The sequence below is a fragment of the Rhinoderma darwinii genome, chromosome 8 (genome assembly GCF_050947455.1).
Source record: "Rhinoderma darwinii isolate aRhiDar2 chromosome 8, aRhiDar2.hap1, whole genome shotgun sequence".
Classification (NCBI taxonomy): Eukaryota; Metazoa; Chordata; class Amphibia; order Anura; family Rhinodermatidae; genus Rhinoderma; species Rhinoderma darwinii.
This window is the reverse complement of record NC_134694.1, coordinates 105,316,065-105,447,805: the sequence shown is the minus strand read 5'-3', so window position 1 is coordinate 105,447,805 and position 131,741 is coordinate 105,316,065. Positions and strand designations below refer to the sequence as shown.

At 41.4% G+C, this 131,741-nt stretch overlaps 5 protein-coding genes across 19 annotated transcripts; all 5 read left to right on the top strand.

Moving 5' to 3' along the window:
* Nucleotides 1-22,930: 22,930 nt before the first annotated feature.
* On the top strand, nt 22,931-38,499 carry LOC142659746 (cytochrome P450 2G1-like). Of its 3 annotated transcripts, XM_075836178.1 has the most exons (10): nt 22,931-22,937; nt 23,687-23,853; nt 24,939-25,104; nt 32,841-32,990; nt 34,056-34,216; nt 34,296-34,472; nt 35,613-35,754; nt 37,031-37,218; nt 37,363-37,504; nt 38,249-38,499. In XM_075836178.1, exons 1-10 carry the CDS (start codon nt 22,931-22,933, stop codon nt 38,428-38,430), a joined length of 1,482 nt encoding a protein of 493 aa, XP_075692293.1. In that variant the 3' UTR covers nt 38,431-38,499. The 3 variants fall into 3 exon arrangements, with proteins under 3 accessions (XP_075692293.1, XP_075692295.1, XP_075692294.1); XM_075836180.1 differs by lacking the exon at nt 22,931-22,937 and having other exon boundaries at nt 23,632-23,853; XM_075836179.1 differs by lacking the exons at nt 22,931-22,937; nt 34,296-34,472 and having other exon boundaries at nt 23,671-23,853.
* A 6,545-nt stretch (nt 38,500-45,044) lies between these two features.
* Nucleotides 45,045-51,552, top strand: LOC142659743 (cytochrome P450 2G1-like). Of its 6 annotated transcripts, none has more exons than XM_075836176.1 (9): nt 45,045-45,266; nt 45,580-45,745; nt 46,581-46,730; nt 47,090-47,250; nt 47,330-47,506; nt 48,690-48,831; nt 49,631-49,818; nt 49,963-50,104; nt 51,347-51,552. In XM_075836176.1, the coding sequence occupies exons 1-9, from the start codon at nt 45,084-45,086 to the stop codon at nt 51,526-51,528; spliced, it is 1,491 nt and encodes a 496-aa protein (XP_075692291.1). In that variant the 5' UTR covers nt 45,045-45,083; the 3' UTR covers nt 51,529-51,552. The 6 variants fall into 6 exon arrangements, with proteins under 6 accessions (XP_075692291.1, XP_075692287.1, XP_075692289.1 ...); XM_075836172.1 differs by having other exon boundaries at nt 45,084-45,266; nt 45,580-45,710; nt 46,546-46,730; XM_075836174.1 differs by having other exon boundaries at nt 45,084-45,266; nt 45,580-45,722; nt 46,570-46,730.
* A 4,955-nt stretch (nt 51,553-56,507) lies between these two features.
* On the top strand, nt 56,508-65,803 carry LOC142659720 (cytochrome P450 2G1-like). 7 transcript variants are annotated; one of them, XM_075836138.1, is made up of 10 exons: nt 56,508-56,532; nt 57,711-57,856; nt 58,625-58,790; nt 59,716-59,865; nt 60,721-60,881; nt 60,966-61,142; nt 62,367-62,508; nt 63,074-63,261; nt 63,406-63,547; nt 65,622-65,803. In XM_075836138.1, the coding sequence occupies exons 3-10, from the start codon at nt 58,661-58,663 to the stop codon at nt 65,801-65,803; spliced, it is 1,272 nt and encodes a 423-aa protein (XP_075692253.1). In that variant the 5' UTR covers nt 56,508-56,532; nt 57,711-57,856; nt 58,625-58,660. The 7 variants fall into 7 exon arrangements, with proteins under 7 accessions (XP_075692253.1, XP_075692251.1, XP_075692249.1 ...); XM_075836134.1 differs by lacking the exon at nt 56,508-56,532 and adding an exon at nt 59,602-59,631 and having other exon boundaries at nt 57,674-57,856; nt 58,625-58,754; XM_075836136.1 differs by lacking the exon at nt 56,508-56,532 and having other exon boundaries at nt 57,635-57,856.
* A 5,263-nt stretch (nt 65,804-71,066) lies between these two features.
* LOC142659719 (cytochrome P450 2F3-like) lies at nt 71,067-87,292 on the top strand. 2 transcript variants are annotated; one of them, XM_075836130.1, is made up of 9 exons: nt 71,067-71,285; nt 71,875-72,037; nt 76,507-76,656; nt 78,405-78,565; nt 78,659-78,835; nt 79,398-79,539; nt 80,991-81,178; nt 84,912-85,053; nt 86,758-87,292. In XM_075836130.1, the coding sequence occupies exons 1-9, from the start codon at nt 71,118-71,120 to the stop codon at nt 86,937-86,939; spliced, it is 1,473 nt and encodes a 490-aa protein (XP_075692245.1). In that variant the 5' UTR covers nt 71,067-71,117; the 3' UTR covers nt 86,940-87,292. The 2 variants fall into 2 exon arrangements, with proteins under 2 accessions (XP_075692245.1, XP_075692246.1); XM_075836131.1 differs by lacking the exons at nt 79,398-79,539; nt 80,991-81,178.
* Nucleotides 87,293-97,644: 10,352 nt separating this feature from the next.
* LOC142659717 (cytochrome P450 2F3-like) lies at nt 97,645-118,384 on the top strand. The gene is made up of 10 exons (XM_075836124.1): nt 97,645-97,991; nt 100,290-100,465; nt 101,642-101,804; nt 106,940-107,089; nt 107,282-107,442; nt 108,270-108,446; nt 108,559-108,700; nt 109,474-109,661; nt 111,100-111,241; nt 118,008-118,384. The coding sequence occupies exons 1-10, from the start codon at nt 97,970-97,972 to the stop codon at nt 118,187-118,189; spliced, it is 1,503 nt and encodes a 500-aa protein (XP_075692239.1). The 5' UTR covers nt 97,645-97,969; the 3' UTR covers nt 118,190-118,384.
* The last annotated feature ends 13,357 nt before the right edge of the window (nt 118,385-131,741 follow it).

Sequence of the window (131,741 nt, the reverse complement as noted above, 5' to 3'; positions counted from 1 at the left end):
TTATAGCAAATTAAATGTTATGACTCGTTGCTCGTCACGGTCAACCTGACTCTTTGTCTCTCACATTGTCAGGGTCCAGCACGGTTTCAACTTGAAATAATACCCAATTGAAAGAGAACAAGAAAAAGAGAGCGATAGTGGAAGTTCCTTGTCTGCAGCACACATCAATGGCATAAAATGTAATTGAACATATAATAAACTGTATTAAAGATAAAGCAAAACAAAAAGTCTCAAAAATGTAGAACCCCTCAATAAAAAATAATAAAAACTCAAAAAACTACAACCCTGTCTGAATATAATAATACACAGTGAACTTTTATGTTTCCCAGAATAACAGAGAGGTCCTACTTGTATATCTGCAATCAACTAACCACTGGCTCACACAGTATCATGCAGCCAAGGACTCATTCAGACGAGCGTATAAGTCGTAAATGTGATGGCCGTTAAAACAATGGCCGTCACACGGACTCATGTACTTCAATGGGGCCGTCCACACGACTGTTGTTTCAACGGAGCATGTGAAGGGTCCGTGAAAAAATAGGACATGTCCTATTTTATTGCGTGTCACGCATCCCTCCATAGACTCTAGTCTATGGGGATTCGTGACAACGCACCCCACATGGGTGCATCTCGGACATGAAAAACTGCATTGGGAACATGACAAGCCTTACAATTACCATCAAGAATAGAGCCAAAGCTAACATGAAAGGGTTACAACTAAAATAGAAAGTAGGAAATCATTAGAGTATACATATCATTATTATTTTTGTACACATCAGTAATACATGTGAATGGATGACATTTTGTAATATATCTTATTAAGAGAAAGTCTGTCATTGAGTTCAACCAAGTCCCTTCTGGACTCCAGTCCTCTTGGGACAGACCACCTCTCTGTTTCCACTAGTTCACAGGTCACCTGCTTCTGATAGGACAGTTCCCTGCTGTGCGCTTTCCTTTTGTAGTTGGCTGAGGATGGATTTGGTCAAGGTCCATTTCAACTCTGTTTTTGGGACACTTTTCAGCACCCTGCAGCTTTATTCCCTCACAATGTACAGAAACCTCCTCAGGCATCAAAAAATCCATCTATTATAAAACAGGAAATAGAAGACAGGGAGGTGGGGGATGCAGCTGCAGCTCCTCTGTTTTGAGACATGTTATTGGAGGGGAGGAGGAGCAGGAGTAGGGTGACATTGGATTGGTTCAGAGTGCTGAGCACAGCACTAGCCTCACACTAATAAAGGGGGACAGAAAAAAACCCAATTTCTGGCTGATCTATATTAATATACATCTACGGCTGCCTAAGGAGTGATGGTGATTTCATTATTGTAACAATAAGTACAATATAAAGGAGGGATCCAAATAGTACATTACAGATTGGTCTAAAAGTTCACTATAAGAAAGTGGTGAAGAAATGTGAAAAACATTTCCCATCCTCCCTTGGTAAAGTATACATAATAGCTCTCAACCAGAAGGAAGAAAACTGTCTCTCTAGTGCCAGCTATAGGAAGCTACTCGGAGCTCATCCCTAAGTGACGAGCAAACATGCATTGTACTGCTGTAGCACCACTGCCTTAGTATCTCAATCACGAGCTCCTATTTAGCTTTGAATTCTTGGGACATTTCATGAAAGCCGAGATGAAGGCATCAATAGCATTTCAGATCCCCAGTGTGAGGCCTCATGGATTCGCTCTTCTATGCACATCAATAAAAATCTTTGGATATTCAACTACTTAAAAAAACAAAAGCATCAGGCATTTTATATATACCATTGTCAAGTAAATTATTCAGTCTCACTGGGGTTGGAATTAAGCCCCCAAAGCTCCCCCCCCCCCCAAGTTTTCTAACTACCGTGTATGGTACTCTAACATCCATATCCATATTTCCTTAAAGTAAATGTCCACAATTTTACACCATGTGGGTTTTAGGTCCAACATCCTGATTAATTTCTTGAACTGGATCTGTCAGCCTAATATGCTGCCCTATATGAGCCATGATTAAGAACGCAAGCGGCGTTCGAAAAGCGTAGGCCATCCATTCTACAACCTATCATCTTGGCAACACAGGACATCATTACATAATTTTTTCTATCTGATCCAATAATTTTAAACAAATAGAAATAAAACTTGGAAAAAGTTTCTTTTTTAATAATATCAGCAGCGCTGGATCTACCTCTTCCTCTAGGCAACATATTACAGCTACAGGTCTGTACACCTAGTAGCCAAAACAGCACGATAACATTTTGTGCTATTTGACTAATAGGATTTGTGAAAGAATACAGCAGACTTTTATAGTTATGAGTCCACTGTATTAATGCTCTCTCCGTGTCGGGCATACACAGCAGTCTGTCAGTCACCTCAGGGAGGGATGGGGTAGGGCCTATTCTAGTTTTTCTGCTGCCTGAGGCGAAAATTGAAATGGCGCCCCCCATACTTTGATTGACAGCCCCTGGCTGTTCTACATCACTAGCAGCCTTCTCAAACCCTTGAGGATGCGCCGTTGCCTTGTACTCTCCTGGCATGCGCGGTGCAGCTGGGCAGAGTACACCTCGCTGCACGGTGCATGCCCAAGGAGTACAAGGCAATGGTGCATCCAAGAAAGTTGTATCAGCCAGGGGGATGTCATTCAAACATGAAAAGGTGGATTTGGAGGCAGGATTATGTGACTCTTCAGGATAACAGCACTGCCCCATGTCCCTTTAATCAGTAATTAGCATATAGTGTGCGCCATTTTAAAAGTTGATTTTTTAGATTTTGCTGCATCTGAAAATAACATACATTTGGAAATATTGTCAGGTCATGTATTCAAGGGATTACAACTACCTGACAGGTTCCCATTAAATATACAATGAATGGAAAACAATTCCATCTGTCCTGCAATTTTGTTATTACAAATATATTCTATATAATTACAGCATCAGAACCAAGCTCTGACATATACGGCTCCAGAATCAACCTCAGCACATATATACAGTGCTAGAACCAAGCTCAGTACATATGTACAGCACCAGAACCAAGCTCAGTAAATATATATACAGCACCAGAACAAAGCTCATACATATATACAGTAGCAGAACCAAGCTCAGTACATAAATATAGCAGCAGAACCAAGCTCATACGCATATACAACACCAGAACAAAGCTCAGTACATATATACAACACCAGAACAAAGCACAATACATATATACAACACCAGAACAAAGCTCTTTACATATATACAGCAGCAGAACAAAGCTCAGTACATATATACAGCACCAGAACTGAGCGCAGTACATATATACAGCACCAGAACAAAGCTCAGTACATATATACAGTACTAGAACCAAGCTCAGTACATATATACAGTACCAGAACAAACCTCAGTAAATAAATACAACCCCAGAACCAAGCTCAGTACATATATACAGCACCAGAATCAAGCTCAGTACATATATACAACACTAGAACAAAGCTCATTACATATATACAGCACTAGCACCAAGTGCAGTACATATATACAGCACCAGAACAAAGCTCAGTACATATATATATATCACCAGAACAAAGCTCAGTACATATATACAGCACCAGAACAAAGCTCAATACATATATACAGCACCAGAACCAAGCTCAGTATATAAATACAGCAGCAGAACCAAGCTCAGTACATAATTACAGCACCAGAACAAAGCTCAGTACATATATAAAACACCAGAATCAAGCTCAGTACATAAATACAGCAACAGAACTAAGCTCAGTACATATATACAGCTCAAGCACAAATACAGTTCAATTTAGTGCAACCCCTGCCATATAGGTTTGTACGGCGTAAAACTACAGCTCCCAGCATAGCCCGAACAATGGTAAGGATATGCTGGGTGATGCTGTTTCACAACAACAACAAAAAGTCATATCATAATCAAACCACCCATCTTCTCGCTGCAGATCATATAGTGACTACAGTACTGATTAGAGGCAGAATAAACATTTACATTAAGTGACTCACAGGTGATGATCTCAGATCTTAGTTCTTTTTCTATTTTCTTCTAGATTCGGTCCAAACCTCTATGATGACTTCTCCCGGCCACAGCTCATTTCTGCATGCCGTTCAGATGTCTTCAGCTTCTCACTTTCAAAACACTTCTGCACCTATAAACGAAGATAAAATTCTTAACGCCCCTAAATATAATAGCGCCATACACTGCAACTCTAATTATAAAAGTGCCATACACTGTGTCCCTGATTATAATAGTACTATACACTGTGTCACACACACACTGTGCCTATTGTAGATAGTGCCCCCATAGCCGCCTATAGATAGTGACCCCCATAGAGCCTCTGCAGAGTGCCCTACATATAGCTCCCCCTGTAGATAGTGCTCCACATCCCCACAGATAGACCCCCCCCCCCCCGTAAATAGAGCCCCCTGTAGATAAATCATCTCACAGTTTTATTAGAAAACACGAAACACTTTACATACTCACCTGATACCATTCCTGCGCCGTCCGGTGGCAATGCAGACCTACTCTCTTTTGAGCAGGTCTGCTGGGGCTGAACGCCGCTTGCGTCTTTGAAAGGCACTGATTGGCTGGGCAGAATGACTTGCCTCGCCAATCAGCACCATTCTACAACGGCTTTCTACAGCGCCTTTCTACGTGCCCGACAATTTGGCGCTTATGCATGTAATTGTATCTGCGTCCTATAGACGCAGGTACAATTAGTGCAGAAGGGGGTGGCGGCGGCTGGTTTCAGTGGCGCCGCCGCCCCCCTCAGAGAGGCAGCAGGCAGCCGCTTGAGACGAGAGGCTCATCTCGCCTCATGGACGGTGCAGCCCTGGGTGGGGGAAGCGCTCCTTCATAAATATAGCAGACTCATAGCTATGAGTCTGCTGTATTTTTTCAGCAATCCTATTAGCCATCGGTGGAGTCTTTGATTTCATGTTGATATCCAAAAATATAGAATGTCTAAACCTCCTTTGGGGCCACCCATGGTTTTCCATTACTGGAATTTTTTGGCAAAATGTTCTATGTGAGATTATTGTGAAATATTTCCACTGATAAATCTCTGAGCAGATCTATAGGGCACTACAGCCCCTTTGGTCTCGAAAATGGTGGTGATGCACTTGATAGAAAGTCTATGAGCCCGTACACTGCTCGCAGAAACAATCAGAAATTAGCAGAACCGATCGGAAATGGAAAGGACGCCACTTCTGCCACTTCATTTTAGCGATCGGTGGAGTTCTCAGTGCTCATACCCCCACCGATCAAAACTCCTGACATGTCACTATGACATGTCAAAAGTTTTATCAAATTATGTTTGCACTTTAAATAGTTTGAAAGATTTAGAGAAATTATTTATTGAGGTCAATATAGGCTAAAAATTAGGTGGAATTTTAGGATTATTTTACGTTGTTATATTTTTGAGTAGACTTTAAAATCTCATGACTGCATCTTTTACTTATTGATATGAGTAACATTTTCTATGTGTTTTTGAATAATATCTGATTGTTATGTGGCAGGGATTATGATTACACCTGCAGCAAACCACACCCCTTACCAAATTATTTGTGCGTTTCATTATATGAAATATTTAAATATTGGGGCAGATTTACTAAGCAAAATGCACCAGATTTCGGACCCAAATTGCACCAAAAAAGTGGCCTACAAGCCGTGGGCCAAATGTATTATTTTTATTAGACACTTGTTGCACCTTCCTATACAGTTTGGAAAAAGTGTCTAGAAAAAAAGGTCGTTTCTAAAGCTTATCAACAGCGTGCACCTTTTTTTAGCGCAAAATATTGGCGTAAAGTCGGCAGCCAATGGTGACATAAGGAAAAAATAAGTGTCTAACATGTCTAGCAAGACTTATCATACAGCATGCGCGTTGTGACAAATGTGTTATTTGATGTGGTAATAACTTGGGAATGCTTTTACCTATCCAAGCGATTCTGAGACTGTTTTCTCATGACATATTGTACTTTATGTTAGTGAAAAAATTTGGTCGATAAATTCTGTATTTATTTCTCAAAAACACCAACATTTTGAGAAAATTTGAAACAATTTGCATTTTTCCGAATTTAAACGTATCTGCTTGTAAAACAGATAGTAATACCACACAAAATAGTTACTTGTTAATATTTCCCATATGTCTACTTTATGTTTGCATTGTTTTTTGAACGTCCTTTTATTTTTCTAGGACTTTACAAAGCTTAGAACTTTAGCAGCAATTTCTCACATTTTCAAGAAAATTTCAAAAGGCTATTTTTTGAGGGACCAGTTCAGTTCTGAAGTGACTTTGAGGGCCTTATATATTAGAAAGTCCCCATAAATCAACCCATTTTGAAAAAAACTGCACCCCTCAAAGTGTTCGAAACAGCATTCATGAAGTGTTTTAACCCTTTAGGCGTTTCACTGGAATTAAAGGGTGAAATTTGCAAATGGAATTTTTTTTGCCGAAGTTCATTTGTAACACATTTTTTATTGTACCACAGAAGGTTTTACCCGAGAAATGCAACTCAATATTTTATTGCCTGGATTCTGCCGTTTTTAGAAATATCGCACATGTGGCCCTATTGCGCTAATGGACTGAAACACAGGCCTCAGAAGCAAATGAGCACCTAGTGGATTTTGGGGCCTCCTTTTTATATTTTAGGCACCATGTCACGTTTGAAGAGGTCTCGTGGTGCCAAAACAGTGAAAACACCCCAAAAGTTACCCCATTTTGGAAACTACAACCCTCAAGGAATTTTTCTAGGGGTATAGTGAGCATTTTGACCCCACAGGTCTTTTGTAGAATTTATTAGAATTAGGCCACAAAAATGAATATCAAAATTTTTTTCACTAAAATATAGAATTTTTTCATTTTCACAGGGATAAAAGAAAAAAACCACCCCAACATTTGTAAAGCAATTTCTCCTGAGTACGGCTATACCCCACATAAGGATAAAAAAAAAAAATAATTAGAAATGAATTAACGCTTTCAGGACTGATCCATTTTTTGCTTTCTTATTTTTGTTTTTCACTCCCTGCATTCCAAGAGCATTAACTTTTTGCTTTTTACGTCAGTAGAGTGGTGTGAGGGCTTATTTCTTGCGGGAGGAGTTCTAGTTTCTAGTGACACCATTTAAAGTACCATATAATGTACTAGGAAACTGAAAAAAATTTCTTTGGGGGCTAAAATTGGAAAAAGCTGCGATTCCTCCACTTTTTTGGTGTTTCGTTTTTACGGCTTTCGCCGTGTGGTAAAAACAAGAAAAACTTTGCTTCATTCTGCGGCTCAATACAATTACGGTGATACCAAATTTATATTGTTTTTTTTATATTTTACTACTGTTACAAAGAAAAATCTATTTGTTAAAATAAAAAATTGTTTTGTTTAACCGCATTCTAAGAGCCGTAACTTTTTTATTTTTTGGTCAATTGAGCGGTGTGAGGGCTTATTTTTTGCGGGACTTGCTGTACTTTTTATTGGTGTAAATTTTGTGGTACATACACTACCGTTCAAAAGTTTAGGGTTACTTAGAAATTTCCTGATTTTTGAAAGAAAAACACAGTTTTTTTCAATGAAGATAACATTAAATTAATCAGAAATACACTCTATACATTGTTAATGTGCTAAATGACTATTCTAGCTGCAAACGTCTGGTTTTTAATGCAATATCTACATAGGTGTATAGAGGCCCATTTCCAGCAACCATCACACCAGTGTTCTAATGGTACATTGTGTTTGCTAACTGTGTTAGAAGGCTAATGGATGATTAGAAAACACTTGAAAACCCTTGTGCAATTATGTTAGCACCGCTGTAAACAGTTTTGCTGTTTAGAGGAGCTATAAAACTGACCTTCCTTTGAGCTAGTTGAGAATCTGGAGCATTACATTTGTGGGTTCGATTAAACTCTCCAAATGGCTAGAAAAAGAGAGCTTTCATGTGAAACTCGACAGTCTCTTCTTGTTCTTAGAAATGAAGGCTATTCCATGCGAGAAATTGCCAAGAAACTGAAGATTTCCTACAACGGTGTGTACTACTCCCTTCAGAGAACAGCACAAACAGGCTCTAACCAGAGTAGAAAGAGAAGTGGGAGGCCCCACTGCACAACTGAGCAACAAGACAAGTACATTAGAGTCTCTAGTTTGAGAAATAGGCGCCTCACAGGTCCTCAACTGGCAGCTTCATTAAATAGTACCCGCAAAACAACAGTGTCAACGTCTACAGTGAAGAGGTGACTCCGGGATGCTGGCCTTCAGGGCAGAGTGGCAAAGAAAAAGCCATATCTGAGACTGGCTAATAAAAGGAAAAGATTAATATGGGCAAAAGCACACAGACATTGGACAGAGGAAGATTGGAAAAAAGTGTTATGGCCAGACGAATCAAAGTTTGAGGTGTTTGAATCACACAGAAGAACATTTGTGAGACGCAGAACAACTGAAAAGATGCTGGAAGAGTGCCTGACGCCATCTGTCAAGCATGGTGGAGATAATGTGATGGTCTGGGGTTGCTTTTGTGCTGGTAAAGTGGGAGATTTGTACAAGGTAAAAGGGATTTTGAATAAGGAAGGCTATCACTCCATTTTGCAACGCCATGCCATACCCTGTGGACAACGCTTGATTGGAGCCAATTTCATCCTACAACAGGACAATGACCCAAAGCACACCTCCAAATTATGCAAGAACTATTTAGGGAAGAAGCAGGCAGCTGGTATTCTATCTGTAATGGAGTGGCCAGCGCAGTCACCAGATCTCAACCCCATAGAGCTGTTGTGGGAGCAGCTTGACCGTATGGTACGCAAGAAGTGCCCATCAAGCCAATCCAACTTGTGGGAGGGGCTTCTGGAAGCATGGGGTGAAATTTCTCCCGATTACCTCAGCAAATTAACAGCTAGAATGCCAAAGGTCTGCAATGCTGGAATTGCTGCAAATGGAGCATTCTTTAACGAAAGCAAAGTTTGACGGAGAAAATTATTATTTCAAATAAAAATCATTATTTCTAACCTTGTCAATGTCTTGACTATATTTTCGAGTCATTTTGCAACTCATTTGATAAATATAAGTGTGAGTTTTCATGGAAAACACAAAATTGTCTGGGTGACCCCAAACTTTTGAACGGTAGTGTACATACCACTTTTTGATCACTTTTTATTACATTTCTTTGAGAGCTAAGGTGACAAAGTAAACAGCGATTTTGGCGGTTTAAATTATTTATTTTATTTTTTACACTTTTTTACACTGTGCGAGTTAAATAATGGTATATTGTAATAGTTCGGACTTTTACGGACGTAGCGATACCAATTTTGTTTCTCTTTTTCTTTTTTTACATTACTTTAAAAGAAAAATGGAAAAAGTTTTTTTTTTTGAACATTTACATTTTTTTTATCACTAATAACAACTTTATTCATTTTTTTAAACATTTTATTAGTCCCCTCAGGGGACTTGGACCAGCGATCATTGGATCGCTGGTACAATACACTGCAATACTAATGTATTGCAGTATATTGTTATTTTTACAGGCTTCTTTAACAGCATGATCGCTGTTCCTGTCCGTTAGTCCCGGGTGTCAGCTGTAATACACAGCTGACACCCGCAGCGTATGGAGCGCGATCAGCACGTGAGCCAGTTCCATACATCAACCCCCGCACCATGACTTGCCATTAGGTTATAGTGTGCAAAGGGGTTAATGCGCAGCGGATGGTGCAACGTGAAAATTTAAATTTTCCACTGATATGCCATTTTAGTGCACAATATGTTGTGCCCAGTTTGTGCCACTGAAGACAAATACCTCATAAAATGTTAAGCGGGTTCTCCCAGGTATGGCGATGCCATATATGTGGACGCAAACTGCTGTTTGGGTACGCTGCAAGGCTCAGAAGGGAGGGAGCGCGATTTTGATTTTGGAGCGCAGATTTTGCTGGGTAGTTGTTCTGTTTGGGGTTTTGCTGGTATTTCAGTTTATAATGTGGGGGCATATGTAAGCTGTGCGGAGTACATCAGGATATATGTAAGCTGTGAGGAGTACATCAGGGTATATGTAAACTGTGCGGAGTACATCAGGATATATGTAAGCTGGGCGGAGTACATCAGGGTATATGTAAGCTGTGCGGAGTACATCAGGGTATATGTAAACTGTGCAGAGTACATCAGGGTATATGTAAGCTGGGCGGAGTACATCAGGGTATATGTAAGCTGTGCGAAGTACATCAAGATATATGTAAGCTGGGTGGAGTACATCAGGGTATATGTAAGCTGTGCGGAGTACATCAGGGTATATGTAAGCTGTGAGGAGTACATCAGGGTATATGTAAGCTGTGCGGAGTACATCAGGGTATATGTAAGCTGGGCGGAGTACATCAGGGTATATGTAAGCTGTGCGGAGTACATCAGGATATATGTAAGCTGGGTGGAGTACATCAGGGTATATGTAAGCTGTGCGGAGTACATCAGGGTATATGTAAGCTGTGAGGAGTACATCAGGGTATATGTAAGCTGTGCGGAGTACATCAGGGTATATGTAAGCTGTGCGGAGTACATCAGGATATATGTAAGCTGGGTGGAGTACATCAGGGTATATGTAAGCTGTGCGGAGTACATCAGGGTATATGTAAGCTGTGAGGAGTACATCAGGGTATATGTAAGCTGTGCGGAGTACATCAGGGTATATGTAAGCTGTGCGGAGTACATCAGGGTATATGTAAGCTGTGCGGAGTACATCAGGGTATATGTAATCTGTGCGGAGAACATCAGGGTATATGTAAGCTGTGCGGAGTACATCAGGGTATATGTAAGCTGTGAGGAGTACATCAGGGTATATGTAAGCTGTGAGGAGTACATCAGGGTATATGTAATCTGTGCGGAGTACATCAGGGTATATGTAACCTTTGCGGAGTACATCAGGGTATATGTAATCTGTGAGGAGTACATCAGGGTATATGTAAGCTGTGTGGAGTACATCAGGGTATATGCAAGCTGTGCGGAGTACATCAGGGTATATGTAAGCTGTGCGGAGTACATCAGGGTATATGTAAGCTGTGCGGAGTACATCAGGGTATATGTAAGCTGTGCGGAGTACATCAGGGTATATGTAAGCTGTGCGGAGTACATCAGGGTATATGTAAGCTGTGGGGAGTACATCAAGGTATATGTAAGCTGTGCGGAGTACATCAGGGTATATGTAAACAGTGTGGAGTACATCAGGGTATATGTAAGCTGTGCGGAGTACATCAGGGTATATGTAAACAGTGTGGAGTACATCAGGGTATATGTAAGCTGTGCGGAGTACATCAGGGTATATGTAAGCTGTGCGGAGTACATCAGGGTATATGTAAACTGTGCGGAGTACATCAGGGTATATGTAAGCTGTGCGGAGTACATCAGGGTATATGTACACTGTGCGGAGTACATCAGGGTATATGTACACTGTGCGGAGTACATCAGGGTATATGTAAACAGTGTGGAGTACATCAGGGTATATGTAAGCTGGGCGGAGTACATCAGGGTATATGTAAGCTGGGCGGAGTACATCAGGGTATATGTAAGCTGTGCGGAGTACATCAGGGTATATGTAAGCTGGGCGGAGTACATCAGGGTATATGTAAGCTGTGCGGAGTACATCAGGGTATATGTAAGCTGTGCGGAGTACATCAGGGTATATGTAAGCTGTGTGGAGTACATCAGGGTATATGTAAGCTGTGCGGAGTACATCAGGGTATATGTAAACTGTGCGGAGTACATCAGGGTATATGTAAGCTGTGCGGAGTACATCAGGGTATATGTAAGCTGTGCGGAGTACATCAGGGTATATGTAAGCTGTGCGGAGTACATCAGGGTATATGTAAACTGTGCGGAGTACATCAGGATATATGTAAGCTGTGCGTAGTACATCAGGGTATATGTAAGCTGTGCGGAGTACATCAGGGTATATGTAAGCTGTGCGGAGTACATCAGGATATATGTAAGCTGTGCGGAGTACATCAGGGTATATGTAAGCTGTGTGGAGTACATCAGGGTATATGTAAGCTGTGCGGAGTACATCAGGGTATATGTAAACAGTGCGGAGTACATCAGGGTATATGTAAGCTGTGCGGAGTACATCAGGGTATATGTAAGCTGTGCGGAGTACATCAGGGTATATGTAAACTGTGCGGAGTACATCAGGGTATATGTAAGCTGTGCGGAGTACATCAGGGTATATGTACACTGTGCGGAGTACATCAGGGTATATGTACACTGTGCGGAGTACATCAGGGTATATGTAAACAGTGTGGAGTACATCAGGGTATATGTAAGCTGGGCGGAGTACATCAGGGTATATGTAAGCTGGGCGGAGTACATCAGGGTATATGTAAGCTGTGCGGAGTACATCAGGGTATATGTAAGCTGTGCGGAGTACATCAGGGTATATGTAAGCTGTGCGGAGTACATCAGGGTATATGTAAGCTGTGCGGAGTACATCAGGGTATATGTAAACTGTGCGGAGTACATCAGGGTATATGTAAGCTGTGCGGAGTACATCAGGGTATATGTAAGCTGTGCGGAGTACATCAGGGTATATGTAAGCTGTGCGGAGTACATCAGGGTATATGTAAACTGTGCGGAGTACATCAGGATATATGTAAGCTGTGTGGAGTACATCAGGGTATATGTAAGCTGTGCGGAGTACATCAGGGTATATGTAAGCTGTGCGGAGTACTTCAGGATATATGTAAGCTGGGCGGAGTACATCAGGGTATATGTAAGCTGTGTGGAGTACATCAGGGTATATGTAAGCTGTGCGGAGTACATCAGGGTATATGTAAGCTGTGCGGAGTACATCAGGGTATATGTAAGCTGTGCGGAGTACATCAGGGTATATGTAAACAGTGTGGAGTACATCAGGGCATAATAAGAGGGTATAATAATGTGGTAAATAAATAATAATTCATAGATGTGTGGCCGGTGTCGCACTACTAAATGGTGCCCGATCTTATCCGCTTTTGGAACAATCTGCACATTTTGCATCGCCATATTCTGAGAGCCAGAACATTTTTTTTTTCTCCAACGGCGTTGTGTGAGGGCTTATTTGTTTCGAGAAAATCTGTAGTTTTCTTTGGTACAATTTTGGAGTACATGAGATTTTCCAATCACTTTTTATTCCATTTTCTTTCAAGCCAGGTGACCAAAAAACAGCAATTCTGATAAAGCTTTTTATTTTAGTTTTTTTTACAGTGTTATAAATTACATTTTACTTTATTCTGCGGGTTGGTACGATTACGGCGATACCATATGTATATCGTTTTTTTTATGTTTTGCAGTGTTTGCTCAATAAAATCTCCTTTTTATAAAATTATTTATTTTTGTGTCCCCATATTCTGAGAGCCATAACTTTTTTATTTTCCAGTAAAAAAAACTGTGTAAGGGCTTGTGTTTTTGGTGGACGGGTTGTAGTTTTTATTGGTACATTTTGGGGTTCATGCGAATTTTTGATCACTTTTGGGTTGTTCCGGACGCAGCGATACCAAATATGTGTACTTTTTTTAACGTTTAAATTTTTTTCCTATGATAAATCGATATTATAGAAAAAAAGCAGTTCTCGTTTTTTTAACATAATTTTTATTATTACACTTTTATTTTTACACTTTTATTAACTTTTTTAACTTTTTTTTTTTTGTCCCGCTAGAGGACTTGCAGCTCTGATCGCTGCTATAATGCATTACACTACCTTCGTAGTGTAATGCATTATATCTGTCAGTGTGACGTGACAGTCACTCTGACAGGAAGCCTAGGAAGACCAGCCAGAGGCCGCCGCATTTAAGGGGTTAATTGCCTAAATCAGCGGCGATAGTCCGCTGGCCGGCAAGACTGGAGTGTCAGCTGTCGGGGAAAGCTGACCTCCCGGTTCCCGGACACTGTCCATTCGGATAGTGTGCGCTGGGATCCGCTCCGCAACTGTACATCCTGGTGCGGGAAGAAACCCCTCTCCGGGAAGTAGAGTTGCGGCGTGGCGCGGCGCAGGAAGAGGTTACACTGTGTGGGGGCAATATGGGGCATTATTCTGTGTGTGTGGGGAGGCAGTATGGGGGCATTATACTGTGTATGGGGAGGCACTGTGGGGCATGATACTGTGTACCCCATTATGGGGGTATTATACAGTGTGGGATGAACTGAGTCTATAAAAGTGGGGATTGGACGGGGTTAGGGGCGTTACAAAATTGCTGCCACAGGAGTTGTCCAGTTTGCAATTCTTGAAAGTTGGAAGGTATGTAAACGTTATAATGTGTCTACAAATAGATTTTAACATTGAACCATGAAAGTGCAGAGGGGAAACTGAGTTCACATTTGGAAACATCTTATCTATGAATATTAACCTTTTTAGCAAGCGGCTCCATAATGAACTCGGTTCACCCCCACAATGTTGAACTTTTGGTTATCAAATCACCACTTTAAGTCAGTCACTACCTCATATTTGTTCTGTGCATGGTATAACAGCCAACACTAGCAAAATTGGTGTTACCCAGGGTGATTTGAGTTTTTGTTCTTGAGTAACAGTGACCCTCAGTTATTTAGCATCTCACAGGGTTCATAAAGTTTATTATTTATTTCCGATATCATTTTTACTATCAAATGGGAAAATATATAACAAAAATCGAACAAAAAGAAAACTGAAAAGGAGGAAAAAATAAATCATAAGACTATGCTCATAATTTCCTGCCATTCTGCATCTGTAATGACTGTAAGGAACACTTGGGAGTCTGTCACCAGAATGTCCGAGTTAAACTAGTAACAGGGTATTGTAGAGGAGGCTAACCTGTTTCTAGCCTTTATTTTCATTTTCTGCTTACTGCCTCCTTTGTATTGAAATACATGGAGATACGTCTCTCCCCAGTTCAACCCCCCTCCCTGACTTCTTACAGTGATTGACAGGGGCCAAGCAACATAATTGGCGCGTTCATGGTGGCCCTGTACTATCTGTAACGCGCGCATCCTCGCTCTTCACTCGGCACATCCGCAGTATGATCTTTCTGCTTGACGTTCTAATCTGCACTAGTACGCATGCGCAGTGTCCCTGCTCTTTATTCGGCGCATGCGCAAAAAGGTTGATGGGTGACCACCGAAGCTTCAGCACTGCAGCAGAAGGGGATTTATTATTTTTTTAATGTTAGGACAAACCTTTTAATGATATACAGGCAGAGTAAATGACCCTCAGGTTTGGACTGGCCTACGACAGTACCCCAGGATCCTATGTTGGGCCTGGTCTCTGACAGAATAATGGCGCCCAAAGATCCAGCAGAAGACAACACCTCTGGGCTGACACTGATGACGCCTGTATTCTATTGACGATGCCTGCAAGGCAGTGGTCGGGGTGTGAATTCTCCATGGCCCTGTAGGGCAGATTGCTCCAGCAGGGAGTACAAGCTATGCAATTCTCTTATAGGGTATATTCACACAGGGCTGATACGTTGGGTAAAAATACACAGCATATCCGCCCTACTCGCGGCAGGGAAATCAGGCCGGAAAACCAGACCAAATTATGCAGTGTGTGGATGAGATGAGGTCCACTCTGCTACTACTGTATTATGCTGCAGATTTTCCGTAACAAAATCCGTTGCGGAAAATCTGCAGTATTTACGCTACGTGTGAACCCGGCCATATAGTAACTGCAAACCACAGCTTCACTTCAAGCCTCCAGGGACACTTTTAGGCAGGAATAAGTTATTAGGGTATGAATAATCTTTTTATATTAGTGCAACCTCTTCATATTTCTACTGACTACTTATCCAATTAAAGTTCTTACAAATAATAACAGAATGTTCTGCCAACATGAATGAATTGCTACTTTAGTTTGGAAAGGATTCAGTTGTCAGGATCACATTAGCGAATGTTTCGGTTTTACAAACAAATGAGTAGGTTTCACTGTACGGCCCCATGCACACGAACGTAAAAAAAAACTCCGTAATTGCGGACTGCTATACGGTCTTCAATTACGGACCTGCCCGGTTCTATTGGCCGCAGACACCTTTACGTAGCGCTACAGAAAGGTGTCCGTGCCATAGAACCGTGCCGGGAAATATGGAGCATGTCCTTCTTTTCGGATGCACGAAGCACGAAGATGCGGCCCGCGGGTGATTATGGGCACGGCCCTGTGCATGAGGCCTAACTAACAGAAATTATAACTTGTATTACAGAAAGGATTAATTAAAAAAAAACTACTGTAGCCTGTGTCCTAGATCTGAGAAGTTACAATAGTCAAGTAAAACTAGTGTTTAGTGCTGTTCCATTTTGTTGGATCCCTTCTGTATAGTAAAGCTAGTATTGACAAATGTGGGCACTATAGGACTCTATGTTATCACTTGATGACTATGTGAGCACAATATGGCACTTTATGGGTACTGTTTCACTTTAAGTGGGCACTGCATCACCCTATCTGGGCAACTTAGCATGCACTATATATCTGGGCACTACATAGCACTAACTGGGAACTGTATGTACAATCTGTGCACTGTATTCCGTAAATAGAGATAAATTCACTAGGCAATACCCAGGACTGTCAGAACAATGTGTGGGTATTGTGCAACATGGTTTATCTAGGGTCTACTGTATATGGCAGCCACTACTATGGCAGTGTATTATGTAAACATAGGTGTCCAGGTCCATAGCTGTAGCACAAGTAGCAATCTCCTTCCCTAGCCCTAATGCCATCCAAAACCTGAAAATATAGTATTGCAAGAAGTTAACCCCAAAATTCCCAAACAATCTTCTTCAAATTCATAGGGGTAAAGAAAAAGAAGATATCATGATTTGCTTAGCAAGATCCTCACATTGCATAGGTATTGGTCACCAGTTATTTTCTTTCCCAGACAAACAAAATATTGGCTTTGCAGAGTCAAAGTAGAATTCTTTTACAGGGAGGACTAGCCCATCAATGTGCTGGAGGGTCCACTGGTGGGCCCAGATTCTGACACAAAACTGATCCCCAAAGGTTTAGGAACCCTCGTCCAACACTAATTCTTAACCCTACAGAGTCAGCATTTTGTTTGGAAGAGAAAATCATTGGTGACCAACAGTGAAATCAAGCACTCTAGTGTGATGAACATGTCAAAGTGGTCCCTATATTTCAGCACCAATCAGCACCAAGAGATCCCTATATCTCAGCACCATTCAGCACCAAGAAATCCTTATATCTCAGCACCATTCAGAACCAAGAAATCCCTATATCTCAGCACCAATCAGCACCAAGAGATCCTTATATCTCAGCACCAAAAGATCTCTTTATCTCAGCAGCATTCAGCACCAAGAGATCCCTATATCTCAGCACCAAAAGATTTCTATATCTCAGCACCATTCAGTACCAGGAGATCCCTATAACTCAGCACCATTCAGCACCAAGAGATCCCTATATCTCAGCACCATTCAGCAACAGGAGATCCCTATATCTCAGCACCATTCAGTACCAGGAGATCCCTATATATCAGCACCATTCAGCAACAGGAGATCCCTATAACTCAGCACCATTCAGCACCAAGAGATCCCTATATCTCAGCACCATTCAGCAACAGGAGATCCCTATATCTCAGCACCATTCAGTACCAGGAGATCCCTATATATCAGCACCATTCAGCAACAGGAGATCCCTATATCTCAGCACCATTCAGCACCAAGAGATCCCTATGTCTCGGCACCATTCAGCACCAAGAGATCCCTATATCTCAGCACCATTCAGTACCAGGAGATCCCTATATCTCAGCACCATTCAGCACCAAGAGATCCCTATATCTCAGCACCATTTAGTACCAGGAGATCCCCATATCTCAGCACCATTCAGCAATAAGAGATCCCTATATCTCGGCACCTTTCACCCAATGATCCTAGGGTTAACTGTTGGTACATGTGATTTTAGTTTAATACATCCAGTATCAAGGAAAGAATGCCTTTATCTGTTCTTCCTAAGTATCTGAAATAAAAGTGTATGAAATATATCTACGTTTTATCTGTATTACGCAGAGTGCCAGGATCCTGAAGTGCAGGATACACAGTCTAAAATAGAGATTTATCCAATCAGAAATATCTTCATATTTAAAGTTCACAGGAGTGCAGCACTGCTATGTATACTCCCTCCAACACAATATCACCACATGTATCAGCGCATGCATCCACATCTCAGCTAAGAACATTCCATGGTTATAATTTAACTTTAGAACAGATGTTGGGTGACCTAGTAGAACTGGCAGCGTTTCGTGTTGCTCTGGGATCATTGAGATTTCTAAATACAACTGTAAAATAGAGAGCTGTATTTATTGTCAAGCAGTGGATCCAGAGGCGTAACTAAAATGTTTGAAAGCGTTTTGCTTTATTAGTCTATTAGTGTGTTTTTATAAACTGTCATTAAACTTTTTGCTTTTTAAGATACAGCTGCTCTGTATTCTCTATACAGAGGAGCTGTATCGTTCGCTATGATAATTTTCACGCAGGGTCCACCTGTAAATTATCATATTTAAGTTCATAACATAGCAGGTATTCACCACCTCAAGAGTTCCCCGCTCCAGCACCGAGGTTCCGTTGTCCGCAACTTCAGTCCTCGAAGCTCCTGCACTAATTATGTGTAGTTTATAGGTCATGTCCGCTGCAGCCTCAGCGGTAATGCTGTCAATGAAGGCACGTGACCGCTGCAGAAGCCTCCAAGACCGGGGCGGCGTAGAATGGGACCACAGCGCTGAAACAGGGAGAACTTCAGGTTGTGAGTTTTTGCTGGTTTATAAGGGTATGTGCACATGTACTGTTTTTAAGCGTATTTCGGAGCGTTTACGCCTTGAAAAACGTCTGAAAAAACTGAAGCAGAACGCCTACAAACCTCTGCCCATCGATTTCAATGGGAAATACGGTGTTCCGACGGGGCATTTTTTTACGCCTCATTTTCGTTTTTCATTGACTCTATAGAAAAACAGCCCCAAAAACGGCCGTAAAAAACGCAGCGACAAACGCGAGTTGCTAAAATAACGGCTGAAAATCAGGAGCTTTTTTTCCTTAAAAACAGCTGCGTACTTTCAGACGTTTTTGGTTAAGCGTGTGAACATACCCTTATGTTATGCCATCCTCTGCCCTTCTGGATAGGTCATCAGTATGAAAATTGTAAAAATAAGATAAGACTTCACTCACCTATCCTGGCACTCCCATACCAATGCGGAGATCAGACAATAGAAGACCCTCCCATTATCAGTACCTCGATCAATATTGATTGTGTTGCTTAAAGTGATGAATGACTTGTATCAGCTTTCTTCAATCTCGGCGGTTATTATGGGAGTGCGGTTCATGGCGATCACATGCAGTACATATTTGGCATTTTGCAGGAATTACCTGAACATGTACGTCTAATTGCACCAAGGGATTAAAGGAGAGAGAAGCCATTGGGAATGAGTCTGTACAGAGATCATGGGGTCACAAGGCCACTGTATGGAATGCACTGCGCAAAGTGTTTTATGTAATGTACCATCTCAGGGTGTATGGGTGACCTGTGGCTACAATGTTTACGTGAAGCTTCAAGCATTTGAGGTGAGGGCAGAGGGGGAATAGGAATTAAATTTTAATACATACCAATAGGTAAATTGCCTGATTTTGGCCATAGCAAAAAAAGTATGTAATCCCAGACAAATGCATCGAGGTTATTAGTAAACTATAGGTCCACTCAGGGACCCTGAAAATAGCAGCCATTGGGAATTTGATGACAGTAAATGTCTATAGAAATATTGCCAGTCCTGATTGTGTTTAATTCTTTCCCTCCCGGGACTTCAGTAGTCAAGGACATGTCTGAGAGCGTCATAGCGATAACAATTATAACTAGAGAGGAGTGCCTTAGTGTACATTCACACGTTGTGGCCAAAACGCTGTTTATGCCAGGATTAGCTCAAAACTGTGGCAAAATGCAGTGCTTTTGCTGGAATTTCACAAAACGCTGCATTTAGTAGCGATTTTGCTCCCATCACGACAATAAATAGTTTTTTCACTACAACATGTAAATTTCCCCTTATACATTTTTGACAGATGAAAAAGATTTCCGTCAGTCAGAAAATACATTTTCACACATGATTATTTCCAACTACTTCCACACAAAAAAATCAGTATTAGTTAATAGTTTTAAGTTAAAGTTTTAATGTTAAGTTTTTCATACTGATGACTTATCCACAGGATAGGGCATCAGTATATGATCGGTGGGGGTCCGACACCCGGACCCCACATCAATCAGCTGTTCCGGCTGCCTCCGAGCACCGGATGTTATGCAGAATCGGCGCTGGAAGAAGATGGCTTCGTACACTGTATTTACTTGAATAGGAGAAGAGCTGCAGCACTGCAGCACGGCCGCTATACAGTGTACGGAGCCATCTGCTTCCAGCACCGACCACTGCATAACTACAGAGGCCGGATGCAGCTGGAAGAGATGATCGATGAGGGGTTTGGGTGTCGGACCCCCACCGATCATCTACTGATGACCTATTCTGTGGATAGGTCATCAGTATGAAAAACCATCCCCAAACTGCACAACCCCTTTAACACATTAGATTAGGTTTGGAGATTATTGATTGGGGTTTAATTTTCATATATACTACAATTTAATTTGCATGTAGATAATCGATTCTACACAAATCGAATTTGGTCCAAATATTCCAAAAGTTTAGAATTAAGTGAATTATGAAACTTTTGGAGGTCGAGGGGTGCATAAATTGCATATTAGAAAAAAGATCACATGACCTCGTACAGACTTCCCCATAATGCACTGCAGGCAGCTTTCCCAAAATGCACAGTAGTTATCTCTCCTTCTACCCATATATGTTGCACTTTGACATTACTAATGTTGGCTTGGCATTAAAGTGCTTGAAAGGGGTTGGATACAGTCCTAGAAGACATCAGAGAGTGAAATTAAATAGGATGGCCGTTTGGAACTAACCGGACCCTAAAATAATTTTTGGAAAATATCTCATCTGTATTTACATGCAATAATTGGTTGGTGCATTCCTGCGGTTTTGGTTTCTTTAAGGCGGGATTCACACGACCGGGTCGTTCCCGAGCCCGAGTGTCGGCCGGTAAAATCGGCCATTTTGCCCGGCCGGTTTGCATAAAGTTATGCATCCGTGCCGGGCCGGGCAGATCCGGACAGTGACATCAGCGGCAGCTCCTGAAGGGGAATCCCCATGTGTTCGGGGATTCCGCTTCAGGAGTTTCCCCTGATGTCACTGCCCAGATATGGACAGAGACATCAAGCGCTCTGTCCAGGAGCGGAATCCCCGAAAACACGGGGATTCCGCTCCTTCAAGGAGCTAAAGTGCGGCTAGCACATAGCAGAGCGGGGAGATACCTCCCTGCTCTGCTATAGTGGCGTCGCTACAGTAGTAGCAGCCGCAGCAGCTGCTGCTGCTACTACTACTAGCGGCGCCATCGAAGGTGTCGCCGAGCCAGGGTGCTTTTAACAAGCAGGGGAAGGGAGCCAGCGCAGCGCTCCCTTCCACCTGCTGTACACCCCGGCCCTGCCACACCGTGTACAGCGATGCCATTCGTCAGAATGGCATCAACTCCTCCTCCTCACATGCACTCTGTGCTGTGAGGAGGAGGAGATAGAGCGCAAGCGCCGGGAAACCCGGCCATCACTCGGAACACATTCCGGTGATGGCCGTGTAATACCCGGCCCCATAGACTTCTATGGGAGCCGGGCGGCCGGGTGCCCGGGCAAAGATAGAGCATGTCCTATTTTTTGACGGCCGGATTTTCCGGCCGTCAAAAAATCGGTCGTGTGAATAGCCCCATTAGGGGTCTATCATTCCTAATGCAGCCGGGTGCCGGCCGATTTATGAACAGCCGGCACCCGGCCGGGAAACCCTGCCGTGTGAATGAGGCCTTACACACGCCCCTGTGAAAGTAGACATGTTTGATATGTATGAACTTCACACGCCTTAGACCATGTTTTGAGCCTACATGGGAGACATAGGTCAGTAGGTTAGGAAGCTCCCCTCACCCTCTCAATAGCAACACTGCCCCCTCCTCTCTGTAGTTGAGCTGTGAGGGGACAGATTGTCCCTCTTTGCATAGAGCTATGGAGGTACATATCGGGAAAAGCTCAGGACGTATGCTGTACATCTGACGGAGTCTACTAAGTTATAACATATGTTTTTTGGGGGGTTTACTGATGTATACCGGCCAGACGGAAGCCAATGAGACACTCCTTTGGCCTACATTTGACAATGGAGTGCTATGGACACATTTAGCATGTACGCCTTTCTCGACTTGTAAACGTAGGGCCAAAACATGGTGTGCACAAAGCTTCACAGTTTTTTTTGCATAAGAGGTCTGCTTGAGCACGCATTTTAGTCACAAAGCTGGACTTTCCTGAAATTTTCTCTTATAATCACTAAAAGATGGTTGCGCGTATAAATTATTATGTTGTATTTTTATACACGGTGTATCATGCACTCTCAAAAAATATAGATTTGGGTAGCATATTAGCTGTTTGCGGTGTGCAGTATATATTTTTCAAACATTCTTGGATGACAGCCAAATATTGCATGGCCTCTGTTTCAGCATTTTTTAGAGCACAATCTCTTGTTTTTGTACTGTAGATTCTTGTGGTAAATATGGACTTTGCACACGGTGACCTATTATTTTTAAATAGTTTTAGTGTGTAAACCTCTGCTTGTATGTGAGTTCTAGGCACATATGTATGTTTTAATACATTTTTAAATAATTCCTGTTTGTCACAAAATTATGAGAAAGAGGACATGGCTGCCAACATCACGTCAAGACAACTGCAATCATCAGGTTGTCTGCTTTCAGGAATTGTATAGGCTTTTCATGTGTACTCACTTACCATGGTGTGTAATGCTTGTATTTTATAGGTCATTACTTTTTTAATTTATTTTTATTTTTTTAAAATCTCCAGCTGAAAAACAGACTTTTGCTCTCTAGTTCTGGTGATTTTATGAAGATATGTGCATGTTGACATAGGCCTATGCTTAGTATATATGAACTCTTCACATCTTGAACTTTGGAGGTGTTATATAAATATTTATCCATTTTTTAGGAAAAATTACAATTTGATGCAAATTTGCATGAAGGTCACTGGGTGCATAAAGTGCTAAGTGGCATTTCCAAAATGTTGTTTACTTTCAAACAATATATGGTTCTGGAGGTTTAGTATGATTTATTCATTTTTTTTTCTAATTTTAGTTTTTTTATTTGTACAAAATAAGCAAAAGTGTGAAAATTGTTCTGGCTACTAGAGCTCCAAAAAATGTAAAAAAAAACAAACAAACAAAAAACTGCCAGCAAATGGATTAAGCATAGACACAAAATAATAAAGTAGCGCAATAGATATTTAATAAGAAAAAAGTAATGAACACAATTTTAATGATTCACCACAGAAATGAAAATCATAATTAATTTGTGAGCTTATGGGAAATGTAAAAGTCCTACAGAATTCCTAAAAGACAGTAATGTACAGGTTAATTTTCATCATCTTTGTGCTTACAGTGTAATGTGTCACTACACTGTAATTTTTTTTCTCAGTCACGGCAATGTAATTGTAACCTAGACAAAGAACTGAGTTCACCTGTCAGAGAAAAACACATCTAGATGGCTATTAAGTAACCTGGTGTTAAGGGTGGCAAATACAACCCTCTTGAGGGATCTTGTCTATAAATATGCCTGATACACCTAGTGCTACGATTAATTCAGGAGGGTGTTGTCAAGATGGAGATCATCGGAGCTACTACTTTGTTACTCATAGCATGCATATTCTTTATTCTTTTAAGTATAACACAAGCCAGAAAACAGAAGAAAAAAGGTAAATTGCCACCAGGGCCAGTACCATTGCCCATCCTGGAAAACATTCTACAACTCAATGGCAAAGAAGTCTTCAAGTCACTCAATAAGGTAAGTTTATATAGTTTCAGCCTACATATCATGTAACTGGGGGATAAAATAAAATTTAAGAATTAGAAATTTGGGATTTTAGATACCTACAGAATGAAGGGGAAGGGGGGTTTGCACAATAAATGACACCATGCAATAATATTAACCTCTTAAGGAACGGCCTATTTTGGGCCTTATAGACCAAGCAATTTAATTCCAATTTTGTCTTATAATAATAAGAGCCATAACGTTTTTATTTTTGTTGTCTATGTAGCTGAATGGAGGCTTGTCTTTTGCAGAGACAATTGTATTTTTCAATGGCACCATTTTGGGGGACATATAATTTATTGATTAACTTTTATAAAAAAAAACTTTGGGGGGAATACAGAAAAAAAAAAGAAATTCCGTCATAGCTTTTTGAGCTTTTTTTTCATTGTCTACCATGTGGTAAAAATTAAAAGTCAACTTTGGTCTACCGGTTGGTACAAATACGATGATACTAAATAACTATAATTTTAGTACTTTTGCACAATAAAAAGGTGTTAAGAAAAGAAGTCATTTTTGTGTTGCCGAATACAAAGTATATTAGAGCATTATTTCCTGTCATGTTACATGGGCAGATTCTAATGGCAGACCTGGAGTTTTTATTAGGCCCCTGGGATCCATGACTGTTGGATCTTTTTAGAATTAGGATATCAAAATTAGAATACTACAGAAACTCATATTAATGTGATATTAACCTTTTCGTTGCTTCTTTTTTTGGGCTGGGGGGCAAAGATTATCTTGTCAAGCCAGGGGTGGAGAGAGTCCACACTTAGGCGCTGTTGTTCAAGGGCCCACCTACATATGAAGTTGGCCCTGATTAAAGGTTAAAAAAAATTCCAACACTTACCATTCAATTTTTATTTCTTCCGGGTCAACCTAAAGCGTGAGAAAAAAAAACTAATTTGCAGAAGGTGTCCATTTTCTTCTCCCTCTCATGTCACTTTAACCTTAGTTATGTGGCCATGGTATTTATAATATATTTGACGTATTCTAGACAGTCAGTTCATAGTTGAATATAGTGATCTAATGGTGTTGATCTTTATTGCTTGCCTCCCTACTAGCTGAGTGAAAAGTATGGACCAGTATATACTATCCACATGGGCATGGATCCAGTTGTGGTATTGTGCAGCTGTGATGCAGTGAAGGAGGCTCTCATTGACAATGCGGAGGACTTTGGTGCCAGGGGGCATATGCCTCTTCTGGAAAGGCTAAGTTCTGGAGGGCATGGTAAGGACCAGGACTAGATTTGCTCTTACTATGTGTATACCACATGCCACTTCATGGTGATCCCACTCAAGTTGGGGTGAGGACTTTCATCTCAATAAAGCAGCCAAAGCAGAAGAAACCGATCAGTCATATGCCAAAAGGACACTGTTTTGCCATGCATCGGGTCAATGGGGTCCTATGGATATGTTTGGTGATGTGAACACAGACTTACTTGAATAAGGTTACCATAAAGTGACAATACGGCTTATACACTTATACATTGACAAGTCAAAATGTTCCAGCTGTTTAAATTTTATCTTTTTTTGAAACACCATTTTTCTATCTTCTAAACCCATTTATTAAAGTGGGTTTCACCACTAAAGATATTTATGGCATATCCAAAGACTATACCATAAATATCTGACAGGTGGGAGTATTATCATTGTGGTCACCCTTTCCACCAGGTGAGATGGCTGTCAGTGCTATAGCCGGACAGAGATTAAACGGAGAGATGGCCATGAAACGTCCATGACTCTCTTTCCATTCAAGTCTATGGGAAACAGCTAAACAAGCTCAGCTTGACTGTTTCCATAGATCCCATAGATCTCAATATAAAGAGCTATGTGGGGGGGGCGGGGCTTAGCCATGGCGGAGTGAGCGCGCGTTTCGGGGGAGCTCCGTGCAGTGGTGCCGCAGAATCCAGGCTTAGCCCGTCCTGAGTACCGGGAGATGCCAGGAAAACGTAGGGGACAAAGCTCTACACCCTCCCGCTCCTTGTCCCGATCTCAGACACGGAGTACAGGCATGGATCGCTTCCTCTCAGCGTCTCAGGCCGTTCCCGAAGTACTGAGTGTCATGGCGCCTGCAACACAGATAACAGACACGTGGAGAGCAGAGGATCGCATGAGCGCGGCTATGGCCGGGGCGCCTGGCATGCAGGGGCAGCTGGACAACCCACCGAGGCCTGCTTCACTCCTAGGACGCAGCAGTAATGAGGTACCGCCAGTATCCCCTATCATTTCCCTGTGTGCCTTGCCATCAATCACTGCCCCCAGGCCTGGTAGCTCTGAGGGCATCCCCCTTCAACCTGCCCTGCATGCAGACTTTCACTTAATCAGGGAACTAATACAAGCTCTCCCTACTAGACAAGACTTAGACTCCCTGGTGACCAGAATTGAACTATCCCACCAGCAAGATATAGCAGACTTGAGATGCGAGGTAGACAGGGTGGACACCAGGATTACTGCCACTGGCGGTGCGGTCGACGCTATTGACAGCAGGGTTCATGTATTGGAGCAGGCGGCCATTGTTAATAGAACACATATGCAGTCCCTTGCACTTCAACTGGATGATCAAGAAAACAGGGGCCGCAGAAATAATATTCGACTGAAGGGCCTCCCGGACTTAGGTCCCAGAGACGACCTCCCTAATAGAATTACTGCCATCTTTAACAAAGTTACTGACAGACCCCTGGAAGCGACATTCCTATTGGACCGCGTGCACAGAGTCTCGAGACCCGGTCCGATCGACCCTTCAAACCCGCGGGATGTGCTGTGTCGGTTGCACTATTACTCTGACAAGGATTTGATAATTAGAGGAGCCTGGTCGCATGGTCCGGTTTCGGTTGATGGAGGCAGGGTTGCGATTTATCCGGATGTATCGCCGCGGACACTTTACATGAGACGTCTACTGCATCCGCTGCTAGAAAAAATCAAAGCGGCGGGAGCCACTTATAGATGGGGACACCCATTTCACGTGGTCGTCAGAAGGGATGCTGCCTCCTTTATCCTGCGCCATTCCTCGGATTTAGAAGCCCTATTTCGGTTTTTGCAAATTGCTCCGTTCCCGGTCCCGGATTGGCTGTCATTAGATCGGTCTGAACCGCCTCAACGTCGGCGTAATCGGCGCCCGAGTCAGCCGCTCAGCAGATCTTCATTACTGGAATCAATAGGAACTCAGCCTGATCTCTCACAACGTTTACCGCCCGAGGCCTGATTGGTCTCCGGATCTAAGAGTTGTTATGCTGATGACATATCAATGGCTTCCTACGGCTATCGGGTTTCCTAAAGTACCAAATGGTTCTTCTTGTTTGCTCTTTATTTATCTTATTACCTACAGGTACTCTCTACATCCTACTGAAGAAGTGTCCATGCTCACGGGTCCTAGTGAGCAACTCCGCTACGTTTATTTCTCGCCCATGATTGATGGGACTTTCCTGGAAGAGGGTCGACACTTCTGATCCTTTGCTACCCACAGAACAGTAGATATACCCAGTCCTCTATATTGTCTACATCCTTTGTGCCTAACTTCTCCCTCCCCCCCCCCTTTACCCCTAACATGGTGGTTTGCTGTGGTATACATGCCCCCCTCATTTCATTACTTAGAGCCCGTTTACGGTCACGTACATGAGGACAATCAGGGGGCGGTGTGTGTATTACTATGCTAACGTGACAGAATTTTTGCCTAGGGTCCTATTATATTACATGTTATGTTATATGTGCACTGTAACACTAGTTAAGGGGCTAACCCCTTTCATTGTAGTTTTTCATGTGGTCTACCGTGTTGTATATCCATATAGCGGCTGTTTATTTGTCCGGGGGGATACCACATGTTCTAGCCTTCTATTCATATCTCATATGCATATCTTAATGTTCTTATGGAAGGGGTTTCTGGTGACTATAACGGTTATATGTACTGCGGTATCCCCTACTAATCTTATGGCTCACCTTTTGGCGGGCATCGACTGTATCTGTCTGCTCTTCCCTTGTGCCTGCTTCTCACATTCCTCTTCTTCCCTTCCATCCCCTTTCTCTCCCCTTCCCTCTTTTTAGTTACTACAGACGAGGCGGCGGGTATTTTCATGTGGCGGGGCATCCGGGCAGGGTTATTGTACTGGCTGGCAGGAAGCTACGTTAGGTCATGTGGTGCCAGGCGAGGCCTGCTGGTTTATTGGCCCTCTATTAAGGACCCGGATAATATCTTGAGCTCGTAGTCCGCCGGTGGCCCTGCCCTGGTGTCCCTATATATCTCGCTCTTAGGTGTCTCAGTAAAAAGGGAGAGTACTGTTTGTTGGGCCTTATTGTTGGGCCTGGTTATAAGTGATGTTCCGGCCTCCCTTGTCCTCCCCCTGGGGGGCATTGGACGAAAGTTGTATTGTTCATTTAATATGCTGCTCACTGTGCGGGGCTCCCCCTCCGCTTTGCTTTGGTTTTCCTTGTTCCTGTTGTGTCACTAACTTTTTCTCCACAGGTCTTCTTGCCACGTAGGAGTTGGCCTCGGGGCCACCTTTTCTGTATATTTTCTTTTTTTTTTCTCTGTCTGATCTTTCACTTCTTCCTTCCTTGTCCTCCCTTCCCTCTACCCATTCCCGCCGGGGACATGGCCCATCATTCCCAGATAGACCTACGGATAGGCTCATTGAATGTTAAGGGCTTACATAGTCCTGGGAAGCGATCCATCCTGCTCAACATGCTGAAAGGCAGACAATTACATGTAGCTTTCCTGCAGGAAACGCATTTGAGTGAACAGAAACCCTTTAAGTTATCCAACTTATGGTTTCCTCACTCATATCATAGCTTTTCTCCCGACCCGAAATCCAGAGGGACAAGTATACTTCTTTCCCGCTCTATCCCTTGGGAATACCTGGACGCTCGCAGTGATGGAATGGGGCGAATGCTTTTGGTCAAGGGTAGCATCGACTCACAGATTTATACCTTCGCCTCCTTCTATTTGCCTAATATGGGTCAGGGTACAGCATTGAGTGGTTTTTTAGACACATTGGAGGAGTTTGGGGAGGGTACCATTGTCCTAGGAGGTGACTTCAATGTAGCATTGGACCCAACCATGGATGTTTCATCAGGTTCATCATCAATCCCCCACTCCCAATTGCGTCGCATTAAACGAGCCCTCCATGATCACAACTTTGTAGACACGTGGCGCCTTCTTCATCCATCGGATAGGGACTTTTCCTTTTATTCCTCAGTACACGACATTTATTCCAGACTTGATTTGTTATTTATCAAGCACAGCGCTCTACCATCGCTACAAGCGGCTGACATTGACTCGATCTCTTTCTCAGATCATGCTCTTGTCACAATGTCTATTTCATTGCAATCTCCGTTATTGTTCCAATCCCAGTGGAAACTCAATCCCTCGCTTCTTAATGACTCCCTCGTCTCATCAGACGTTCAGCGAACGCTTGATGACTATTTCATCACAAACACAGCCGTTGACACGAACCCGAGGGTGCTATGGGAGGCACATAAATGCGTTGTTCGCGGCACTTTCATCAAACATGGAGCGCGATTGAAAAAAGAGCGCGCCGTGACTATCGTTCGGCTATTGTCGGAGATCAAAGCTCTAGAAGTCACACATAAGCGTACCCATGAAGTTGAATGTAGATCTGCATTAATTCAGAAACGGGAAGAGTTACGCACCATATTATTATCCAAAGCTAAAGCCACCCTCTCTAAATGTAAGCGCCATTTCTACGAGTATGGTAATAAATGCAGCAGATCGCTAGCTAGAGCCCTGCGGATCCAACAAGCGCGCACTTATGTCCCCTTTATTACATCCTCCCCCAACGTACGAGCCAACATGCCTCTGGATATAGCGGCACAGTTCCGTAACTTTTACGCTGCTCTTTACAACACCGACGCCACCAACCCGGCCACGGCATCAAACGACTTTCGTGCGCATATCCAATCCTATATTGCGGACTCAGGTCTGCCATTCCTGACAGAGGAGGTACTCACTGCCTTGGAAGAACCGATTACCATGACCGAACTAACTGATGCGCTCAAAAACTCGGCTGCGGGGAAGGCCCCGGGGCCTGACGGCTTCACGTTACCCTACTATAAGAAATTTATCTCCTGCATTGGGCCGCACTTGCTGGCATCCCTGAATTCTCTATCCTCCTCCTCACGCGTTCCATCAGACGCTCTTAGGGCCCATATAGCGGTGATTCCCAAACCGGGAAAAGACCCTTCTCAGTGTGCTAGCTACAGACCAATCTCACTGCTCAACGCAGACATTAAACTCTTTGCCAAGATATTGTCCATGCGTCTGGCCCCTCTGCTTGGTGGGATAATCCATCTTGACCAGGCGGGGTTTATGTTAGGACGTGAGGCCCGGGATAACACCACAAAGGCGATCAATCTCATATATAAATCCCAATTGTCTCGTGTACCACTTATGCTCCTGTCCACTGATGCTGAAAAAGCATTTGACAGAGTCAATTGGATTTACATGGAGGAAACACTTCTCCGACTCGGTTTAGGTCCTCAAATGATGGGATGGTTAATGTCATTGTACTCCTGCCCATCTGCCAGAGTCAGGGTGAACGGTATCCTTTCGGATGATTTTACAATCCATAATGGGACACGACAGGGCTGCCCTTTGTCCCCCTTGATCTTTGTCCTTACCCTGGAACCCTTCCTCAGACATGTTCGTGCAAATCAGGATATTAAGGGAATAGGAGAGGGATCCCGGGTCACTAAAGTGGCAGCGTACGCAGACGACCTGCTATTCTTTCTTACTAACCCCACCGTTTCCCTCCCGAATCTAATGCAGGAGTTTAGTCGATTTTCCAACCTCTCTAACTTTAAAATAAATTTCTCCAAATCCGAGGCCATGAATGTCTCCCTTCCCCCTTCCCTGCTGTCTTCATTGGAGCAATCTTTTAGTTTCAAATGGAACCCGGTGGCCCTTAAGTACCTGGGAGTGCGCATTCCTGCGGACCTCAAGGAGCTCTACAACTTAAACTTTCCAGGATTTCTCGCGGATGTGAAAGCAGATTGCGCTAGATGGACGGGGGGCACATTTACTTGGATGGGACGTTGCACGATCTTTAAGATGAATATACTTCCTCGTTTGCTGTACCTCTTCCAAGCCCTTCCTATAGCGGTCCCCCCTTCATTTTTCAAAGCGATTAATACCATTCAAAAGTCCTTTGTTTGGAATGGCAAACACCCACGTCTCAGTCGTGCGCTCCTATGCCGTTCCCGGGAGACGGGGGGATTAGCACTCCCTGACATTCGCTCGTACTACATTTCAACGCATCTGACGCGAGTGGTTGACTGGTGTAGGCACGCCCCCTTTAAGGCCTGGATAGGCCTTGAGCAAGGTTTCTCGGAGATTCCTTTAGAGACGATTCCTTGGTTGAAACAGGGACTTCCCACGCCCCTACACCGTCATCCCACGATAGGCCCCACGCTCCGTTGTTGTGCACTTCCAGTGGTCCGATCGAACCTCCTCCCTCTCTGCTCTCCCATGACTCCGATTCTGGGAAACCCTTCCTTTCCCTCTGGAGTGACAGATCCGGTGTTCAAGTCCTGGTCGTCGGCAGGAGTATTTAGGGCAGAACACTTCTTGAAGAACTCCGAGTGGCTCTCTCTCGCAGAGTTGACACGGATGCCTGACCTCCCCCCATTGGGTTATTGGCGTGTATTCCAACTCCGTCACTTCTACTCTTCATTGCCCTCTTCGGCCCTATTCCACGCCCCTAGATCTCAGCTGGAAACGATATGTGCCGAGGATGGGTCGGCGCGCCATACTCTGTCCACAATTTACCGTCTTCTACTAAACCCGCCGGACCTACCGACGCCTGGGTACATTTTGGAATGGGAGGCTGACTTGGGAATCACATTTACCACAAGCCAATGTTCCCGAATTCTTACCCTAGCTCATAAAACATCAATTAGCTCACGATATCAGGAGGCTAGCTTTAAGTTGCTCTCACGATGGTATAGGACCCCGGTCCGCCTTCATCGCATCTTCCCGACTGTCTCACCTCTCTGTTGGAGATGCGGTTTGGACAATGGTACCCTTCTACACACTTTCTGGTCATGCTCACGACTAACGGGATTTTGGGACGGGGTCAAAAGGGTGATCCTCAAGGTTACAGACGCTACCTGTAACATGGACGCGGCCTTCTTCCTCCTCCATCACTGTGACATTCCGGCTAACACATACAAACGCTCTCTCCTTCACTTTTTAGTGATGGCTGCACGACATTGTATCCCTTTACGCTGGAAGAAATCCTCTCCGCCGTCACTGTCTCTGTGGATCTCGAAGGTCAATGACCTTATGCATATGGAGGACCTAACCTCTTCCATTCACGATGCACACACTAGGTTCTGTCGCACGTGGGCCCCGTGGATCGTGTTTCAGGACTCCGACTTCTACACTGACATTCTTGGAAGTGTGGACACTGATGGATAGCTCGTGGGGTCCTGTTCGGGGGTGGTGGGGGTCTCCCCGGTGGGAGTTACTACTTCTCCTCCCCTTCTTGCTCTTTCACTTCATTCTGTACTTTTAACTAAATATGTCTTTCTTATGCATAGTGGGGAAGTTCATGTTTATACCTTAAAGATGACATATAATACTACCTCGTGGTAGGTTTACATTGTAAATTTCAAAAGCATACATCTTGGTTTTTTGCAAGTTGATATATTTTCCCACATGTACCTGCTGTATTGTGTATTCTGAAAATATGTGGCTGTTGTCACGAAAAATAAAGAATTTCAAAAAAAAAAAAGAGCTATGTGGCCATCTCTCCATTAAATTTCTACCTGGGTGCAATGGCCCCTTCACCTGGCAGGACAGGGTTCAGGAGAAAAGCCGCATTCTTATAGGCAGGGTTCCCAGAGCTGGATATTCCATAAATGCCTTTGGTGGGAAAACCACTTTAATTACTTTCTCACAGTTTCCATCATATTTAAGGGCATTTTTACCAATGATCTACATATTTTTTCCAGGGGTGGTAGGCAGTAATGGTGAGCGCTGGAAACAGCTACGTCGTTTTTCTCTGATGACATTAAGGAATTTTGGGATGGGTAAAAGAAGCATTGAACAGAGAATTCAAGAAGAGGCCCAGTTCCTTATGGAAGAATTCCGAAAGAGCAATGGTGAGAACCATACGAAAATAAACACCAATAGAGAAAATATACGCAAATGCTTCTTTCTATCTTAGTACAAAGGTTGGGCATATGATTACTGGAGAAAAAGGGAGACTTGTTCAATATTCATCGGTTGAACATCTGGTAATTGTAAAGTTTTCTATTTAAACCCTTAAGAACGTGGACTATTTTGGCCTTTGGGATGCTGACAGGCATCCTATTAGGCATACTAAATTGGCACACCTGGGGGCTATAGTAACCTATCGCACTGCAGGGTGGCGATGGGCTGACAGAGGGAGCGCCCTCCTCTGTCTAACTATGTAGATGCTGTGGTTAGCATTGATAGCAGCATATATTGGGTTAAATGGCCAGGATCAAAATTATCTGCAATGTGGGCATAAATACAAGTTGTTGGCTGTATAAAACAGCCGCCACACGCAAGTGGTCGCAGGGGCACAGATCCCATCACTATGACCTACAATTATGTAATTTCACAGGAACTGAATAGTTCCTGTAAATTAATGTCATTGTGTGGGAAAGGGTTAAAGGGAAGGTTTATAAAAATTACATTTTTAAAATCAGTTTTTTTATCACAAATTTTAAGTGTCTACCAATATGAAAAACATTCTTCGAGTATTGCAATTTTCATACTGGCCACTTAAGCTGTCAAAATAATCTGACACGTCATTTTTTTTCTGCACCTTAACTGTAGCTTTGCTGTGTAGACTGGGACAGAATAGACAGAATTACCTTATTATAATTAAAGGGTAAGCAAATGACAGCTTTGTCAATTTCTATGTCCATTGACTGCCATTCAAAGCAGCTGCCATAAAGCACAAACACCCTGCTGCACTATCTATACAGACAATATAGGAAAGAAGTTTGTCTCCAATACAGATGCCCTCAGGAAAATTTTATTAAATTTAAAAAATAAATAACTACAGCATTCAAGTCTTTAAAAATGAAAAAGAAAAATAATTTGATTAATACAACCGTGACTATAGCACCTAGCTAGTATTCTCATGTCAACCTACAAACTCTATAGACTGATACAGTTGCCCTCTCTCATGATAGACCGGCCATTGGATCCAACATTCTATTTTTCCAAAGCTGTTTCAAATGTCATCTGTTCAGTGGTATTTGGGAATCGATTTGAGTATGAGGACAAAGATTTTCTGAAACTTCTGGGTCTCTTTAATGAAATCTTTAAAGGATTTAGCTCTGTTTGGGGACAGGTAAGACATTTTAGTCCAGAAATACATCAATGCCAAGCGTTAAACATCCACATGACTTTACTGCATCACTTTTTTTCAGATTTTCAATGTCTATCCTAAAGTTATGGGAAAGATCCCAGGGCCTCACCAAAAATTGTTCAATGCTATTGATAGTACGCAGGACTTTATTACAAAACGTGTGAAAATGCATAAAGAGGCTTTGGATCCTAGCGATCCTCGGAGTTTCATTGACTGCTTCCTCATTAAGATGGAACAGGTAAGTTGGTTTCATATATTTGACATGACTTAGGAAACATTTACAATGAGGCAGATTTATCAATGTATTTACATCATATCATTATGATCAGTATTATACATTGTTATCGACTGTAGTAAACCTCTACATATGATGTGCTGGGTGCGTTTATTGGCCTTCCATTTAGTCTTGTATCCACATGTCTGTATACTTCAATTTATGCATGTATATACACTGACTCTATTACATCCTTTCCTGCACAGGCGCCATGTTTTTCACATTGTGTGACTCATCTTTGAAATGTTTTGTATCTATCCTCCAATAAAGTGATTTTTTTATTACAATTTATGATCTTTTGTGGTAGTATTGACCTTTTGGTTGTAGGTTTATAACACTAAGGGGCACAGGGAATACAAAGTATATACTTGCTATATACTTTGTAAGTGTGTGTGTGTGTGTGTGTGTGTGTGTGTGTGTGTGTACACGTGTACACACACACACACACACAATTGTATACAATGCTTTTATTTACTTTTGTTCTGTCTTCTCTCGATCAGTTTCCTTAAGTAAAAGAGGCTGAGAGGAGATGACAAGTGGAGAAGTTTGGTTAATCATGGTGATCACATGCTCTGTAGCTGAACCAATCAGTCCAGCTGTCAAAGAACAGGTTGCTGGGGAGCCGGGGATAAACTGACATCGCCGGCGTCAAAGCGCTCTCCTCAGCACTATGCCAGCAGAAGTCTGCAGATTCACGTCCTGGCTGCACGGGGTATATGCGGCTAGGACGTGAATCTACAGATTGTCGGCATGAAAGGGTTAAAGGGAGACAGTTACTAAAAAAAACTCTTTTAAAAGAGTCATACGTGGCTGGGCTGTCCTTCACCCGGGGCAAAGATTCAGTTGACCTAGTCCTGTATCTAAATACCCTAGTCAATGAAGAGTAGCTTGTTGGCGCCCCCGGCACCCAAAGCTTTGGGCACATGCCAGGACCAGCTCTCTTCCCCTAGTTACGCCCCTGCCTTAAATAAGCTCATCTGTAATATAGATTATCTATAGAGTTGGTGACGAAGGAAAACTGACACTATGTCCCACTAACATATAAATGTCGTCAAATATTAAAGAGTTACTTCTTGCCTCTACCATTTAACCCTGTTTCCACAGGAAAAAGACATACCTGAGACTGAGTTCCACATGGAAGGCATTGTCAATACCACATTTGATTTATTTATAGCTGGGACAGAAACTGTTAGTACAACACTGCGTTATGGATTGATGATTCTCCTCAAGCATCCAGATGTTGTAGGTTGGTAAAGTCAACAGTTACAGTCCTTGCATGCTATTCCTTTATATTCGGACTGCATGGTTATGAACACATGGCTGATGAACACATTTTCTCTGTACTGGCCCTGGTATTCAAAATTTTACTACCTGTGACTGTGAGACAGGATTGTACAAAAGATTAATGTGAATACAGCATTCATACTTAATGTGTGCAAAAAAGGGAAAGTTAGCGTATCGGCCACCGCTTACCCCTGCCACCGTATACTAATGGCACCTGCGTCTTCTGGCTCAAGCTAGGTGGCACTCCTCTAGTATCTGTTGTTGGCTCCCACGACACCTCTGGGCCTGGCAGCTGTGACTCCTTGTGCAGGCGCTGAATCTCCCTGCCTGAAAAGGCCACCGCGTGCCAAATAATCCAATCTGCTTTCCCCAGGAATAAAGGGACCTCTCTTCCCTGACTGAGCAATTAGGTTCCTTACTAGCTTACTAGTGATATCCTGCGCTACACTTTGTTAGGATTTCCTGTGATTGACCTCTGCCTGTACTTTCGGCTATCCTTGCCGGCCGCCTGCCCTGACCTCTTGCTTGTTACCTGTGACAAACCTCTGTCGTCTGCCCTTACCTTTTGCTCTACCAACCTTGAGTGTCTGTCTGCCACCTCCCATGACTTTTTCTATACCTGACTTTGCATACCGTCTGCTATTTCTGTATCACACTTGTATACGTCGGCCATCTCCAAAGGAGACTACTACGTAAGTAGCAGCCTGTGGTTCCACCAGTAGCGAAGTCCAGATGCCTGCATAGGGATTAAAGGGTGAATACCTAGGACCTTAGGCTCCCCTTCCCGGTTTAGACCCATTTCCAATCCCTTAATAATACAGTGGGTTCACATAATCCTCTGCAGGCCCCGTGACAGTCTCACTATCGATGGGCCCTGTGACAGTTGACATGCTGTGCTGGCCTTAAATAGTCATAGATGCAAACATTTTCCCATGATCCCCTAAGTAACAATCAAAAATAATTGAATTATTGTTATCATCTTCCTAAATATCGATGCACAAGTGAATACATTTAGAACGTATTTAGATTTCCCACATTGAATATTACCTGCTCATAACAATCTGTCAGGAAGTATTTTATATATTAACACTAAATCTTCCACCTGATTTCCATGAACCTGAAATGCTCATTTTGCTACCATAAAGGTGTAAAAAAAATGGCATAAAGCCTCTAAAAGGTGCATTGGGCAAGTCACCTGGACATGAATTCCCATAGCCTATTGTCTGCCATCTCTACAGAACGGATTCATCAAGAGATTGACAAAGTCATTGGAGGGGACAGAGCTCCGTGTATAGAAGATCGCTCCCGTATGCCCTATATGGATGCCGTAATCCATGAAATTCAAAGATTTATTGACCTCATACCATTGGGAATTCCACACAAAGTAACCCGTGACCTGAAGTTTCGAGATTTTAATATTCCACAGGTAAAAGTCTGCTGTTCACTATGATCAACGGTTAAAGCTAGCTGATATAGATAAGTAATAACTATATTATATAATAATCTGATAATGGATATGAAGAAATTATTGTAATGGTTACTAAATTGCTCACTGGATTGTTGTTCCTAGGGTACAACCATCTACCCAATACTCAGTTCTGTTTTACAAGATCCAAAACAGTTTAAGTATCCGCATGAGTTCAATCCAGGTCATTTCTTAGACGATCAAGGCAAGTTCAGTCGTAATGATGGATTCATGCCATTCTCTTCTGGTGAGTGCTATGACTATTAATTTAGAGTCAATTGGTACACAATGTGTTTGCCACCTAGAGACGCCCCCCAAACAAAAAAGGAGGAAAACAACAGAAGTTCCCTGGGCTATTTTTTTTAAATAAAAAACTGTTTACAGTCTCTTTAGTATTTGGGCATTTGGTCTTTCATCAGAAGTTTATTTTTATATCATTTTGGAGTTTAGAGTTAATTTCTTAATTCCTCCTTTAAAATCCATATATTTAATTTCATGAGATTGCAAGTTTTTGTGATGGTGAACTACAGCTCGTGCCTGAAAATGTGTCTAAAAATTATAATACCTTTTGTTCCAATGGAGCAAACACGTAACCAGGGGGCCCCATTGCCAAACTTGGAAAAAGTCCCCACTTTACCAAAACCACCGTTAGCAGCAAGATGAGTTTAGGACGTCCAAGGCTTATTTTGGTCTCCACTCTAGATCTCTTTTTCTTCGACATTATTTTCCATTTGCTCCTTTGCACTCTCCCCTTTCATCATCCAAAGTTAACTGCACTTCATTTCTGAATGTAGATGGGTCTCCGTATCTTCTGAACCCCATAGCACAGCTGCTATGCCTGGACCACTGTAGTTACGCCATAAAGATGCTGTCCACTGATAATTGACTATTCCACATTAAGCACCTTTAGAAATGGGATATAGAAATTCCTAATATTTGGGAGTACAGACCACCAGTTGTTGATTTACTCAAATATTTCTTTACCCTTCAGGAAAACGGATCTGTCTTGGGGAAGGCCTAGCAAGAATGGAGCTCTTCCTGTTTTTCACCACCATCTTACAGAACTTTAGCTTCCGATCACCTGTAGACATAGAAGAATTAGACTTAACACCTTTAATGAGTGGATTTGGAAATGTTCCTCGTTATTATCAGTTGTGCTTGATCCCACGCTGATTTATTTTGTTTTAAAAATGTTTTATTACATTTATTACTATTTTTTGCCATTTACAAGAATTCTAATTGTTGCAAGGATGGGAACAAATGTCATCTACCAACAACTGCTATGGTGACTCTTCCAAATGATAAAAAAAAAAGACTATTAACATTTTTTAGAAATGAAAATGTATAAAAATTATTATTTCTTTTGATTGAATTTTTATTTATTTAAAATAAACTATATCGTGTACTAAAAGAAATGTTCCACAATGTCAGCGCTAACTGATGTGGGCCAAAATTAATTGTAGAAATGAATCTTCGGCACAATTATTAGGTCTCACGCACACCGTATATTATTCACATCTACTAGTATTATATGGCGCCTATAGCCTGCTATTGGTCCACATTGTACATCCTTGTGCATCTCATTTATACAAAGGCACACAGAGGTGGCATGTTCCATCGCATGCTGTATTACGACTGTATTGAGCATTGTTTCTAGGGGAGAATACAGTGTCTAAAAGAGGCAACATATGGCAGAAAACATAGTGCATAGAAGTCTGTAATATGCCCCATACAGCATAATGCCCACACAGATGCAGCCAAACAGTATATTTCCCCCATAGCTGCCCCCACACAGTATAATGCCCTCCATAGCTTCCCCCAATGTATAATGCCCCCCATAGCTGCCCCCACAATATAATGCCCCTCATATCTGCCCCCACAATATAATGCCCCCGCACAGTATAATGCCCCCATAGCTGCCCCCACAGTATAATGCTGCCCAAAGCTGCCACCACACAGTATAATGCCCCCCATAGCTGCCCCATACAGTATAATGCTGCCCATATCTGCCCCCACAGTATAATACTCCCCATAGCCTCCCCCACAGCATAATGCCCCTGACCTTCACAAAGTATAATGCCCCCCAAACTGTATATTGCCCCATAGCTGCCCTCACAGTAACATGCCCCCCACAGCTGCCCCCACAGTATAATACCACACACAGCATAATGCCCCCATAGCTGCCCCATACAGTATAATGCTCCCCATAGCTGCAACCCACACAGTATAATGCCCACCATACTTGCCCCCACATAGTATAATGCCCCCAATAGCTGCTCCCACAGTATAATGCTCCCCATAGCTTCCCCCACACAGTATAATGCCCCCATACAGTATAATGCTCCCACACAGTATAATGCCCCTCATAGCTGCCCCATACAGTATAATGCCCCATGCAGTATAATGTTCCTATAGCGGCCACAATATCAGCCCCCCTCCCTTACCCAGTATAATGCCCCTGTATGTGCCAAATAGAAAAATATTAAAATAATTACTCACCTATCCCCATTCTCACGACGTGTGGAGAAGATCCTTCTCTTCCTTTGTCCTGTGGTATTAGTGACTCGGCGCAGACAGGCGAGATGACGTCACAACATCGTGCCTGTCTGCGCCGAGCCGCTCATGGCTCACGGCACAGTGAATGCTGGAGCACGGAGCCGTCAGCTCCTTGATCAATCATAGACTTCAACTGTATCTGCATCCTGCATCTTGGCACTGCAAATATTTTCCCTTTTAAGCCACGCCTCTAATCCCACCCAATCCCCGCCCATACACACCCGCTTCAGCCCACACTGTATTATGCTCCCATAGTGCTTCCCACACAGTATAATGCCCTCATAGCTGCCACTATACACTCAGAAGCGTAGCTAGGGGTTTATGGGACCCAGTTAGATTTTCTACACAAACATAAGTCAAAAGCAAAAGGCATAAGAAGCCCCTGGGAGCAGTACAACCTGAATATTCCTATACTTCCCCCTATATTGACCTCAGCAGAATATCTACAAACCCTGCATGGTGGCCTTATTAATGTCCCTAAACTAATAAATTAAGTCTCAAAGTATTTTTTCCACCAGTATTGGTGGAATCATAACGGGGCCCAAAACAAAATACTACAAATTTTCATCAATAAAGGGTCAGAACGAATGGTAAAATGAACTGGCCCAGCGGCCTAGGGCCGAATAAAAAGGTAAAATCAAGTGTGGTATAAAAAGTACAAATATATGGACTTTCAGAAGGTCTAAATGCACAAAAATTTTAATGTATCTGCTTCAAAAGGATATGCACATTATGTCCATGTTGTCATTCGAGGATTATCTGTACAAAAATGGCACTGAACCAAGCACAATGACCCAGTGACATCTGCAGCAGTGAAAGTTGTTTACTGAACAAGTGGTGAGATTCTCAGTTTATATGGCAGTCATTACATTTGCTGGAACCAGAGTGTTAGGTGCCATGTCCATATACTCCATCAGTTCTTCTCCAGTCTGGTTCATCATGGACCTCAGTGGACTCCTTATTCTCGCGAGAGATCACACAGTCTTGTCCTTTTCTGCCGAGAGCTGAAGAGTAAGAGCGTGCGCGCATGCGCGCACATTTCCGAGGTACGCGTGAGCGCTCACACGCTCTCCTCTCTCCAACTTTTGCTGTGGCACTGTCCGTAGCTGATTGGACAGTATCACAGTAATGTTACACACCCCCTTGCCTAAACATGCCCCATTGACAGTTCAGGGGGTTATTTAAATATTGGTTGCCAAATATAACGGCACCGATATCTACATAACGGAGAAGGGTAGGAAAAAATTTATTGTGCCCCAGAGCTTGTGCAGCCCTTCCCATTACATGCTGCACATGTATGGGCAGATGAAAGAGTCTCTTTAATATTGTTTGTGTTGCTTAAAGTGATGAATGACTTGTATCAGCTTTCTCCAATCTCGGCGGTTATTATGGGAGTGCGGTTGATGGCGATCACATGCAGTACATATTTGGCATTTTGCAGGAATTACCTGAACATGTACATCTAATTGCACCAAGGGATTAAAGGAGAGAGAAGCCATTGGGAATGAGTCTGTACAGAGATTATGGGGTCACAAGGCCACTGTATGGAATGCACTGCGCAAAGTGTTTTATGTAATGTACCATCTCAGGTTGTATGGGTGACCTGTGGCTACAATGTTTACGTGAAGCTTCAAGCATTTGAGGGGAGGGCTGAGGGGGAAGAGGAATTAAATTTACATACATACCAATAGGTAAATTGCCTGATTTTGGCCATAACAAAAAAAGTATGTAATCCCAGACAAATGCATCGAGGTTATCAGTAAACTATAGGTCCACTCAGCGACCCTGAAAATAGCAGCCATTGGGAATTTGATGACAGTAAATGTCTATAGAAATATTGCCAGTCCTGATTGTGTTTAATCCTTTCCCTGCCAAGGACGTAACACTACATCCTTGTAGGGAGGCACTTCAGTAGTCAATGACATGTCTGAGAACGTCATGGCACTAATGATTATTACTAGAGAAGAATGTCATAGCATACATAGTTACATACTTATATAGGTTGGAAAAAGACACAGGACATCAAGTTCAACCTTTCTGAATAAATTACACGTCTTTCATTGCTAGATTAGTTATAACCCTTAATGCCATTTGTCAGTAAATAAATATTTAGTCCTTTTTTAAATGCTGACATAGTATCTGCCATTACTACGTCTTGGGGTCGGGCATTCCATACTTTGACTACTTTAACTGTAAAGAACCCTTTCCTATATTGATGTCTGAAACGTCTTTCTTCCACACGCAATGAATGTCCTCTGGTCCTTTGTAGAGTCCTCGGTTCATACGTTGTGGCCAAATCTTTGTTAATTACTGCAAAATTGTTTCAAAATGCTGTGGGTTTGCTACAATTTCACAAAAACGTTTCAGCGATTTCGCGCCCATTACGACAATAAACAGTTTTTTCACTGTAAATTTACCCTTATACATTTTTGACGGATGGAAAAGATTTCCGTCAGTCAGAAAATACATTTTCACACACTATTTCCAACTAATTCCACACAAAAAAAGTCAGTATTGTTAAAGGGGTTGTCCAGTATGAGGGCAGTGTTTCAGACTTTCCACAGGATAGTTCATCAGTGTATGATCAGTGGGGATCCGACACCCGGACCCCTAACCGATCATCTGTTCCTGCTACCTCTGAGCACCAGATCTTATGCAGGGTCGTTGCTGATGGCAGATGGCTCCGTACACTGTAAAGCGGCTGTCCTGGGTTACAGCAGGTCTGCTTCTGTTCACATGAATAGGAGCAGAGATGCAGTACTGCCGCACGGCCACTATACTGTGACCGGAGCCTTATTCTCCAGCACCGACCAATGCAAAAATTCCGGTGCCTAGAGGGAGCTGCCCAAACTGGACAGGAGACGCTAGCGCTCGCGTCCACTCACCTCAGCGGGATCCTGTAGGGTGCGCGCGCACGCTCGTGCCCGCTCTTAAAGGCGCAGCGCGCGCACCGGACCTTTTGATGAACTTTGACCCGTGAGTACCCTGGACTATAAGATGGGTCCCGCCCCCTGCTTCTATGTCTGAGCGTTGTTGTTGTTTCCTAGTTTGTGTATGTGATGGCCTCCTAGTGTGTTTCCTGTACCTGTACCTGTACCTGTTCCAGTTCCTGTTACTGTACCTGTTCCAGTTTCTGTTCCTTGCATTCCATACCATCCTGGTTTAGCACTTGCTGTGCCAAAGTGGTGTCGTGCTATATCCACGTCTGACCTGCTTCACCTCGCCTGACGTCTACCTGCTGCCTAGTCCCAGCCGAGCCCGCCCTGCTGCTGTCTGAGCTGCCACAGGTGCCTATATGAACTATAGACTTTCACCTGCTCCCTGTTGACCAGCTGCCTTACCGTCAAGGCGGTACGGCCCAGTGGGTCCACAGACCCTCCGTGACAGCTGTGAGGGGATAGTTCGTCCCTTTTTTCTGCATAGAGCCATTGGTGGTACATCTCAGGAAAAGCTTCCAGCGTATGCTGTACGTTTGAGTCTAATACGCTATACCATACTTTTTTTTGTGGTGTACTGATATGTACCGGCCTATCGATAGCCAATGGGACACTCTTTTGGCCTCCGTCTGACAATGGAGCCCTATGGAATGTGATGTGCTCAGAGCTGCTAAGTTTTTTGCTAAGTATATTTTGTTTGCATAAGGGATCTGCTTGTGTATGCATTTTAGTCGCAAAGTTGGATTTTCCTGCAATTTTTGCTTATAATGACTGATGAAAATTTTGTAGAGCCCAAGCTTTAGTTTTTGTGCTGTAGATGCCTGTGGTAAATATGAACTTTGCACATATTAATGTATTATTTTTATATTGTTTTTGTGTGAACCTCTGCTTGTATGTGAGTTTTAGCCGCAAATGTATGTTTTAATACATTGTTTCTAAATAATTCCTATCTGTGATAAAGTTACAGGAAGGTGGACATAGTTGCCAACAGCACATCAAGTCAACTGCAGTCATCAGGTTGTCTGCTTTCAGGAATTATATAGGCTTTTGGTGTGTACTCACTGACCAAGGTGTTAATGCTTGTATTTGATAGGTTGTTACTTTTTTTAATTTATTTATTCTAAATTTCCAGCTTAAAACCAGATTTTTGATCTCTCTAGTTCTGGTGATTTTATGAAGACCTGTGCATGTAGAAATAGGCCTAAGTATGAACTCCGCACATCTTGAACTTTTATTTTTTTAGAGGTGTTGTGTGTTTAATGTTCTACTTGGTTAACACTTCTAGCCACAAATTTAAAAAAAAATGCTTTTTTTAGGAAAAATTACAATTTGATGAAAAACTGCATGAAGGTCACTGGGTGCATAAAGTGATAAGTGGCATTTCCAAAATGTGCCAGTTGTCTACTTTCAAACAATATATGATTCTGGAGGTTTAGTATGATTTTTTTTTTTGTAATTTAGTTTTTTTATTTGTAGAAAATAAACAAAAATGTGAAAATTTTTATGGTTACTAGAGCTGTAAAAAGTCCAAAAACCTGTGCCAGCCTAAGGGTATGTGCACACGATAGCAGGCTTTTACGGCTGAAATGACAGACTGTTTTCAGGAGAAAACAGCTGCCTCGTTTCAGCCATAATTCCTCCTCCTCGCATTTTGCGAGGCGTCTTTGACTTCAATGAAGAACGCCTCAAATTACATTGCAAAGAAGTGTCCTGCACTTCTTTGCCGAGGCAGTCAATTTACGCATCGTCGTTTGACAGCTGTCAAACGACGACACGTAAATTACCGGTCGTCTGCACAGTACATCGGCAAACCCATTCGAATGAATGGGCAGATGTTTGCCGACGTATTGTAGCCCTATTTTCAGGCATAAATCGAGGCATAATACGCCTCGTTTACGTCTGAAAATAGGTCGTGTGAACCCAGCCTAAGGTTTAAGCATATACACCAAATAATAAAGTCTCGCAATACATATTCCATACATAAAAAGTTAATGAATGCAAATTTAATCATTCACCACAGATACTAAAATGATCACTAATTTGTGGTCATTGAAAATGTAAAAGTCCTACAAAATTCCTAAAAGACAGTAATGTACAGGTTAATTTTTATAATCTTCGTGCTTGCATTGTAACGTGTCACTTGTTTCTCAGTCACGGCAGTGCGTTTGTAACCTAGACAAAGAACTCAGTTCACCTGTCAGAGAAAAAAATATCTAGATGGATATTGGGTAACCTGGTATCAAGAGTGCCAAATACAACCCTCTTGAGGGATCTTATCTATAAATATGCCTGATACACCTAGTGCTACGATTAGTTCAGGAGGGTGTTGTCAAGATGGAGATCATCGGGGCTACTACTTTGTTACTCATAGCATGCATATTCTTTATTCTTTTAAGTATAACACAAGCCAGAAAACAGAAGAAAAAAGGTAAATTGCCACCAGGGCCAGCACCATTGCCCATCCTGGGAAACATTCTTCAACTCAATGGCAAAGAAGTCGTCAAGTCACTCAATAAGGTAAGTTTATACAGTTTCAACCTACATGTATAAAAATTAACTGGGGGGGGGGGAATTAAGAATTCGACATTTTGGATTTTAGATACCTACAGAATGAAGGGGGGGGGGGTTGCACACTAAATTACACCATGCAATAATATTAACCTCTTAAGGAACTGACTATTTTGTCAGAACATGTCCACTTTCTTCTCGTCGTCCTGTCCTGTCGTCCTTGTATTTATAATATATTTGAACTAGAATTTCTAGACGGTCAGTTCATGGTAGAATATAGTTATTAAATGGTGTTGACCTTTATTGCTTGCCTCCCTACTAGCTGAGTGAAAAGTACGGACCAGTATATACTATCCACATGGGCATGGATCCAGTTGTGGTATTGTGCAGCTGTGATGCAGTGAAGGAGGCTCTCATTGACAATGCGGAGGACTTTGGTGCAAGGGGGCATATGCCACTTCTGGACAGGATAAATTCTGGAGGGCATGGTAAGGAGCAGCAATGGATTTGCTCTTTCTAATATTCTATAATTAACATTCACTTGCAGTGACCTATTAATTAATAATAAGTGATCTCATTCAAGTTGGGGTGACCACTTTCACCTCAATAAAGCAGCTAAAGGAAAAGAAGCCGATTAGTTAAATGCCAAAAGAACACTGTATTGCCATGCGTCGGGTCAATGGTGCCCTATGGATACGTCGGTGATATGAACACAGAGTTTTTGGAAAAAGGTTACCATCAAGTGACAATACGGCTTATACACTTATACATTGGCAAGTCAAAATGTTCATGCTGTTTAAATTTTACTTAGCAGTATTACATCCCTCTTTTCTATTTTTGAAACAACATTTTTCTACTCTCTAAACCCAAATATTAAAGTGGGTTCCACCACTATAAATATTTATGGCATATCCACAGAATATACCATAAATGTCTGACAAGTGGGAGTCTTACCTCTGTGGTCACCTGATCCCCTTTCCACCAGGTGAGATGGCTGCCAGCACTATATACGAGCAGAGATTGAATGGAGAGATGGCCATAAAACGTCCACGACCCTCTCCATTCAAGTCTTTGGGAAGCAGCCAAGTATGCTCGGCTTGTTTGTTTCCATAGATCCCAAAGAACAGATTTGAATGTGGCCACCTCTCAATTAAATCTCTACTTGGGTGCAGCAGCCCCTGCACCTGGAAGAACAGGGTTTAGGGGGTCCCAGACCTGGATATTCCATAAACGCTTATGGTGGGAAAACCCCTTTAATTACTTTTTCACAGTTTCCACCATATTTAAGGACATTTTTACCAGTGATCTACATATTTTTTTCAGGGGTGGTAGGCAGTAATGGTGAGCGCTGGAAACAGCTACGTCGTTTTTCTCTGATGACATTAAGGAACTTTGGGATGGGTAAAAGAAGCATTGAACACAGAATTCAAGAAGAGGCCCAGTTCCTCACAGAAGAATTTCGAAAGAGCAATGGTGAGAACCATATGAAAATATACACAAATCCTTCTTTCTATCTCAGTACAAAGGTTGGGCATATGATGTCTGAAAAAAAGTGGGAAACTAGTTTAATATTCATGGGTTAAACATATGGTAATTATAAAGTTTTCTAATTAACCCCTTATTGACGCGGACTATATTGGCCTTCCGAATGCTACCTCTGTCACACTACTTAGATGCTGCTAACCGCAGGAACACACTACAAGTCTGTCGATCTGTTCTTGCATGATTGGAGTCAAAAGTGTGGGCAGCCGTGACTATAGCACCTAGCTAGTATTGTCATGTCAACCTGCAAACTCTATAGACTGATACAGTTGCCTCCTCTCTCATGATAGACCGGCCATTGGATCCAACATTCTATATTTCCAAAGCTGTTTCAAATGTCATCTGTTCAGTGGTATTTGGGGATCGATTTGAGTATGAGGACAAAGATTTTCTGAAACTTCTGGGTCTCTTTAATGAAATCTTTAAAGGATTTAGCTCTGTTTGGGGACAGGTAAGACATTTTAGTCCAGAAATACATCAATGCCAAGGGTTAAACATGCCTTGACTTTATTATATCATTTTTTTTTCAGATGTACAATGTCTTTCCTAAAGTTATGGGAAAGTTCCCGGGGCCTCACCAAAAAATGTTCAATGCCGTTGATAATTTGCAGGCCTTTATTACAAAACGTGTAAAAATTCATAAAGAGACTTTGGATCCTAGCGATCCTCGGGATTTCATTGACTGCTTCCTCATCAAGATGGAACAGGTAAGTTGGTTCCATATATTTGACATGACTTAGGAAACATTCACAATGAGGCAGATTTATCAATGTATTTACATCAGTTTTCTGCCATAAATACATAAAAACAATGAGGTCCCTGTGCCACTATTTTATTAGAGATACGTGAAGTGCAACTCATTTACTAAGAATTTCCTACACTTTTCTAACTAGAACAGTGTCAGAAAACAACTCCATGTCCGTCCTGGCATTATTTTCCCCCTATAAAAGATTCCTAAACAGGCGCACACTGCCCTGGGGGAGAGACTGGCACACTACTAGTATGGTGCATTAAGAATAATAATTCTCCCCTAATGTGTAGTCAATTTTGAGGTTTTTGTTGTGCTTTTTAATTAATAGTGAACAAGAATATATTTATGCATATTTAGGTGTTTGCTTTAGAGTCAGACCCAATAATATGGAATACTGTATTATTGAAGGGAGATAGTCACTAAGAAAGACCCCTTTAAAAGATTCATAGCTGGGCCTTCCTTTACCTGGGGCAAAGATTCAGTTCCCTGTCCTAGTCTTAAATAACCTAACCAATAAAGAGTAACTTATTGGTGCCCCTCCTGGCACCTAACACTTTCAGCACATGCCAGTGCCAGCCCCCTCCCCCTAGCTATGACCCTGCCTTAAAGGAGTTGTCTGGGCACGGGTTCGTTTTTTATACTGATGACCTATCCACAGTATATGTTATCAGTATATGATTGGTGGGGGTCCAACACCCGGACCCCGCACCGATCAGCTGATCCAGCTGCCTCCGGGCACCAGGTATACGTGCCAGTAGCAGATGACTCTGGTGACAGTATAGTGGCCATGCTGCAGTACTGCAGCACGGCCACTATACAGTGTACAGAGCCATCTGCTTCCAATACCGGCCACTGCATAACACCCGGTGCCCGGAGTTAATAGGAACAGCTGATCAGTGCGGGGTCCGGGTGTTGGACCCCCACAAATCATATACTGATGACCTATCCTTTGGATAGGTTATCAGTATGAAAAACCGTCCCGTTCCCATGTAAACCCCTTTTAAATCAGCTGATCTGTAGTAGAGATTATCTATAGAGCTATTGACAAAGGAAAACGGACACTATGTCCCACTAACATAAATTTCCGCAAATTTTAAAGAGTTACTTCTTGCATCCACCATTTAACCCTGTTTCTACAGGAAAAAGACATACCCGAGACTGAGTTTCACATGGAAGGCATTGTTAATACCACATTTGATTTATTTGGAGCTGGGACAGAAACTGTTAGCACAACACTGCGTTATGGATTGATGATTCTCCTCAAGCATCCAGATGTTGAAGGTTGGTAAAGTCAACAGTTACAGTCCTTGCATGCTATTCCTGTATATCCGGACTGCATGGTGACGATATCCAAAGTCACATTGTTGTTGCACATACAGTATGTCCAATATACTGGCACTGGGTCTTAAAATTTGATTCCACGTGACTGTGACACAGGGTTGTACAAAAGATTAATCTGAATACTTGTACTTAATGCGTGTAAAAAGTGCAATGTTGCTGTACAGCCGTTGCCAATTGAGATCACTACGGGATTAGCGACCTGAGGTTCCCCAGTAGCAAAGTCCAGATTCCTCTATAGGGTTAAAGGGTGAATACCCGGGGTCCTCTTAGACTCAGCTCCTCAGTTCTTCCCCACGTGAAATCCCTTAATGATACAGTAGGTTCACATAATCCTCTGCAGGCCTTGTGACAGTCTCACTATCCACGGCCCTGTGACATTTGCCATGCCACCCTGGCCTTAAAAAGTCATAGATGCAAAGATTTTCCCATGATCCCCTAAGTAAGAATATAAAATAAATGTAATTATTGTTATCATCTTCCTAAATATCAATGCACCAATAAATACATGCAACATTCACTCAGATTTCCCACATTGAATATTACCAGATCATAACAAACTGCCAAGAAGTATTTTTTTATATTTCCACTAAATCTTCCACCTGATTACCATGAATCTGAAATGCTCATTTTGCTACCATAAAAGTATAAAAAAAAATGGCATAAAGCCTCTAAAAGGTGCATTGGACAAGTTACCTGGGCATGAATTCCCATACCCTATTGTCTTCCATCATCTCTACAGAACGTATCCATCAAGAGATTGACAAAGTCATTGGAGGGGACAGAGCTCCGTGTATAGAAGATCGCTCCCGTATGCCATATATGGATGCCGTAATCCATGAAATCCAAAGATTTATTGACCTCTTACCAATGGGAATCCCACACAAAGTAACCCGTGACCTGAAGTTTAGAGATTTTTATATTCCACAGGTAAAAGTCTACTGTCCTCTGTGATCAGTGGTAAAAGCTAGCTGATATAGATAAGTAATAACTATATTATATAAAAATCTGATAATGGATATGAAAAAATGGTTGTAATGGTTACTAAATTGCTCACTGGATTGTTATTCTTAGGGTACAACCATCTACCCAATACTCAGTTCTGTTTTACAAGATCCAAAACAGTTTAAGTATCCGCATGAGTTCAATCCAGGACATTTCTTAGATGATCAAGGCAAGTTCAGTCGTAATGATGGATTCATGCCGTTCTCTTCAGGTGAGTGAGGTGTTAGCCCCACTAATAGAGTTTTAATAGTAAGTCAAAATAAGAGACGTGAGGATTGGCAATGGGCATAAGGTTATTTCTCGGTATGGCTATTAATTTAGAGTGGATTTGTACACAATACGTTGGTCACCTAGAGACGCCACACAATCAGAAACGGAAAAAAACAACAAAAGGTTCCCTGGGCTATTTTTGGTTTGTCTGGTTTAGAAAACCCATTTTCCAATACACTACTAGGACATTATCTCTAAGAATCTGGCATTCCGAGGGATGAACCTAATTCATAGTGTCCATCAATAGCTGGAGTGGAGAGCATCTGTAAGGCACTGGAGGACCTAGCACATTTGTTCATTACCTTGACAAGTCATGGTCACCATGTAATGCTTTATTTTCCATGCTAATTACAACTGATTGCTGAGGCCCCAGCAATGGGACACCCTGTGATCAACCTATTTTCAGTTGGCCGTTCTAACAAAAATGGATTGTCCAAAGTTGACAGCCCCTTTAGTATTTGAGCATTGGGTTCTTCTTCAGAAGTTTCTTTTTATATAATTTCGGAGTTAATTTCTTAATTCCTCCTTTGAAATCCATATATTTAATTTCATGGGATTGAAAGTTCTTTGTGATGGTGAAATACAGCTCGTGTTATCGGATCCCATTACCAAAATCCAATCCAATATTAACTCTTTTTGTTCCACTTCAGTGCACATAATCCATATTTAGTGAAGAATGTGGAAATAATGTTATACATGTTAACACCTGTAGCCTGTAGCCTGAAAATGTGTCTAAAAGTATAACTTTCCCGAAGAACCTTTTGTTCCCATGGAGCAAACAAGTAACAAGAGGGCCCCATTGCCAAACTTGAAAAAAGTTCCAAATTCACAAAAACCACCTTCCGCAGCAAGATGAGTTCAGGACATTGAAGGCTTACTTTGGTTTTCACTCTAGATCTGTTTTCCTTCTAAGTTTATTCTCCATTTGCCCCTTTGCATTCTCCCCTTTCATCACCCAAAGTTAACTGCACTTAATTTCTGAATGTAGATGGGCCTCTGTATCTTCTGAACCCCATAGCAGCTGCTATGCCTGGACCACTGTAGTTACGCCATAAAGATGCAGTCCACTGATAATTGACTATTCCACATTAAGCACCTTTAGAAATGGGATACAGAGACTCCTAATATTTGGGAGTACAGACCACCAGTTGTTGATTTACGCAAATATTTCTTTACCCTTCAGGAAAACGGATCTGTCTTGGGGAAGGCCTTGCAAGAATGGAGCTCTTCCTGTTTTTCACCACCATCTTACAGAACTTTAGCCTCCGATCACCTGTAGACATAGAAGAATTAGACTTAACACCTTTAATGAGTGGATTTGGAAATGTTCCTCGTTATTATCAGTTGTGCTTGATCCCACGCTGATTTATTTCGTTCTAAAGATGTTTTATTACATTGATTTCTACTTTTGCCATTTACAAGAACTCTAAAGGTTGCAAGGTTGGAAACAAATGTCATCTACCAACAACCGCTATGGTGACCCTTCCAAATTATAAAAAAAATAAAAAACTTTTTTTAAATGAAAGTGTATAAAAATGATTAATTATTTTTATTTAAATTAGTTTTTTTTATGTAAAATAAACAATATCGTGTACTAAGATAAATGTTCCACAATCTCAGTGCCAGTTGATGTGGGCCAAAAACAATTGTAGAAATGAATCTTAAGCCAAATTATTAGGCCTCATGCACACGGTATATTATTCATCCGTTGTGTATAGATTCCATAATATGGTGCCTATGGCCTGCTATTGGTCGATACTGTACATGCATTGGCATCTAATTAATACAGAGGCAAACACATAGTGACTTCGTCTGCTGCCATACATGGTCAATGCCATGTGAATGACACATGCACACATCATGGAGCTATTCTATGAATTCACTAAGAACCAGAATCACATGAGGTCCAAAGGATGTCGTGTGCACCAGTGCAATCCTTAGGGTTGTTGCTTGGAAAATGGGTTCTACGTGTTCACACATTGCATAATTGTTGCAGAATTTTGATTTAGGAATCGACAAAGAAATTCTGCAATAAAGTACAGTACAAAGTAAGTGAATAGGATTCTAAACAAACATTAATCTCTTACAGCATAAAATAAATCAGCAGCGTATTCTTGACATTGAAGTCTTCTGCATACCCTATGTGTTGTGAAAATGCAACAGATTTTCACCACAAATGTCATCCTTTTCAACAAATAATTTGCAACAAATCTGCATGTGGTCTAGGCTGGTTCAACATCATAATATATTTACTCAATGTGTGAAGCCGGCCTAACATGTAGTGTAGGAAAAGCAAAGCACAGCTCTCCTACGTTTCCAAGGTTTCAGAAGTTTTTAGACATTCAGGCCATCTTCAAGCTGTAGGCCTGCATTTCTAAATTAGATCCAAAAATAATAGACAATGTCTTAATGATACGAAAAACAATAGGTTATGTGCAAATACATATTCAGCAAATACCAGAGTAACATATGGTTCCTGTTATATAGCAATGTATCAAATATGTTCCACCAGGTGGGACCATATTATGTAAATGCGATGCCATCTAGTGACACAATAAGAAAAACAATGCATTTTCAAGTGTAACTAAAGGGCAGAAGTATCACCTTCCACACCTGCTACTTAAAAGTGTTGTATTTTTTTTCTTTGTCATTTACCTGAGCATTTGGACCTTGACTTCAGAAAGATTAAAGGGGTTTTCCCACAAGGGACATTTATGACATATCCACAGGATATGTCATAAATGTCAGGTAGATGCGGGTCCCACCTCTGGGACTCGCACCTATCTCTAGAACGGGCCCCTAAACCCTGTTCTACCTCTTTGTGTGTCGGCTGATCTCCGACCATGAAGGTGAAAACAGCGTAGCTCGCTGAGCTACACTGTTTTCGTAAGTCCCATAGAACTGAATGGTAGTTACGGAAACAGCGTAGCTACGCTGCTTCCATAACTGCTATTCACTACTATTGGAGTTACAGCAACAGCATAGCTCAGCGAGCTACGCGTTTTTCGTAACTCCCGACCATAAAGTCAGGAGATGGCCAGGAGTCAGTGATAGCAGACAAAGCTAGAACGGGCTTTAGGGTCCCAGTTCTAGAGATAGGTGCAGGTCCCAGTGGTGGGACCCGCATCTCTCTGACATTTATATCCTGTGGATATGTCATAAATGTCCCTCATGGGAAAACCCATTTAATTTCTACTTTACCGCTCAGACGGTCAAAATTCAGAAACTACAGACAAGAAAAGTTCATAGACTAGTCCTTCCTTTGTAAGATATTCCTCCAAGTCACCAATGCGGTAAGCAGAGGATGCAATGGATGCTGCTTAGAAGATTAAAGCCAGTTGGGCTCTGTGGTTCCACCGTCGACGGAAGAAATACGTCCGGGATCCGCTCACAGATCTACTGCTTTGAAAAAATAGATGACATAAAGCAGCACCATACAACATTCGCGAGATTTAATAATACCCACAAGATGAAAGACACAATCAAGCATATCATATTTTAACATTTGCAGTATGCCAGTAAGCCGGACGACCCTGGGTTTCACCATCTTGGCTTCTTCTAGGGCAATATAGCGGCAATATACTGGGTATGGGGGGAAGCTATGGGGGCATTATTCTGTATCGGGGCAGCTATTGGGTCATTATACTGTGTGGGGAAAGCTATAGGGCATTACTGTTGGGGGCATTATATTGTGTGGGGGCAGTGGAGGCACTATGGGGCATTATACTGTGTGGGAGGCACTATGGGGCATTATACTGTGGGGGGGGCATTGTGCTGTGTGGGGGCAGCCATGTGGCCTTATACTGTGTGAGGGTCATCTATAGGGGCATTATACTTTGTGTGATAGCTAATGGGTATTATACTGAATGTGGGCATCTTTGGGGCATTATACTATATAGGGCAGTATTGGGGCATTATATTGTGTGGGGGCATCTATTGGGGCATTATACTGCATCGGGGCCGCTATTGGGACATTATACTGTGTGGGGGCAGCTATGGTGCAGATATGGGGCATTATACTGTTTGGGGGCAGTTATGGCGGCATTATAATGTATGGGGCAGCTATATGCTGTGTGGGGAAAGCTATAAGGCATTACTGTTGGGGGTATTATGGTGGCATTATATTGTGTGGGGTCATTATACTGTGTAAAGGCACTATGGGGCATTATACTGTGTGGGGCCAGCTATGGGGGCATTGTACTGGGTGGGAGGCAGCCATGGGGCATTATGCACTATATTGGCAGCCATGGGGCATTATACTGTGTGGGGCACTATGGGGCATTATAGTGTGTGGGTGGCACTATGGGGCATTATACTGCGTGGGGGCACTATGGGGCATTATACTGTGTTGGTGGCACTGGAGGGGCTTTATACTGTGTGGAGAAGCTTTGGGGGCATTGTGCTGTGTGGTGGGCAGCAATGTGGCATTATACTGTGGGTGGTTCAGCTTTGGGGGCATTATACTATGTGGGGGCAGCTATGGGGGCATTGTATTGGGTGGGAGGCAGCCATGGGGCATTATGCAGTATATGGGCAGCCATGGGGCATTATACTGTGTGGGGGGCACTATGGCGCATTATACTGTGTGGGAGGCACTATGGGGGCATTATACTGTGTGGGGCCACTATGGGGCATTATACTGTGTGGGTGGCCCTATGAGGGCTTTATACTGTGTGGGGAAGCTATGGTGGCATTGTTCTGGGTGGGGGTCAGCCATGGGGCATTATGCAGTATATGGCAGCTAGGGGGAATTATACTCTGTGGAGAGCACTATGGGGCATTATACTGTGTGTGGGCACTATTGGGGCATTATACTGTGTGGGGTGCAGCTACGAATAAATATAGTGTGGGGGTAGCAATGGGGGCATTATAATGTGTGGAGTCCACATGATACAGTGTGGGCTGAATATGGGCAGGGATTGGGCAGTGTTAGAGGCATGGCTTAATAGGAGAAAAAATTAGCATTTTTGAAAAAACTGTGAGGTAAGGTGTTAAATTAGGTTTAGCGATTTTCAATCATTGATTAGACTGCAGGGGTCAGCAAAATGTGCCATTAGTGCCACTAACAGCACGTGGGGCATGGTTTCCTAGCACACTTCCTTCTTCCAGTGTCCAGCACCGTTGCGTGTTTGGCGGCACTGAACCCAGGGAGAAAGTGAGGTAAGGTGTTAAATTAGGTTTAGCGATTTTCAATCATTGATTAGACTGCAGGGGTCAGCAAAATGTGCCATTAGTGCCACTAACAGCACGTGGGGCATGGTTTCCTAGCACACTTCCTTCTTCCAGTGTCCAGCACCGTTGCGTGTTTGGCGGCACTGAACCCAGGGAGAAAGTACAGCGCTTCATTGTGCACTTGGCGGTGCTGATTACCAGGAGAGAGAGCAGCGCTTCATTGTGTTTGTCGCTGCTGAAAATTGGCTAGCGCACAAGGCAGCACTGCTATCTCCTGGTGTTCAGCTTAGCCCAGTGCATAACCACTGCAAGGACAGAGTTCAGTAATCGCTCTGTTAAAGAAAAAGTTAGCAAAAGTTGGCAACTCTCTCCTATCTGCACCTCCCCGAAGTTGGTGTTCAGTTGTCGTTTTCTTGTGTGCAACACCCACGCCAAGCTGGTGTTCAATAGTCACTCTCTCCTGTATGCAGCACCCCCGCCAAGCTGGTGTTCAGTAGTCGCAGTCTCTCCTATGTGCACCCCCCCAAAGCTGGTGTTCAATAGTCGCTCTCCTGTGTGCAGCCCCCCCGCCAAGCTGGTGTTCAGTAGCCATAGTCTCTCCTATGTGCACCTTCCCAAGCCAGTGTTCAGTAGTCGCTCTCTCCTGTGTGCAGTATCCCCCCAAGCTGGTATACAGTATTTGCTCTCTCCTGTGTGCAGCGCCCACCCAAACTTGTTTGCAGTAGCCGCGGTTTCTCCTATGGGCACCTCCCTAAGCTAATGTTTATTAGTCGCTCTCTTTCCTATGTGCACCCCTCAAGCTGGTGTTCAGTAGCCGTGGTATCTCCTATGTGCCTCATCCAAGCTGGTGTTCAGTAGTCGCTCTCCCTTGTGTACAGTGCCCCGAGCTGGTATTTAGTAGCTGCAGTCTCTTCTGTGAACAGTACCCCCTAGCTGGTGTTCAGTAGCCGCGGTCTCCCCTATGTGCGATACCCGCCAAGCTGGTGTTCAGTATTGGCTCTTTCCTGTGTGCAGCGCCTTCTCCAAGTTGGTGTTCAGTAACCGCGGTCCTTCCTATTTGCGACACAGCACCTCGCCCCCCCCCCCAGCTGGTGTTCATTAGCCTCGTATACACTACAGATGGATCATCTTGCAAACAACGTCAGAGACAAGAGTCACACTAAAATGACAGCATAATTATCTGTTTAATTGTTTTATGTCAAAATGGTCCAAACGTTCCAAATGTTGTGGATTCGATGAATTCTGAAACTTTTGGAGTTCGAGGGGTGAACAAATTGCAGATTAGAAAAAGAATGAAAGGGGTTGGATACAGTCCTAGAAGACATCAGAGAGTGAGACACAAGTTTTCAGGGCAGCTGGGGCACTAATCGGACGTTAAAAGAATTTCATGAAAATCACTCATCTGTACTTACATGCAAAAATTGGCTGGTGCATTCGTGCGGTTTTCGCGTTTATTTAACACACGCCCCTGTGAAAGTAGACATGTTTTGTATGTATAAAGTCCTCACATCTTAGTCTCTGTGCATACCATGTTTTGAGTCTACATCAGAAATATAGGTCAGGAGATTAGGAAGCTCCCCTCAACCTCTCAATAGCAACACTCCTCTTCCTCTCTGTCTGCTGAGCTGTAAGGCGACAAATTGTCCCTCTTCTCTGCATAAAGCTATCGAAAGTACATGTCTGGAAAAGCTCCCGACATATGCTTGAAAAAGACTCCAGAAACGTAGCCTTTGCTCTCGTATATTTGGAAAGTGTTAATAAACACCCCCATTTTTTTCCAAACTGATGCTGTCCTCAAATTTTTCTACCAGTTAAGGATTGCCCAGATAGGATTTCTGGACATGGAATTTGCATCCCTTCTGTTCCTGAGTGGGTAGTTCTTGTTATAGTGAGTGCTGTGGAAATCTTTCTATACAATATGATGTAAGTCCGACGGTGTCTGATAAGTTAAACCATACTTTTTTTTGTGGAGTACTGATGTATACCGGCAAGACGGAAGCCAACGAAACACTCCTTTGGCCTCCATCTGAATGTGGAGCCCTATAGGCTTAAAAAAGTGCTACAGAATTCATAAGAGACAGTAATGTACAGGTTAATTTTCATCATCTTTGTGCTTACCATGTAATGTGTCACTCCCCTGTCATTTTTTTCTCAGTCATGGCAATGTGATTGGATCCTACACAAAGTATTGAGTTCACCTGTCAGAGAAGAAAACATCTAGACGGCTATTAAGTAACCTGGTATCAAGGGTGCCAAATACAACCCTCTTGAGGGATCTTATCTATAAATATGCCTGATACACCTAGTGCTACGATTAGTTCAGGAGGGTGTTGTCAAGATGGAGATCATCGGAGCTACTACTTTGTTACTCATAGCATGCATATTCTTTATTCTTTTAAGTATAACACAAGCCAGAAAACAGAAGAAAAAAGGTAAATTGCCACCAGGGCCAGCACCATTGCCCATCCTGGGAAACATTCTACAACTCAATGGCAAAGAAGTTGTCAAGTCACTCAATAAGGTAAGTTTATACAGTTTCAGCCTACATATCAATTTACTGGGAGATAAAAATCAGGAATTTGGGATTTTTGATACCTACAGAATGAATGGTGGGGAGAGTTGCACACTAAATGACACAATGAAATAATATTAACCTCTTAAGGACAAGGTAAAAATAACAAGTCAACTTTGCTCTAAGGGTCGGCACAAATACCGTGATACTTAATAACTATTTAATTTTTGTGTCGCCGAATACATAGTATTCTAAAGCATTATTACCAGTGTTACCCTGGCAGATGCTAATGGCAGACCTGGGGACCTTTATTAGGCCCCCAGCTTCCATGGCTATTGGATATTTTTTAGAATTAGAATATCAAAATTATAATACTACAGAAATTCATATTAATGTGAAATTAACATTTCAGTTGCTTGTTTTTTTGTGCTGGGATGGCAAAGGTCATATTGTCAAGCCAGGGGTGGACAGGGGTCCTACTTAGGCGCTTTTGTTCAAGGGCCATCATAAACCTGAAGTTGGCCCTGAAGAAAGGTTAAAAAAAACTTCCGACACCTACCATTCAATTTCTTTTTTCCATAGTCATTTTAAAGTGTGAGAAATAAACAAGTTAGCATATGGTGTCCATTTTCTCCCTCCCCCCCCCCCCCCTCATGTCACTTTTACCTTTGTGTGGCCATGGTATTTATAATATATTTGACTAAGTCTAGACGGTCAGTTTATAGTAGAATATAGTGATTTAATGGTGTTGATCCTTATTGCTTGCCTCCCTACTAGCTGAGTGAAAAGTACGGACCAGTATATACTATCCACATGGGAATGGATCCAGTTGTGGTATTGTGCAGCTGTGATGCAGTGAAGGAGGCTCTCATTGACAATGCGGAGGACTTTGGTGCAAGGGGGCATATGCCACTTCTGGACAGGATAAATTCTGGAGGGCATGGTAAGGAGCAGGAATGGATTTGCTCTTTCTAATATTATATAATTAACAGTCACTGCAGTGACCTGCTAATTAAAAATACATATGAACATGAGGCTTGATTAAAATGTGTATACCACTTGCCACTTCATGGTGATCTCATTCAAGTTCGGATGACCACTTTCACCTCAATAAAGCAGCAAAAGGGGAAAAAAACGATTAGTCATATGCCAAAAGAACACTGTATTGCCACGGGTTGGGTGAATGGGGTCCTATGTATACATTTGGTGATGTAAACATAGAATTATTGGAATAAGGTTGCCATCAAGTGACAATACGGCTTATACATTTATACATTGGCAAGTCAAAATGTTCATGCTGTTTCAATTTTACTTAGCAGTATTATAACCCAATTTGTAAGTAGCGACAAATCTTTTCTCTTTTTGAAACAACATTTTTCTACTCTCTAAACCCAAATATTAAAGAGGGTTTTACCACTATAGATATTTATGGCATATTCACAGAATATACCATAAATGTCTGACAGGTAGGAGTCTTACCTCTGTGGCCAACTGATCCCCTTTTCCACCATGTGAGATGGCTGCCGGAAAGAGATTGAATGGAGAGATGGCCATGAAACGTCCACGACCCTCTCCATTCAAGTCTTTGGGAAACAGCCAAGCAAGCTCAGCTTGGCTGTTTACATAGATCTCATAGATTTGAATGAAGAGAGCTATCTGGCTACCTCTCCATTAAATCTCTACTTGGGTGCAGCAGCTCATTCACCTGGAAGGACAGTTTTAGGGGACCTGCCTCCTTCCAAAAGGCGGTGGTCCCACAGCTGGATATTTCATAAATGCCTATGGTGGGAAAACCCCTTTAATTACTTTCTCACAGTTTCCACCATATTTAAGGGCATTTTTACCAGTGATCTACATATTTTTTCCAGGGGTGGTAGGCAGTAATGGTGAGCGCTGGAAACAGCTACGTCGTTTTTCTCTGATGACGTTAAGAAACTTTGGGATGGGTAAAAGAAGCATTGAACAGAGAATTCAAGAAGAGGCCCAGTTCCTTACAGAAGAATTTCGAAAGAGCAATGGTGAGAACCATATGAAAATATACACAAATCCTTCTTTCTATTTCAGTACAAAGGTTGGGCATATGATGACTGAAAAAAGTGGGAAACATATGGGTTAAAGATATGGTAATTCTATGTTTTTCTATTTAACCCCTTAATTACGCTGCCTATATTGGCCTTCAGTATGCTCGCTCTGTCTAGCTACTTAGATGCTGTGGTTAGTGTCATAATGTGGGAAGAGGTTAAAGGGAAAGTATCATCAGAAAATGACATATTATAGAAATCAGATTTTTATCATAAACTTAGTGTGTCTATCAATTTAAAAAAACAAAACATTCTTGAAATATTCCAGTTTTCACACTGGCCACTAGAGTTGTCACAATAGGCTAACACTTCATGTTTTCTGCGCCTCAACTGTAGCTTTGCTGTGTAGACTGGGACGGGATAGGCAGAGTTATCGAATTATCATTAGAGGGGGAGTTAATGGCAGCTCTGTCAATTTCTCTGTCCATTTACAGCCGTTCGGAGCATCTGCCATAATGCACAAACACCCTGCTGCACAGTCTATAAAGACAATATAGGAAGGAAGTGTGTCTCCAATATGGAAGCCCCCAGGAAAAACGTAATAAAATTAAAAAAAATAGCTACAACATTAAAAAAAACATTAATTTTAAGGAATACATTTTTTACCATTTTTTTCAAATGGTCAATTTTTGTCCTTAAAATGTAAAAGATTTTTTTTTTGGACTACTCCAATCATGCAAGATGAGATGGACAGACTGGATGGGACAACCGTGACTATAGCACCTAGCTAGTATTGTCATGTCAACCTACAAACTCTATAGATTGATACAGTTGCCTCCTCTCTCATGATAGACCAGCCATTGGATCCAACATTCTATTTTTCCAAAGCTGTTTCAAATGTCATCTGTTCAGTGGTATTTGGAGATCGATTCGAGTATGAGGACAAAGATTTTCTGAAACTTCTGGGTCTCCTAAATGAAACCTTTAAAGGATTTAGCTCTGTTTGGGGACAGGTAAGACATTTTAGTCCAGAAATACATCAATGCCAAGCGTTAAACATCCACATGCTTTGACTTTAATACATCGCTTTTTTTCAGATGTACAATGTCTATCCTAAAGTTATGGGAAGGATCCCAGGGCCTCACCAAAAAATGTTCAATGCTATTGATAGTATGCAGGAATTTATTACAAAACGTGTGAAAATGCATAAAGAGACTTTGGATCCTAGCGATCCTCGAAGTTTCATTGACTGCTTCCTCATCAAGATGGAACAGGTAAGTTGGTTCCATATATTTGACATGACTTAGGAAACATTCACAATGAGGCAGATTTATCAATGTATTTACATCAGTTTTCTGCCATAAATACATTTTAAAAAAAATGAGGTCCCTGTGCCACTATTTTATTAGAGATACGTGAAGTGCAACTCATTTACTAAGAATTTCCTACACTTTTCTAACTAGAAAAGTGTCAGAAAACAACTCCATGTCCGTCCTGGCATTATTTTCCCCCTACAACAGATTCCTCAACAGGCGCACACTACCCTGGGGGAGAGACGGGCACATCATTCGTATGGTGCATTAGTGATAATAACTCTCCCCAATTGTGTAGTGAATTTTGAGTTTTTTTGTGTTTTTTCATTTAATATTGGACAAGAATATATTTATGCATATTAAGGAATTTGCTTCAAAGTCAGACCCAATAAAATGGAATACTGTAGTATTGAAGGGAGACAGTCACTAAGAAAGACCCCTTTTTAAAGGATTCATAGCTGGGCCTTCCTTCACCTAGGGGCAAAGATTCAGTTCTGTGTCCTAGTCCTAAATAACCTAACCAATAAATAGTAAATTATTGGTGCCCCCCCTGGCACCCTACACTTTCAGCACATGTCAGTGCCAGCCCCCTTCCCCTAGCTATGACCCTGCCTAAAGGAGTTGTCTGGGCACGGGATCGTTTTTCATACTGATAACCTATCCACAGGATAGGTTATCAGTATAGGATCGTGGGGGTCCAACACCCGGACACCACACTGATCAGCTGCTCCAGCTGCCTCTGAGCACCGGGTGTCCGTTCCGGTAGCAGATGGCTTCGGTCACAGTATAGCGACCCTGCTGCAGTATTGCAGCTCTTTTCCTATTCAAGTGAAGAGTTTCAGTTCTGTAGCAAGGCCTCTATGCAGTGTACAGATTCATCTTCTTCCGACATCAGTCACTGCATAACAACTGGTGCCTAGAGGCAGCCGGAACAGCTGAACACTGCAGAGTCCGGCTGTTGGACCCCCACCGATCATATACTTTTGACCTTTCCTGTAGAAAGATCATCAGTATTAAAAACCGTCTTGTGCCCGGACGACCTATTTAAATCAGCTGATCTGTAATATAGATTATCTATAGAGCTAGTGAAAAAGGAAAATTGACACTATGTCCTACTAACAAGTAATTGTCCTCAAAAATTAAATAGTTAGTTCTTGCATCTACCATTTAACGCTGTTTCCATAGGAAAAAGACATACCTGAGACTGAGTTTCACATGGAAGGCATTGTCAATACCACATTTGATTTATTTGGAGCTGGGACAGAAACTGTTAGTACAACACTGCGTTATGGATTGATGATTCTCCTCAAGCATCCAGATGTTGAAGGTTGGTAGAGTCAACAGTTACAGTCCTTGCATGCTATTCCTGTTTATCTGAACTGCATAATGACGATATCCAAAGTCACATTGTTGTTGCACATATGTCCAATATACTGGCACTGGGTCTTAAAATTTGATTCCATGTGACTGTGACACAGGGTTGTACAAAAGATTAATCGGAACACAACATTTGTACTTAATGTGTGCAAAAAAGGGGAATGTTGCTGTACTGGGGTCTCTAGTTCAGCCCCACAATAAATCCCTTAGTGACACCATGGGTTTGAATAACCCTCTGCAGACCCATAAGAGTCTCACTATCCACGGGCCCTGCAGTTTCCAATGATCCCCTAAGTAATAATCAAAAATAATTGAATTATTATGATATTCCTAAATATCAATGCACCAATGAATACATGTAAAATGTATTTGCATGTCCCACATTGAATGTTACCTGCTAACAACTATATGCCAAGAAGTATTTTTAATATTTCCACTAAATCTTTGAAATGATTTCCATTGGACAAGTTACCTGGGCATGAATTTCTATGCCTTTTTGTTTTCCATCTTTACAGAACGCATCCATCAAGAGATTGACAAAGTCATTGGAGGGGACAGAGCTCCGTGTATAGAAGATCGCTCCCGTATGCCCTATATGGATGCCGTAATCCATGAAATTCAAAGATTTATTGACCTCATACCAATGGGAATTCCACACAAAGTAACCCGTGACCTAAAGTTTCGAGATTTTTATATTCCACAGGTAAAACTCTACTGTCCTCTGTGATCAGTGGTAAAAGCTAGCTGATATAGATAAGTAATAACTATATTATATAAAAATCTGATAATGGATATGAAAAAATTATTCTAATGGTTACTAAATTGTTCACTGGATTGTTATTCCTAGGGTACAACCATCTACCCAATACTCAGTTCTGTTTTACAAGATCCAAAACAGTTTAAGTATCCGCATGAGTTCAATCCAGGACATTTCTTAGATGATCAAGGCAAGTTCAGTCGTAATGATGGATTCATGCCATTCTCTTCAGGTGAGTGCTTGAAACTAAAGTGTTAGCCCCACTAATAGAGGTTTAATAGTAAGTAAAAATAAGAGACGTGAGGATTGGCAATGGGCATAAGGTTATTTCTCGGTATTGCTATTAATTTAGAGTGGATTTGTACACAATACGTTGGTCACCTAGAGACGCCACCCTAACAAAAAAGGAAGAAATAACAGAAGTTCCCTGGGCTATTTTTAGGTTGTCTGGTTTAGAAAACCCATTTTCAAATACACTACTAGGACATTATCTCTAAGAATCTGGCATTCTGAGGGATGAACCTAATTCATAGTGTCCATCAATAGCTGGAGTGGAGAGCATCTGTAAGGCACTGGAGGACCTAGCACATCCGTTCATTACCTTGACAAGTCATGGGTACCATATAATGCTTTATTTCCCCTGTGGAGGTCCCCCTGCAAATTACAATTGATTGCTGGAGGTCCTATTTTCCTATCGATCAACCTATTTTCGGGAGGCCGTTCTAACAAAAAAGGATTGTCCAAAGTTGACAGCCCCTTTAGTATTTGGGCATTGGGTTCTTCTTCAGAAATTTATTTTTATATAATTTTGGAGTTGATTTCTTAATTCCTCCTTTGAAATCCATATATTTAATTTCATGAGATTGAAAGTTCTTTGTGATGGTGAAATACAGCTCGTGTTATCGGATCCTGTAACCAACATCCAATCCAATATTAACTCTTATTGTTCCACTTCAGTGCACGTAATCCATATTTAGTAAAGAATGTGGAAATAATGTTATATAAGTTCACTTGAAAATGAGTAGATCTGTCAACACCTGTAGCCTGAAAATGTGTCTAAAAAGTATAACTTTCCCCAAAAAAGCTAGCAAAATGGGCAAAAACATGGCAGATGAAATTTAATGTCGATAAATGTAAAGTAATGCACCTAGGACACAGTAATAGTGTTAATTTGTATACATTAAATGAAATAAATCTGGGGATAACGGAACAAGAGTAGGACCTGGGTATTCTGGTTACAAATAAGCTAAGCAGCAGCACTCAATGTCAAGCAGCAGCTGCAAAAGCAAATAGGATTTTGGGGTGCTTAAAAAGAGAGATAAAAACACGTAATTCAAATGTAATATTACCCCTCTATAAATCCCTTGTAATGCCACATCTTGAATATGGAATTCAGTTTTGGGTTCCACATTGCAAAAAGGATATAGGAGAACTGGAGAGGATTCAAAGGCCGGCGTCTAGATTATTAAATGGAATGGGAGGTGTTGCTTACAATGAAAGACTAGAGAAACCTTAGAGGTGATCTTATTAACATGTATAAGTATATGTGTGGTCAATACAAAGAACTAGCATATAATCTGTTCTTGCCAAGGACTCTACAAAGGACAAGGAGACACCCATTGTGTGTGGAAGAAAGAAGTTTCAGACATCAATATAGGAAAGGGTTCTTTACAGTTAAAGTAGTCAAACTATGGAATGCCCGACCCCAAGACGTAGTGATGGCAGATAATATATCAGCATTTAAAAAAAGGACTAGATGATTATTTACTGACAAATGTCATTGAGGGTTATTACTAATCTAGCAATGAAAGACGTGTAATTTAAACTTGATGGACCCGTGTTTTTTTTTTCAACCTATATAAGTATGTAACTATGAAAAAACTTTTGTTCCCATGGAGCAAAAAAGTAACCAGGGGGCACTATTTGCAAACTTGGAAAAAAACAACATTTCACCAAAACCACCATTAGCAGCAAGATGAGTTTAGGACGTCCACGGCTTATTTTGGTCTCCACTCTAGATCTGTTTTTCTTCTACATTTATTTTCCATTTGCCCCTTTGCACTCTCCCCTTTTATCATCCAAAGTTAACTGCACTTAATTTCTGAATGTAGATGGGCCTACGTATCTTCTGAACCCCATAGCAGGTGCAATGCCTGGACCATGGTAGTTACGCCATAAAGATGCAGTCCACTGATAATTGACTATTCCACATTAAGCACCTTTAGAAATGGGATACAGAGACTCCTAATATTTGGGAGTACAGACCACCAGTTGTTGATTTACTCAAAAATTTCTTTACCCTTCAGGAAAACGGATCTGTCTTGGGGAAGGCCTTGCAAGAATGGAGCTCTTCCTGTTCTTCACCACCATCTTACAGAACTTTAGCCTCCGGTCGCCTGTAGACATTGAAGAATTAGACTTAACACCTTTAATGAGTGGATTTGGAAATGTTCCTCATTATTATCAGTTGTGCTTGATCCCACGCTGATTTATTTAGTTCCAGAAATGTTTACATTTATTTCTACTTTTGACATTCACAAGAATTCTAAAAGTTGCAAGGATGGGAACAAATGTCATCTACCAATAGCTGCTATGGTGAATCTTCCAAATTATAAAAAAAAAAAACATTTTTAGAAATCAAAATATATAAAAATGATTAATTATTTTGATTGGAATTTTTTTATTTCAAATAAATTATACTGTGTACTAAAATAAATGTTCTACTGTGTCATTGTCAACAGATGTGGGCCTAAAACAAAAGTAGAAATTAATCTTAGGCACAATTATATAGCCTCATGCACATGGTATATTATTCATCCATGTTGTACAGATCCATAATATGGTGCCTATAGCCTGCTATTGGTCCATACTGTACATCCATGTTCCATCACATGTTGTATTACGGAAGAATTCAGCACTGCTTCTAGGGAAGTATACAGTGTCTAAAAGAGGCAACATATGGCAGCAAACAGAGCGCCCACAGGTCAGTGACTCCGTCTGCTGCCTTACAGGGTCATTGCCAAGTGCATGAGCCCTTAATGTGCAGCTCACAGACACATATCACGGAGTGAGTAGGTATTCTATTAATTCACTAAAAATCAGCCTCTCATGAGGTCCAAACAAAATCTGCATGTAACACATGCAGATTTCTAGGCTTATTCAATAGCGTAATATATTTGCTCGATGTTTGAACACGGCCTAACATGTAGTGTAGAAAAACCAGGGCACAGCTCTCCTGCGTTTCCAATGCTTCATTATGTTCACAAAAGCATTAATAACAGAAATGTTTCGTCATTCAGGCCATTAGGCCTGTGTGTATAAGTTAGATCCAGAAATAATTGACAATGATACAAAAAACAATAGGTTATGTGCAAATACATATTCAGCAAATACCAGAGTAACATATGATGCTTACTACATGGCAATGTATCAATTATGTTCCACCAGATGGGAGCATATTATGTTAATGCGATGCCATCTAGTGACACAATAAGAAAAACAATGCATTTTCATGTGTTACTAGAAAAGAGAAGTGCCACGTTCAACATCTGCTACTTAAAAAGGTTCTATATGTTTTACAAAATGTGCCATATACTTGAGCATTGGGACTTTAAAGAGGCTCTGTCACCAGATTTTGCAACCCCTATCTGCTATTGCAGCAGATAGGCGCTGCAATGTAGATTACAGTAACGTTTTTATTTTTAAAAAACGAGCATTTTTGGCCAAGTTATGACCATTTTCGTATTTATGCAAATGAGGCTTGCAAAAGTACAACTGGGTGTGTTTACAGTAAAAGTACAACTGGGCGTGTATTATGTGCGTACATCGGGGCGTGTTTACTACTATTACTAGCTGGGCGTTCTGATGAGAAGTGGTGCCGATGTGTCTTCGCTCGTCTGACACGATGCAGGACCTGTGAGTGACGACACAGCGTGATCTCTGGAGAACACGGCTGTGTCTGCACTGCCAGAACCTGGGCGTTGTGAAGAGAAGTGGATGATACTTCTATACACAACGCCCAGCTAGTAAAAGTAGTAAACACGCCCCGATGTACGCACATAATACACGCCCAGTTGGACTTTTACTTTTCAACATGCCCAGTTGTACTTTTGCAAGCCTCATTTGCATAAATACGAAAATGGTCATAACTTGGCAAAAATGCTCGTTTTTTTAAAATAAAAACGTTACTGTAATCTACATTGCAGCGCCGATCTGCTGCAATAGCAGATAGGGGTTGCAAAATCTGGTGACAGAGCCTCTTTAACTTCAGAAAGATCAATTTCTACTTTACCGCTGAGATGGTCAAAGTTCACAAACTAGTCCTTCCTTTGGAAGATATTCCTCCAAGTCACCCAGGCGGTAAGCTTAGGACGCAATGGATGCTGTTTAGAAGATGGAAGTCAATTGGGCGCTGTGGTTCGGAAGAAATACGTCCGGAATCCGCTCACAGATCTGACTTGAAAAAATAGCTGACATAAAGCAGCACACCACAACATGCACGAGTTGTAATAATATTTACAAGATATAAGATACAATCAAGCATAAACATTTGAAAATTTGCAGCATGCCAGTAAACTGGACGACCTTGGGTTTCACCATCTTGGCTTCTTCCAGGGCATAACTAATAGGGCAAAACATAGGGTCTGGCATTTGATTGGCATGCTGCGAATTTTAAAATTTGATGTGCTTTAATTATATATTTGTAGAAGGTAAAAAATACGAGGCACTCACCGCAGTGGCAATAAAAAGATTTATTGATTTTGAGCTCGGTCTGCTGTCTGATGTGGAAGATGCCAATGACCGTTTCACGCTAATAGCACTTTGTCAAGGCTTGACAATGCGCTTGTAGCATGATACGGTCATTGGCAGCTTCCACATCAGACAGACAGAGATCAAAATCAATAAATCTTTTTATTGCCTCTGCGGCGAGCGCCTCGTATTTTCTACATTCAAGTTATACATGTGCTGTTCTCTGTCGATGAGCACCCCTTGGGCAACAAGTTGACAGCTGTATTTCCACGTGTTCAAGCTAATAGGTTTTCACACGCATAGAGTGTAATCTACCTGAATTGGGGCAGCGCCAACCTTCTTTCTCTCAATAGTATTAATTATATATTTGTTTCATATTTTTCCAAATCATTTTCTAAACTTTTTTTTAGTCCCACTATAGGACTTGAACATCTAACCTACTGATCGCTCATATTTTACGTTGCAATACTACTATATTGAAATGTATTATATGTTTTAGTGTAAAATTGATAGGCAACCTATTAGTGTTGCATATGTAGTTTGAATGATTTAGTTATTATGAAAAAATAGACTGCCTTTTTTTTTCTTTTTTCACTGAAAGCCAAACAGCCATTGAAAGCCATTTAATTATATCTTATTTCTAAGCTGAGCAATGATCGCTTGAAGTTGCAGACCCAAAGCCTAAAGCTACACTTCTGGAAGGTTCTAATGACAATATGTCCCCTTTTCAGGTGGTGTATATGAAGACATTGTGTGGATTCAGATAACCAAATACATTTATGTACCCACATATAACTGCTACTAATCAAGCCGGGAAGGAAATAGATATTGTTCTGTTTGGTAACAGAAATCCGAGGGTAATATCACCAAAATCTCTCAATACGCCAGTGTCACATGCAGTCACGTGACCATGCTTCTGGTGTTTATTTCCTGCTTGTTTGATGTTCCATACACTGAATGTGTGGTTATCTCCCCTCTCCCTCCTCCCTGCAGTACGGGACATCACACAACACATACCTCTTATCTCCACTGCCCCCTGTTCTCCCCCTCCCTCCCCCTCTGTCTCTGAAGAGATTGTGTGTCACATGCTGGGCAGCAGATAGTAAAGAGTATAACAGAAAGGTTGTGTCTCAGTAGCAGTAATACCCCTCTTTTTTTTTGTTTATGGTAGCAGGTCTCCTAATCACTTTTACACTCATTTTTAGACATGGGACTGACACCTCTTTCCTAAATAAATGGTTTACATTGCTGATTGGCGATCTGGACCTAAAAACATTAGGAACTTGGGCCATTACATGCAATATAAAAAGTAAAAGATAAACTTAATTTTACAACACTTCAAGTTTTTTTCTATCCCATACCCAACTTTATAATTATGGGTAAGGTGTTATAAAATCTAAGCGTTCTTAAACAGTTATTTATCAGTAAATTGCCAGATGATTATTTCATCTTTAAAATGCCCCCTTCAGCTAGAAACTTTTTGGTCCTGTGTTGTGAGTAAAACCGAATATTGAAGTTGGACCCAGTTAGATTTTCTACACAAACATAAGTCAAAAGCAAGAGGCATAAGAAGCCCCTGGGAGCAGTACAACCTGAATATTCCTATACTTCCCCCTACATTGACCTCAGCAGAATATCTACAAACCCTGCATGGTGGCCTTATTAATGTCCCTAAACTAATAAATTAAGTCTCAAAGTTTTTTTCCACCAGTATTACATAGTTACATAGTTACATAGTTAGTACGGCTGAAAAAAGACACATGTCCATCAAGTTCAACCAAGGGACGGGAAAAGGGAAGGAAAAATTTCTACACATAGGAGCTAATATTTTTTTGTTCTAGGAAATTATCTAACCCTTTTTTAAAGCCATCTACTGTCCCTGCTGTGACCAGCTCCTGCGGTAGGCTATTCCATAGATTCACCGTTCTCACAGTAAAGAAGGCTTGTCGCCTCTGCAGCTTGAACCTTTTTTTCTCCAGACGGAGGGAGTGCCCCCTTGTTTTTTGAGGGGGTTTTACAAGGAACAGGATTTCACCATATTTTTTGTATGTGCCATTAATATATTTATATAAGTTAATCATGTCCCCCCTTAGTCGTCTTTTTTCAAGGCTAAATAGGTTTAATTCTTTCAGTCTTTCCTCATAACTTAAATTCTCCATGCCCCTAATTAGCTTTGTTGCTCTTCTTTGTATTTTTTCCAACTCCAGGGCATCCTTTCTATGAACTGGAGCCCAGAACTGGACTGCATATTCTAGATGAGGCCTCACTAATGCTTTGTAAAGTGGTAATATTACATCCCTGTCCCGCGAGTCCATGCCTCTTTTAATACACGACAATATCCTGTGGCCTTTGAAGCAGCTGATTGACACTGCATGCTGTTATTGAGTTTATGATTTACAAGTACACCCAGATCCTTCTCAACAAGTGAATCCCCCAGTGTAGCTCCCCCTAGGACATATGATGCATGCAGGTTGTTGGTACACAGATGCATAACTTTACATTTATCTACATTAAACTTCATCTGCCAAGTGGACGCCCAAACACTTAGTTTGTTTAAATCTGCCTGCAATTCATGAACATCTTCCATAGACTGAACTATATTACATAGCTTGGTGTCATCTGCAAAAATAGAAATAGTGCTATTAATCCCATTGGTGGGATCAAAAAGGGACCCAAAACAAAATACTAGAAATTCTCATCAATAAAGGGTCAGAAGGAATGGTAAAATGAACTGGCCCAGCGGCCTAGGGCCGAATAAAAAGGTAAAATCAAGTGTGGTCTAAAAAGTACAAATATATGGACTTTCAGAAGGTCTAAATGCACAAAAATTGAAACATATCTGGTTGCTTCAACAGGATATGCACATTATGTTCACACTGGTCATTTAAGGATTCTCTGTATAAAAATGGCACTGAACCAAGCACAATGACCCAGTGACATCTGCAACAGTGAAAGTTGTTTACTGAACAAGCGGTGAAATTCTCCGTTTATATGACGGAGGGTTTAGTGCTGTGTCCATAGACTCTTTCAGTTCTTCTCCAGTCTGGTTCATCATGGACCTCAGTGGATTCCTTATTCTTTTTTTACTCTTACTGGTCACTCTGCTATATTTATCTCAATGGAAACTGAGGGGGAAATTACCACCTGGTCCCACTCCACTTCCGTTTGTTGGGAACATGCACCAGGTGAAGATGAATGACCTTATTAAGTCCTTGGTTGAGGTGAGCTGGGCAAAAACGATTTTTGGATTGATTTTATGTATATATTTAGTTGCCCAATGCTTGAAGGTCTAGAACTTCAGATGTTTCCACCATGTGGTCTTATAATGCAGGTGAAACATGTCGATTGGCTTTTACAATATTGTGTACTGTGTACTGTTTGTACCAGAATTTATACAATAGGTCGTAGCATTCTTCTTTTTCAACTTAAAATTTTATATCTACTATATTACAAAGTTAAATGAGCAATGCTACCAAGAACTATAGACCACCTGATATAGGTATAATAAGATAGATAGATAGATAGATAGATAGATAGATAGATAGATAGATAGATAGATAGATAGATAGATAGATAGATAGATAGATAGATAGATAGATAGATAGATAGATAGATAGATAGATAGATAGATAGAACTATCACTCACCTCAACTGAACCTGATCCTTAGCTGTGATGGGTAATTTCATACAGGGCAACATAATGTGTGTACACAAGTTGGCCAACAATAAACCAGTGCAATAATAGTAGAAGTGTTTTTTGGTGCAACTGTGCTTTATCTATGAAATTATTTTCCCTATTTATATTTATAGCTCAGCAACAAATATGGTCCTATGTATACTTTCTACCTGGGATCACGTCCCACCATTGTACTCTGCGGGTACCAGGTGTTAAAAGAGGCACTTGTCGACCATGCTGAGGAATTTAGTGGAAGAGGAGAATTTCCGGCAGTCCAGATGTACAGCAAGGGAAATGGTAGGTAAATAAATGTTGTGCACACCGAATGGCCACTTTATTAGAGACACCCATCTAGTAGCGCGTTGAACCTCCTTTGGTCTTCGGAGTTGCAGCAATTCGTCATGGCATGGATTCCACGAGGTGTTGAAATTGTTCTGCAGGATTATTGGCCCATGCGGACAGGAGAGCTTCTCGCAGTTACCACTAAAGTGTTCTACTGCCATGGGGTAAACAGCTGCAATAAAGGGATGAATTTGGATCGGCCACAATGCTTAGGTAAGCCCTACTGTTCAAACATCCATCCACAGGTATCAGAGGACCCAGGGCGTGCCGATAAAACATTCCCCACTCCATTGCTCCACCTCCACCAGCCTGAACTGTTCACACCTGCCAGGAAGGGTTCATCGATTCATGCTGTTTGTGCCAGATTCTGTCCCTCCTATCAGCATGGTGCAACTGAAATCTGGATTCATCTGACCAGGCAATGTTTTTCCACTGCTCAATGATCCAATGTTTGCCCTCTTTTGCCCTCTGGAGTTTTGCTTCTCTGTTTCCCTTAGACATCAATGGCTCTCGAACTGGTTGTCTGCTGTCATAGCTCATCAATCCTAAGAAGCGACAAGTTGTGCATTTGGACACATTAATTGGAGCGCCAGCGTTGTATTCGGCTGCAATTTCCTTGACTGTGCTCCGCGTGTTTATCAGAACGTTACTTGACATCTCTGACCCCTTACGTTGACGAGTTGTTGGGATTCACAGGATCCCCTTTCACTGAATGTATTTTCTTGATCACACTATTCTCGGTATACTCTCGTCACTGTTGCATGAAAAAAAAAACACAATACTGGCAGTTTTTAAAATACTGGTCCGGCTGGTCTAGCACTGATGACCATGACTCATTCAAAGTCACTCAGATTGCTCCATTTTCCCAATCTAATGTAGATTCACACTGAAAATCATCCATGGAAAACTTGCTTACTTGATTTTATGCTGCACTCCGGACTCACGTGTCTAATTTCTATACAGGGAAGCTTCAATCGTGAAAGGGCAGATGTTTCTAATAAAGTGGCCATTCATTATATATAATATACACTATGTATGGCATATATGTCAATTTTGATCATAAAAGCACTCAGGTATAACTAGTAGTCATAGTATCCCACAGCAAAATATGAATTGGTTTATAGATATAGGAGAGCTCAGTTTTTCCATTTACATTTTTATTTTGTGCAATTGCTAAATCTGTAATTCCACAAGAAGAAAACATCATAATATTAAAACTATTGGGGCACAGAACATAGAGGCAGACAATAAAGAGGCTACAGGGCCTTTGGAGAGAGGGGGCCAAGCCCTGGTTCTTCCTTTGCCTTTTGCTACCGGGTGGCTATAATCTGTGCTCAAGGCTTCTCTCTTCAAAGGAATTGCATTGTTAGCAAATAGGGGTGTGGGCCCGAAGGTCACATCAAGGGAAACAAGCACTAGGGCATTCTGTCCTGGGTGGCAACCCTGGCCCGTTTTGCGTGACCCCTCTCTTCTATGAGTTCTGCCAAATAACATCCTCAGCTCTGCTACCTCTGTAATAACTTTTGATTATGAGGATGGGAAATAGCAAGGCAGGAGTTAAGGTAAGGAGGAGGTAACTTAGTGGCACTGTCACATTATCTAGTTTCCCCTCATTCATGTTAGAATAAATGACAGGATCTACAAGGCTCAATACAATAAGTGAGCTCATATTTTAAGACTAGAAAGAGGAAAGAAAAATCCTTTGCAATCATGTGAAATCCAATCTTGTTTTACACACCTCTTCTACCAAAGGGGTAACTTTAAGTTCATGGGCCCCAATGGGAAATCTGTAATCTGTCCAACTTTAATGCCTCATTTATTGTACTGGACTCCCCATATATGGAAGAGGGACCTTTTGGCCTGTTCAGGTTCTCGGATACGACAACAACCTCCGTATCCCCCTATAGTTATTCTCCTGTCTACTATCTCTTTATCCTAGTACAGCACTGGTGCATAAATAAAATGTTAGCAATAAGTGGAGGACAATAGTGTAAAAACACCCCCATCTTCCAGCCCCCACTGCAATGGCTTTGCCATGGTCTTATCGAAGCAACACCAATAACATATTATTACCAATTCTTAAAGCGTACCTAACAGCACAAAAACAACATCACAGACAGCTCGTAAAGTTTTAAGGTATGGTGGTATAGTTTGTGACACCATACCTTGAGGGTCTTGATGTTATTAATGTTGGTGGTAGGAGAGCCGTTGTAGTGAAGCGGAAAGGGATGGTGGGATCCTTGTATTCTGCGTGTAGCGGGTTGTTACATAGTACAGTTGAAAAAAGACACATGTCTATTAAGTTCAACCAAGGGAAACTTGATGGACATGCACTGCGCTGTTTGAGAAAATTAGCGGGGACTAATTCTGCCTCTGGTCGCGGAACTTGCAGAAGCCAAAGACCAGAGAGGCGACTTATACATATCCCCCAGCAAAGCAGCTGATTGGTGCGCTGTGCTGGGTAGGAGAGAAGAGACTGACGTATAGAACTTGAAGAGACGTCTTGACATCAGGTGAAGGGAGAGCGCGGGAAGTTTTGAATTGTTAGTGCGTAGTTGAGGAGAATTAGGACAGAGAGGCGTTATTGGCGGGATTTTGAAGAAAATCAAAATTTACAGTTAGGTCCAGAATTATTTGGACAGTGACACAATTGTCATGATTTGGGCTCTGCTGCCACCACATTGGATTTGAAATTAAACAACTGAGATGCAATTGAAGTGTAGACTTTCAGGTTTAATTCAAGGGGTTGAACAAAAATATCCTGTGAAATGTTGCAACCATTTTTCTACACAGCTGCCTCATGTCAGAGGCTCAAATGAGTCTGGTATGATGTTAATCCTATAACCAATCAGAAGTCTCCCACTTCTCCCACTCCCCTCCCATAACATGCAGTCTCTCAGAGCAGGACAGAAACTGCAGCTGCATCCCCCTCCTCCCTTTCTACTATTTACTGTATTACTGCAGATGGATTTTTGGGAGACTAAGGAGGTTTCTGACATGCAGGCAGGGAAAGACAAACTACAGGTTGCTGGAAGGTGAGGAAGATGCCACTTTCTGCTAATAGGATATAATAGTAGGGTGCATGTAGACACATGTGTTACTGATTTCTGCAAAATAAAAACTATAATGATATGTAGCTTTAAAACGAAATTATAGTTATTGATTTCTGGAGAAATCAGCGATTTCTATGCTTTATGAAGTCGGCTCAGTACATATAGGTTATATAGCACTTCATAGTCCCAATTACACAACAAGTAAATGGGGTCTTAATATTATTAATCATTATCATGTGTACCAATATGAAAATGTCCGTTCTTTGATGTCAATAAAAGAAAATCTTTGTGTTTCATATTACACCAAGGCTTTGATAACATTTAGGTTTTTTTCCCAATGTTCGGCATAATCTGTGATTCAGGGTATAGGTCAGGAAAATTTCCTGACCTATACACTTAACATATAGCCCCCAACATATGCAACTATCACCCATTGGCTCTCAATAAATACTTCCCAAACGTATGACAAAAGGACATGCAAAAGGACATGCATCCTAGCATACCTCTGCTCTGATAAGGCTATGGACACGTTCAGTGTATACATTGGTAGCACAGTGAACAGAGTTTAAAGAGAATCTGTCACTAGTCTAGTAATGCCCAATCTCCTAGCTAATCTGCTGATCTGATAGGCGCTGTCACACTGATAATGCTAGTGAAAATTGTGTCCCAAAATGTTTATTATTTTAAAACTTATGAGCTTTTTTCTAAATATGTGTATGAGGCTATACTGGATAAGTGGGAGGTAACATCAGCTATTCTCCTGAGGTGGAGCCTCCTCACAGCCTCTGACGCTGTCCTATCAGCATGAAGCTGCTTCACACAGTGTGAGAGACTGAGGCTGGAGGGATAGGGTATCATTTCAAATAGCCATATCTCCGGCTGTAGACCACCTAGAACAGCGGTTCTGGTAGCATATGAAAGATGAGATTCTAGTCTTTCATATGCGTGACACAACCAGAAATATCACAGGTTGAATAGACAGTCAGGAATGGAAGCTGTATACTATAAGTTCACATTGTGTTGCTGGGCAGGGAAGGGGGGAAAGGCTGTATGCTGATTGGACAGCGTCATACAGAAAACATTACACTTCCCAGAGTGAAAAGAAAGGGTCACCTCCTATTTGGCTATTAGAGCCACATTAGCATATTTATAAAAATTCTCATAACTTTGCAAATAGTAATCATTTTTTTAAAACAAATCACACTGTAGTTATCAGCAGCAAAGCACCTATTAGATTAGTTAGGAGATAAGGAATTAATAAACTGGTGACAGAGCCTCTTTAAGACAGTACAGTCAAAACAAGTCTAGTGAAAAAATAAAGTAATATAATTTGACTTTTCTAATAAATAGTAACTAATAAACTCTGTTCAGGTATTGTGTATGGGACTGGAGAAAGATGGAGGCAGCTTCGCCGATTTGCTATCACTACTTTGAAGAACTTTGGCATGGGAAAGAGGAGTCTGGAGGAAAGAGTGAAAGAAGAAGCTCAGTATTTGCTGGCTGAGTTCAGAAAGAGTGGAGGTACTCCTATTGACTATTAATAGAGAAAGTGTTCATATAAAGTTTATGGCTAGAGATTGAGGAATTTATCTGATAGGTTTAAGGTTCAAGACTCTATGCAAAATCATTGTAAAAGATCATTTTTAGATTTGGATTATGGATCAACTTGGTCAATACTGGTAATCTTGTGTAAATATTGGAAGTTACATTAACATAGGAATACAAGCTTATGATGCCTCTTGCATCTACATCAGCACAAAGTCCAAAAATTATGTCAATGCAAATTGTCACTAATATATTTATATTTTTTAAAGATGTTTCTATTGGAAGATGACAAGGTAAAACCAATGGGGACTTTTGGCATATTATGTCCATCTAAGTCTTATCAATTCTGAGATCACAATAAAATGTATATAAAGACTAAGAAATCCAAAAATGTTCAATGGAGGACCAGCAGCTGATAGCCATGCCAGTCCTGAGAATGGGCTATTCCTGATGTCACCATTATCAGTAGCAATAATAAGTCATGCGTAATGTACAAAGGACTGTATTTAATTTATAAAACTCAAAATCAAAATTTCTCCTTTACATAAGTAAAATCAACAAGATATACAGTATTGCGCAAAAGTTTGAGGCAGTTGTGGAAAAATTCATGCGAAGTAAGAATTCTTTCAAAAATAGAAGTGTTAATATTAAATTTTTTATCAATTAACAAAATACAAACATAATGAACAGAAGAGAAATCTAAATCAAATCATTATTTGGTGTGACCACCCTTTGCCTTCAAAACAGCATCAATTCTTCTAGGTACACTTGCACATAGTCATAGATTTCGTAAGATTATTGTCAGGTGTGTGATTAACCAATTATACCAATCATGTGATAATGGTCTTCATTTTCATATGTAGATTGAAACAGTCATTAACTGTAGCAGAAACAACTGTGTAGGGGACCTAAAACGGAATGAGGAACAGTTTGCTACAACGAGGTTGTGGAAGATATTTTCTGATGAGTCAAAATTTGAAACTCAGAAGGCAGTTTGTTTGCCAAAGGGCTGGGGAGCAGTAAAATAATGAGTGTCCACAGGCAACAGTGAAGCATGGTGGAGGTTCCTTACAAGGTGGGGGCTGCATTTCAGCAAATGGAGTGGGGAATTTGGTCTGGATAATTAGTGTCCTCAATGCTGAGAAATACAGGCAAATATTTATCCATCATGCAATACATTCAGGGAGGCGTCTGATTAGCTCCAAATTTATTTTGCAACAGGACAACGACCCCAAACATACAGTTAATCTCATTAATAAATATATTCAGCGTAAAGAAAAACAAGGACCCCTGGAAGTGAAGATATGGCCCCCACAGAGTCCTGATCTCAACATCGTCGAGTCTGTCCGGGATTACATGAAGAGACAGAAGGATTTGAGGAAGCCACATCCACAGAAGATCTGTGGCTAGTTCTCCAAGATGTTTGGAACAACCTGCCGGCCGAGTTCCTTCAAAAACTGTGTGCAAGTGTACCTAGAATAACTGATTCTGTTTTGAAGGCAAAGGGTGGTCACACCAAATATTAATTTGATTTAGATTTCTCTTCTGCTCATTCACTTTGCATTTTGTTAATTGATAAAAAAAATATTAACACTCCTATTTTTGAAAACATTCCTTCTTTGCAGCATTTTTTCACAACTGCCTAAAACTTTTGCACAGTACTGTATGTGGAAAGAACATAAAGATCTATAAGATATATTTATTTATATCCCTTCTCTTAACAGGGAAGCCTTTGGACCCAACTTTCGGCTTCAGCTCAGCAGGCTCCAATATAATTTGTTCTCTGGTCTTTGGGGAGAGGTTTGACTATAGAGATGAAGAATTTACAACTTTGCTTTATCTCATCAACAACAGCTGGCACCTAATGAGCTCCACATGGGGGCAGGTTAGATGAAATTTTTTCATTTTTACCAGAAATTTTTAGATTTTGAATTTATAAGTGGCCAAATAATGTTCTAGCTTTTTATCTTTTTTGCAGCTTCTATTCGTTTTTCCAAAAATTATGAAACATATTCCAGGCCCACATAGAAAGATTTACAAAAACTATCTGAAACTTGGGGCTTTTGTTGCCAAGAGACTTCAAATGAATAAAGAAACTTTTGACCCAAACAATCCACGTGACTTCATTGACTGTTTTCTCATAAAGATTGAACAAGTAAGTGTTCAGCTGTCTATACAATGTTTTTCTTCAAATATCGGCCCTACAGAAAAAAATAAAAGAGCACTAGATACTCTGTATCCCAGATCGGAGGGCTAAGAGGAAATAGCATGGGCATTTACTCCTCTTCGCCACAAAACGCTTTGTTCACACTTACACGACAAGGTTTTTAAATAGGATTTGTGCCAAGCTTTCCAGTATTTTTTATGCCAACAATAGTGTAATATGCGGTGTCAAAAATACCAGAACCCTGATGGACCCAATTAAAGACGGTCATTTACTTTGCTATATGAAAATAACTCATGTAATGTAGAGAACCTAAAGTTTATTGGAGAGGTAGAACTTCTATCCAGGAGTCCCGTCCAGTAATGATGTCTAAACTTTGTGATTTACTGAATTAGAACACAGTGCAGGATTGAACCATGAAATAGTATATAGTCTTTTGTATTATCTCTAGTACTGTATTTGTATATAGATGCTCATTGTATCGACAAACACGGATTCATACTTTCTTGAGTAACTGTAGACACTAATTCCTCTTTATTCACTCCTCTTGAAGGAAAAGAAAAACCCAAATTCTCACTTCAACTATGAGACAATGTTGAAAACAACAGTAAATATTTTTTTCGCTGGTACGGAAACAGTTGGTTCTTCCCTTAGGTATGGATTTCTAATCATGTTGAAGCACCCAGAAGTAGCAGGTAATAATTTACTTGGGACTTCTGATCCAAATCAACTTGCTACAACTTGCTGTGTGTGTTTGCATATGTCTATCTATCTATCTATCTATTCATCTATCCATCTATCTATCTATCTATCTATCTATCTATCCATCTCATATCTATCTATCTATCTATCTATCTATCTATCTATCTATCTATCTATCCATCTCATATCTATCTATCTATCTATCTATCTATCTATCTATCTATCTATCTATCTATCTATCTATCTATCTATCTATCTATCTATCTATCTATCTATCTGTTTATGTGTCTATCTTTGTGTGTGTCTCTCTCTCTCTCTCTCATATCTCTCTCTCTCTCTCTCTGTATGGTGGTGTCCCGACTCTACCCCGACAGCAGATGTCATGGGAGAGAAGAGAGGTTGGGCACGTTGAATTTCAAGAATGCTCGATCCTTTTGTTTTTTAGTAGATAAGCAATTGCCGGAAGTGTCTTCTCCATATTGAAAACACTTTGAAAACACATGCACACTCGGCCTAGCGTGCATGTGTATGGGGGAGTCGGGAGAAATAGCTGTTGGCCGAACTATCATTCAGCTTTCAGTTATCTAAAGTGTATGACCAGCTTTACTCCATGCGGACAGAGCTTAAAGTCTATATATAATTAGAAAGAAAATATATTATAACGTTTAGTAATTATATTATTTAAAATCTATTCGGGCCGGTACCTACAATTGTTGGCATCAGCCCAAATATATTTTAAATTATATAATTATTAAAAGTTATATATTATTTTCTTTCTAATTCTTCTGTGACTTAAAGGCTATGTCAAGCTTTTTTTTTTTTTTTAATAAAACAATGGATCATCGTGTTTAATGCAAAAAAATATATATATATTTTTGAGATACAGCTTCTATGTAACCTAGATACATAGAAGCTGTATCTTGCGCTGAAACCTGAATCCATCACATCAGCGGGACAGGCGACTTTGGTGATAGCGGGTTCTGCGTGCTCATAACTTAGATGTTCATAACTGAGTGTTCATAACTTAGATGTGATCGATAACAGGTGGATCCTGCGTGACGCACTGTCACCGAAGCCGTCAGTCTCGCTGACCTGACGGATTTAGGTTTCAGAGCAAGATACAGCTTCTATGTGTCCAGGATAGATTGAAGCTATATCTCAAAAGGAAAAAAAATAATAATAAAAAACAATCAAAAAATTGCATTTAAAAAAAGCGTTCAAAGGTTTACATGGCCTTTAAGTGTACGAAACATAATAAATGAACGAACATTATCGCTTGCAAGATTTGCAGTGAATAAAACTAAAGTCTATATACAATGAAAATGCATAGACAACAGCTGGACAATAGAAAGAGCTCTAATATTAAACTGCAAATTAAAGCATAGCCTGTATAGCCTATGATAAGGAAACTTTTTTAAAACCCCTAAGCTAATGTTTCCAACAGAAAAAGTTCAAGAAGAGATTGATCGAGTAATTGGCCGGGACAGAAGTCCATGCATGGATGATAGAAGCAAGATGCCCTACACGGAGGCTGTCCTCTATGAGATTCAGAGATTTGCAGACATAGTTCCTATGAGTGTTCCACATACTGTAACAAGGGAAATTACATTTCGTGGCTATAATTTACCGGAGGTATATACTATAGATTAAGAATGTAGTACAAAGATTACAAAAATGTGGAGAAAAAAATATATAAAATTATGTCCACCAGTGACATAAATTTCCACCAGAAATCTGCTTGCAGATTTCACCTTGAATCTGTGATATTTCCGCAGAATTTTGTTGCGGTTTTCACAGAGAATTTCACCCTTCTCATTAAAAGGAGTGGCATGCGCTGTGAAAATACGCAACACAAATTTACATGCTGCAGATTTTACAATCTGCACCGCATTTCAAATGCTGTGCGTACATTTTCCGCAATGTGTGGATAAAATTTTATAAAATCTCATCCACTTGCTGCTACTGTAATACGCTGTGGATTTTCGGCCCACAAATCCAGACGGAGATTCTGCAGTCTATCCACCACGTGCGAACATATCCTAAAACTTTTTCTGTCTAAAGATTCTCACAATTGGAAGCAGCATCAGATTGGGGTCCCTTGGATTCTGAGGGCCCATCCACCGTCTCTACAGAATATGTGCACTTCCACTTGTTGTTATCATTGTACACATGGCACATTTTATCAATAATGTCTAATAGGTTATTTGTAAATCACCCATAAGAAATAAACCCTAGTGGACAGTGATTGGCTCCCAAGTTTACTCCAAATGGAGTTGTCTTCTGCTAGAACATTTGGGACCCATTATTGGGTCAGAGTCTGGGCCCACCGGAGGACCCTCTGGCTCTCCAGTGGGCCAGTCCAACCCTGAGTGGAAGGCAGTGACATACAGTAGGAGACAGTATTATCTCTGGTATCGCTAGTCATAGACATTAAATATTTGTTGGCAGAACCAGCCAGATCTAATGTCTTTGGTAGGATACTGACATTCGATTATTAGTAATTAGCTGGATTTGCCAACAAATATCTTATCTCTGTGGCCACCTTACAACATAGAAATTATTGGTCAGATTTTAGCGATCACCACCTGCATGAACTTTGCATGTTGCCCTATGTGGGTTTTTCCATAGTCCAATATATACAGACATGTTAAAGGTATTATCTTCTTTGAACAATCCCTACTTGTTAGTGGGTACCTTGACAATAAGTTGATCACAAAGTGTCCTCCTGCTGGGACCCCAGCGATCAACTGTAATCGATGGGGGAACCTGGCAGCAGGTGTTCAAATTACCTGCAGCGCCACTACAGGGGAAATGAAGCATTACACAGCTCCCATGCAAGTCACTTGTGCTCTGTGTAATGCAGGACCAGAATGATCCTCCGAGTGAGATACAATCTTAATAACTGCTCTCCACACTGGCCAAGGAACAAGGATCCTGAAAAGAGGACCCCCTAATAACTCAGAATTCCCTAATAGGGTATATGAAAAAAAATATTTAAACTAGACTACCCCTTTATAAAACTGCCCTTTATAATTGTACAAGGGCAGTGAAACAAAGCAAGGAAGTTGTAGTAGTGGTAGTAGTAGTAGTAGTAGTAGTAATAGTAGTAGTAGTAGTAGTAGTAGTAGTAGTAGTAGTAGTAGTAGTAGTTAGTAGCAGTAGTTAGTAGTAGTAGTAGTAGTAGTAGTAGTAGTAGTAGCTATGATAGCATAGGGACCAGACCATAATAGTAAAATGCAAAAACACCTACCCAATAGATCCTACCCAATAGAAATGCACCCATTGAAAAGTAATCATAATTTATCTAAGTCGTGAGTAATGTATTATCTGCAACACGTGTATATTATAATCATTATTAAAGGGGTTTTCCCACGAGGGACATTTATGACATATCCACAGGATATGTCATAAATGTCAGATAGATGCGGGTCCCACCTCAGGGACCCGCACCTATCTCTAGAACGGGGTCCCCTAAACCCCGTTCTAGCTTTGTCTGCTTTCACTGACTCCCGGCCACTTCCTGAGTTTATGATCGGGAGTTACGAAAACAGCGTAGCACGCTGAGCTACACTGTTTCCGTAACTCCCATAGTAGTGAAAAGCAGTTACGGAAGCAGCGTAGCCTGCGAGCTACGCTGTTTCCGTAACTACCATTCAGTTCTATGGGGCTTACGAAAACAGCGTAGCTCGGCGAGTTACGCTGTTTTTACCTTCATGGTCGGTTTAGGGGCCCCGTTGTAGAGATAGATGAGGGTCCCAGAGGAGGGACCCGCATCTACCTGACATTTATGACATATCCTGTGGATATGTCATAAATGTCCCTCATGGGAAAACCCCTTTAAACCATCTTTAATATATGTAAACTTTACTAAAGTATAATTTTTGCTTTGCCCAACAAAAAAAACAAAAACATTTGACATGTCCTTGACTCACAAACTTGATAGCACAGCTAGAACTGTCTTTTCAGCATGCAGTATGTTGGTGACACACCCTGTGCTGACATTAAGTGTTATAATCGAATAATTACATTTGTCAACAGACTTCTGACATGCTTAAAAGTTATTGTAATCTTGTGGGACTTTATGGTCTGCATCACTATGTCAACAAGAAAAACAAAACAAGCGAAGCAGGCGCTGAGATCACCTGACAAAAGAGAAGCGAAGGTTTGCCATTGTTGTCCCAAGGTGGCCATAGGCATTATATATTTGTTGGCAGTACCAACCAATCTTGGTGGGACTTGTTGACAACTTAATGCCTTTTTATAGGCCGTAGACATTACATTATGAGTAATTGTAAACTAGATATGCCAACAGTTATCTAATGTTTATGGCCACCTTACAACAACGGGGCCAACGGTCAGATTCAAGGATGGCACCAAATGCATGAAGTTTATATATTCTTGTCCAAGGGCTATGTCTAGTATTGCAGCTCATCCCCATTCAAGTGGGGCTGAGTTGCAATACCACACACATCCCATGGACCTGAGTGGTGCTGTTTCTGGAAGAAAAAAAATTGGATTGCAGATGATAGTAGATTTGGATATATTTAATATAATAAAGGCCCCTGTAGGCTGTCCTTTTATCACATAGTGGAAGTTTAGTTCAAGCAAGTATATGTTATCTTCAAAGTAAACTATGACCACAGCCCAGACGATTTAGGTAGATTATAATATATTTTACATAACATGCTCTTAAATAGGAGATTTCTTCATTCACAAAACATTTCTGAATTGGAGAACACTGTTTTATTCCACACGCTAAATCCCATAGCTCAACAGGTGCAAAAACTCTATTATATGTTATCTCAGCATCTCTTCTTGCCAGGTTCAGTTATGTATATAATTCATTGAAAAGAACTGTAATCCTAATTCTTCTCATAGTTATACTGTGAAAATTACTGAAATTTTCTACCAACATTTTGTTTTCCTGAATTCATTATAACCAACAGATGTAGGGGTATATTTCTAGTGAAAAACCTAAGCATTTAATGACCAACAATATATTTTTCAAGCAGAAGAGTTAATAGTAGTGATGTCAGCTGCATGAGATGAGTGTGCTGATTTTGGGAGAGTCAGTGACCTGTTGAGTGATGTCAGTATGTTAGTGAAAACAGGGCTGCATGTAAAAGGGAAGTGTCATGTAATTGGTTGAGACAGAACACTTTGTAGCCAATCAAATCATGGATGTGTTGACTGCAGCAGGGGAAGAGTGTACTGATTTTGTACGAACCAGTGACCTACCAATTTGTGATCCAGTGTTTTAATGTCATAAACAATATATACAGTACATAAAGCCACTGTGTTGTTTTTACCGCGTCCTTTTTGGATAATTTTTTAAAATAATATTTCCATATTCTTTTCCTTTTAGGGTCTTAACATCATGCCCTTAATATGTACATCCCAGTATGATCCCACAAAGTTTAAAAATCCGAATTCATTTGACCCAACACATTTTTTGGATGAGAATGGACTTTTCAAGAAAAATGAGGGATTCATGGCATTTTCAGCAGGTATTGTCTAGTTTTCTAATATTAGTATGGGAGCAAAAACATTTTGTTGCCAACAGCCTTGAAGTTTGCTACTCACTTGTTCTTAGGAATGCTTAAATTTTTTATTAAAGCATCTATACAGAATGGGGATTGCAGAAATGCACATTTTCTTTTGAAGGCTAATATTCATATACATGACATGCAAATAATTGGCATTCGTTAGTTTGCAGGTAGCCCAAAAACCGCCAGATTCTCAGAGAATTCCAGTAGATGAGAGCCATAGATAGGTTAGATAGATAGATAGATAGATAGATAGATAGATAGATAGATAGATAGATAGATAGATAGATAGATAGATAGATAGATAGATAGATAGATAGATAGATAGATAGATAGATAGATAGATAGATAGATAGGTTATATAGATAGATAGATGATAGATAGATAGATAGATAGATAGATAGATAGATAGATAGATAGATAGATAGATAGATAGATAGATAGATAGATAGATAGATAGATAGATAGATGATAGATAGATAGATAGATAGATAGATAGATAGATAGATAGATAGATAGATAGATAGATAGATAGATAGATAGATAAAGTCCAAATACAATGTCAGCTGCACAGCCTTGAGAAAGGCTCCTGTGTTTTGAACTGAAACGTCGTGTGTATATGTACCAATAAAGCACCTTTTTCTACCTTGCTTATACCTTGGAGTGCTGCCTGATTTTTGGATTCTAGATAGATAGATAGATAGATAGATAGATAGATAGATAGATAGATAGATAGATAGATAGATAGATAGATAGATAGATAGATAGATAGATAGATAGATAGATAGATAGATAGATAGATAGATAGATAGATATGAGATAGATGATAGATAGATAGACAGATAGATAGATAGATAGATAGATAGATAGATAGATAGATAGATAGATAGATAGATAGATAGATAGATAGATAGATAGATAGATAGATAGATAGATAGATATGAGATAGATGATAGATAGATAGATAGATAGATAGATAGATAGATAGATAGATAGATAGATAGATAGATAGATAGATAGATAGATAGATAGATAGATAGATAGATATGAGATAGATGATAGATAGATAGATAGATAGATAGATAGATAGATAGATAGATAGATAGATAGATAGATAGATAGATAGATAGATAGATAGATAGATAGATAGATAGATAGATAGATAGATAGATAGATAGATAGATAAGAAATCTGCCAGTCACCAGTGCCACACACAATTTATAATGGCTATTACACATGAGACATCATGATTCTACCATGACTAAGGCTCTGTGCAGGTAGGGCATGACACCTCTGATGACATCTTTACACTGTTGTCAGGTGGTTTTCCAAAAATAAAAACAGTTTTCAATAACACTCAATTAGGCTGGTCGTGGTATGACCTAGTTCTATGAAAATTATTTTCTGTCCTCGAGATTAATGCTTTGTACATCATGTCCAGGCTTATGATAGAAGCCACCATTGCCAAAGGAGGTAAGTCTCAGGTTGGCCGGCTCCCACTTGGTATGAACTTGTGAAGAGCCCACCCTCTAAAATAAAAAAAAATGCTTCAAGAGTAATGTCTGAAGGACAGACCTGTCAGCTAAGAAAGGTTAAATAGAACTTAAAAGTAAAGACAAATGATGTTTTATACCACAGAGTTTCACTATAATGACTATTTTTTAGGGAAGCGTGTTTGCCTCGGTGAGGGTCTAGCCCTGATGGAGCTGTTCATTTTCTTCACCACCATTCTTCAGAATTTCAACCCAAAGCCTCTTGTAGACCCTAAAGACATTGACATTACTCCTGAGAGCAGTGGTTTGGGCAATCTTCCGCGACCCTACAAGATCTGCCTTCTTCCTCGCTAAGGATATGAAGTAGATGTGTTTCGAACATGTTGCTTACATTACCCGATCTAAAGAATTTTCTCAAATTTGACATGTAATTCATTTTATTACTGCCCACATCTCTCCCGTTTTCTATAATTTCTCTGCATTGTTAGTTGGCAGCCCCTGTTACTGTTATGTCCCTATGACAAAACCTGTTTTGAAAAATAAATTGGTCTTCAAAGGTAGACATTCACTTCAAGGCATGATTAATACCAATCCAAAATTTTTTGTTTTTAAGTGTTTGGTTGTATTGCATTTCTGAATTCTGATTTATGCTTAGAAAATGTTTAATACTTTAGTGCAGAAATAATAATAAAAAGTTGTATAAGTGAGCATGCTGAAGTCTCATATTAAGAGTCTGGTCCCTCAACAGGACTATTTTTTTTAAAATTGGTATTAAAGAACTTCTTACGGAGTTGGAACTCTGAGCACACATACATCAGAACTTGCAAAATATTAACCAGTCTTTGGGTGCAACTCAAGCTAGGGTCATCACATACAGCTTCTAATGCCAAGAGGACATCTGGCAAGCAACATAAGAAGAGACAAATGAGTAGAATAAGCTAGTTTCAACCAGACAGAGCAGGAGGTAGACATGATTAAAGAAGTTCTATTGCTTTTATTATATTTATATGGAAAACATTGAAATGAATATCAGTTCTGGAGGCAGGGACAGCCAGGGCCACCAGAGTACCAGAGGGTCTTTCGGTGGGACCAGGCTCTGACAGTAATAGGCCCAAAGGTCGAGCAGAAAATGAGCTTGTTTGATGGTAATCATTGCTGCTAGAGACAATTCTTATGTTGATCCACAAATAACTTTATTCATTCTATGACCTTTGTGCACAATGTTAACAACATCATTTATCACGCAATAAAATGTGGACATGCACCTGATCTGCGTGGGTGGAGGATGGGCCCTCAGAATAATTTCCTGCATCCTGGAAGTTTTGCAACAGCTAGAGAGCCATAGGTTGGAGAGACCATTGCTCTGAACTATCTTAACATAATTTACAACAATCATATGTCATCTATTTAATTTCAGAGTAATAGGCAGTCAATAGATAATAGGTAGTCAATAGACCCAAGAATGTGTCTATGGTCACCTTCAATTTGCCTATCATCTCTAGCCAACATCATTTTATGGGTACACCTCAGTACAAGCCATTTCTTATGCCGATTTACCTACATTGGACATCTCCAGACTCTAAAGGAAATACCTTGTCATTGCTCATCGTGAGATTATATGCATTGGACAAAATTTAATTTGATATTATTTTATATTTGTAAACACATTAGAGCACAGTTCAAAAGTCTGTAAAAAAAATCTTTATATGTAGAAAAATACATGGCTGCTTTCCTCCCATAACAGTACCACAACTGTCTACAGCCTCTCTTGAGTGTTCATGTGTCACTTCCCCAGGCCTTGCACTAGGCGTAATATAGATGCGTATCTAGGTTTGCCTTCACCTAGAGCAAAATATTCAGTTCACCCATGTAGCTAAATACCCTGGCCAAGGCAGCATGGCTTATTGGCACCCCCTAACTCCCAGCTCCCAGGGCAAGTCCAATAAATGCAAAAAAAAACAAAAACTTTTAAGGTCATAGCGGGCCGATTGCCCACAGTATCCCTGTGCAACTGCACAGGTTGTACTTATTGTTTTGCCATCATATGCACTCTACAATATTACAGCTCTACGGGGCCCTACTGTACTTCCATTTGCCTCCGACTTTGTACCAAGCTTTCTCTGTCAGATCCTGTATGAATCCAACAGAAAAAAATCATGCCATGTTCCAATAGAAGCCGTATTACAGAGATAGTCACCCCTAAAAGAATATCTTCGTAATATGTTGCTGTATGGAGGTAGCTTACAGCAGCAAATCAAGGGGATATAGCTCACTAATATCACACTAGTATGTGCCTTCATACAGGCTTGAGGACACAGCTCTGCCGTGTGCTATAATCTAACTATAATATGGCACTTTCATGTACTTTCTCAAAGAACAAAAAATTATTTCAGATTAAATAATTTCACGCCTGTCGCTCATCCAGAGACTGAAGGAGCATAAAAACAAAACATAGGTTGTTCCCATAAATTTGCATTCATATTAAAAAAATAATCTCTAAATTGTCATTATATTCAAATTTTCAATTTGACATGGTTTCAAATACAACCAGGAGTTGGCACAACACTAGAATGACCTATATTTTAGTGTCACATGGCTCAGCTTGCAGGCTGGTTGTTAAATCGGATCTGTGTTACTGAACTTGGCATCTTATATGCAGGCCGCATGTTATAGATCTGAAGGAACTGAGCAGATTGATATATAGTTCTGTGGAAAATGAGTCATTAAAACTTGTCAATAATTGATTCAAACCCCTACTTACTGTGGTCTTTCAAATCCAGTATAAAGCAGCATGTTTAATTTAGGCAGTATATGGATGTATCGTTTACTTGTACAGTAAATAGCTTGATTAGTTATATGTACAGTACATGGCGGTATTATTTATATATACAGTATATGGCGGTATTATTTATATATATATATATATATATATATATATATATATATATATATAGTATATTGCGGTATTATTTATATTTACAATATAGGAAGGTATTATTTATATGTACAATATGCAGCTGGATTACTTATATGTACAGCATATGGCCGCATTATTCATATGTACAGTATATAGCTTGATTAGTTAGATGTACAAAAAGTTTAGTCTACATAGCCACCAAAAAAAGAGGTATTACAATATTTAGAAAATTTCTTTCATACAAGAATTAAAAATTACACCTGGATTAGTGGCATCACAAGGGTGGCTACTACAAAATGGGAACAGTGTCACAAAAAGTAGCATATAGAACCATATAATTAGTACAGACTCTGATTAAGTGCAAATACAAGAATAACAGCTGGCATCATCCAGACGGTGTACCCACAATATGGGTCTGCCATTTTTGTTTTACTTAGAATTTACACTGCCTGTTGATACTGGTTTTGCACTAATGCACTTTATAATTGTCTTTAGCTAGGTAACTTTTGTCAGGAATTCATATAAGATGTTGTTTATGTAGTTGCATAAATATGTTGTGGCCATGTAGACTCACTTTTTTTGATTGGTTTATTAAGTATAGCTTTATGATGAAATTTAGATCTCGATGCATAGATCGCGTCTATTATGGGATTGGTGTTATGATTTTGTGTAGGCATCTTCCGGTGCTCCTAATTTGGTTACATGAGCAGTATATGGCACAGTTATTTATATGACAAATTATATATGCATTTTATGTGTATACAGTATATTTGACAGTATATTTGACAGTGTTACTTGCACATTGTATTGCCCCCATTCTTTTCACAATGTAGGGCATCATTGCCTTTCCTTCAACGGATCCTCATTCTCTTCTTGTTGCATTACTTCAGCACTGATCATATATTTCAGAACAGTTTATCATACGGTTCTTGCATATGAACCATCACATCCTAGTCTTATTTATAAATTCTGTGGAATATACTGATATATAAACTATCTGAGCAGCCTAGAAAGGTACGCTGATTTTGAGAAGAATGGCTAGGGAGAATGGATCACCTGCCCAGGAGCGTTTGGAATTGATTGGGTGGGAGGGTGGATAAGACCAGCTCAATAGACCATTGATTCCACTAGAACTTTGGATTTATTGCAGGGGAATCCGCGATCTTGCCAACACTACATGCAGTAACACGTAGTTTAGTCGACTGCGCTATTGATTCCGTCAAAAAAAACGGAAACTTTACAGAATGGAGACGAACAGAAACCATTAGCAACGGAAGCATTACCATTGAAATCAATGGTAATGCAAACGGAAGCTATGGTTTCCGTTTGCCCTTCCGTTGATGGGTCCCTCCGACGGAAAGGTCTGACGGAACCCATCAACGGAAACCGAACGCTGATGTGAACAGGCCCTTAGAACATATAGTTTAGTTTGTAAATGCTGTAGAAAGGTAAATCATCTTACCTACTCATCGTATGGGACAGTTGTCAAATACCCCAAAATATAGGTGTGGAAGACTTACAAATGTCATTACTCATGCATTCCTTCAGGTACTGGAATAGCTGATATAGGTTCTGCTTAACTGTCGACATTTATGTTATAACACAGCATATCTAACACAAATCCTATTTATAAATAGCTTATTAGGGAATTTTGGGTGAATAGAGAGGAGGGGGCATTAAAATGCGGCTGCAAACTATGGGGGAGATTTATGTATGAACTGACGTTTTATACATCAGACATAATATAAAGATCGCTGGAGTCAGATGCGCCTAATTTATTAAGAGACACACGCACGTATATAACTATGATATTAGTGTCAAGGAACAAAAAAAATTCTCAGATGAAATAATTTCGGACCTGTCGCTTATCCAGAGGCTGAGCATAAAAACACAGCATAGGTTCTTCCCATAAATTAGCATTTATATTATAAAAATAATCTCTAAATTGCTATTATTTTCAATTTGACATGGTTGAAAATAGAACCAGGAGATGACATTACAATAATATTACCAAGGGTGGGATTTATATTTTTAAAAACAGGTTCTCTAGTGTGCTGACAAAGACATATTTGGTGGGTTGGGCGCGGTGTGTTGTGCCCTGGAAAATGATTCCAATAATCAAACAAAACAATTAAAATTTTCCAAATACACTATATATTAATGTGGACCCTACAAAAATATTTTTGCTGTATCAGTAATATCCTAGAAACTTTCCAAGCTTGTGCGGCTCCCTTTACAGAATGTTTAACTGGATTCCCACACTATGTATATTATTACATAAGTATACATACCTACCCACACTTTCTATAATAAATTGCCCCAATGCAAATAGACCAATGTGTGCACATTCAGTACCCTAATCGTGCACAGCACATTTAGTTAGGCTGCGCACTGAAAGAAGGGTGGAGAACAGTGAGGTTATTTGATTGGTGTACAGAATCAGTATCAGATTCAAGCTTAATGCATATATATGGTACCAGAATAAAGCTCAGTACATAAATACAGTACCAGAACCAAGCTCAAAACATATATACAGTACCAGAACAAAGCTCAGCACATATATACAGTACCAGAACAAAGCTCAGTACATAAATACGCCACCAGAACCATTCTTTTTTTACATAAATACAGCATCAGAACCAAGCTGTAGATTGTGCCACACAGTTCCCCTTGTAGCGAGTGCTACACATAGTGCCCCCTGAAGACAGTGTCACACAGTGTCTCATGTAGATGGCCTCAGTAATAAGTGCCACACACAGTGGCCCCTGTAGAAAGAGCCACATTCAGTGCCCCCTGTAGAAAGTACCACACAGTGCCCCTTGTAGATAGTACCACACAGTGCCCCTGTGTAGATAGTGCCACACAGTGCCCCCTGAAGTGTCACACTGTGCACCCTGTAGAAAGTGCCACACACAGTGCCCTCTGTAGAAAGTGCCACACAGTATCTCTTGTAGATAGTACCACACAGTGTCCCTTGTAAATAGTGCCACACACACTGCCCCATGTAAACAGTGCCTCATACACAGTACCCCTTGCAGACAGTGCCACACACAATGTAAATACCGCCACACACAATGCTCCCTGTAATTTGTGCTACACTTTTGCCCCCTGTAAACAGTGACACACAGTGCTCCTGTTGATAGTGCCACACAGTGCCCCCTGTAGAAACTGCCACACAGTGCCTCCTGTAGAAAGTGCCCCCTGTAGAAAGTGCCATCCTGTGCCCCCTGTGGTTAGTGCCACACAGTGTCCCCTGTATATAGTGCCACAGTGCCCCCTGTAGGTAGTAGCCACAAAGATACTCAGGCCTGGCCTCTTCTGTCTAGTCTTGCTCCAGCAGAATGATGTAATCAAGCCGCCAGCATCACAAGAAAAGGTCTGAATGGTGGGGCAGGTTACTGATGGTACTCTTGCCTCACTAACGCTAGGTAGACTGCTTAATTGTATCCACGGATACAATTGAGTGCAGGGGGACCAGGTCAGGATCCCATTTCTACCTGGTCCTGCAAACCGGTTGTTATTTTAACAACCGGTCAGGGAGAACCAGACAGACCTCACACCTGAGTATTGCCTGTATATTATTTGTGTGCGCAGTATATTTGTCACTGTTATTTCCACATTGTTTGGTACTGTTATTTGCAAATCATATGAATCTTTAACCCCTTTCAAATACAAATATCTTTGTATTTTAAGGGGTGTGGAATCGATAGTGCATCCCAGGATCTTTGGATTTGATTGGGGGGCTAGTTGATAACTTTAGCTTTATCGTAGGAGAGGCGGTCCATGATTCTGGGCAAACCATATGCATTAACATCTGTAACGGCCGTCTTCCCTTACCTCCCAATGGCCGCGACCGTGGACTTCTGACTTCTTGTCTCCCTCCCTGGAGACGCCAGCACACGCAGCTCTGCAGTGTCCTCTAGGGTGCATTCACGCGCTTGTCCCCAGCCTTAAAGGGCCAGCGCGCACACATGCAAAAAGTTACCTAATCAATCCCCAGATCACCCTGGACTACAAAAAAGGGCTCTGCCCTTCCACTCCTTGCCTGAGCATTGTTGTTGTCTACCCTTGTTCATATTGCAAATGGTCCCTAAGTGTATCCTGCTCCCAGTGATCCTGTATCCTGTATCCAGTTGCTGTGTTTGTTCCTGAGCCTAAGCCTATTATTGGAGTCGTGTGTGTTACATCTGCAACGTCTGGTATCATCTGCCACGTCTGGTGTCATCTGCCACGCCTGTCACGTCTGGTGCCATTTGCCATGTCAAGCTTCATCTCTGCCATGAACCATCTGTGCCAAAGCGTCTGCTACACCTTGTGTCTGTCTGGACTCTTACAGGTACTCTTGTGCTAAAGACTTTAGCATAGACTGTTGTTTGGTCAGCTGCCACTCCGCTACGGCGGAGCGGCCTAGTGGGTCCACATACCCTAGGACCGTGACAACATGTAATTCTTCCCCAGTTGTTTAGTGCAGTTCCAGTGCTGATTTTTACGGTACCACAATGCCATGTGTGTGCAATAGTGCATAGGAACTAAAAGTTCTTAAGGCAGCTTATTTAATAGAGACCTCATTAATTTTATTACTTAGCTGCATACATTTTAAACTCCTTTCAGGTCTTTAACAGTTTAGTGGCCAAAAGTTTGCCCCATATTCAAGACAAGGAGGAGTATTGGGAGAAGAATACATTGTGCCACCACTTACTATTTGAAGACACTGGATCATTGGGCATTAACAGAATAAATCAGCATTCAGACTAATAACCATTAATGGAGTGGTTGAATACTCAACTGATGGACAATCAGAGTTACAATGTTTAACTCATTGTGCTATCATGCTTTGAAATCCACATAAAAAATGTAGGTAAATGAAAGTTACATTTCTTAACATGAAGAGAAGTTAATATACTCGGTAAACTTTTAATTACAAAAAAATAATTATCAATAATAAGGTTGTAAATGTGGGTAGGTTTTTATGACCGATACCCGCAGTTTGGGAAAAGTTGTCTGGGTTAAAATAAACATTTTTAAATAGTTTATCAAGGAATTCTGGCTTTGGCTGTATGTGCTCCAGAAAATGAAATCTACTCTGGCTACGAGCTGGAGAAGATTTGTGCTATAATTGGCGCCAGTTTGTAGTGTAAATTATAGTAAATATGTCGGGCTGGGGGGAGTCTGCCCCCTTCCACTTAACTTCATCAACTTATTTGAAATATGCACTGAGCTGCGGAAACGGCACAAAAGTTGTATTATTTTCTGCAAACTGCAACATTTATGACGTTTGCGACTTTTCTAGGATTTTCTATCACACTGGCGTCAAAAAGTTACTAAATTCCCCAGTATCTCTTTCTATGGGGAACCCAACATGTCTATCTATTACATGTACAGCCCATTAATTCCAATGAAAATTGGGCAATGCATTTTTCTTTTACCCCTCTGCACTACAGGGAATTTGCTTCTGGGTTCCCACTCAGCGTACAGCTGATCGCAAGGGGGTCCTAATATTGGAATAACCACCTATCAATTATGTTACAGAATTTTTTAAGATTGAAAACATCGGTTGTTATTATCGTTGGTCCTCCAGCCGGGCTTAGCTCTATAAATACTTTATTTTATTGTTCTCCTTTTACCTGGAATGTGACAATGCTGTACTTCTTTTGTTGGAAATACAATAAATACTAATGTTTATTAAAAAAAGAAAAAAGTTATACAATGAAAAGGAAAATATTTCCCAGGTGTAAGACAATGGAGGTTGAAATAGGGATTTACTTTAAACCACTTTAGCCTCCGTAATATTATATGAGGGGTAAACAGCTCAATCATTTTTATAGCTCCCTCATCATTATTATTCCTGTTATCATACATTGTAGTGGAAAAATGTCATTAAATTCTTATGCAAATACAATTGTTAATGCAAGTCAAACATAATAAACTTACGAAGCTATGGCCTTAAAGAAGCTCTGTCACCACATTATAAGTGGCCTATATTGTACATGATGTGATCGGCGCTGTAATGTAGATTACAGCAGTGTTTTTTATTTAGAAAAACTATCATTATGACCTATATTAGCTTTATGCTAATGAGTTTCTCAATGGACAACTGGGCGTGTTTTACTATATGACCAAGTGGGCGTTGTACAGTGTATGAGGAGTGTATGACGCTGACAAATCAGTGACCAATCAGCGTCATACACTTCTCTCCATTCATTTACACTGCAATTAGCGATATAGCTATATCGCTATGTGCAGTCACATAAACACTCTCTGTGATTTACAGCATAGCAGGTGTAGTCTCGCAAGATTATGCTGTAAGCTGTCATTCACAGCGAGATCTAGCTGTGCTGTGCTGTAACTCACAGAGACACTACAGAAGTGGTCAGAATTCTGAATACACATCACGTCCTGGCTGGAGGTAATGTATATTCATTGTCATGACACATGAGTAGCGTTATAGTGTGTTTATGTGACTGCACATAGCGATATAGCTATATTGCTATTTGCAGTGTAAATGAATGGAGAGAAGTGTATGACGCTGATTGGTCACCGATTGGTCACTGATTGGTCAGTGTCATACACTTCTCTCCCCACTTGGTCATATAGTAAAACACGCCCAGTTGTCCATTGAGAAACTCATTAGCATAAAGCTAATATAGGTCATAACTCAGTCAAAAATGATCGTTTTTCTAAATAAAAAACACTGCTGTAATCTACATTACAGCGCCGATCACATCATGTACAATATAGGGAACTTATAATGTGGTGACAGAGCCTCTTTAAAGGGAACCTGTCACTAGCATTTCACCTATTAAACTTTACTTATCCCTCACTGGCCGCTGCTATCAAAAGTTCATTGCCGTTATCCCCTCTCCTAAACTCCTCCTCCGACTGTAAATAACGGTCTGAAAACATTTTGCGCCTTTTATCATAATAAGCCGGTGTCCCGTTGTATGCACACACCAGAAGAGGACATCAATGCGCAAGCTCAGGATTTTGTGTGGCGAGGAGCTGTCAATCAAAAGTAAGGAGACGGGGTAAACTCGGAAAGACTTGAGGAATGAAGATTTGACTCTTTTCTGCTCATTAGCATACGGTGTGGGAACACTAAAAAAATGAATACTAAAGCTACAAAGCCGACTAGGAAGACAATTATAGGTCATATAGAAATTATGTTTCACCACTACCACCAGGTATTGCTGATTTAATAGGTGAAATGCTGGTGACAGGTTCCCTTTAAGATCTTACAACAGGTTAAGTGGAAAGGCAGGGATTTCCGAACTTTTTAACCATAGAGGAACACCTGAAAAATGTTTTCACTCCCAGGGAACCCCTATTAAAATTCTCACCTTAAAGAAGCTAGGTGTTGGAGTGGACCATTTTGAGATTTCTAACCTAGCGCCTACCTTCCACCATACTGGGAAGATGCAACTTTACTCACAATCGTGCTACTTATCATCCCGTACCATGTACGCCATGATTCAATGTGTGCATTTAGTCGTGGTGTTTATTGCGCCTTTCCACCCCTTGACCCCTCTCCCTTTGACTGTTGTTGTATTGTTTAATACATTGCTAAAAACTTAACTAGAAACATTTTTAGGGGGAAAAAAACCTGCCTGCTTTCTTCCAAAAACAGTTCAGCTCCTGCCCACAGATTGTGTATGGTATTGCATTTCAGCCTCGTTCACTTCAATGGAGCTAAGCTGCAATACTTCGCGCAACTCATGGACAAGTGTGGCGCTGTTTCTGTAAGAAAGCAGCCATATTTTTGTAATCCAGTTAATGTAACGTATCATGATGTGCATCACGGCAAAGCATTGTTCAGGAAGTTTTACAAGTACCCTGCAGATTCCTACTTCATATGATGTTCCATCAGATGCTGTATATTGGAAAATATCTCTGTATGTCGTGGAGCATGCAACCATTTTTTCCAGTTGGAGGTATAGCAAGGCCCCATGTACTTTTATGGATGCCCTATTACGGGTCTATGCATAACCGAGTAATACGGCCGTGCATAAGGACTAAAAGGAAATAACATGCGCTTTCAACTTGATAATAGTCGGGTCTATGAAAATGCATCATTTAGATCTTACAAATAAACAGGGGAGTCCTGCACTTCCCTGAACAGCAGGTTGCCAGGAGCGCTACTGTACAGGGAAAAACAGAAAAGTTCCCAGAAAAGTTGGATGGGAATAACTCTTTAAACTGTGAAGGAAAGAACTAATAGGATTAATTTGATGCTTGGATAGAATTCAAATAAGGCGTATAAGTGATATTTGAACCTCCATAAAGCATTGCATAGGACAACAAACCTACATTGAAACTATTATCCACAGTTGCTGCAGGTTGAATCAGCGTCACACCACTCATAGTCATTGAGAAGAAAGGGGGAAACACAATTCTTCTCTGAGATCTTCTACAACCAAAACACAGATTAAACCCACAAAGACCCCACCACGGCTGAAATTCAAGACGAAAAATGTTTCCCAATATGGTGACAGGTCAGAATATTTTTTTATACATATATATAATAATATATATCTGGAATAATTGACTGATCCCATGCAAAGAACGGCTGTTGCGTTGACGCCCATATCATCTAATTAGGTGTCGACCTAATGGAATCTTCAAATTTCCTTCAATTGTATAATTTGGAGCTTTCTGCTGAGCAGTGAGAAACCTCTGAGAGGGTTTACATCTCACATTCTAATACAATTTAGACATTTAGACATGACACACAATTCCAATAAATTATGGGCATGGATTTTATATTTACAATTGTAGTAGTTCTCAATGTAATTAATTGTCCAGGGTAATAATAATTTTATGTGGACAAAAATTGTATTATCATATTTAAATTTTTACCAAATGTAATCACTAACTTTTGCTGGTTTTGTTGTATTCTTTTGTGCAATTTTTGGAATTGTGCAAACAATGCTGCCGTTTTGCAAAATTGCGACATAACCATTCATTATTAATGGTAACCTATTAATATAGTATGTATCATGTAGGGCTTAATTCACATGAGCATAATTTATATCCATATTAGCTCCATATTTAAAAGTGATTAACTTTAAGGGAACATTTTAATCTGTCATTTTTTGTCTTTTATAGTCGCGGCAAATCGTTGCAAAGAATGCGAAAAAACATTTAAAAAGAAGAATTTAAGAAAAATTCTCCTGATACTACTCCCCCCCCCCCCCCCCTCCATGAGCAGAGAAAGTATCTTTAAATTTATCCCAAATATAGTGAAATTGATCTAAGTATTTTAATTTTTGATAGATAAATTGTTTAAAATAGAATAATCTGCCCCAATTTCATTTTTCCAGATCAATATGTATGCAATCATATTACTCTGGTATCCATAAAAAAAACTAATTTAGGGATAAATAACGTAATATTTTGATAGTTATGACTTTCATGGACACGGTGAAATGCTTTATGTTTATTTCTTCTTTTTACATTATTTTATTTTTAAAAGATTAGAAAAGTTTTTTTTTACATTTTTTTCAAAAAAATGTTTGTATATTGTTTCAAACTTTATTAAATTTTTTTTCACGGGGGGATGATGGGATGACAGAGGGGGGCCCTGCCCTCTTTCTAATGACTGAAATGCTGTGGTTGCTATAGAGCACCCACAGCAGATGGAGCGGGCACAGCCCGTGAGCTCGCTCAATGCTTCTCCTCACCCACCATGATGTACGGCTACGTCATGATGGGTTAAAGGGGTTAAATATGCCCCTGGAAAAGTGCTATAATCTGAAAAGGCATCTGAATAAATATTAGAAATTGAACATAGATAGTTGAAGCAAACCTGCATAACATAAATAAATCAATTCTAAGATATTAACAGTGAGAGTTGATCGGAAAAAAAAATGATAGTAATGATGTGATAATTCTAAAGTGCGAGTGCATACAATTAAGACTAACCATGAATTGTATAATAGTAATACGTGATAAAAATGTAATGTTTTTTTCTATTGTAAAAGATAGATGATTATTTAATGTATGCCATTAATATAGAAGGAATAGTACAAAACTCCATAATAAATATCCTAAAAGTGATCTTAATGCATAAAAGATAATAATACATTTTAAGATTTTAAAAAAAAATGATAAAAGATAATAATACATTTTAAGATAAAAAAAAAAAAACAACACAGCCAACGTGTGGGAAAAAATGACATAAAAACCACTACACACAAAAATAGTGAAATGAAAAAAAAATGGTGTACCCTAACACTAACCCTAAACCTGACCTTTAGGTCTGAGGTGGTTTTGTGTTTCTAAGCATGTGTCAGACAGGTTTGGTATTTGCTTGGACTATTGTTTCCAGTGATTTTTGTCTAATGCACATTTATTGTTGACTTGGGATTTTTCTACTTATATTATATTATATTTAAGTTATTTTGGACTCCTGTGGTATACAGTATTTATGTGGGACATATCTATTTTTAGTTGTGCAATGCCCTAAGTTTAGTTCATAACCTGTATTGAACCTTGACCACCAACCTTTGTGTTTTTAATTCAGTTTTATGTGATTTTAGGTCATGGTCTCCAGTTTTAGGTCATGATGGCTAGTTGTTTTGTGATTGATTAATAAACTTTTGGAATTACATCTTTAGATGTGGCCTTGTAGTGTCAATGCCCCATAACTATTTCACAATTTAGGTCTAGCATATAACCTTCTAGTCCATTGCTGGGCTAAATCCACGATTGTTGCACCACTACCACTACCTTCATTTTTGAGATTTTTCATGAGTATCGTTTTGAATTTGAATATCTTGTTGATTTCTCAGGTTGGGAAAGGATTGAATTCCGGTCTATGACAATAGCATTCGTCGTTCTCTGTTTTTCTTTTCTAATATTACTTCAGAGGAGAAAGAGCAAACTCCCACCAGGCCCTAAAGCCCTGCCATTTCTCGGAAACCTCCATCAGTTGGACAGCAAAAATTTGGTCAAATCTCTAAAAGAGGTATGTACATGAGATTCTATTCACATCTAATTTTTTTCTTCCATCCGACGTAAACGTCATCAGTATTCACAAACATATGACTCCGAGCAGAAAGCGACGCGTGAAACTGTATAAACATAAAGTGGTATAGGTCGCCTATTAACTCCCATTGTAAAAATAAAGAAAAAGCAGTATACATTTTTTTTACTAAATACCTCTGTATAGGAAAGTGCAGTAGACTACGCTTTCCTATACAGTACAAAAAAATTGGCGTTCCAATGCATACTGGCCTGGTATATGCAAAATGTTGACATTCACTGGGTACTTGGGGTCCTATGGATACATATGGATCTGTTCTTATGCCCTATTAGAGCTTATAGAAATTATATAGGTGAGTTACCCCGCTCGGGACACACGTCTATCAGCCAGATGAGAGAACTACCAAGAAAAGTGATCATAACTTGGACCTGTCATGTATTACATGGTTGCCCATTCATTTGAATGGCCGCCAAGTAATACTACATTTCTCCTTTATGTGTATCGTACAGTATATCTTCACAGTGCTCGTGCTGATTCTTGTAGTTCTTAAGAAGATCCCATGAGTTTCCAAGTTTATTCCATACCACAAGTTCTACAGAAAGCAGACACAATCTGGCATACTATAAAATCCATAAGAGCTCATCAATAAAATTACCTGCCTTATATCACTCTGGGTTTCACCCTTTTTGCTTCTTCTGCGGCATACAAGGTTTGCCATCATTTGACCACTTAATCGCTATTCAAAAACAAAGAGTACAATAATATCATTTCAAAATCAATATAAGCACAAATAATAATTTATACAAGGTTTTATAAATTATTATTTGTACTTTTATTGATTCTTTTCTATAGATTTTAATTCAGCAGGCAGCCGAGACATCACTAGAAATAAAAAGGTAAAACATCCAAGCTGCTGGTGCCTGTATATATGGGAAACTATGTAGTGTCAGGTCCACACGAGTGAGAGCAACTCTATGACATCTATGACATCTATGACATTCATATATACTAATCATAATGGCAGAAAATCCATTCCACAATCTGAAATTAAATTAATAAAAATAAAACTACATTCAGGATAGAATACCTTAAAATTACATCAGTCATTGATTATTATTTTATCTTAGTTGTCTGATATTTATATCCTTCCATTTATAGCTAAGTGACAAATATGGTCCAGTCTACACCATCTACCTAGGATCACGACCCAATGTTGTTCTCTATGGATACAAAGCAGTAAAGGAAGCTTTGGTGGAACAGGCTGAAAATTTTAGTGGCAGAGGAGAGTTTCCTGCAGTTCACAGATTCACTCAAGGGAATGGTAAGTGTTTCTGTACTGTAGCACTGACTGTTTTATCATTGGTATAAGAGCATGCATTTGGCTAATTTAAAGGGGATGTCCACTTTAAACAGTCTTTTTTTTTTGTTAGAAGTGTGCCCTAATGATAAACAGGTCCATATGCTAGGAACCCCCAGCAATCAGCTATAATCTGTGGGGGAACCCAACAGTAATTTCTCTGCAGCACCACCTAAGGTGAAAAAAGCATTACACATTTTACATTGAAATCGATGGACTGTCTGTCTAATACATAGACATGCTGAGTCCTCCAGAGTAAAAGGCACTGTTTGCAGCCGCACTTGAAAGGTGGACTCCCCCATTCTGCCAGAATTCCCGAATAGGCTATTTGATGTCCAGTGGTTTAATGCCTCTGTGCCTCAGGTTTAGGGGTTAAGTATGATGGCAGCTGATGTTCAGGAATATACAGCCCTAGACTATTAGTTTGGTGCATCCTACTGGTGCCCAGTGCTTTGTTGGCCAGTCATAATTATCCTACCATTGTTTGAAATCTCTCTACAACCCAACTTCATGCTTAATAGAGAGTAGGATCCAGTTTGCCTGCTTATAGTAGTGGGGTATGATGTTGGAGACACCACATTGATGTCGTTGGGAGAGAGGGATAGCAGGAAGTTATAGTGCCAACTTTAGCTTTTACAAATATGTACAGTTCTTTCGCCGCTGCTGATGGTGCACATGGCCACATAAATTATGTACATTTCTTCCCACTCTGGGAGGCAAAATAATGTACAATCTTCTCCTTTTAAGAGGCAGAGACTTAGTTACAATTCAGGCAGGCAGCATGGCTACCTTGTTCTCGTGTGACTGGCCGAGGGCATGGTTGGCATGGTAGGCCTGAAGATGGTGGCTGCTACTGCATGCTTTGGGCCTACTGCCCCTTGTGCTGGTGGTTGCTGGCTGCTTTGTAATTCAGACCTTACAAGCCTCCATGTGGACCGACTCTCTCATTAGTCGAATACTATGCTGCCCACCTCTTATAACTATCTTAGGCCATGCTTCTTCTACTGTATGTTCCCTTTCTTGACCGCTCAGCCATCAGTACAGTGGAGCTTTAGACCACCAATCTTGCTCCTACTTTAGGACCTGTTGCCATCTCATGGTCAACGATCTGATACTGACTAGTTCAGTCCTCACCAGTCAAACTTCGTCTTCATACAATCGGTGGCCCAATCCCTTCTTCCACTTCCACCTCCACTGCAGCTTTTATCACCTTCCCCTACAACAGCATCTCTCCTTCTATAGCACGTAGTAGTGTAGCTCATTCCCAGCTTCCTCCCGACACTGAACACTAAATGTTTCACCGCTGTTTTATATCCGAAGCGCAGCCTCACCTCAGATGTGATGACGTAAGCAAGCTCAAGCGTCCACCATCACTCTGTTACAGAGCGGTAAATGCAGTCATAAAATAGCGTCCAGGCCGTACTGGACGTACTGGTGCCTATAATTTACAAGTCGACAAGTCAATCACCTGACTTACGGGTTCAAAACAAATGTCAAACACAATGGGTGCAACTTGCTCTTGACATCTTCGATAGACATCCTCTTTCTCCACTGCAGAACATCGCAGCTGCTTTTCTTCCATCTTGCCAGACAATGGCCGGTTTCACCATTGTAAAAAATCCAGTAGAGGAGGGAATAAGAATAGAACCACAGCAACAACTAAAACAATGGGACAATAATGCTTAAAGGTGCAGTAAACATATAAATATATATACAGTATATGTATGTATATATATATATATATGTATATATATCAAGGACATGTATATGGCCATAAAGGCATTTTTAGACCATGCTACCTCCCCTTTTATTTTGGGGATTCTGTGCTCAGATGTTACATGCCAATCCACTGGTCCCCTGTGCAACTGCACAGGTTGCACATATTGTACATCTACCCCTAATGCCCTCAATGTCTGATCGGCATGGTACCTACTACTGTGTGTGTCAGAAAAGTGCCGTATTGCTTTGTCTTATGATGGTTCCACGTGTCTTTTTCCGCAGGCTGCGCGGTGGGCCATTGACTTTAATGGACAAGCGTAATCATGCTGCCCCCCCAAAAAAAGCTGAGCAGCACAGGAAATAGAGTGTCACACCAGTTTCTTAGCGCCGCTACCACTTTGTTCTAGTAAGTGGAGGGAGTTGCAGTAATTGGACCTTGGCTTTATAATTTAATGTATGTTTTGTAAAGGCATTAAAACATTTCATGACAAAAAGACAAGAGAATGTTTGCTTACACTATTACATCAACCCACAAAATATCTTGCATTGTGACTACTGGCTTCACTCCCAGTTCAGGTAACATCACATAACAAAAATAATTCTCATATAATCCTTTTATTTAGTGGCCGTCCTATGACCCGCAGTTACACAATATAGTATTAGTGTTTGTGCCTGAGTAGTGAGGGATAGCTATTCACAAAGTTGTGTTCCTACCATTATTCAAACATAGACACTTCATAGTCCTGTTCTTAAACAAAACGTGTCCCATTCTCTTTGGATAAAAATGATCTGCACAGTAAATATTGTGAGGGCTGCAGATTAGACCAGTAACTGGATCTTTTACAATGTAATGTATAACACTCTTGGCCTAAACTCTGACCACCGGACTCCGAGATCTGGCACAAATATTTGGAATAAAAATTTGCTGTGTCACCATGGACTGCACAACCAGCCAAACAAATTTATTGAACTTGTTTTTATCATTAAAAAAAATTGGAGTAAAATCTCTAAGGAAATCTTCATACATTGTTGTATAAAAAGTTGAGTAGCTTTGTAAATACATCGCATACTTCTTTTACTGATCCTAAGTGACAGTTTATATTATAGTCCAGAGCTGCATTTACAATTCTGCAGACCTCTGAGCTGAAATCTCCCAGCATTCTTTACTGGTTCAATGTCTGCACAAAGTTTGGTTATTTGTATTCTAGAAAGTGTCATCCTTACATCAGGCACTGTACAGCAATGTGGTGTAGAAAAAAATGAACCATCCCACCGCATTGTAGGAGCTAAACTAAGCTGTTGAGAGTATGTCCGTCCACAAGCTCGTTGACTGTTTCCAATAGCAACCAGCAGACTGTTGAATGCCGCTCTGAACACTACACAGATCATTGATTTCAATTGAAGTTGTGTAATGGTTCTTTTCCCCTGTGATGGTGCTACAGAGAAAATTACACACTTGCAGATTGCACCGGATTACTGGGGATCTAAGCAGTGGGACAACCTGTGATCAGTTCAACCTTCAAATAAAAATGTTGTAATAATGTGGTAATGTAATAATGTGGTAATAACTTTGGAATTCTTTCACCTATCCAAGCGATTCTGAGATTGTTTTCTCGTGACATATTGTACTTTAAGTTAGTGGTAAAATTTGGTCGATACATTCAGTATTTAATTGCGGAAAACACAAAAATGTACTGAATAATTGCAGAAAATATAATTTTTCTAAATTTAAATGTATCTGCTTATAAAAAAGATAGTAATACCACACAAAATAGTTGCTAATTAACATTTCCCATATGTCTACTTTACATTGGCATCATTTTTGGAACTACCTTTTATTTATCAAGGACGTTACGAGACTTAGAACTTTAGCAGAAATTTCTCATAGTTTCAAGAAAATGTCAAAAGACTATTTTTTACAGGGACCAGTTCAGTTGTAAAGTGGCTTTGAGGGGCTATACGATACAATCCCCCATAAGTCACACCATTTTAAAACTTCAACCCTCAAAGTATTCAAAACAGCATTTAGAAAGTTTCTTAACCCTTTAGGTGTTTCACAAGAATGAAAGCAAAGTAGAGGTGAAATTTACAATTTTTTTCTGTAACACAGAAGGTTTTACCAGAGAAACGCAACTCAATATTTATTAATATAAATATTAATATATAATAATAATCTGCAGTTTTTAGAAATATCCCACATGTGGCCCTAGTGTGGTAATGGACTGAAATATCGGCCTCAGAAGCAAAGACACAATGTGTACAATTTTGTAAAAAGAATGGGTTTTTTCTGTCACCATGTTCTGAGAGCCATAACTTTTTAATTTTTTCATCGACGGAGCTGTATGGGGCTTGTTTTTTGCGAGACGAGCTATCGTTTTTATAGGTACCATTTCTGGATACATGCCACTTTTTGATCACTTTTTATTCCAATTTTTATAGGGCAAAGTGACCAAAAAACAGAAATGATGGTATCTTTTTTTTTACGTGTTTTTTTTTACGCCGTTCACCACTTGGAATAAATAACATATTATTTTATAGTTCAGGCCGTTATGGTTGCGGTGATACAAAATATGTATGGTTTATTTTTTTTCAAGGGCGATTGTGTTTTATTTTATTACTTGAAACTTTTATTATGATTTTGACAACTTTTTTTTACTTTTTTACACGTTTTTGACACTTTTATTTACACTTTATTTTAGTCCCACTAGGGGACTTGAAGGTCCAACTGTCTGATTTTTTTTCTAATACATTGCACTACCTATGTAGTGCAATGAATTAGATCTGTCAGTCATTCACTGACAGCAAGCCGATTAGGCTTCGCTTCTGGGCGGGGCCTAATCAGCTTCTGTAATGGCAGAGAAGGAGACCATTGTATGGCCTCCTGTTGCCATAACAGAAGTCGGCAGCCCTGTAATCGCATTGCAGGACTGCTGATTTGCTACCAACCATCTAAGGGCCTGGAAGGCTTCCGTACTTGGCAGACCAGGACGCCAGTATTAGGCCTCCGGTTGCCATTGCAGCCACCAGCACACCGGCAATTTCGTTACTGAGGTGGCGATGACGAGCTGCAAACATCTTAAATGTAGCAATCGCTTTTGACCTCTGCATTTAAGGGGTTAATGGCGTGGATCGGAGAAAACACACAGCAGGTTGTCAGTTGTAATGTACAGCTGACACTGGGGGATGGTGGCACTGACTCAGCTTCTGAGCCGGTGTCCACCATTTGTCGTATGGGTACGGCAAATTGCGGGAAGCACTGGCTTTCCATGACGTATCCATATGACAAATGTCCGGAAGGGGTTAATTTTAACTTCAATAAAAACTATGTTATTTTTATAAGTACAACTTTCACTGTGTATAAATATTTTCTCTTAACTTAGGGATAGCATTTTCCAATGGGGAGAAGTGGAAGAACCTCAGGCGTTTTGCTTTGGTAACCCTTCGAAATTTTGGAATGGGGAAGAGAAGTATAGAGGAAAGAATTCAAGAAGAAGCGCAATTCATGTTGGAAGAGTTCAGGAACACAAAGCGTAAGTGTCGGGAGATCCTGGAATCTCTCATGTTCTCTGTACTAATTCTGTTAAAAAAATTGTTAAAAATAGTTTGTAGAAGATGACACTAAATATATGTTTATTAACAAATGACTCAATGTTTAGTTCTTTATTAATACAATTTGCATCTAAATGAACATTAGAAACTCTGAAACTTTTTTTCTCATATAGAAAAGACCTTTGATCCAACTTTCTTCTTGAGTCGAGCCGTCTCCAATGTCATCTGCTCAATCGTCTTTGGTCATCGGTTCGATTATGAGGACAAGAGGTTCCTGTCACTTCTTGAACTCATCAACGACAATTTTCTAGTCATTAGTTCTGCCTGGGGAAGGGTGAGAACCAAAAAATTACTTTTGTGATCTACTTCACCTTACCTGTAGTCTCTGGTGTAGCTACCATGGAGGCAAAACTGATGACAGCTAAGGGACCCATGGTGAGGGGGCTAGAATAGTGAATATTAACTTTTATACAGGCACAGTACATTTGGCAAAGTTCTCAGTAGGTAGGGGAGCCCATTCTGAGTTTTTTTTTAATGGGGCCTCATGATTTCCCTGTGGGTCCCTGTTTGTAGTGAAGACGAGATCCTACCAATAATTGCCAAAACAGTGCAATATTTTTGTAGCAATTTTAGGAAAAGTGTTTTCAAACTATAGAAATTCAATGCACCCTGCTTCAATAGTTATCATACTACGTTTTTGGCCCATTTCCGTCATTAATCCCAAACACAAGCTGTTTGGTCCCCATTTTAGTCCATTTCACCCATGCTCCCATCTATGCATTCAAAGTGATAGGAAATAGCACGCAAACAGCCATACCCTAACTAGCCAGAAGCTGCTAAGGTACTTGATTCGGGGATTAGCATTAAATGTGAACTATATGAAGATTAGTCATAGAAGGAGGGTCCGGAGCTCGAGGGGAAAGCCCCTAACTAAGAGTGGCTCTGGAGCACCCATGGTTAACCATTCATTTGAAAGGCCATCATGTAAAACTACATTTCCCCTGAAGTGGCGACTCTATGGCCAGACAAAACCTACCAAGAGGTGATAACAACTGATATCTCGATTTATGTGATAGGTCTTTTCTCTATTTTTGTATTATCATAGTGTAGGTGTCATGTGTTAAATAGTTGTCTATTAACAATTACTTTGATCCTGAACAGTTTTACAATATATTTCCTGGAATCATGAATTACTTGCCAGGAACTCACAATCGCATTTTTACAAATTTTGAAAAAATTAAAACCTTTGTGCTGGAGAACGTTAGGGACCATGAGAAAACATTTCAGCCTGAATGTCCACGTGATTTCATAGACTGCTTCCTTATCAAGATGCAAAAGGTAAGTAAATAAAGTCATACACCCAAAAACTAATTAGCAGTGAGACTTTTGTCCTTTTTTATTTCTGCACTTTATCAATTCTTCCTATATAAATCCTTTTGGCTGGTACCAGGAGAACGGAAACCCTATGAGCAGCTTCAACATAGAGACCCTTGTGATGACAACTCATAACTTGTTTTTTGGAGGAACAGAAACTGTCAGCACTACTCTAAGATATGGACTTCTTATTCTGATGAAATACCCAGATATCACAGGTATGTAGGAGTCAGATTCATGTTGGTGAAGCCCTCCACCCACCTGACCCCCTATTGCAGCCATATATAGAAGAGTTGACCAGGTATGCACATGGCCCTCTCCACTGAAGTCTATTAAAGTTATGGAGATAGCCGAGCCAGATACTCACCGAGACTTCAAAAGAGAGAGCACCAGAGATAAGTGGCCACCTTTACACCTTTTTTTCAGGCGGATGGTATCGTTTCCCGAGATGTGGGTGTCCCAGAGAGGAGGAGTGTATACATTCCCCTTTTAAATAGTCACTACCAGGGATGTAATTAGGAGTAAAGATTGCAATATACCTGATCTGTCTTCATGTCTCCAAAGAGAGAATAGTAAATATTTCTAACCTAGGCATTTGCACAATCTATTATGAGATGAGGCTGGATTAGGAGCATTACATATTAGATCTGAAAAAGGTCATGTACCCAACCAGGCGTAACTTGAACCTCCAGGGCCCCAATGCAAAATCTGTGACAGGGTCCCCACCTACCATGTACCATTCATAATACCGGTGATTTCTTATGTGGATGAAGGGCCCCCCTCAGTCACCAAGGCATAGGTGCGACCACAACCCCTATTCTCTTGCCTACTACATGTTCAGTTTGTGAAAGTCACAATATGTAGAATAATAAGTATATGACTACATGGGATCTTCAAAATTACTATGTGGGATACTTGTACTGTATTTTAGCTCTAGAAGCTCTTTCAATGTTGTGTTGAACCTCACATGAATTACCCTGTGTCTAACCAGAGAAAGCTCAGCAAGAGATAGACAAAGTGATTGGAAGAAACCGATGCCCAACAGTGGAGGATAGAAGCAAGATGCCATACACGGATGCTGTGATTCACGAGATACAACGTTTTACCAGTATAATTCCACTGAGTCTACCTCATTCCGTCATACGGGACACCCAGTTCAGAGGTCATCATCTGCCTAAGGTGAGAGTGCAGTACATTTGGAGGTTAATGTGACATTAAGTTCTGTCACACAACCATTGACCGAATACATTATTAGGGCATATTGTTTTCATAAAGATTGGTTCCATGCCCAAGAACATTTATACCTGCTGCAAACAACTTCTCTGGCTTTGGCAGACTTGACACAACCAAGTATTACATGAGTGTTTATTCATTTCAATGGGCACCATGTAATACTACATTTCCCTTACAGTGCCTATTCTTCCCACTTTAAAACAGTTTCAGATACTGGACATGAAGCAATTAGCTGATCATTGGGATGGCTTGCTTTAGAGAGGGGGTACTCCAGATAGGACAACCTCTTTAATGTTTATCTGAAAATAAGTAAAATAAATGAGATTCACTCATCAACTTTGAGTTACTTAGTTTGAAAAAGACGAAAGTCCATCAAGTTCAACCTTTCTCTGATAGAGCTAAAGCTCGGCAGAAAACCTGAGGAGTTAGACTAATAGACAGTTCACAATTTCACCCCACACAGAGGATGGGACCCATCAGTGGTTAACTCTCTAAAGCTGGCCATACACAAGAGATAGATGTTGAACGAACACCCTTTCAGGAAACAACTATTACTTTTGACTCCACCAGCCCACTCAGCTCAATTTATTTCAATGGGGGGAGGAGAATAAGCGTCTGCCAGACACCTCTGACAGCTGCTTATCTCCTGCGAGAACAAAGGATCAGGCATGTTGGATTTAAATGCCTCTTTAACACATTTGTCATCAGGGGACAATTTGTAAAGTGGGGTTACTCGAGTGGTTCCCCCATAAAAGAAAGGCAATCACAGACCAGAAGAATGTGAAAGAATTATCTTTTACTGAACACCCAACTGTTATTACAGTGGCATACAAGCATACGGTTACTTCTTTTTAAGAGACACGGCAAGCCTAATGGTTACAACACCTAAGGTGGTACAATATCTTAAATGGGTTTAACAGGTAAACGTTCTTCCACAAGTCTCTGCTAGTCTTCCCGAGACCCGAGTTATTTCACACAGCTCTCTGCACTCTCTAAGCGCCTCTTTACATCTTTCAGTCCTTCTTATCTAAGCTCTTGCTACCTAGTAGCTTGAATACTACCCATTGGGGCAATTTACTCCAATTTTTGAACATCAGAAACATGGCGCCCAGGTTAAGACTCCTCACTGCCATGTTGCAAATATACTGCCAGCCAGTATACCTTTGATAAGCAACCGCTATCAACCAGATCATAATGCAGGAAATAAATACAATAGCAGAATTACTTTATTCCAAGAGCAATGTGTTTCTCACCTCCCAACTGTATGGAAATACCACAGTCCTGTAAATTGTGCACACATTACTAAAAGGCATTTAAATACATAGATTGGCCCGGTCGCTCCGCACAAACATAATAATGAATATTTTATGTGACTACTCTACAGGGCACAAATGTCATCCCAGTCCTCAGCTCCGTCCACAATGATCCTGAGAAATTCAAGCAACCACAAATATTCAACCCAGATAATTTCTTGGATGAAAATAATCGTTTCAAGAATAATGATGCTTTTATGCCTTTCTCTACAGGTACAGTAATTCTATGTTGATAAATACAGATTCAATCTTGTATATCGCTGATTCACTTAAAAGTGCCTCATTGACTAAAGTTGAGGGTCTACAGTACATCCCATTTACCTACCTAGGTCCAAATATAATTCCAAAATCCAATCTTGCCAGGGAAAGTATACAGTAACCTACACCCTTTGCCAAGCGGCCCAGTGTTTAACATTCAGTGACCTAGTTTCCTTCATCTGACACCATTCCACATGGCACATGGAGCAGGTGAAAAATTGGAACAAGACAATAATATGATTTTGTTTTATAGTTCTGCTTTAGTTCTCATGTTAAAGTAGTTGTCTCTGAACCCTGCCAGCCAGTTGTTATCGCCAGGAGAAGCTGTAGACAGCCAATGAATGACCGTCCATGTAATGCTGGACACACTTGGCCCACCAAAGTGGGAGCCACTCTTACAGAGCAGCTCTATGTTCTGGCACAAAGAGGGTGTCCCAAGTGGGGGACCCCCCTCTATGACATTCACATGCCATAATAAGGCCATATGAACAGGTAATGTCCTGATGGGATATCCCCTTTAAGAAAATGAATCATATTATTACTGCTAATGTAACTAATAGGTGCCTGTTAATCACTTTAATAATTATATTGTCATTTATTTAATGACTCTAGGACGTTTCTTCCATTGGGTGTGCACTGCTAGTCTCCTAAAGTGTTAATAGCGCTAGTGCTTTAAGTATATTGACCAACATATTGCATTGAAGTGCAAATGACCCCCACAACCAATAAGAAAAACTTACATAAGCTTATGGATATTCCATTATATTACTCTAGAGCACTCTTTTCCACATAATGGCTCTCCAGCTGTTGTAAAACTACAATCCTAGAATGAGCTGACAGCCGTATGTTGTAACGGCATGCTGGGTGTTACATAGTTACATAGTTACATAGTTAGTACGGCTGAAAAAAGACACATGTCCATCAAGTTCAACCAAGGGACGGGAAAAGGGAAGGAAAAATTTCTATACATAGGAGCTAATACTTTTTTGTTCTAGGAAATTATCTAACCCTTTTTTAAAGCCATCTACTGTCCCTGCTGTGACGGCTCCTGCGGTGACTATTCCATAGATTCACAGTTCTCACGGTAAAGAAGGCTTGTCGCCTCTGCAGGTTGAACCTTTTTTTCTCCAGACGGAGGGAGTGCCCCCTTGTTTTTTGAGGGGGTTTTGCATGGAACAGGATATCACCATATTTTTTGTATGTGCCATTAATATATTTATATAAGTTAATCATGTCCCCCCTTAGTCGTCCTTTTTCAAGACTAAATAGGTTTAATTCTTTTAATCTTTCCTCATAATTTACACTACCGTTCAAAAGTTTGGGGTCACCCAGACAATTTTGTGTTTTCCATGAAAACTCACACTTATATTTATCAAATGAGTTGCAAAATGACTAGAAAATATAGTCAAGACATTGACAAGGTTAGAAATAATGATTTTTATTTGAAATAATAATTTTCCCCTTCAAACTTTGCTTTCGTCAAAGAATGTTCCATTTGCAGCAATTACAGTATTGCAGACCTTTGGCATTCTAGCTGTTAATTTGCTGAGTTAATCTGGAGAAATTTCACCCCATGCTTCCAGAAGCCCCTCCCACAAGTTGGATTGGATTGATGGGCACTTCTTGCGTACCATACGGTCAAGCTGCTCCCACAACAGCTCTATGGGGTTGAGATCTGGTGACTGCGCTGGCCACTCCATTACAGATAGAATACCAGCTGCCGGCTTCTTCCCTAAATAGTTCTTGCATAATTTGGAGGTGTGCTTTGGGTCATTGTCCTATTGTAGGATGAAATTGGCTCAAATCAAGTGCTGTCCACAGGGTATTGCATGGTGTTGCCAAATGGAGTGATAGCCTTCCTTATTCAAAATCCCTTTTACCTTGTACAAATCTCCCACTTTACCAGCACCAAAGCAACCCCAGACCATCACATTACCTCCACCATGCTTGACAGATGGCGTCAGGCACTCTTCCAGCATCTTTTCAGTTGTTCTGTGTCTCACAAATGTTCTTCTGTGTGATCCAAACACCTCAAACTTCGATTCGTCTGTCCATAACACTTTTTTCCAATCTTCCTCTGTCCAATGTCTGTGTGCTTTTGCCCATATTAATCTTTTCCTTTTATTAGCCAGTCTCAGATATGGCTTTTTCTTTGCCACTCTGCCCTGAAGGCCAGCATCCCGGAGTCGCCTCTTCACTGTAGATGTTGACACTGGCGTTTTGCGGGTACTATTTAATGAAGTTGCCAGTTGAGGACCTGTGAGGCGTCTATTTCTCAAACTAGAGACTCTAATGTACTTGTCTTGTTGCTCAGTTGTGCAGCGGGGTCTCCCACTTCTCTTTCTACTCTGGTTAGAGCCTGTTTGTGCTGTCCTCTGAAGGGAGTAGTACACACCGTTGTAGGAAATCTTCAGTTTCTTGGCAATTTCTCGCATGGAATAGCCTTCATTTCTAAGAACAAGAATAGACTGTCGAGTTTCACATGAAAGCTCTCTTTTTCTAGCCATTTTGAGAATTTAATCGAACCCACAAATGTAATGCTCCAGATTCTCAACTCGCTCAAAGGAAGGTCAGTTTTATAGCTCCTCTAAACAGCAAAACTGTTTACAGCGGTGCTAACATAATTGCACAAGGGTTTTCAAGTGTTTTCTAATCATCCATTAGCCTTCTAACACAGTTAGCAAACACAATGTACAATTAGAATACTGGAGTGATGGTTGCTGGAAATGGGCCTCTATACACCTATGTAGATATTGCATTAAAAACCAGACGTTTGCAGCTAGAATAGTCACTTAGCACATTAACAATGTATAGAGTGTATTTCTCATTAATTTAATGTTATCTTCATTGACAAAAACTGTGCTTTTCTTGCAAAAATAAGGAAATTTCTAAGTGACCATAAACTTTTGAACGGTAGTGTAAATTCTCCATGCCCCTAATTAGCTTCGTTGCTCTTCTTTGTATTTTTTCCAACTCCAGGGCATCCTTTCTATGAACTGGAGCCCAAAACTGAACTGCATATTCTAGATGAGGCCTCACTAATGCTTTGTAAAGTGGCAATATTACATCCCTGTCCCGTGAGTCCATGCCTCTTTTAATACACGACAATATCCTGCTGGCCTTTGAAGCAGCTGATTGACACTGCATGCTGTTATTTAGTTTATGATTTACAAGTACACCCAGATCCTTCTCAACAAGTGAATCTGCCAGTGTAGCTCCCCCTAGGACATATGATGCATGCAGGTTTTTGGTACCCAGATGCATAACTTTACATTTATCTACATTAAACTTCATCTGCCAAGTGGACGCCCAAACACTTAGTTTGTTTAAATCCGCTTGCAATTCATGAACATCTTCCATAGACTGAACTATATTACATAGCTTGGTGTCATCTGCAAAAATAGAAATAGTGCTATTAATCCCATCCTCTATATCATTAATAAATAAGTTGAATAATAGTGGTCCCAGCACTGAACCCTGGGGTACACCACTTATTACCGGGGACCATTCAGAGTAGGAATCATTGACCACAACTCTCTGGATACGGTCCTTAAGCCAATTCTCAATCCAATTACAAACTATATTTTCTAAACCTATAGTCCTTAATTTACCCATTAGGCGTCTATGGGGAACAGTGTCAAATGCCTTTGCAAAGTCTAAAAACACTAAATCCACAGCGGCCCCTCTGTCTAGGCTTCTGCTTACCTCTTCATAAAAACAGATTAGGTTAGTTTGACAACTTCTGTCCTTAGTAAAACCGTGCTGGCTGTCACTTAAAATACTATTTTTTGTCACATAATCCTGTATATAGTCCCTCAATAGCCCCTCAAACATTTTCCCCACGATGGATGTTAAGCTTACTGGTCTATAATTACCCGGGGAAGACCTAGAGCCCTTTTTGTAGTTGTAGTTTGGAAACTACTGGAGACCACTACTCTACAGAATATTTCACTTTGTAGAGCAGAAGTTTGTGCTCCAGGGCTGCTCTTCATGTTTTTATTTTGGACATGAAGTAGCAGCCATTTTGAAGGCTGTGAAAAACAGTCACCTGGTCAATAACCTGCATACACTGTTACTCGTCATCCCATTTTGTATTCGTATGCAAGTGGAAGGCATTCCTACAGTAAGGTAAGAAAATAAAGTGCAGGAGGACAGTGGTTGAAGTTTACTCTTTTTTACTTGGACGAATGCAGAAAACAAACTAGAACAGTGCACAGCAATGGCATGAATATGATTAACCTAAAAATGGATGCTGAAGCAGTCCTTATATTGCTGGCAACAATGACAGCACAAGGCTAGGGCACGGCTCACTGGAACAGTCCAACTGTATAGCAAAGGTTTGAGAAAGATTCTGTTATAGCTGTTGCCTTTGTTGCACTCTATGTTAGTTGCTTTGTATACCAGGTGTCCTTTAGCTCTGGTCTGGTCGCTGCATACCAGCTTGAGGCTCTGTCTCCATTTTCTCCACGTGCTCATGCTCACTGTGTTACCACTTCGGATCAGGCCGTCTCTCTCTCTCTGTGATGCAGCTTCTGTGGCAGGCCGGTTCTCTCCCTGTAAAGCAGCTCTGTACATCCACTTCCTCACCAATGATCTGGCTCCCTCTGCTGTTCAATATAAGTATATAGGAGTAAGATGTTGCTGCTGCTGCAACAGCAGCGTTGTCTTCTCAGTGTGTTTCAGAAACATCTACATGACTGCCCACATTCATCATGGGAGTTGTCTTTTAATTTCAATAGTGGCCACAATCTGGGAGAAAAAAACTATATAATATCCTAAATCATGTGACGTGTAAATAAATCTACCTTAACCCCTTATAGACGGAACCTAGTTTGGGCCTTAAGGCTGAGAGCCCATTTTTCAAATCTGACATATTTCACTCTATGTGGTAATAACTTCGGAGTGCTTATACTTATCCAAGCGATTCTGAGATTGTTTTCTCGTGAGACACTGGGCTTTATGTTAGTGGTAAAATTTGGTCTATATATTTAGTATTTATTTGTAAAAAATAGCAAAATGTAGAGAAAATTTGGAAAAATAGCATTTTTCTGAATTTAAATGTATCTGCTTGTAAGACAGATGGTTATACCACCCAAAATAGTTACTAGTTCACATTTCCCATATGTCTACTTTATGTTGACATCATTTTTTTAACATTTTAATTTTTTCTAGGACGTTACAAGGCTTAGAACATAAGCAGCAATTTCTCATATTTTGAATAAAATTTCAAGTCTTTTTTTTAGGTACCAGTTCAGTTCTGAATATATTAGAAACCCCCCAAAACACCCCATTTTAGAAACTAGTCAATCAAAGTATTCAAAACAGCATTTAGAAAGTTTATTAAACCTTTAATTTACAAATTTCTTTTTTTTGTCAGAAAATCTTTTCTATTCAAATTTTTCCTGTAAAACAGAAGGTTTTACCAGAGAAACACAACTCACAACTTATTGCCCAGATTCTGCAGTTTCTAGAAATATCCCACATGTGGCCCTAGTCTGAAGCACCGGCCACAGAAGCAAAGGAGCACCTAGTGGATTTTGATGCCTTTTTATTAGGCACCATGTCCGGTTTTAAGAGGTCTTGTGGTGCCAAAACTGTGAAAACCCCCCAAAAGTGACCCTATTTGGCAAACTCCACCCCTCAAGGAACTTATCGAGGGGTATAGTGGGCAGGTTTTAGACCCCACAGTTTTTTTGCAGCATTTTGTGGCATCAGGCTGTGCAATTGAAAATCAAATTTTTCCAATAAAAGGTAAAAGTTTTTAATTTTGACAAGGAATAAAGGAGAAAAAGCACCCCAACATTTGTAAAGTAATTTCTCCCGATTACGGTGTACCCCATATGTGGTTATTCACTGCTGGTTGGACAAACGGCAGGGCTCAGAAAGGCAAGAGCGCTATTTGTAGATTTTGCTGGATTGGTTTCTGGGCGCCATGTCGTATTTGCAGAGCTTCTGAGGTACAAGTACAGGGGAAATGCCTTAAAAGTTACCCCATTTCGGAAACTAGACCGCTTGTGGAATTCATTGCCGTTTTCATGGGGTGCATGCGACCTTTTGATCAGGTTTTATTCTATTTTTTAAGGGACGTGGTGACTAAAAAACAGCAATTCTACTATAGTTTTTTACTCTATTATTTTACAACGTTCACCGTGCGCTATAAATGACACATTCACTTTATTCTGCGGAGCGATACGAATACGGCGATACCAAATGTTTATAGTTTTTTTTATGTCTTATAACGTTTGCACAATAAAATACTTTTTATAAAAAATCATTAATTTATTGTGTTGTCATATTCTAAGAGCCATAACTTTTTATTTTTCCATCAAGAAAGCTGTGTGAGGGCTTGTTTTTTTGCGTAACGAACTGTAGTTTCGATCAGTACCATTTTTAGGTACATGCAACTTTTTGATCTTTTTTTATTCCATTTTTTGGGAGGTGAAGTGACCCAAAAATTGTGATTCTGGTATGGGTTATTATTATTTTCTTTTATGGCTTTTAACGCACGGGATAGATAACGAAATACTTTTGTAGTTCAGGCCATTACGGACGCGGCGATACCAATTATGTATAGTTTATTTGTTTTATTATTTATTTTTATAATAAAAGACTGATAAGTGAAAAAGTGGTATTTTTACTTTTATTACTTTTAAACTTTTATTTTATTTATTTTTACAGAACTTTATATTCGGAATTTACCATATTTCTTTTTATTCTGCAGGTAAACGCATTTGTCTGGGCGAAGGTTTAGCCCGAATGGAGCTTTTCCTTTTTTTTACTACATTCCTGCAAAATTTTAATTTCAAGCCCACAGTGCATCCTGATGAGATCGACCTCTCCCCATCAATCAGCGGTGTTGGCAATGTGCCCGCTTCTTACCAGCTCATTGCTGTACCTCGCTAGGCTGCTCAGTGAAGAAGAATTTATGATGTCATTCTAGATTTAATTCTGTGCCTGCCAGTAGAGGTCAGCATTGTAATTTGCATTGGTAGATAAGCGGAAGTTCAAAAAATCTCTATTATACTGAAAGGTACCAATCTTCAACATAGTAAACACAATATCTAGTAAAATATAATAAAGTTATTGAGATACTATGTACACTAATTGTCATTGCGATTTACTGGTCCTTCCTTAACTCAAATTACACAAAAGTGGCAACATGCAGCTCGCGCCACACAATGTTCTTCAAAAAGTGAACGTCCACCTTAAATTTTATGCAAAAAAAGACAATGGGAGAGATTTATGAAGACTGGCGTTTCATATGCCAGTCTTAAGAAAAAAGCTTGAATAAGATGCAACAAATTTATTAAGAAGCGCTCCTTTTTTTTCCCCAACTCTTCACAGGCTCACCTTATGTAAGAACTAAACGCATGCCCATTTATACCAGTGAGCTTGTGGATTGAAGTGGAATGGCAGTAAGTTTCTCATACCAACCAAATTTTCATACATAAATCTCAATGAAAAAGAGTCATTTCTAGACTGATTTGGGTACTTTCCCATGTGAAGTAGGGGCGATATTTTAAAGTGGTTGTCTGGTCTTTAAAAATTGGGTACAAATGGTTTAAATGCAATGAGATTAGTCACTTACTAATGTAATGTCTGTAGCTGAAATGTCTCTGTAAGCCATGTAGTAACATGACCTTGTTCCTGTTGTATATTTCTTGCTTATGTGACGTCTCGTACTTTGAACACGTGTTCACTCTACCCCCCCCCCCCCCGCCCCGTAGTACGGGACGTCACATATTACATGGCTCTTATCACCACTGCTCCCGTCTCCTCGGTCCCTTCCTCTCTTCCTGGCTCTGGAAGGATCGTATTTCACATGCTGGGCTGCAGAACAGCAAAGCTGTGCATCAGTAGCAAACAGTGAGCAATTGATATAAAAAAAAATAGAAAGCAAAAAAACATGAACCATAAAGAGCACTGCTGATATCAGAAACAAGTCAAATGGTAGTAGTGTACAAAAAAATGGCTTTATTAAGGCTACGCGTTTCACGCTGTACCAGCAGCTTCATTCAGTGATGGAGATGCCCTCTACTTGACAGTACCACCTCGGGCTCTTGGCCTTGTGGCGCAAATTAAGCCAGTCCTCATGAGCTATTGGTGCTATCACTTTATGAGCTGTTTACTAATACAGTAATAATGCTATAGGATCAGACATATAACAGACCCATGGCAGTCTTTTTTGGCAACTCACAATGTCTCTAACAGAACTGGACACCGGATAAGTAAGACATTTACAGCAGGCTGGGATCAATGGGAAATTATGTCTGGCTTTTGCTAGGGGTTATTTGCTGACTGTACTGCAGAGGGGTTTTCAATATAGTGGCAAGGCCAGTATACTCAGCTGGTCACAGTCCAAGGATGGTACTTTAAAACATACCACCTACCTAAACATTGCTGCAGACCAAGTACACCCCTCTATGGCAATGATATTTCCTAATCTCAGTGGACTCTTTCAGCAGAAAATGCGCCCTGCAAAAATATTTCAGGAATGATTTGAGGAACATGACAAATAGTTCAAGGTGTTGACTTGGCCTCCAAAGTATACAGAACTTAATCCGATCAAGGATCTGTGGGATTTGCTGGTCCAACTTCACAATTTACAAGACTTAAAGGATCTGCAGCCAACGTCTTAGTGTCAGATACCACAGGACACCTTCAGAGGTCTTCTGGAGTCCATGCCTCTATTGCACGTCTATAGATGTGGATATAATTGAAATTGGTGCCACTGTCAGTGGGTCCAGTGCAAGTGCACTGTTTGCCATATGTTTAAAGCAGCAGCTTTGACGGTGGTATACATGCGTAGATACTAAATTATTACCACTATTTTTAAGATCCATATCACACAGATTGTGAATATGGTCATAAGTCCTTCGAGATGTATACTTTGTGCCGGAAGAAGCCTCTACCAGCTTGAAGGAGCCATAGTATAAATAAAATCATGTATACACTGATCAGCGATAACATTAAAACCACCTGCCTAATATTGTGTAGGTCCCCCTTGTGTTGCCAAAACAGCTTTGACCCATGAAGACATTATAGAAGCATTATACTGTGTTTGATGGCACTATGCTGGCATAATACTGTGTGGTAAGACACTATGGGGGCAATATACTATGTAGGGAGGCACTATGGGAGCATGATACTCTGTAAGTGAACACAGTATAATGCTTCCCATAGCTGCCCCCATATAGTATAATACTTCCATAGCTGCCCCCACACAGTATAATGCCACCATAGCTGCCCTCACACAGTATAATGTCCCCATACAGTATAATGCTCTCCATAGCTATCCCCATAAAGTATAATGTCCCCCATAGCTGCCCCATACAGTATAATGCCCCCATATCTGCCCCCTTACAGTATAATGCCCCCATAGCTGCCCCATACAGTATAATGCCCCCCACAGCTGCCCCCACACAGTATAATGCTCCCCATATCAGCCCCCACAATATAATGCCCCCATAGCTGCCCCCATACAGTATAATTCCCTCCATAGCTGCCCCATGCAGTATAATGCCCCCCATATCAGCCCCAACAGTATAATGCTCACCAAACAGTATAATTCCTCTGCCATATCAGCCCCACATACATTATAATGACCCCCATATGAGCTCCCCATACAGTATAATGCCCCCATATAATTCCCCATACAGTATAATGCCCCCCATATGAGCTCCCCATACAGTATAATGCCCCACATATGAGCTCCCCATACAGTATAATGTCCCTCATATAAGCTCCTCATACAGTATAATGTCCCCCATATGAGCTCCCAATACAGTATAATGTCCACCATATCAGCTTCCCATACAGTATAATGCCCCCCATATGAGGTCCCCATACAGTATAATGCTCCCCCATATCAGCCTGCCATACAGTATAATGTCACACATATGAGCTCCCCATACAGTATAATGCCCCCCATATCAGCTCCCCATACAGTATAATGCCCACCATATCAGCTCCCCATACAGTATAATGCCCCCCACCATATCAGCCCCCATACAGTATAATGCAGCCATATGTGCATAATAGAAAAATAATAAATTTACTTACCTATCTGAGTGACCACGCCGGGTGGAGGATCCTTCTCCTCCTTTGATCTCTGCTATGAGTGACTCGGCACGTCACTACATCGCGCCTACCTGCGTCAAGCCGCTCATGACTCAATGAATGCTGGAGCAAGGAGCTGTCAGCTCCTTGCGCCAGCATTGAATGGAATCGGGACCTCGGTGTGTGACTTGCGAACCCCTGGAGATCTTCACACGACCCCCCAGGGGGTCGCGACCCACAGTTTGTAATGTACTGCATTGTATCGTGCAGTTTGCGGTGGATAGAAGAGGAGGGGGAGGCTGTAATTTAACGGCCCTCATCTCTTCCCTCCACCGCAATCACAGACAGCACAATAGAATACATTATGGGCCCCGTCTGCAGCTCACCTGGAGTTTTCCGCACTGGCTCTTTCAAGCTGGCTGGAACGCCCCTTACGTTCCATCACAGTCACATGGTACACTGAGTGTAACATGTGTCAGTGACGCTTAAAGAGCCCTGACCGTAACCAGGAAGTGCACAGAGAATTGATTTAATCATTAGCACGCTGTGTGGCAACGGGGGCCATGTGGGCCCCCCAGGCTTAGGGGCCTGGCCGCAACTCCAACCCCTATAGCTAGGCCACTGATACAGTGTCACGGCGCGGGGTGTGGACCCACTGGGCCAGCAGAATAGAAGATCGTGTTTGTTGCCATATCTGCAGAAAGTCCCTGAAGGTAGAGTCAGCTGCAGGCACCTGGGACGTGGTAGAGACAGGAAGAGGTATACGAGGATGTTGGCCGTAGGCAATGAAGAACGGACTGGAGGTGGTGGACTCACTAGTATGGTTATTATAGGAGAACACAGTCCACGGAAGCAGCAGCACCCAGTCATCATGCCATCTGGAGACAAAGTGCCGCAGATAGTTCTCCATAATCTGGTTAACCCTTTCAATCCTTGCAGGTCGGTAGTGGAGTTCGAACCGGAACCAAGCAAAGAACAACGACTACCTGGCTTGACGAATATTCAGCCGTTGAGCCGTCTGTAGATAGGTCAGGTTCTTGTGGTCCGTGAAGACCAGGATAGGATGAGCTGCGCCTTCTAGTAGGTGTCTCCACTCCTGCAGGGCCAGCTTGATGGCCAGTAACTCCCGATCCCCAATCGAGTAGTTGCGCTCTGCGGGAGAAAACAGCATGGAGTAGTAGCCACATACCACCGTCTTGCCTCTCGAACCTCTCTGGAACAAAAGTGCATCGGCACCAACAGAGGAAGCGTCCACCTCTAATGAAAACTGTAGGGATACATCAGAGTGATGAAGAATAGAGGCTGAGGTGAAGGCCTTTTTTAAGGTTTTAACTGCGAGTTCTGCTTCTGGAGTCCAAACCTTGGCATTCATACACTTTTTAGTGAGGGTGGAGATGGGAGCTGTCAATGAAGAGAAATTGGGAATGAACAGCCGGTAGAAGTTGGCGAATCCCAGGAAGCGTTGCATGGCCCTTAAGCCTTGGGGGCGTGGCCATTCCAGAACAGCCTTTACCTTCTCAGGGTCCATCTTGAGACCCTGATCGGAGATGATGTAGCCCAGGAAGGGTAGAGACTTCTTTTCGAACACGAACTTCTTCAGCTTGGCATAAAGATGTTTCTCCCTTAATCGAAGCAACACCTGGCGTACATGATCCTGATGATGAGTCACAAGATCTGGGGAAAAAATCTAAATGTTATCGAGATGATACACCACAACAAATTCTTGAAACACCGTGGGGGCGTTAAATAGGCCGAAGGGCATGACCAGATATTTGTAGTGTCCATTACGAGTATTAAATACAGTCTTCCACTCGTCATCCTGACGAATCCGGATTAGATTGTAAGCCCCCCGCAGGTCTAGCTTAGAAAACAAATTTTCCCCCGTATGCGATCAAACAGTTCTGAAATCAAAGGCAATGGGTACCTGTTCTTCAACGTGATCTGGTTGAGGCCTCGGTAGTCAATGCAGGGTCGGAGGAATCCATCTTTCTTCTTGACAAAGAAAAACCCGGCTCCGGCCGGGGATGAGGATTTTCATATGAAGCCTCTCTCCAGATTCTCCTTAATGTAGGCTGACATAGACTGGGTCTCTGGCAAGGAAAGAGGGTAAACTCTACCGCGAGGAGGGGACGAATCGGGAACCAAGTCGATAGGGCAATCATACGCTCGATGTGGAGGCAAAGTCTCTACTTCCTTCTTGTTGAAGACATCCAAGAACAGAGAAAAACAAGGAGGCAACACTGCCAGGGACTGATGCGGAGGAGACTGAGGCAGATGGACATGCACCAGACAGCGGTCGAGAAACTTGGGACCCCACTGGAGAACCTCTCCAGTGTTCCAATCCAGGACTGGGGCGTGTAGACTGAACCAAGGCAAACCCAGCAGCACGGGGTTGACGGCCTTGGGCAGGACAAACAGGGAGATGAGTTCAGAGTGAAGAACTCCCACTTGGAGTCTTAATGGCTTGGTCACAGACAAAACTGGGTCAGGAAAAGGCAGTCCATCTACCGAGGCCATGATCAACTGCCTTTCCAGCAGAACAGTAGGCAACTGTAGAAGATCCACAAGGTCTTGGCAGAAGAAATTGGCTGCAGAGCCAGAGTCCAGGTAGGCAGAGACCGGTCTCTCGCCAGCGACGATGGTCACAGGAATGAAGAGTTTGGAGGAGAGTTCTCTATTAAATGCAGTATTGCCCAGGGTTGTCTCTCCAACCAATCTTAAGCGTTGTTTTTTTTTACTTCTGAGGACACAGACGCACGTCATGGCAAGTGAGGCCGCAATATAAACAGAGTCCAGAGGTGCGCCTGTGCTGTTTCTCTTGAACGGACAGTTTAAGCCGATCCACCTGCATCGGAACCTCGGGCGGAGCAGAAGAAGGCAAGAGGGGTTGCTGGAAGTTGGGCGCCAGTCTAGGAAGCCGTCTCTCCTGTCTAACCTCTTGAGATCTCTCTCTGAGCCTTATGTCCACTCGAGTAGCAAGTAGAATCAGGTCGTCCAAGGCAGCTGGTAACTCTCAAGCAGCAAGTTTGTCCTTGATCTCAGGCGATAGTCCATGCCAGAAGAATGCTGCCTAATTGTTCAAGGACAATTCTCCTGCCAGAGTCCGGAACTGGATGGTGTATTCGCCCACGTAAGCGTCCTCCTGGTGAAGGTTAAAGATAGCAGTGGCTGCCGACGAGACTCGTCCAGGCTCCTCGAATACGGTACGAAACAACCGCATGAACCCCTGGAAGTCTTGGGTCTCGGGTCCCTGTCGTTCCCAGATTGAATTCGCCCACGCCAGGGCCTTGCCTGCAAGTAAAGACATAATGAAGGCAATCCTGGCTCCATCTGAAGGAAATGCTCAGGCATGCAGAGTGAAGTGGATATGGCATTGGTTCAGAAACCCCCTTCATGAACTTGCGTCTCCATGGAACCGAGGTGGCAATGGCAGCGAGAACCGAGGATCCGAACCGGAGATGCCAGGAGGTGTAGCAGGTGGATCGATCGGAGGAGCTTGAATAGGAGCAGAGAAGGAAGTAGCTAGCGTCTCTTGCTGCTGTGCCATAGAGTCAACTGCCACAAGAAGTTGATCCTGTCATGCTCTCAGATCCTGCAGGTCTGATTGCATGGCTTGGGAGGGTGACAGGCCCTTGAATTGACAAGCGGGGTCCATGACCTGAGTGTACTGTCACGCTGTTGGGCGTGGACCCACTGGGCTGTACCGCGTAGTGGGATAGCAGCTGGCCAACTAGGTACAAAACAGTGTCTATAGTCCGGAACGGGTACCTGAGGCAATGTAGACAGTAGCGGAGACACAACTTGACTTTCACCGTAGATGGCTCAGTAGATGCAGCGGAAGACACGACTTGACTCTCACTGTAGATGGCACTGTAAATACGATAGCACGGGATACAGGGTACAAGCGGCAGGAACGGGTAACACTGGGAACTGGAAAACACTGGGAGACCATTTGCAAGATAAACTTTAGGTATACAAAAACACTCAGGCAAGGAACAAGTGGGCAGAGCCCTTTTTATAGTCCAGCAGCATTCTGGGCTAATTACTGATAATAGACAGCTGGACGCGTACCGGCCCTTTAAGGCCGTGCACACGTGGTCATGCGCGCCTTGCGAGATCCAGTCACAGAACCCGGAAGTGAATACCGGCGTCTCCCTTCAGAAGGTAAGTCTGAACGACGGTCCGCAGCCATGGACGTTACACAGGGTAAGTGGCACTATGGTGGCATTATTTTACCTCTTTCCGGAAGGGGGAGGCACTTCAGACATCTTTTGCACTGGGCCCACCAATTTGTTAAAATGGTCCTGACCACTGTATTTTCATATAGAAGTTTTCAGGTTTCTTTTTATGCTTTTTCAAAGTTCTGGGCTTGAAAGCTGGCATCAAAGTGGGCAAATTCACAATTTTTACAGATTTGAATAAGTAACTGATGTTTTTGATTTGTTAAATGACTTTGGGCTACTCATTTCACACTGTCAACATACAAAGAGGAATGCCCGCTTCAAAGTCACTAGAATTCCGTCTGGCCCGAATGGCTTCCGGGCATGAAAATTATCATCAAAGTGGGTAGACGGATACTTTTTCCAGATTTGAATAAGTTACTGGTGTTTTTGAAGGGTTAAATAACTTTGGGCCACTAATCTCACAGCTTCTGGAGATGAAAGCTGGCATCAAAGTGGGCAAATTTACAATTTTTACAGATTTTAATAAGTAACTGATGTTTTTGAAGGGTTAGATAACTTTGGCCCACTACTCTCACACTGCCAACATACAGAGGGGGATGCCCCTTATTAAAGTCAGAAGAGTTCAGCCTGGCCTGAACATGTTCTGGGCATGAAAGCTGGCATCAATGTGGTTAGACGTACACTTTTTCCAGATTTGAATAAGTAACTGGTATTTTTAAATGGTTAAATGACTTTGGGCCACACATTTCACACTGCCAACATACAGAGAGCAATGCCCTGCATCAAAATCAGCTGAGATCAGCCTGGCCGAAACAGGTTCTGGGCATGAAAACTGGCATCAAAGTGGGCAAATGGACAATTGTTCTAGATTTCAATAAGTGGTATTTTTAAAGGGTTAAATGACTTTGGGTCACTGATCTGACACTGCCAACATACAGAGAGGGATGCCCCTCATCATATTCAGTATCGTTCAGACTGGCCTGAACATGTTGTGGGCATCAAGGCTGGTAACAAATTGTGAAGATGGCCACTTTTCGTTGATTTGACTGGGTCTCGTCTGTCTTCTCATTTAGTCTTTTTTTCCCCCATAGGCACAGATTAGTTAAATTGACAGCAGTTCCAAATTTGCCACATGAAGGACCTGACCTATGCCAGATGCACGGCATTTAATATAATGAAGTCTATCACGCTTTCTTTGTTGTGTCCAATATTTTACTGGATTTGTTGAGCTATATTTCTACCATTTATGACAGAAATCTACAATAGAGACTCTTTAACCCCTTCCCGCCGCAGCCCAATTTCAGATTTTCAATTTTGTTTTTTCCTCCCCACATTCCAAAAGCCATAATGTCTTTATTTTTCCGTCGATATAGTACTATGAGGGCTTGATTTTTGCGGGACGAGTTGTAGTTTTTCGTAGCACCATTTATTTTGCCATATAATATACTAGGAACGTGCGGATCTTGTGCGGGGTGGTGACTTGCCAATCATGTGAAGGTGTTATTGAGGACAGGAGTGGAGGAGAGGTAACAGACTGACAGCTACGTAATGGTAAGAGCAGAGTTCACAGCAGCACAGAATATTTCAGGAGAGGAGCGTGCAGATTCTGTGCTGCTGTGAACTCTGCTCTTACCATTACGTAGCTCTCAGTCTGTTACCTCTCCTCCACTCAATAACACCTTCACATGATTGGCAAGTCACCACCCCGCACAAGATCCGCACGCTCATCTCCTGAAATACTCTGTCCTGCCTTAAACTCTGTGGACAGGTCAGGATCCTGTTTATTTTAAATGCTGCTGGGGAACCCGCTCAATCCATCCTCTTCTGCCCCAGTCACTTATTCCCAAGCACTGTAGCGCAGCCTTATATAGTGGATCGAGCGGGTTCCCCAGCAGCATTTAAAAGAAACAGGATCCTGACCTGTCCACAGAGTTTAAGGCAGCACAGAGTATTTCAGGAGATGAGCACGGCCGGGCACGGCCGGCCACGGGCAGCCGGTCGTTTTTCCGAGCCGTGCTCCCATTATAAAGTATAGGAGCACGGCCCGTAAAATAAAAAAATAGAACATGTTCTATCTTTTTAACGGCATGGGCACCTTTCCGTGAGAAAACGGGAAGGTACCCGTGGCTAACAGAAGTCTATGGGCCCGCTATTTCGGGTCGTAATTACGACCCGTAATAACGGGTGTTTTTACGGTCGTGTGCATGAGGCCCCGTAATGACGGGTGGCTACATGTGTGCACCCGTCATTACGGCAGCGTTGCTAGGCGACGTCAGTAAATAGTTACTGTCTAGGGTGCTGAAAGAGTTAACTGATCGGCAGTAACTGTTTCAGCACCCTGGACAGTGAATTCCGATCAGAATATAGAGTAACCTGTAAAAAAAAAAAGACGTTCATACTTACCGAGGACTTTCTGCTTCCTCCAGTCCGGTCTCCCGGCCGTTGCCTTGGTGACGCGTCCCTCTCGACATCCGGCCCGACATTCCTGGATGACGTTACAGCCCATGTGACCGCTGCAGCCAATCACAGGCTGCCGCGGCCTCTGCAGCCAATCACAGGCTGCAGCGGCCTCTGCAGCCAATCACAGGCTGCCGCATCAGGAAAGAAGGTCGGACTGGAGGAAGAAGAGGGTCTCGTCACCATGACAACGACCGGGTACGTATGAAATGCTTTTTATTTTATTTTTAATCAGCAGCCTCTCTTCTCTATCAGTGATTGATAGAGACAAGTGGCTGCCGATTTGTATAATATTTTTGACCGGGTTCGGTCAAAACGTGTTCGGCCGAACCCGGTGAAGTTCGGATTCGCTGCGAACAGAACTTTTCCCTGATGTTCGAACCGAAACCGGGTTCGGTTGTCCCGGTTTGCTCATCTCTACTGGGGACCCATGAGGAGGGTTGCGAGCTTAGCGGTTTTTGGGCCAAAATCACAACCGAAACCCCATGATGTTTATTTACATTATATACTTTTTTTTCAGGATGCAGTCGGGTCTTATAATGCTGGGAGGGCATGGTGTGCTGGTGTTTGGCATTGCATGCAGGGCAGCCCGCTCTGATAGCATGGGCGTTATCAGGGCCGCCATCAGGAATTTCAGGGCCCCCTACAGCTAAATTTTCTGGCCCCCCTACCGTGGCACCGCCTGTTAACGGTACTCCGTCCAGCACCATATCATGGTACCCAGGGCCCCCATCAGGGGGGGTATTATGGGTACTGATGTGAGAGGCCCGGCCAAACCTAATTGAAAGGGGGGCCCGGCAACTGCCGCGACTTGCCTTTGGTAGAAAGAAAAAACAGGCCCCTGCAATGGGGCTTGTTTTTTTCACCAAAAGAATGTCGTGAGCTGCGGGCCCCCCTTTCAATTAGGTTTGGCCGGGCCTCTCACATCAGTACCCATAATACCCCCCCTGATGGCGGCCCTGGGTAGCATGGGGGTCGTCATGGGGGCCGTCAAACACTGCCGCCCGTGCGACCGATCGCGCGCACCCGCAAACTCCCGCGCATGCGCACCCGCGAACTGTGCACCGAATTTTGAGGCAGATTTTGACCTGCCCACACTATCTTGCCGCGTTTTTTGCCCGCGGCGATTGAGGACAGCAGAAAAAAACGCAAGGAAAAATGCATTTTCTGCCTCCCATGGATTTCGATGGGAGGTCAGAGGCGGAACCGCGGCAAGAAAGGACGTGCTGCTTTTTCTTTTTTCCGCGACTGGCTCCCATTGATTTCAGATTAAATCAATGGGAGGCGGTTTTGGAAGTTTTTTGGTGCTGATTCTGACGCAGTGTCAGAGTCAATATCAAGGCCCAAAAACTCTGTGAACTGGGCCTTATTGTTAGGGCTTATTCAGACGAACGTGTAATACGTCCGTGCAACGCGCCTCGCACGGACCTATGTTACTCTATGGGGCCGTGCGGACTGTCAGTGATTTTCACGCAGCGTGTGTCCGTGTGTCTGTTGCGTAAAACTCACGACATGTCCGATATTTGTGCATTGTTCACGCATCACGCACCCATTGAAGTCAATGGGTGCGTGAAAATCCCGCCCAGCACTTCCGCAGCCGTATAAACTATGACTGAAAACAGAAAAGCACCACGTGCTAAAAACATACAAACAGTGTCATAATGATGGCGGCTGCGCGAAAATCACGCATCATACGCTGCTGACACACGGAGCTGTTATGGACCTTTTGCATGCGCAAAACGCCACGTTTTTGCGCATGCAAAAAGCACACGCTTGTGTAAATCCGGCCTTAGGGTAGGAACACACTAGGCATGAACACTGCGGATTTTATGCAACACATTTTATTGTGGAAAATCTGCAGCGTATTACAGTCGCAGCAGAGTGAAAATCACTGACAGTCTGCACGGCCCCATAGAGTAACATAGGTCCGTGCGAGGCGCGTGAAAATCACGCACGTTGCACGGATGTATTACACGTTCGTCTGAATAAGCCCTAACAATAAGGCCCAGTTCACAGAGTTTTTGGGCCTTGATATTGACTCGGACACTGCGTCAGAATCAGCACCAAAAAACTTCCAAAACCGCCTCCCATTGATTTAATCTGAAATCAATGGGAGCCAGTCGCGGAAAAAAGGAAAAGCAGCACGTCCTTTCTTGCCGCGGTTCCGCCTCTGACCTGCCATCGAAATCAATGGGAGGCAGAAAAATACATTTTTCGCTGCGTTTTTTGTCTGCTGTCCTCAATCGCAGCGGGCAAAAAACGCAGCAAAAAACGCGGCAAGATAGTGTGGGCAGGTCAAAATCTGCCTCAAAATTCTTTAAGGAATTTTGAGGCAGATTTTTTCAGCCTGCAAAATACTCTGTGTGAACAGGGCCATACACAAACAGCACTTTGAGACACTTTACTCACCGTGTCAGAAGAGCTGCTCCCACTCCAGTCCTCGTCAGGCGATGTCTTCGGTCCAGATGTCGTCCTTCACCTCCAGGCTCCAGAAAATGGCGGGGATCGTAGAACTCCTGCCGCCGCGCAACAACTAGACTCCTCCCCCTCTCCTTACGCAGCTACGCTCTGGAGGAGGACGAGGCGGAGTCGGACGAGGAGGATGACGAGGAGGCGGAGTCGGACGAGGAGGCGGAGGACGAGGAGGCGGAGTCGGGCCAGCAGGTAAGTAAACTGTGCGCCGCTGTCCCTGTGTGGCTGTCCTTCCCCGTAGATCGGACTTGTGTTGCGGGCGCACCGCCTCCCTCTCGGCGGCGCGCCTGGTCGTTCGCGCGGTCATGCGCGCGCGGGTGCGAGCTTGCGGTCGTTCGCGCGCGCAAGCGGTGTTTCACGGCGGTGATGAGAGGGGGGCCCGCAGCTCGCGGCGGTGTTTGACGAGAGGGGGGCCCGCAGCTCACGACATTGTTTTGGTGAAAAGAACAGGCCCCATTGCAGGGGCCTGTTTTTTTCTACCAAAGGCAAGTCGCGGCAGTTGCCGGGCCCCCCTTTCAATTAAGTTTGGCCGTGCCCCCTACACTAGTACCCCTAATACCCCCCTGATGGCGGCCCTGTGTAGCGCGAATCACGCGCGTCACCCGGAAGTGCTTCCGTGTGCCGTGCACGATTTGCACGCACCCAATGACTTCAATGGGTGTGTGCTGAGCGAAACACGTGCAAGTATATGACATGTCGTGAGTTTAACACAGCGCACACACGCTGCGTGAAATTCACTGACAGTCTGAACGGCCCCATTCACTAACATAAGTCCGTGCGAAGTAATAAGTATCACGGACGTATAACCCGTTCGTGTGAATAAGGCCTTATATTGTCATTTGTAGTGAATTTTCAGTGCACAATCCGCACCAAAAATAGGAGGCAAGTAAGTGGCTTATTCAGACGTCCATGTTCGGTCTGTGATATACGGACCATGTATCGGCCATATTTCCCGGACCGACCACAGTTCAGGGAGCCGGGTTTCTAGCATCACAGTTATCTATGATCATAGTCCCTCCCTTCCCGTGGGAATACTGTCCCCGGTCCCGTACTGAAAGCATCATTACAGTATGGGACAGTATTCCCGCGGAGAGGCAGGGACTCCCAGCAACACTGATAACTATGATGCTAGGAGTCCGGCTCCATGAATTGGGGTCAGCCTGTGAGATACAGCCGACACACGCTCCGTATGTCACGGACCGAATGCGGCCGTCTGAATAAGGCCTTAGTCTAGTTACACAGTGCGGTGAAATCCCATTTTTTTGCCACAATTTTTGCAAAAA

Coding starts and splice junctions, on each gene's coding strand:
- LOC142659746 (XM_075836180.1), top strand. CDS start 23,671: ATGGAGATCATCGGAGCTACTACTTTGTTACTCATAGCATGCATATTC. Junction 34,473..35,612: donor TCCTCATTAAGATGGAACAG/GTAAGTTGGTTT, acceptor CTGTTTCCACAG/GAAAAAGACATACCTGAGAC. Junction 37,219..37,362: donor GAGATTTTAATATTCCACAG/GTAAAAGTCTGC, acceptor TGTTGTTCCTAG/GGTACAACCATCTACCCAAT.
- LOC142659743 (XM_075836171.1), top strand. CDS start 45,084: ATGGAGATCATCGGGGCTACTACTTTGTTACTCATAGCATGCATATTC. Junction 47,507..48,689: donor TCCTCATCAAGATGGAACAG/GTAAGTTGGTTC, acceptor CTGTTTCTACAG/GAAAAAGACATACCCGAGAC. Junction 49,819..49,962: donor GAGATTTTTATATTCCACAG/GTAAAAGTCTAC, acceptor TGTTATTCTTAG/GGTACAACCATCTACCCAAT.
- LOC142659720 (XM_075836132.1), top strand. CDS start 57,674: ATGGAGATCATCGGAGCTACTACTTTGTTACTCATAGCATGCATATTC. Junction 57,857..58,624: donor TTGTCAAGTCACTCAATAAG/GTAAGTTTATAC, acceptor CCTCCCTACTAG/CTGAGTGAAAAGTACGGACC. Junction 58,791..59,694: donor GATAAATTCTGGAGGGCATG/GTAAGGAGCAGG, acceptor CATTTTTACCAG/TGATCTACATATTTTTTCCA.
- LOC142659719 (XM_075836130.1), top strand. CDS start 71,118: ATGGACCTCAGTGGATTCCTTATTCTTTTTTTACTCTTACTGGTCACT. Junction 71,286..71,874: donor TTATTAAGTCCTTGGTTGAG/GTGAGCTGGGCA, acceptor TTATATTTATAG/CTCAGCAACAAATATGGTCC. Junction 85,054..86,757: donor ATTCATGGCATTTTCAGCAG/GTATTGTCTAGT, acceptor ACTATTTTTTAG/GGAAGCGTGTTTGCCTCGGT.
- LOC142659717 (XM_075836124.1), top strand. CDS start 97,970: ATGTTTCCCAATATGGTGACAG. Junction 107,090..107,281: donor AGAGTTCAGGAACACAAAGC/GTAAGTGTCGGG, acceptor TTTCTCATATAG/AAAAGACCTTTGATCCAACT. Junction 108,701..109,473: donor GAAATACCCAGATATCACAG/GTATGTAGGAGT, acceptor GTGTCTAACCAG/AGAAAGCTCAGCAAGAGATA.